At 39.4% G+C, this 141,756-nt stretch overlaps 8 protein-coding genes across 39 annotated transcripts in view; 2 read left to right on the top strand and 6 right to left on the bottom strand.

Moving 5' to 3' along the window:
* The window catches only part of LOC101160961 (tolloid-like 1), a 54,410-nt gene extending 13,792 nt beyond the window's left edge, over nucleotides 1-40,618 (top strand). For 2 of the 3 annotated variants that reach the window (XM_023957939.2, XM_023957935.2), the window contains 20 exons: nucleotides 5,934-6,053; nucleotides 6,169-6,246; nucleotides 7,763-7,927; nucleotides 8,027-8,144; nucleotides 9,604-9,782; nucleotides 10,346-10,451; nucleotides 11,278-11,402; nucleotides 14,104-14,219; nucleotides 14,440-14,542; nucleotides 15,268-15,384; nucleotides 15,635-15,780; nucleotides 22,697-22,892; nucleotides 23,007-23,132; nucleotides 24,582-24,742; nucleotides 24,816-24,996; nucleotides 29,998-30,123; nucleotides 34,437-34,564; nucleotides 37,757-37,970; nucleotides 38,179-38,429; nucleotides 38,885-40,618. In XM_023957939.2, coding sequence (XP_023813707.2) covers nucleotides 5,934-6,053; nucleotides 6,169-6,246; nucleotides 7,763-7,927; nucleotides 8,027-8,144; nucleotides 9,604-9,782; nucleotides 10,346-10,451; nucleotides 11,278-11,402; nucleotides 14,104-14,219; nucleotides 14,440-14,542; nucleotides 15,268-15,384; nucleotides 15,635-15,780; nucleotides 22,697-22,892; nucleotides 23,007-23,132; nucleotides 24,582-24,742; nucleotides 24,816-24,996; nucleotides 29,998-30,123; nucleotides 34,437-34,564; nucleotides 37,757-37,970; nucleotides 38,179-38,429; nucleotides 38,885-39,019 — 2,891 coding nt within the window. In that variant the 3' untranslated portion in view covers nucleotides 39,020-40,618. The remainder of the gene's footprint in view (nucleotides 1-5,933; nucleotides 6,054-6,168; nucleotides 6,247-7,762; nucleotides 7,928-8,026; nucleotides 8,145-9,603; nucleotides 9,783-10,345; nucleotides 10,452-11,277; nucleotides 11,403-14,103; nucleotides 14,220-14,439; nucleotides 14,543-15,267; nucleotides 15,385-15,634; nucleotides 15,781-22,696; nucleotides 22,893-23,006; nucleotides 23,133-24,581; nucleotides 24,743-24,815; nucleotides 24,997-29,997; nucleotides 30,124-34,436; nucleotides 34,565-37,756; nucleotides 37,971-38,178; nucleotides 38,430-38,884) is intronic. The other variant, XR_013654264.1, reaches the window with a different exon arrangement.
* A 6,569-nt stretch (nucleotides 40,619-47,187) lies between these two features.
* Nucleotides 47,188-74,763, bottom strand: LOC144981245 (storkhead-box protein 2-like). 2 transcript variants are annotated; one of them, XM_078943323.1, is made up of 4 exons: nucleotides 74,208-74,763; nucleotides 62,550-62,702; nucleotides 57,347-59,858; nucleotides 47,188-48,026 (listed from the first exon to the last, which is right to left on the bottom strand). In XM_078943323.1, the coding sequence occupies exons 1-4, from the start codon at nucleotides 74,545-74,547 to the stop codon at nucleotides 47,825-47,827; spliced, it is 3,207 nt and encodes a 1,068-aa protein (XP_078799449.1). In that variant the 5' UTR covers nucleotides 74,548-74,763; the 3' UTR covers nucleotides 47,188-47,824. The 2 variants fall into 2 exon arrangements, with proteins under 2 accessions (XP_078799449.1, XP_078799450.1); XM_078943324.1 differs by lacking the exon at nucleotides 74,208-74,763 and adding an exon at nucleotides 63,984-65,336.
* Nucleotides 74,764-77,687: 2,924 nt separating this feature from the next.
* casp3a (caspase 3, apoptosis-related cysteine peptidase a) lies at nucleotides 77,688-81,064 on the bottom strand. The gene is made up of 6 exons (NM_001104698.1): nucleotides 80,905-81,064; nucleotides 79,796-79,935; nucleotides 78,718-78,846; nucleotides 78,426-78,601; nucleotides 78,229-78,337; nucleotides 77,688-78,110 (listed from the first exon to the last, which is right to left on the bottom strand). The coding sequence occupies exons 1-6, from the start codon at nucleotides 80,961-80,963 to the stop codon at nucleotides 77,881-77,883; spliced, it is 843 nt and encodes a 280-aa protein (NP_001098168.1). The 5' UTR covers nucleotides 80,964-81,064; the 3' UTR covers nucleotides 77,688-77,880.
* A 369-nt stretch (nucleotides 81,065-81,433) lies between these two features.
* LOC144990258 (oxysterol-binding protein 1-like) lies at nucleotides 81,434-93,007 on the bottom strand. 2 transcript variants are annotated; one of them, XM_078943325.1, is made up of 18 exons: nucleotides 92,608-93,007; nucleotides 91,068-91,237; nucleotides 90,405-90,613; nucleotides 89,575-89,737; nucleotides 88,874-88,985; nucleotides 88,590-88,788; nucleotides 88,370-88,484; nucleotides 88,225-88,282; nucleotides 87,976-88,143; nucleotides 87,638-87,883; nucleotides 87,309-87,429; nucleotides 87,101-87,204; nucleotides 86,864-86,959; nucleotides 85,612-85,796; nucleotides 85,310-85,539; nucleotides 85,153-85,191; nucleotides 84,755-84,802; nucleotides 81,434-83,500 (listed from the first exon to the last, which is right to left on the bottom strand). In XM_078943325.1, exons 2-18 carry the CDS (start codon nucleotides 91,199-91,201, stop codon nucleotides 83,358-83,360), a joined length of 2,370 nt encoding a protein of 789 aa, XP_078799451.1. In that variant the 5' UTR covers nucleotides 91,202-91,237; nucleotides 92,608-93,007; the 3' UTR covers nucleotides 81,434-83,357. The 2 variants fall into 2 exon arrangements, with proteins under 2 accessions (XP_078799451.1, XP_078799452.1); XM_078943326.1 differs by lacking the exon at nucleotides 85,153-85,191.
* LOC144981246 (pericentriolar material 1 protein-like) lies at nucleotides 92,539-118,857 on the top strand. Of its 28 annotated transcripts, none has more exons than XM_078943302.1 (41): nucleotides 96,054-96,193; nucleotides 97,077-97,172; nucleotides 97,820-97,932; nucleotides 98,099-98,347; nucleotides 99,259-99,585; nucleotides 100,546-100,716; nucleotides 101,295-101,414; nucleotides 101,673-101,859; nucleotides 102,074-102,183; nucleotides 102,407-102,680; nucleotides 102,773-102,923; nucleotides 103,173-103,376; nucleotides 104,188-104,351; nucleotides 104,600-104,826; nucleotides 105,333-105,463; nucleotides 105,592-105,721; nucleotides 108,465-108,632; nucleotides 108,717-108,895; nucleotides 109,050-109,283; nucleotides 109,377-109,635; nucleotides 110,546-110,691; nucleotides 110,767-110,972; nucleotides 111,071-111,251; nucleotides 111,335-111,642; nucleotides 111,760-111,921; nucleotides 112,107-112,163; nucleotides 112,351-112,523; nucleotides 113,088-113,219; nucleotides 114,786-114,912; nucleotides 115,178-115,330; nucleotides 115,463-115,560; nucleotides 115,663-115,797; nucleotides 115,877-116,074; nucleotides 116,164-116,223; nucleotides 116,299-116,431; nucleotides 116,646-116,791; nucleotides 116,883-116,946; nucleotides 117,019-117,215; nucleotides 117,322-117,414; nucleotides 118,151-118,274; nucleotides 118,360-118,857. In XM_078943302.1, exons 3-41 carry the CDS (start codon nucleotides 97,837-97,839, stop codon nucleotides 118,386-118,388), a joined length of 6,303 nt encoding a protein of 2,100 aa, XP_078799428.1. In that variant the 5' UTR covers nucleotides 96,054-96,193; nucleotides 97,077-97,172; nucleotides 97,820-97,836; the 3' UTR covers nucleotides 118,389-118,857. The 28 variants fall into 28 exon arrangements, with proteins under 28 accessions (XP_078799430.1, XP_078799424.1, XP_078799435.1 ...); XM_078943296.1 differs by having other exon boundaries at nucleotides 108,714-108,895; XM_078943301.1 differs by lacking the exon at nucleotides 96,054-96,193 and adding an exon at nucleotides 96,499-96,872.
* LOC101161463 (spliceosome associated factor 1, recruiter of U4/U6.U5 tri-snRNP) lies at nucleotides 93,265-96,150 on the bottom strand. Its single transcript, XM_004065951.5, has one exon. It carries the CDS (start codon nucleotides 96,148-96,150, stop codon nucleotides 93,859-93,861), a length of 2,292 nt encoding a protein of 763 aa, XP_004065999.3. The 3' UTR covers nucleotides 93,265-93,858.
* A 170-nt stretch (nucleotides 118,858-119,027) lies between the features above and the next one.
* Nucleotides 119,028-124,424, bottom strand: asah1b (N-acylsphingosine amidohydrolase (acid ceramidase) 1b). Its single transcript, XM_004065952.5, has 14 exons — nucleotides 124,268-124,424; nucleotides 124,097-124,143; nucleotides 122,351-122,441; nucleotides 122,190-122,276; nucleotides 122,017-122,095; nucleotides 121,829-121,903; nucleotides 121,688-121,733; nucleotides 121,460-121,604; nucleotides 121,280-121,334; nucleotides 121,123-121,204; nucleotides 120,077-120,208; nucleotides 119,758-119,881; nucleotides 119,630-119,686; nucleotides 119,028-119,548 (listed from the first exon to the last, which is right to left on the bottom strand). Exons 1-14 carry the CDS (start codon nucleotides 124,334-124,336, stop codon nucleotides 119,459-119,461), a joined length of 1,179 nt encoding a protein of 392 aa, XP_004066000.2. The 5' UTR covers nucleotides 124,337-124,424; the 3' UTR covers nucleotides 119,028-119,458.
* A 2,835-nt stretch (nucleotides 124,425-127,259) lies between these two features.
* On the bottom strand, nucleotides 127,260-141,066 carry LOC101161950 (protein FRG1). Its single transcript, XM_023957990.2, has 9 exons — nucleotides 140,910-141,066; nucleotides 140,205-140,272; nucleotides 138,728-138,850; nucleotides 136,351-136,408; nucleotides 136,018-136,132; nucleotides 133,983-134,087; nucleotides 133,719-133,810; nucleotides 131,586-131,696; nucleotides 127,260-127,421 (listed from the first exon to the last, which is right to left on the bottom strand). Exons 1-9 carry the CDS (start codon nucleotides 140,966-140,968, stop codon nucleotides 127,385-127,387), a joined length of 768 nt encoding a protein of 255 aa, XP_023813758.1. The 5' UTR covers nucleotides 140,969-141,066; the 3' UTR covers nucleotides 127,260-127,384.
* Nucleotides 141,067-141,756: the final 690 nt, after the last annotated feature.

Here is a 141,756-nt window from a genome sequence, read left to right as displayed (position 1 = left end):
TTTATAATGAGTTTGATAAATCTGTGTTTTTTTTTATTGTATTGACTACAATTAATGATTGACTAAAAAATAAATGAAATCACAGTCAAAGGCACAGAAAGTGCACTAAAATCAAGCTAGAATCTTCTAAAGTATGACTTTAAGTGTACATCCTATCCACTGTCTTCATGAATTGCACTGTTTTCCTATGACCATTCTTTAATTATTTTTGCCAAGTAATTGCTAGCTGCACACTTAAGAAGGGCTGAGCCATCAAATGTTGAATTTACAAGAATTTATAGAGGTTTATTTTTAATTCAGAAGTCATGAAAGCCTGGGGTTCATGTGTGTTTTATATATTTCTGTGTGATGTGGTTTTGTTTCTGGGTCATTTCAGATCCGCCTGCAGCCTTGCCATCTGTTTTTCTTTTTTTTTTTATACTGTGTTCATGCATGAACAAACGGTGCTTACACTAATCAGACATACACAAGTTGCAAGGTTTGGACCCGACATTGTGTCAGCAGAGATGAGTGAAACCAAGTCGTTGCCAGTGTCTGGGATCCTAAGAAATTGTTAATGAATCTTGGCTTGAGGGTATACTTTTGTAATTATCACGGTTTAAGCAGAGTTAACCATGCTCCCCAAAGAAAACATAGACATTAGATCATCCCGTCTGCTTCTGCAAGCTGGGAGTGTATGCTGCTTTGGTCTTGGGCTAAGTCCACTTTAGACTACTGATGATACAAACACCAGCATCACGTCACATTCCAGTACTTTACAAAATCAAGTAGCTCATTGTTATTCCATTCCTAAGTGCTCACAAAGAACACACACTTTGGAAATCTGTGCTTGAGTGCTGCTCAAGTGCAGTTTACACCAGATTGGACCGTGGAGACTGTGGCCACTACCAGCTTTTAACTAAACCCATTCAAATGCACAATGTCCCTCAGTCAGATTTTTAACAGTAAAAATGTATGTTCAATTAAAAGCAGCAATCTTTATTTGACTTTAACGACCTTCACTGTATACAGTTTTTCATCAAACCAAATTATGCTTAAAAAGTAACCACAATTTGACAATCACTCAAAAGATATTTTTTGTGTGTATTATACATTGGCGCTTTAGCTCCAGTGTTCACATTCGTTTTACTACCGTAACTCTTCAACCATGTACACAATTAAGATTATTTCCAGTGGCACCTGAAGTGAAGAAAAGTGCAAAGCCAATGTGAAAAGTCTATTTTTCCTCCGTCAGATTCAGCGGATTCATATTGATTACATGAACGGTTAAAGAGTTGCGGTACGCCAAAGACTATGGCGTTGCTGGCGACATCTCCGTTGTTAAAGGGTTAGGTAATACCAACAGTTTCTGTTGGTACACTTAGATGACATTGATTATTTGACTGATCTGCAATCCATCTCCCAGTATACTGTGAGCTACCGGTACTCTTTTCATGGTAGTAATGGCAGGAACAATCACTGAGCTCAATGAAAAAAGCATTAAAAGAAGGAAATTCAACTTGAAACAAATAATATAAAGATTAACATAAGGAATTTGCCTGTTACCCTCCCCACATCTACTAGAGATCTGTCCACCTGTGTCTCAGTGATTTCAACCTTCCTTATATCCTTGCATGTTATTTCAGTGTTCGCTACGAGCATAGCTATAGAAAAAATGTGCATGAACACTTTTTGTCTTAAAATTTTGTGAGGGCCACCTGCGCGCCTTGTACAGCTTTGCCCATTTTCGCTCGTGCCCGCTCAAGGCAGTTGTGACTAAGGCCCAAGGTCATTTAGGTAGACTGGACTTCAGGTGGGCTTTCAAACTAGCTCAAACAAATTGGATCATCTGAGTAAAGCAAACTGGTTCTAATCGTGGTTTCACTGTGTTTAGAGAGGCAGTTCTAGAGTCTTAATGTTTGTGTTGGAAGACATTTTGTGTGTATTTTTTTAAGACCACAGCCCAGTTAAACTATTCTAATATCAAATCAAAATGAGTAATATTCTCGCTTGTACAAAACTGCTTTTACAGCTGAGATGTGCATTGCCTGAAATGGTAATTGCAAGTTGAGTCCTCATTTGTATGACGTGCATTCTTGTAACACACTGCCCATAAATTTCACTGATGCTTTGATGGCTGTTGTGATCCTTTTTGTCCAGACTTGTTTTACAAGCTGTGAATTAAACCAAACCACAGTCTTTGGTCAGAGTAAAACGTGCTCCTTTTACAGACTTAGTTTATCTGACAGGGTTAATGAATAAATTTCTTGGGTGGAGCATCAACCTTATGGCTTTTGCAGTTTAAAAGCTTGCTGTGAAGTGCAACCAGTGCCAAAACTTTTTGAGGTGGTTTGTCTTGTCGCGTCTCTTTTTAAACTGACCAACAATCAGCTCTAACCGCTCCTTCCAAAGGGTTAGCTTTAACAAAGCCGCATTCACAAAAATCCTTAATAAGACCTAATCCACCTTTGATGTTGCAATAAACTAACAATGTGAGACCTTGATAGAACTAGAGTAGTTCATATACTCTCTTCTGTTCATGCATATGAAAACAAATAATGGCCAACCAAGAGTGCAGCTTCATACTTTTTTAATGAGGAGCTTAGTGAGGTGTGTACATGTGTGCATTCTCTCTGTGTTTTTGTTATGTGCACCCAACTGAGAACAGCATATAATCCAGCACTACACAGATCTTTACTGCTTTTGACTGTAAAATTCATCAAATATAGAGGAGAAAAAGAATAAAATGATAGATAGGTCGGTAGGTATCATATAACATATTTTGTACATTTTGTGAATTTTTTTGGAAATTCCTTTTTTCATGCATGTCTGCACTGAACAGTGATCGGCTCTCATTTCACTGGATTCGTGTGTGATGCAGATTGTACATATGTATAGTGACAATAAAGGCATTCTATTCTATTCTATTCTATTCTATTCTATTCTATTCTATTCTATTCTATTCTATTCTATTCTATTCTATTCTATTCTATTCCATTCTATATACATAAATAACATGCCCGTAATATAAACAGAATCAATGTGGGTCCAGCATTCTCTAAAGAGACTAATTAGTAAATGTAAGAAAATACAGTATGGGGGAATTTATATCTTTTTATTACAATCGGCATGTTTCTGCATACTGGAGAGTGTATATGTGTGTTTGCTGCAGTGCCCTGCTAAAGGACAAACATAGGGCGTGGTCAGCATGATGTAGGTCTCATGGGACATCCTGGGGTTTCTAGATCAATACATTTCCTCTACCCCCACCCCCCCACCCCCTTGCTGTCCTTACCCTTCCTCACCCCCCACCCCACCCTGGCTTGACTTTGAGCTATTTATGGTATCTCTGTAAATTAACAAGACCCCAATCAATAGGCCAAACTTACTATCCTTGTTCTTCCCTTCCTCGCCTTGCTTTGCATATCTGCTTGTGTCAGCTCCTTTTTCCTGGAAAGATACAAGTCTTTGTAGTTTATCTTGTTTTCATGAAATATCCCGAGTCCTAATCTCTCCAGAGGCATTTAAAGTTTCCAAGGTACAAAAAGGGAGATGACAGAAGATTAATGATAATGCACTGTAAGCCTAAACCAATAGCACAACTAAACAATACCCTTCTCATATCACTTTTCTACTCCTTATGTGTAAATGTGCACGTTGAAGGAGAAACATGCTTTAACAGCCAACAGCTGGAACAAGCCTCTCTAGACCACTTATAAGGTATAAGTGTGTTATATTAACACATTTTTACGACAAAGTCACACCCACTTATTCCACTGTCAAGTAAGCCTTGGTAATATAAAGAATACCAGCCCAGTTTCTGGACTTTAATACATTGGGAAATCCCCTCAAAGAGAAAAAATGCAATAACATTTTCTATACCCTAAAGAATTTTGTTATATGAGCTTAGTTTTGTTTACCTGGTGCCTAATTTTTGGATAACCTAAATATGCTTGCTGCTGAGGGTAGAGGGGAACTAATCGCCTCTGAAGAATGGATACAGACTCATTTTACAAAAAGGTTTTTTTTATTATGTCGATTTTCAAGTTTTTGTAATACTTCAAAAAAGGTATTCTGACAGATACTGGACTCACTAGTTTGGCAAATATAGACCACAATGCATTGTGTTTGAAGAATTTTGGAAAAATTGTTGTGTTTAAACAAACTTTTGTAGTAAACCATCAACGTTGTTATTATAGGAACACAGTTGATTCATAAATAGTCTTCGTAAAATGTCTGATACTAAGTTTTTGCTTCAGGGAAGCTGCCAAATTTTCCGTTTGAAAAAGAAGTAATAAAATAAAAAGTGAGCATCATTTCCGAATTGCTTTTAAGATTCAAGTATCCTATAATAGCAGAGCTATTAACATTTTTATCTAATTTTCAGTTTTGTTCCATCTTTTTAGATTCAGAGAGTCTTGATTTTTTCATGTTGAATAATAATTATAATAAAAAAAAGAGTTTAATATGCCATTAATTATTTTGTTACCCCAGATGATCGGGTCTTGTTTTCAAATTTTTACAATGAAACCAAAATAAAAGCATCAATTTCCACTCTTGGTTTTTATCTGATAGTATTTTTCGTTTGCTCCAGTGTTCAACAATAGAATGGAGTTGAAAACAATGGCCTCCTGACCCCCACTTCCTTTAGTAGCAACCCTGTTTAACTAAGTGGCCGGCCGCTCCAAGGCCATTGTGAACGTATCAGTGACTTAAATCCCTGTGGATGCTCATACCTTTGCATCTAATCATCCATCGATGGTTATCATTATTTCTTCATTGTTAGTGGCTGATTTGTTGCGTTGTAGGTGCAGTGATGAGTATACAGAGAAGAATGTGCTTCGTCTAACAATAGACAGGCACATTAAAGATTGTGAGAAAGTGTGAGAACTACAATATGACAAAAATGCAGATGGTTAAGAGGGAAGGATCATCAAGAAACTTAGCAGGAAAAATGTGTTTTATACTGCTATATCGCATTTGCTTGAAGGAAGCCGTGGTTCTTGAAATGTGGTGTTAACAGCCTGTTCCTTCTTTTGACTGACGACTTAAAGATAACCAGTGCCAACTAAGGATAAGCCTGCATTTCAACAAGCTGCAGTAAGTTAAAAAAAAATTCTGTTGGGGAAATACTTTAAGTACTTGAAATAAAAACAAAATTATTCTAAATGTTGGCCAAATCCTGTTTAAAATAAGCCTGAAAATAAGGAAGACATCAACCTTTAGTTTTTTGGATACCCCAGGTTATCATATGTTGAAAGCAATTGAACTTTTCACTGCTCATCTGCTTTTACCTGTTTTCCCCTCTGTCTGCTCACCACTTAGCTTGAAATTAATTTTGTGTTTCCTAGAAAACCTTATAAAGTTTTTTATTTTTTAAATATTTTAAAATGTCATCATGAGAAAATTCATTCATGCTCGAAGGTGTCAGCTTCAACCCAAGTCATGAAGGTTCAGACCTGTCATCACAGGAAGGAGCAGCTCCGGGGAGGTTCCAGAAGTGGTGATGAAAACAGTAACAGCTTGCATCTACTGTTGGGATGTTTTCATCACACTTTGTTGGAATAACAAGTGACAGATGCTTTTACAATGGTCTGCTGACCAGCTTTTGAATTGTCTTTTTTCAAAGAGTCCATTCTAGAGGGTTTGATTGGGGTCATCAGATGCATTAGTTTACCTGCAGCCCAACCATCTATGTTCTATACTCGCTTGTTCCTATTCTTTGGGTCACTGTGTTGCTGGAGTTTACCCAGCAACTGGACAGTTGACCAATCTACTGCATGGCCGTGGTACAGACAGACACTACCTTGGACCAAGATTGGGCAAAGTCTTGGAAAACCAGTGCATACACATTTCAAACTTGTATAAAAAAAAACCTTTCCTCTGTAAGTTCTCTTGGTTAAAATCTGATTATTACTTTTGTGTAACTTATTCTTTTCTTTCTTTACTTTTAGCTGTATTTTGGGGAGACATCGCTTTAGATGAGGAGGACCTGCGCATGTTCCAGATTGACAGAACAATAGACCTAACACAACACACACATACACATTCACATCGGCAGGGGCACACATCTGGTAAGTGAAGGCAACACAAATTTTATCATCATCACCCTCTCTTTTGCTCTTCGTTATTTATTTGCAGCAAAGAAGTGATAGGGATGCAAAAATGTCTTTTGTGCTCTTGTGTCAGGTGGTGTGGGAGAACATGAATCGGTGAAAAAAGGATCCTTATACCTACTTCTGGAGAGAATACGAAGATATGGCTTTGGTACGTAATTTGTTGATACTGGAATGTCTTGATTATTCATTTAATCTGTTTGTTTGTTGTGCCTTTAACCCCTTGATATTTACATCATTGCTGCATCAAACCACTTCGGCTTCATAATAACCAAAATGTAGCATTTACATGAAAGCAAAAACACAAGAGAAATTGTTTTTTCATAGCTGGAAATAAATTCAAGCGGCAAGGGGTTATAGGAAACTACCATTGACCTTGTTGATTAGGGCCAAGAATACTATTTTTACCCATTTTTTAAACACATGTAAATATAGTAAAATGTGTTATATTATAAAAACATATATAAGGGTAACTTTTTATGCTGTTCTATTACTTTAATTGCATTCTGATTCACTTTGTCACTTTGGAACAAACTTTTTTATCATGTACAACTAAAGGGAAAAATCTAAGTATTTATGCATAAAAATAAGAATTTACATAAAAAATAGTATAAATTTTCTTTATACAGTTACAAAATAATCTTTTTAAGCCTTGTCAGAAAGAAGTTAATGTTTTTTGAAGTACTTTGAAGCTACGTTTACACTGCTATCGCGCGTTCAAGCAACCACTTCCAATGAAAAATCTATGTAAATGTGCATTTCAGGCTGCCATATTTAAAACTTTCACGTTCAAGTGTAGCTACGCTAGTGTCTACTACCGTTTTGGGTGTCTATGTACAAAACACGCGGCCATTGAATGCGTCTTGAAAGTTAAACCAGGTTCAACTTTGACCGGTAAAGGACTTGGATTTGGGAGTGACATATGGATGACGTCCCTTTTATTTAATGGAAATGCCAACTGTTTTAAATTGATCATGAAGGAGAAATTAATCATTTCCGTTTTTGCCCGGCCAGAGTTAAACTACACCAAGGCTTTCCATATATTGGAACAGAGCTATGAAAGAAAAAGCCTTAAGCAAGATTCATGAGATTTGCAGTACTTCGACATTTCTCACCAAGCTTCATCCACCCGTAGGTGGCAGACATGAGCTGGTAAACAGTGGCAAAACAAAAAGAAGAAGAAGCCTCTCCCTGCTCGTCCAGTGTAATCATGGGACATGCTTGCGTTTAAGAATAGGCATTTAGCGTGTCGCATGACTGTTCTGCCATTATGCAATCTGACAATGCAATTTTCCCATACTGTGGCTGCTAAACAATTCTAAATCAACATTTCACCTTTGCATTTCAAAACTGGCAATAGCAGGCATTTTGCTAATGCGAATGTTTTGGTAGTCTCCAGATTGGCACCAGAATAGCTTAAACTTTTGTAGGGAAGTGGAATTGAATTACTCCTAGTCCCCCCCCACATGTCCATCTTGCTCCTGATCGTTAAAAACGTTCATTTTCATGTTCTGATGCAACGTTCTTCCTCATCCCTTTAAAATGAAAAATGTTTACAGATTACTAATATTACAAACTACTACTAATACTACTAATATATTTCCATTCAAGCAAATAAAATAAGTAGATTTATTAGCCTTTTTTTTGCCACAACTTCCTCATTGCAGATCATTTACCTAAGAACAACAGCAAGGACTCCACCAGCATAAAGACTCAAACTGTGAATAATGGTAAAGTTGGGAAGAGCCGTATTCCTCGAGCAGCCACATCCCGAGCTGAAAGGATATGGCCCGGGGGAGTCATTCCGTACGTCATCGGAGGAAACTTCACTGGTAAGCAGCCCCTCTAGGCTGTTGCCTATTACCAGTCAGCAGTAAAGTGCACATCAAGCGTGATTGTGTAAAAGCAGGATGTAAATGTGTGTGTTTCAGGTAGTCAGAGGGCCATGTTCAAGCAGGCCATGCGTCACTGGGAGAAGCAAACATGCGTAACCTTCATTGAGAAGACAGACGAAGAAAGCTACATAGTCTTCACCTATAGACCCTGTGGGTGAGTTTGGAAGATGTCTTTGTATATCTTGGATTGTGTGTGTGATTGTGTACCTCGAATTCGCAAGTGACCTTGTCACAGTGAGAGACGAAGCGGTCACTCAACAATGGCTCTGCTTTCCTTCCTGTCCTGCTGCTGTTTCCCCATCCCACCAATCACACCACTCCGCTGAAGTGTTTGTATGTTCCTGCAGTTCTTTGGTTCATACACGGCAGAAGTGCATTGTTCTGTCGAGTGGCAGCACGGTGGGGTCAGAGTGTGTTTGTACAGTGGTGACACTTAACTTGGTGATGGTTGTAAGTTCTGAAGCTTCAGTTTGGTTTACCCCCCCCAAGACAATATTGAGAAGAGGGTTGAAAAATGCAGCAGTCAGCTTAACACAGCATTTAAAAGCAATCTTGCATTTAATTTGTCTAGAAAGAACTCCAGTACTGAAAATTGTCAAACAGATATCAATTTGACACATTTAAAGACCAACTTTGATTTTAAAAAAATTTCTTCTTTAGTTTGAAAAGAGCCTTTTTGTTATGAAAAAAATTCTCTGGACGGGCTGCAAGCCCCCTGCTCTGCTCTTTTCTGATGCATCCAATTGCAGACAAATAGATCAATGTACGTCTTTGTTTTCATCTTCTGAGCTGGGATCTGGCTCAAAACTGTAACAGTGGCTCCACTAGTGCTCTCCATTTTTTGTTGCACCGCTAATGTTAGGTTGGGGTTGTAAGAGGCTGTAAGATAGTGGGAGAGAGTGTAAACAAAGAGCTCTCAGCCACAAGAAGGGGGGGGGGGTTGCCCTGTGCCAGTGGTCCCACCCACAACTCAGAGGCAGATTTCTGATAAACTACTGCCGCTCTGCACAAACGATGTCTTAGAAAACACCTCTTTTTAAAATTTTGGCTAAAAATGCCATAATCATAATTAAATGACAACTGAGAACGTTACAATGGATCAAAAGATGATGAGAAGTTACACATGTAAAGTTCAGTCCAGCTGAATAAAATATCCTTTTTTACTTAATTTTTTAAATTTAATAGTAAATTGAAATTTTTGATTTCTATCATAGTTTTTACGCTTTTAAATTGTATTTACGGTATGCTTTTAAAAAATCAAACTAAAGAAGTTACAAATTCAGAGTTTTTTTTATTTTAATCCTACTCTGCCTCCTGATCCTGAGCCTGCATTCAGCTCACTGGATAATTTTAATCTGATTTCTTAGGCTGGCACCCATGACTCTACTGAGCAGAAAAGGGAATGTGGGTGTGTGTTGAGTGCAACATGTGAATTTCTACATCTTATTCAAATCCATCATAGGAATAGGAACCTTAAAAACACTTATGTGTCTTCATAATATTAACATAATTATTTTTATTTTATTAACCTAATTATTTTTATTTTATTGCCAAATCTGTTGTAAACATTCCTTATCTTTCTCTTTGAACCTTTTCCTAATGATCCTCATTAGGTGTTGTTCCTATGTGGGTCGTCGTGGCAATGGCCCCCAGGCAATCTCCATAGGCAAGAACTGTGACAAATTCGGCATTGTGGTCCACGAACTTGGTCACGTCATAGGCTTCTGGCACGAGCACACGCGGCCTGACCGTGACGATCATGTGACCATCATCCGGGACAACATCCAGCCAGGTGAGCCTCCTTACCCAAAAGGCACCTGTGTCTGCGTTAGAGGCTGTTTCTCATCCACAGTCGAGTGACAGCATTCATAGACTGTGTCCATTACAAATGTGTCCATTGTGTCCATTACAAATGTGTCCATTGTGTCCATTACAAATGTGTCCATTGTGTCCATTACAAATGTGTCCATTGTGTCCATTACAAATTCACACTCATGTCTGAGTGTGGAAGTGCCTTTTGATGGCTGTGAAGTCACTTAGATGGTTTTCACAGTAATCTGTCACTTCACCTTAAATGTACTTCTCTGAGCAACAGTGCAACTTGACAGGTGTGACATTAAATTTCAGAGCAGTGTGTCGGAGCTGACCACAGGTTTTATTTAGAAGCCTGTTAGCACTCCCAACAGCTCTGCTTGTTTTCAGCAATGCTCCTAAAATACTTGTTTTTTTCTTTTGTTTTGTCCTGAGTCTCTAAAGAAGATATTTATGTGCAAAAATCTTTTTTTTATTTTTTTATTTTTAAATAAAAATGTTGCTGTTTTATGTGTGTCTGTGTGCATGACATGCAATATTTAGGGCAGGAATACAATTTCCTGAAGATGGAGCCAGGGGAGGTGAATTCCCTCGGAGAACCATATGATTTTGATAGCATCATGCACTACGCCAGGAACACCTTCTCACGGTAACCACTGGCTACATCTTTCTCTTTCAAACATACACAACTTTATACAAACAAAAATATATAGGCATCTATTTTTATCAATGGCATATTCTGCAATTTTCTGTGGTTTCTGACGTGAGGTTTTCTTACTTATTGCTTGCAGGTTAAAGTAGAAACGACACACCTCCGACTTTTATTGAAATTTTTTCCCCAAAGCTCTTATAGTCCATATGTACCGTGGCATGTTTAAGACCAAGTGGATTCAATTTGGTTTATCACTTTGAAGCATTGCTTTATTCCTACAGAGGAACATAAAAGTGTGGTAAAACAGAATAAGTTAGAAAGATGTCTACACTGGATATACAAAATAATAAGCGACAGGAGTTGTCTGGCTTTAAAGATTGTTGCTTTGGGTTTGATATACAAAATGTAACCACGGGTAAAAATGCTGCAGCTGAGGACCATTTCACACAAGAAACTGCTAAACTTGGAGGTTATACTTTGGTTTTTATGTTATTATTACAAAGACATCTTGATAAAAGAGCAAAAAGGTAGATTGGAGATTAATGACTTCCTTGAATTAAAAGGGATGCCATCCTCTCATCAGAGCGCGGTGTGAATGGAGCTTAAGAATGCTACCACCCATTGCATTTTCCAAACCTTTGACGTCTGATTATTTATTATGTCTTTTAAATACCAATTGTAGTTTTTTACTTGTTGCACAAGTTGATTTATTTCTCTTAAATTAGAGGTACACATGAAGACCATATAAAGTTGTACTCTGTGGTTGTAATGTTAGATTTGAGAGTTTTAAATATTTTATCTTATGCTTGTCTTTGTCCTAAAGTGGAATGTTCCTCGACACCATCCTTCCATCAAGAGACGAAAACGGGGTCCGGCCCGCAATCGGCCAAAGGACCAGACTCAGCAAAGGAGACATTGCACAGGCAAGGAAGCTGTATAGATGTCCAGGTATTGATATATTTACTATGATGCCACCGTGTTTGTGTTTGGATGTTGTTTTAGCTTGATATCTGCTTATTTGCTCAGATGTTGTCATTTAAAAGCTGATCTGTTCTGTTGCACTCGAAGGGTTGCAAATTGAGTTATTATTTAGTTTCTTTCTATCCTGCACATACACATACACGTGGAACCACACACATTTACACAGCCATTCCTTGCTGTAGTTCTTGTTCACACCCGTGTTGTTCTTCTGGTCCCTTGCGAGCTATTCTGACGTGATCTGGGTTGACTCTCACTGAGCTGTGCAATAATGCCATAAAGGTTTACGATCACACATGGTCCAATTGATTACTGGCCCACACACATAGACTGTGTTATAGTCCAAACACAAGACAGACTGTATGTAAGTCCTATCTCCATGTTAGTTTGTGTTTGAGTGTATTTCCTGTTTTTGTCCATTGTGGTGAATTACACATCTGAATGGATTCATTTCACAAGTTTACCATTCAGTTTGATTTCCTATTCAGCAAAATTTGATATAAACTCATTAGTTATTTTTATTAAAATTATTGATATTGTTTCGGGTATGAAAAACAGTTTCAACATATTCAAACAAAGCAATGGTTTTACATTGAAATAAATATGTTATTACACTTATTACTAAGTAAAGCTATTTTTCAATTAAAAATAGAAGAGAAAAAGTTAATGAACTTAACCCTATAAAACCATTGCATCATATTTGCTACATGCATTTTTGAGACCCCTATGTCTTTAGCATGATCAAAAATTTCCTCAAAAAACCCATTGTATATAACATGTTTTCTGCCCTGTAGTTCCTTTACCTTCCACTAAGGGCATTAAAGGGGTTTTCCTGAACATTTCAAAATGACTTTTTACATGAAATCTTATAAAAGCTTTTGGTGGGAAAGATTTTGCTAATTTTTTTATACTTTATGGTGAGAATAACTATAAATAATAAATAAAAATCTATTGTCAGTAAATTTTTTTAAAATGACTACTTGCTGTATTAAAATAATGCAAAATGTGTTGATAATTAATTCTTTAATAATACAGTTACACCATGTTAAACCTACGTGGTTCAAATTTTAAACAAAGGGTAAATAAGTCACTTTTTTCCTAAACATTTATATCAATATTTTTGAATTTTAAATTAACATTGGTGTCAGCAAGAACTTACCAAATTACCCAAGGCAGCATACATAATATTTTGATATAAAAAAAGATATTGCAACCTTTTTGATTCCAAATGAATTAAATTTCTGTCAAGTCTTTTATGTAGTTAACTCATCAACATTTTCTTAGTAAAGTTCAGTTTAATTGAATTAACGGACTTTTTAACCTAGCCATATATTTTAAGAAGAATAACACATTACAGAGTTGACACATCTGATTTAAATAAAAGGCTGATCAACTGAATCACTTACATAGTCAAAATCCCTTTAAACCAAGCAGAGAAATAAGTAACACATGCAGAGCAAGGATCCCTAAGACGTCTTCTCCTCATACCAAAGTCAAACTGAAACTCGTCTTATTACAAACACCGCATTCCTACTGTCAGGAGTCTTCTGGAGGATACATGTATTTGTGCCACAGGATATCGAGATCCCAGATGGTCATAAATGTCTTTATGATAGTATGTTAAATCAAACGTAGGGCCCTCTGTATGATAGCTAAAGCTTGACAGGATGTTTTTCACAGCAAAAAAGGATGTTAAGTCCTTTACAAAGATTTAAGATATGTGAGGTTACAAAGGAAAGAAATTATAAGTTACTTTACGGAAAGTTAGATTGATAAACGGCTAAATCCAATACTTTTTCTCTGAATTTAGCTCATATTTACATTTTTATGTTTTTCTTTTCTGTAATGTTTATTTACATCATTTAGAAATAAAACTTCTAGTCGATTTTAAAAGAAAATCTTTGAAAAACAAGATTTTTTTTCTTTTTGCAACTCTTCAAAATGTAATTGAAATGCAGAAAGGCTTTGATAGCGTGCCCCAGCTGGAAATGGATACAACCTAAGCCATTTAAGGTAATATTTAAACGTTACCATATTCTCTGACAGATGAACTGAGCCCAAGGGCATTGTGGGGGGATACAAGGCATGCATGATAGGATAGGAGGGGCACATTTGGCTAACCTCCTTTGAGAGAATAAGCCTCCGTTAAATCCAGAGAATGAGAACATAACCGTCTGACACTTTTCCGCATATGCATCTTTGATGATGATTTACAGTCGGGGAATTCTCAATCCGGTTAAATGGGGATGGGGCATGTGGATAAATAAACACGCAACCTTTGTGGAAAAGTGAATAAAAAGCAAGAGCAGCTTGACTGATTATTGTAAAGGCTCATTTCAAGACAAGAACTCAAGAAAAACAGATAAAATAATATTCTTGTGAGTCAGAAAATAAGGCTATTTATTCAAAATATCTTTGTAGAAATTCTGCAGAGATGCCTGTTGGTGCAAATATGCATTTAAACCACAGCAGTTCCAAAATTACCTTAATTTAGCCTCTTATTGAAATTAGAGAAGGTATATTTTTACAGCTGTAAATAAATTCAGGCGTCAAGGGGTTAATATTTAAATGGTGTTTGGATTGAGAACAGTTAAAGGGGGAAACCTCAAATTCACATAGAAGCAATACTGACCACAATCATCAACTGTGTGTGTTCCTGTGTGGGTTTCAGTGTGCGGGGAGACACTTCAGGAATCTACCGGTAACTTCTCATCTCCTGGTTACCCCAATGGATATCCATCATACACACACTGTGTCTGGAGAATATCTGTAACACCTGGAGAAAAGGTGCACACACATACACACACAGTCAGCATCCCACCCTGCAGTGCAGAGAACTTGGATGCATAGCTAAGCATAATAAGACACTGACAGAGCTGACAGAGGGGCTGCTATTGATGAAGTCTCATCACTGCAGATCCCACCCTCCTCTTCCTTTTTCAAGGTGCTCTTAAAAAATGCATAAATAAATGGTAGCTCATATGTTCTTACTTTTGTGCTTTTTCAGATTGTTCTCAACTTCACCACTATGGACCTGTATAAGAGCAGTCTGTGCTGGTACGATTACATTGAGGTTCGAGATGGATACTGGAGAAAAGCCCCTCTGCTTGGTAAGAAACAGAACTGAGATAAAAAGAAAACAGACGGTTTTTAACTTAACTTTTAATTGTTTTTTAAGATAAATCAATTTTGTATTAGTTTAGCACTATCAAATGTCCGTTTACAGTAGCCTTTTTACCTTTTCTGCTGCTTATTTTTGACAAGTTTGACAGGTTTAAAGTTTTTTGGATTGAGATGAAATTGACCTTGGATTTAAGGCACTGCAGAGACTTCTGTGCTTTGCTGACACCACAGTTTAAAGTATGTATATTCAGGATGAAAAAGCTGCACTGATGCATCTGTGGTGAATAAGTGCTTAAATGAGAGAATCAAGTCAGCGCCAACAAAAGCAGGTGAAGGTTGATAAGACGCCGAGATGCTTCACAGATGTTTGTTCTCCACTGAGACAGGATTATGTCTTTCTTAAAAAAATAGTTTCAACCAAAAGCAATGGGGGGAAAATTCCCCTTGTTTTGTTGTTTGTGCATGAAAAAGCTTTGCAGCAATTTCATATTCATAATGTAGAGTTATGTGTTTGTCAGTGGGGTGTGTGAAGGTTTTCCTGATTTTCTTGTTTAAACAGAAAGGATGGCAGATTTGTTTGGTTCATTATTGTCACTTACATAGACACAAGTAAGAATACATTTTGTACTAATTCCTTTGTTGTTTCATTTTTGTTTATAAGAATTATTTCCATCCATAATCCTTCTAAATGCATTTGCGTTTGTGTTTACAGGCAGGTTCTGTGGAGACAAAATTCCTGAAGTTTTGGTATCTACTGATAGCAGAATGTGGATTGAATTCCGCAGCAGCAGCAACTGGGTTGGGAAAGGCTTTGCTGCTGTTTATGAAGGTAAGAAGAAAGGAGTAAAAAAAAAGAGAAATGACCACAAAAAGCATTAAATGAATTCCGGATTTTTAAGTTTCTGAAACCAGCCCGGGCTCTCAGACTGAATGTCCTAGTGACTTTCCAAGAAGTTTTCCTTGAGGCTTGCATTATTCATGGCGTACACAGAATGTGTTTTCTGTGCCGGTGATCATCGCAGTTGATGCTAACTCATCTTGTCTTTTTCTGCTCACTCACTGTCGCCTCTTTTGTGCAGCCATCTGTGGAGGAGAAATAACCAAGGACTCAGGTCAGATTCAGTCTCCCAACTATCCTGATGACTACAGACCCTCCAAGGAATGTGTGTGGAGGATCACCGTCTCTGAGGGATACAATGTCGGGCTCAGCTTCCAGGCCTTTGAGGTGACCCACTCCTCCTGTGTGTGTGTGTGTGTGCGTGTGTGTGTGTGTGTGCGTGTGTGTGCGCGTGCGTGTGTGCCTCAGTTTTGTGTGAGTGTTCTTGGAAATGTCTGGGTCAAATTTCACGCTTCTGTTGCTGCTAGAAAGTTAATAAAAGTGGTTAAGCGTGTGGAGATGTGTGTTTGTTTAAACTGCGTGTGTCTAAGCGTGAAGAGGTAGAAACCAGCAGCTGAGGAGCACTGCTACGTATGAATGGGGTAAAAACAACATGATAGATGAGCATGCCACACATTTTAGAACAAGAAAAACATTTTAATGATTCTATTCTTTTCTATTCTATTCTATTCTACTCTGCCAAATAATCAGCAAATCAGTGAGTATGTGCAGTTATATAATAATTTAACATAATTTAACAAGGGTTAATGCTACAGTATGTACAGACCGGGTATGTGATGCACGTTCAAGAACGTGCTGAAAACAGGTTTTTGAAAACCTCACTGGCGCAACTCGATACTAGTGCATGTACTCACAGTTAAAAGAGGCTGAGTGTGAAATGTCGAAGCCTTGCAAATCTCATGAATCTTGCTCCAGGCTTTTTCTTTCACAGCTCTATTCCGATATATGACAGACTTGGTGTTATAGAACTCTGGCCGGGCACAAAACCAATTATTAATTTCTCCTTCATGATCAATTTTCAAACAGTTTGCACTTTCGTTAATTAAAAGGGATGCCATCCATATGTCACTATCAAATCTAAGTCCCTGATTGGTCAAAGTTCAACTGGTTTAGCTTTCAAGACACCACCTCTTGAACAATGACTTTTGCTGTTGTTTACCTAATTTAATGCTCATCAGAGAGCTTTTGCAAGGTCTTGAAGGTCTTTTCCTCACGCTTTGAAGGCTTTGTCAAGCCAAATGTGTGGCTAAACGGGAAAATTAGGATTTCATGATTCACATTCTTGTTTATAAGTGATCTGCAATAAAGGATGGATAATGTTGCCAAAAATGAAATGAATTCCTCAGAAGAATCCTATTAGATATGGTTTAGTGTTTTGTAAATATCAAACATGCAGACACAGGAACGTGGCAGACTTTTGTAAGAGCAGCATCACTAATTACTATACATTTGAAGAACCATGACGATACGACTTCTGATTGTGTCTTCCTATCATTTTTTTCATCAACAAGAATGACCTAAAGGATGAAATGTGGTCCAACCATTACTTGCAGTCGATTTGGTAAAACCATAATTCCAAAATTCACATGGTTAATTCAAACCAACTCTGCGATGGACTGGGGAACCATCCAGGGTGAACTCTGCCTTCACCCAAAAGTGTATGGGATAGGCTCCAGCATGACCCTGAAATGGATTAAGTGGGTTTAGAAAATATATGCATGGATATTTAAACCATGACTTCAAGGGTTAATGTGGAGATACCATCACATCCTTACAGAAATATGTGTCATGACTTGAAGGATTGGTAGACCCAGATGCTAAAACCCAGAGAGAGGACGAAGATGGGAGAAAGGTAAGAAATGAGTTTTATTTCCTTCCAGGAAGGTTGGTGTGACTTGGTGGGCAGCTGGAGAGAAAAGCGGCTTGTGGCGTGGCTGGAGGTAAAAGCGCGGCTTGGCAAAGCTTGAGGGTTCCACCGGACTGCTGGAGAACTCGAGCTGACATCCACACTGGGGCCTCTTGGAGGCTGGAATCCTGAGACAGAGAGAGGCAGGTTAAGCACAAGGCCAGACTTGAAAAAGGAAACATGAACTAGACTTGAGCCCAGGTAGAGTCACCATAGAGGGTAACGAACTGGCGTTGGCTAATGGGTCTGGATCTCCTTAAGAGCAGAGCAGGTGATGAGGTGAATTGGTCCCAGCTGGTGGAGTCAGGAGCAGAGCAGGAGGGGGAGGGGGAGGAGACTGACAGGCACCATAACAGTACCCCCCCCTCAACGACCGCCTCCAGGCGGTCCAGGGCGGCGATCCGGGTGGGCGCGGTAAAAGTCCGTGATGAGGGTGGGGTCCAAAATGAGGGAGCGGGAGACCCAGGAGCGCTCCTCAGGACCGTACCCTTCCCAGTCGACGAGGAACTGATGGCCGCGACCCCGCCGCCGAACGTCCAGGATGCGGCTAACCGTGTAAGCCGGAGCACCGTCAATGATACGGGCGGGAGGTGGGGAAGCGGAAGGCGGGCACAAGGTGCTGTCAGAGACCGGCTTGATTTGAGAGATGTGGAACGAGGGATGAATTTTGAGTGCGGCCGGGAGCTTGAGGCGGACACATGAAGGGTTAATAACTTTATCAATGACGTATGGACCAATATACCTGGGGGCGAGTTTACGAGACGTGGCCTGAATGGGGATATTCCTGGCGGAAAGCCACACCTTTTGGCCGGGTCGGTACTCGGGTCCCACCACCCTGTGACGGTTTGCCGTCCGGCAGTTTTGCTCCCTGGTGCGGACGAGCGCTGCCTTGGTCTGTTGCCAAACGCGCTGACAGCGCTGGAGATGGTCCTGCACAGATGGCACCGCCAGGTCGAGTTCGTGGGATGGGAACAACGGTGGTGAGAACCCGAGGGATGCTTCAAATGGGGAGATTCCTGTGGCAGAAGAGGGATGTGAATTGTGGGCATATTCAACCCATACTAGGTACTTGGACCAGTCAGCGGGGTTATCGGCGGCGATGCAACGGAGGGATGCCTCCAGCTCCTGATTTGCACGTTCTGCCTGGCCGTTGGACTGAGGGTGGTACCCTGACGTGAGGCTGACTGTGGCTCCCAGGGCAGAACAGAAGGCCTTCCACACCTGGGAGATGAATTGAGGTCCGCGGTCCGAAACGATGTCCAAAGGAATGCCGTGATGCCTAAAAACATGGTGAACCAGAATGTCCGCTGTTTCTGTGGCTGTGGGGAGCTGATGGAGAGGGATGAAATGACAGAATTTAGAGAACCGGTCGATCACAGTAAAAATGACAGTGTGACCTTGGGAGTCAGGGAGACCGGTGACGAAGTCCACCGCGATGTGAGACCACGGTCGGCTAGGCGTAGGCAGAGGATGGAGAAGCCCTGAAGGTGGAGAGTGAGCCGACTTAGAACGGGCGCAGATGGAACATGCGGCCACGTACTCCCTGACGTCCTTATTAATGGTCGGCCAGAAAAAGCGTCTACGGATCAGGCTGATGGTTCGATGTATTCCCCCATGGCAGGCGATGCGTGAAGTGTGAGCCCATGAGATAACGTCCGACCTTAGGGAACTGGGGACAAATAACGTGCCATAAGGAGGAACAGGGTGATTGGGTTCCTCACCTTGGGCCTGGATGACTCTGGCCTCAATGTCCCAGGTAAGGTTTCCGACCACGCAGGTGGGGGGCAGGACGCTGGTGACGGAGGTGGATTCAGTGGAACAGAACTTTCGTGACAGAGCATCGGGCTTGGTGTTGCGAGACCCAGGACGGTACGTAATGGTGAAGTTAAAACGGTCGAAAAATAAACACCAGCGTGCCTGACGGGAATTGAGCCTCTTGGCAGTACGGAGATATGCGAGGTTCTTGTGGTCCGTCCACACAATGAAGGGGTGAGCCGCTCCCTCCAGCCAATGACGCCATTCTTCAAGTGCCAGTTTAATGGCTAGAAGTTCGCGGTTACCCACATCGTAATTCCTCTCAGCCGGGGAAAGCTTCTTGGAGAAGAAGGCGCACGGTTTCAATTTGTTGGTGCCCACTTCCCTTTGGGACAGTACCCCCCCAACTCCAGAGTCTGAGGCATCGACCTCCACAATAAATTGTCTGTCAGGATCGGGCTGAATTAGGATGGGGGCCGAGACAAACAGCTTTTTAAGGTGGTCGAAGGCGGACTGAGCGGTGGCGTTCCAGGAGAATGGTTTGGCAACGGACGTGAGTTGTGTGAGCGGAGCGGCAATTGAGCTATAGTTCCGAATAAAGCGTCGATAGAAATTGGCGAAGCCCAAAAATTGCTGGAGCTTTTTGCGGTTGGTGGGAGGTTCCCACTGGGATACAGCCTCTATCTTGGCTGGGTCAGGCCGGATGCTGCCGGCTTCAAAGATGTAGCCCAAAAACGGAATGGAGGTAGTGTGAAAAGCGCATTTTTCAGCCTTGACAAATAGGTGGTTCTCAGCCAAACGTTGCAAAACAGACCTAACGTGACTCTCATGTTGGGAGATGTCTTTTGAGTAAATGAGGATGTCGTCGAGGTAGACGAAGACGAAAAGATTAAGGAAGTCCCTGAGGACATCATTAACTAGGCGTTGAAACACGGCCGGAGCGTTGGTTAACCCAAAGGGCATGACGAGGTACTCATAGTGTCCTAATGGGGTTTTGAAAGCGGTTTTCCACTCGTCCCCCTCCTTTATACGTACAAGATGGTAAGCGTTACGGAGGTCGAGTTTAGAAAAGATACGAGCACCTTGGATGGAGTCAAAAACGGAGCTGAGGAGGGGTAAAGAATATTTATCTTTTATAGTGATTTGATTTAACTCCCGATAATCGATGCATGGTCTCAGGGACTTGTCTTTCTTCTCCACAAAGAAAAACCCAGCCCCAGCGGGAGATGAGGAGGGACGGATGTGCCCAGAAGAAAGCGCCTCTTGGATATACTTCTCCATGGCAACTTTCTCTGGACCAGATAGGTTGAATAACCTCCCTTTGGGCAAAGTTGCACCATCTAGTAACTGGATGGAGCAGTCGTAGGGTCTATGAGGAGGAAGAGAACTGGCTTTGGATTTACTGAACACATAGCTGAGGTTGTGATAACACTCGGGAACGTTACTGAGGTCAATGTCTTCCGACTGACCGCTAGGTGAGTTGTTAATGGTAGGGACCGCTGAGCGAAGGCAATTGGCAAGGCAAAACTCACTCCAGTTGATAATACAATGATTGGTCCAGTCGAACTGGGGGTTGTGTTTTCTAAGCCACGAGAAACCTAAAACTACAGGATTTTGAGGGGTGTGAGTAACGAAGAATTGAACCTCTTCCCTGTGGTTACCAGAGGTGATAAGTAATAGGGGCTTAGTACGATGAGTTATGAGGGAGAGGTGTTGTCCACCTAGGCCTGCAGCTCGAACAGGAGAGTTGAGCTTTTCAACAGGGAGCGAGAAACGGGAAACGATGCTATGGTCTAGGAGGCTTTGTTCGGCGCCTGAATCAATAAGGGCTTGAAGGTCAATAATACTAGCATTATTACATAACTTGACAGGTAGAAAGAGAAAGTTCTTAGCAAGAGTACCCTCCCGCGGCCTGCCTTCTAGCGGGGGGGTCCTGGAGTTTAAGCGCAGCTCGCATTGGTGTACCTGATGCCCCTGGTGGCCGCAGTAAAAACATGCACCCTCCTCCCGGCGCCTTTTACGTTCCTCGGCGGAGATTCGTGAGATGCCGATCTGCATGGGCTCCTCATGAGAGCTGTGAGGTCCTTCTGCAGGACAGGAGGGGGAGAAAGGAGCATCAGCAGTCGGTAGTATGGGCTTAGGAGTCTTACGTCTCTGAGGGGGCTTTTCATGCTGACGCTCCCGAAGGCGGGCGTCGGAGCGCAGGGCTGCGGAGACAAGTTCCTCAAAGTTATTGGCTTCAGGCTGCGTGCATAAGTGATCTTTTATGGTTTCGTTGAGGGATTGATAGAAGACACCGCGAAGCGCTGGATCAGACCAGCCGGCTTCCACTGCCAGAATTCTGAAGTCGATGATGTGATCGCTGACTGGGCGGTTCCGCTGTCTGAGAGCGAGGAGTTTTGTGGTGGCTTCTTCCTGCTTTTTTGGCTGATCGAACACCAGACAAAACTCATTAATGAAACGTTCAAAAGGAAGGTGAGTAATGGGATTGACTGCCAGAAAAGCTTGGGCCCACTGCAGGGCTTTATTTCTCAGGGAGTTGACGATAAGCGTGATTTTGCTGGAATCAGAATAGTAGTACCTGGGAGCTTGTTGAAACAGAAGTTGACACTGGAGGAGAAATCCGCCGCATGCTTCTACTTCACCGTAGAATGGTTCAGGTTGCAGGCGGAAATTTTCCGGGGTCGGAACGGGAGTGGAAGTTTGGCCGGAAGTAGGAAGTGTTGCTGTGGTGACGGAATGAAACATTTGTCCGGGTAAATTGATTAATGTTTGCGTCATACCATTGATCCGTGACAGTAGGTCTTCTTGAATCTTAGTCATCCGAGTGATGGCGGTGGAGTGGAGTTCCAGAAAGGTTCTTTGTTGATTGACTGCATGGCGGAGTCCTTCTGGGTCAGCTGGGTCAGGAGTAGGGCCAGTTCGTTCTGTCATGACTTGAAGGATTGGTAGACCCAGATGCTAAAACCCAGAGAGAGGACGAAGATGGGAGAAAGGTAAGAAATGAGTTTTATTTCCTTCCAGGAAGGTTGGTGTGACTTGGTGGGCAGCTGGAGAGAAAAGCGGCTTGTGGCGTGGCTGGAGGTAAAAGCGCGGCTTGGCAAAGCTTGAGGGTTCCACCGGACTGCTGGAGAACTCGAGCTGACATCCACACTGGGGCCTCTTGGAGGCTGGAATCCTGAGACAGAGAGAGGCAGGTTAAGCACAAGGCCAGACTTGAAAAAGGAAACATGAACTAGACTTGAGCCCAGGTAGAGTCACCATAGAGGGTAACGAACTGGCGTTGGCTAATGGGTCTGGATCTCCTTAAGAGCAGAGCAGGTGATGAGGTGAATTGGTCCCAGCTGGTGGAGTCAGGAGCAGAGCAGGAGGGGGAGGGGGAGGAGACTGACAGGCACCATAACAATATGGGTCTTGAATTTGTGACATGAATCTGCGGTCATGCTATCACAGCAGCCAAGTGTGGAAATAGATCATTAGAAATTTATTGTCATGTGTTCTACCAACGCTATAGCGGCAGTGTGTGGTTTTGTGTTTCTCACTGTCAGTTTGTGCACATGTTGTGCATACATGTTTATGCAGGTTGAGAGGCACGACAGCTGCGCTTACGACTACCTGGAGGTCAGGGATGGCCCACTTGAAACAAGCCCTCTGATTGGTCGGTTCTGCGGCTATGACAAGCCTGAAGATGTGCGCTCGACCTCAAACACTCTATGGATGAAGTTCGTTTCAGATGGAACGGTTAACAAGGCTGGCTTTGCTGCTAACTTCTTCAAAGGTGCGTAAGAATAACCAGGACAAGCTGTTTGTGTTTGTCAGTCCGCTGTGCTTTCTTGTGCTGCTTTTTCAACAAATTTATTTGTTTTGTTCTTTGACACTTGTGCTTTTTCAGAGGAAGATGAGTGTGCCAAGCCGGACAATGGAGGATGTGAACAGAGGTGTGTAAACACTCTCGGCAGCTTCAAGTGCGTCTGTGACCCCGGTTATGAACTGGCCCCTGACAAGAAGAGCTGTGAAGGTGATTTTCTACATTCATGTGTGGGATTCTTTGTGTTTCTGTAGAATGTGTTTATGCATTAAAGATAAACAGGAAAAGCAATTGAGAAAACTATTGTTTTTTCCTCCATCAGCAGAGAAATTACAGAGTAAAAAGCCAATCTCAATGTGCCATGAAGATTTGTTTAATCTCATTTACCGGTGCTGGATTATTTGCATCAAGTAGTAACGTGGAGGAAATTACAGGGATGTCCAGTTAAAATAACCAAAACGTTTTTATGTTCAAAAACTTCCCAAAAGGAAGAAACAATGGAATTAACATAAGTAACAGAGTAAAACTGATTATCAGTGGGTCATGGAAGGGTCAGATTGGGACAGGTATTTTAGTAGTGGTCTAAATGAGATCATATTTTAATAAAGATGGATTGGAATTTTTTTTTGCGCTTTTCCAGACGTTCAAAGCGTTTACAATGTGTCCATTATTCATTCACTCTTAATTCATACTTGGCGATGGTGCACATTCATACACATTCACACACCAGTGGAGCAAAACTGGAGGCAGAGAGGGTGAAAGGTCTTGCCACTATCTTTTGCAACAGTAATCCACAAGCATGGCTGTTTCAAATGTGGACTGTATCTCTAATATGAAGGAATTCATGCAAACAGGAGAACTTCATGGGTTGTAAAAGTTGTACATTTTCAGAGGTTAAGTGGCACAATTGCCTTCTGAAGGCAACAACTGTCTAAATCCTGGAACCCCAAAAAATGCAAATTGGTTTGCTTTTTGTGGTCGCTTTATTGTTTGCAGACCGTTTTCAGACTTGGTAAATAGAAAAATGTCCTCTTTCTTTGTTCCACATGGTAAGGAACTATTCCATCCTTGAACACGATCAGAAATACTTTATCATCTTGTAAATAAGAAACACATTGTAAAGTACTCTGGGGAACTTTGTAGACAGGGTTGACAAGATGCTATATAAATGTGGTCTGTTTGCAATATGTGCTGTGAGGCACTCTCAGGTTAACTTTGGTGTGTTTGGTGCTGTCCGAGCAGACATGTTATACATGGTCATTTTAAAATTACAGTAATTTAAGTCATCTGTAATATTATCAATAAAAGCCTTGTTTAATAATTTCCACTGGGAAAAATGTGCACAAAGTTTTTTCACTGTTTAATTTGGGTGAATGCACAAGGAAAACAATGTATTGACTGTTGAAGGTTCTCATTTATGCAGGTGCTTCACTGTCAGGAAGTTGAGTCACCGCATTGGGATTAAAGTGTTCTTGAAACATTTCACCACTTATCAAAGTGGCTTTATCATGACTGATGTCATGACTCAACTTCAAGACAATGGATTGGGTGATCAAAAACTTCTGAAATGAGTTTTTCCAAATGAGCCTTCAGCTTGTTTATCAAAAGGTCCTTGTTTTTGCATCAGTTTCTGACTTGTTTGTATCTGGGCGTTCACAGCGGCATGTGGGGGCCTCTTATCCAAGCTTAATGGAACTATAAGCACTCCTGGCTGGCCTAAAGAGTATCCACCCAACAAGAACTGTGTGTGGCAGGTGGTGGCTCCCACTCAGTACCGCATCTCCATGCAGTTTGAGGCTTTTGAGCTGGAGGGCAACGAGGTGAGCATGTCTGTCACTGCATGTTAACATGCCAGCCACCTTCTGGATGACTGAACTGTATTCGTGTGTGTAGGTGTGCAAGTACGATTATGTTGAGGTGCGGAGTGGCCTTTCATCTGACTCTAAGCTGCATGGCAAATACTGCGGCACGGAAGTCCCTGAGGTTATTACCTCCCAGTACAACAACATGAGAATCGAGTTCAAGTCGGACAACACAGTCTCCAAGAAAGGCTTCAAAGCTCACTTCTTCTCAGGTAGGATTCGTCTTTCTTTCAGGACTGGTCTTTCTTTCAGTGTGTTTCTTTTACACGGCAGTGAATTTATGTTCTTGTCAGGTCATGTGAGAGTGTCCAGACCAAAAGTGAAATACAGTGCAGGAGTGGTTTGTGGCTTTTGATGCTTGACACCACTGGAATCCACTAAAACTGCCAGATCCTGGAGCCGAGCCTGTCCTCCTACAAACTTTGTAGCTTTAGAAATGTGGAGGAGTTCAAGTGCTTTTTATTCATTAAACACATTTTATGAAGAGTGTTACTCTTAGTCTAAAGCAACAGACAAACCGGGCATGTGATGCACGTTCAAGAAGGCATTAAACACGCTAAATGGGGGTTCATGAATGCAAGTATAGCCCATGGTGTTCACACTGGACAAGCAAAGAGGGCCTTCTTCTTCTTTTACTTTTTCACTGTTTACTAGCGCATGTCCGCCACCTATTCCGATATACGATATATAGAATTTTTTCCAGACTCATAGTCCAATCAGTTAACAAGAACACATAACCATTAAAACAGTACTTCAAGTATAGTGCCAAGAGTACACAGGATGACAAAGAATAAACAAAAAATACAATTGTAAAAGTATACAGAAAGATTAAAACAGTTGAAAATACATCAATTGTGAAGATGAAAGACTTAGTGTCACAAACAATTATTAATTTCCCTTCCATGATCCATTTTGTTATTGATTTATTTTTTTCTCTTTTAACTTGTTCTGTCCAACAACTGAGTAAACAGAGGAGAGCAGAAGGCCTCTTGTGTTGGACATGTTTTACTATTACAATAATGTAACTTCCAATAGCCAGGGTGTATATTTGTATGAGTTTTAAATATGTATTTTCTTTTTTTTTGTTTTTTCTTTTTCATTCATGATTCATTTTCAAATAGCTGGCACTTTCGTGAATTAAAATGAACCCCATCCATACGTCACTACTGAGTTCAAGCCCCTGACTGGTCAAACTTCAACTGGTTTAACTTTAACTGAGGTTCAATGGCCGCACTTTTTGTATGCAGAGCACAAAAATGGTCTTGAAAATGTGGGTAGTTAAGTGTAAATTTGAAATGCGAAAGCCTGAAAAGCACTTGTGCGTGGGTTTACATTGACTTTTTACTGGAAGTGACTACTAGATCGTGCTTTGCCGAGGGCGGTGTGAACTTAGCTTTAGATCTGTTTACTAGAAAGGCAGTCCATTCTGTGCTTTTGCTGTCCTAACGATGCTCCAAAAATTCTATAATGATTTATAGAAAGGATCAATATCTGTTTATTATCATATTTTCCATCTTTCAATGAAATGTGGACTTTTTTGTGTATTGCTGTCACAAAACTACTTTGCTTTTAATATGGTCTAAAGTAATTTTCTTCATATTTATTTACCATTTCCATTTACCATTTTACTATCCATTAATAAAAGAGTAAAAATACAGCTTTCTAAATTGGCTTTGGGGCCATTACTTCTAATTAAATCTACCCTTCACTGCCTTCTTGTGCTGTCAATGCTGGTTATTTAGTATTTAGGGAAACATCCATGTGCATTTGTGTGTTCCAGTCCCTAAAGCTGTAACTCTAGAAGTTTCAGCAATGCTGCTGGCCTCTGCACCCACACTGCACTCTGCCCTCTCTCCTTCAGACAGACCCGTACTGTGTCAGCTGTCCATGTTTGTATTTGAGTCCTGCCATGATAGAAAGCATGGTCCTACCCGAGCCAACAAGCTGACTACCTTGTCAAAGGTCAGAGGTAACGTGACCTCTGGATCCGATCCACTTTGTGATGTACGGAAATGGGTGGATCCTGTTGTACTCCTATGGATTATTGCCTAATCCATTCTCTTCTTGAGCGAAACGTGCTTTGGCCCAGTTTCTTCCTTATTTCCTTCCAGATCTGGGCAACAACTCAAAACTGTCCTTTTTAGTGGAATCACTTCATGATGACATGATATTCCCATGACATCGTTGACATCGTTCTTTAGATTCCTCATGCACAAATGAATGATTCCAAACTAACAAAAACCAAACCCTTCCTATTTTGTAATATCTGAACACAACAATTTCATGTAAACTTGTCGGTTGAAATAATCTTGTCAAAGCTCAACTCCCTGCGGAGCTTCCCTGCAGAGTTCCTGGAGCTCCTGGCCAAGCGCAGCGGGTTTTTTTTTTTTTTTGGGAGGAATTACTCTCTCGCAGATAATTTGCACTCATTTTAGCGTGCCCAAAGTGGCCATGTGGCTTGGATGTCATCAGAAGCTGCCAGGGATAACTTTTGTTTTGGCAATTTTCCAGCAGCTTTGGGGAGGTCCCTGCAGCCTCCCACTCACCGCTAATCCATGAAAGTGAGTGTTTGTGCTTGCGAGAGTGTGTGGACGTTTTGTGCTTGACCCGGAGGCTGTTACAATGAAGACTGTGTGGCATCGACTGCAAAGCTGCTTAGCCGACATTAGGGTGAGACTGAGCCCACAATAGCACTGTAATACCACATCAGACACTGACACACACACACAGATGAAGAGGCAGAGGAGGATTTAGTAGTTTCATTAAAATCAGATCTAGTCGCGCTGAGGTGAAAGTTAGCCTCTGTGTCTAATCGCGCAACTCTTGTTCCTTGTTCCGTCTCACATTCTGCATCATTTTCTCTTGCACTCATTTCATCCACCTTCAGGTCTTTCTGACTTCTGCCTGTTGCAGCTTAACGTGGCAGCCTCAGACATATGTCAAACGTGGTGTCTCAACCTGTACTTTTCCATTCAAAGGGAAAGCACAGTGATTGGAAAAACCATAAATTACAGTATGAAAGTTCAAAAAAAAAAACACCCGGAAAGACACCCAAACACTTTCTCATCTACTTTGTCAGTCGAAGAGATTTAGAATAGGTTTGTCAAAATCCAAAAATATATATTGGGTTTGAAAATTAACAAATTATTTAAGTGGACAGCTATTTAATATCTGGGAAGATTTAAACTTAAAGACATTTTTGCTAAAGTTGTGACTTTTTATGCTTACTTTGACTAACTACATTTTTTGTGAATCCATTAACTGTATAAGAGAACTGGACTGAGTAAACCTTCCCCCCACGCATTCCAAATAGGAAGTATTAAATGGCTCCAAGAAACCAATATCCCACAGATTTCTATTGAGACATCAATGAATATTTGAGAGAATAACCATTCTTGCTCCGATACCCTTTTCTTAACATCATCTTTTTTTAATGATGTTTTTTTTTTTTTTATCGCAAGTAACTCAAGTTATAAACTGACCAATCAGATGCCTCAGTAAAAACATGTGCTGTCCTCACCTCGAATGTTTGATTGACAGATTCTCCCAAGCTGCTTTCATTGGAAGGGGTGTGGACTTCCAACAAGCTCACTCATGGTTAGCAACAGTAGTTGGAATGTTGACTCAGACCAATCACTACCATGTGGCTCCAACCCGGTGGTGCCCGTATTGCGAAAAAATTGTGACTGAATTGGCTTCAGTTTACTGGAGCCTGTGGTACGGCATTTTCTATGAGTCACCTCACACCTGCTCAGTCCAGTTTTCTAGATATGGTCAATGGGTGAACCCCACCACAAGACAGCATTGCTCACATTGAAAGGATCTTAACCTGCCACAATAAAAAGGTTGTTACAGAATTTTTTAAAATAATGAATATATTGATTGCAGTTTAGGAATAAAATTGATCTTTTAGATTTTTTATATATTAAAAGAAAGTCTATTTAGCATAAATAAGTGTTTGTTCAAGTGTTTGTGAGCTCTGGATCATTAATTTTAAAATTCATTTATAGCACTTTTCAACCTGGTGGTACTCAAAGCACTTTACATAGCCCCACATCCCTCTTTTGCTAAAAAACAAACAAACACCAACATGAGAGCAGGTTTCCTTCCTTACCAGAGGCTCTTATGGGTTTAGTACCACCTGGTATCAATCAAACTGCCAAAGACGTCCCCTTTACACACTATGTGTATGTCATCAGAAAGACTAGGTCCATATCTGTTCTGGAAAAAAGTGAGCAGAATTTTCTTTTTTTACATTTCCATTTGGTTTTCTTTCTGAAAGAGTTGGGACTTGTTTTAAAGATGCCATGTGCCATGTTTTTATTTTCTAGTGCCTATAAGTTCTTTTTAGGGAGTTTATTACAGCATTACACCTCTACCCTTTAATAACCCAACTAAGTAAAAATAAAACTAAAACAATGAAAAAAATGTTTTATTCAATTGCACGAGGAATAGCTACAATCAGTGTTTTTACAAATATTTTTTTAAAATATGCTCAGCCATTTGTTTGAGCTAGCAGTGATAGGTTTAAAATCAAATAACTAGATGGAAGCAGCTCATCAAACTTTCTCAAGTGTTTGAAATGTTTAAAATAAACCTACAGTGTGTCAATATACCTTTTACAACAAAAGAATGGTTCATCACCTTTGGAGAACACGAGAAGAGAGCTTCCCCTATTTCAGATTCAGCTGAATTTGACCAGATTTTAGAATAGATGCATATTGTAGACGCACTGAAGCTCTCACCATATCTAACTATGTCCTAACAGCTTGTTCAGATGACAAACTCCTGTTTACAAAATGTCACAGCTGATATGAAAAAAAGTTTTATGTACACAGGTGTGTCAGTGCCAAGTACCACTGTCTCCAGAAGCTTTTATTTTGAAACTCACGTCCTTTTCTTAGCCACCGAAAACACGTGATGGTGTACATTAATCTGCACTTTATCCTGCTGTTTGAATGTTACATTTCTAAAGATTTGGTCTGAGGCTGATAAACTTTTTGTTAAAATAATGCAAGGAAAAGTTTTAACCTGAAAGCTGAACAATGCTCTTATTTTTCTTACCTCTGTGCTGTTCTATCACGTCTAATTAAATTTCTCCTTATCATTACCCATCTTTATGCTATTACTATCATGACGTTCTCCTTTTTTTCCTCTCAGTCTCTAATTTTCACCTGAAAGTGATGGGCTGGGTTTTTTTCTCTCCCTAACAGACAAAGACGAGTGCAGCAAGGACAATGGGGGCTGCCAGCACGAGTGCATCAACACTGTGGGCTCTTACGTCTGTCAGTGCCGTCACGGCTTTGTGCTGCATGAGAACAAACATGACTGCAAGGAAGGTGAGTTGCATTTGCACCCCCCACCCACACACACACAGTATCATAAAAAACTGGCTTCTTCTTACACTCATCATTATCATTTAGACCAGGGGTGTCAAACTCATTTTCACCGAGGGCCACATCAGCATAGTGGCTGTCCTCAAAGGGCCAGATATTACTTAGACATGTAACTAAATGTAATGAAAAATAAATGTAACTACTCCTTAATGTTAAATAACTCATTATTTATTAATTGTAACTTTTTAAAGTGACAATTACACTTGCATAGAAAACATATGTTTGCTTGTTATTCTAGCATAAATCCTTTTAAATTTTGTCTGCTTATTAAAACCCACGATCAAATTGTCCAAGTGAATAAAGAGAATAACATAAAACTGAGCTAAAAAGAACATGTATTACACGTGTAACATTTTACAAAAAAAGACTGCACACAGCCTTGCATCCAACTGATGGTTTGATGACAACAATTTGTCTGCATATAAGACCTGCAAACATTAAATAATTACAACTGCAGCTACACATAAATTATATGTAATCAACTAAAAAAATGTAATTTAAGAAATTATGAACTTTTATGCTCTCGCGGGCCTCATAAAGTGACACGGCGGGGTCACATTTGGCCCCCGGGCCTTGAGTTTGACACGCGTGATTTAGACTATAGATGTTACTCTGAAGTCTGGTTGTTGTGCTAAAAGACTTTCTGAGTTTGTCCATGAATTAGGTTGCATTTGCTAGTCACCATAACTCTTTGTATCTGAGGCCAAACAGCCTTGTTGGGATTAGCTTCAAGAATCTTCTGGTTTCTGGATTAAAGCTTGTTTGACAACAAAAGTAACTTAAGCCTAGTCAGTTGACCAAGCAACCACTAGGATGTTGTTACCATAGACGGTAGGACTAGATCAATAATCTCTGATGACACACATAGGATGTCTGCTGGAAATAAGAGTTAATGGGAAATTACTCCTTCCTGACATCAGCTCCTGGTGGTCTTTTGAGGAACTGCAAGATTTAGAATATCTAGATTTGAGAAAGTCAGGCTTAGTAAAAGGTTAAAAAAATTAATAAATATACCTGAAAGTCTTTTTGCATTAAAAGTTTTCACTCCTTCATCTAGACTTAATTCCCTCCACATGGTAGGCCTGCACAATTAATCGCAAATTTATTGTTATCACGATCTCAAGCTGTGCAATATCCATATCGCAAAGGTCAGCGAAAATCGCAATAAATGGTAAACCTTAAATGTGCTAAAACAATCTTATGGCATCTTGAACTATTTAATGAATTGAATAAATCCCTTTATGCATTTGACCAATCAGATGGAGCACTTTACGTTATTGACCAATCAGATGGAGCTTTATTTTAGATTTTGCACTCCTAATTAGACAAGGGTCATTTGGAGAATAATTTAAGGTATTTTGACTCTTATTTAAATTAAACTTTTGCAGTGAAATGGAAATGTTTTCGTTTTTTTTGCTAATTGTTCATTTATCGCAAGTTATATCATCATCGCAAAATTGATCACTAATATTGCAAATCGTGATTTTTTTCTCAGCCTAATACATGGGTTAAATTTACATATTCTTTAGCATTTATGAATAAACTTTAGATTTGAAAAAGGAAATTGCACTCTTCTCTTTGGTTACTAAGTAACAAGATTGGGCCAAAAAAAAGCTTCAAAATGATGTAGCACAAAAACAAAGGGTCACATGACTACACCCACCACCCATCTTTTACAGTTAAGGGTTTGAGTAGGTTTTAGTCTCACCCATCCTCAAAATTCATTTTTTTATTAGGAAAATAAATATTTATAATTTGACCTTTGCCACTTTAAGCATGTCTAAGTCAAGTCTTAAAGGCCCACTTTGGTGAAAATTGTTTTTTTTGTGTGTTTTTAACATGTTCTTATGGCATTTTTCTGATGATGGAGGACAGTTATGAAAAAAATTAAGCTTGAAATTGCATTTCTGAGTATTTCTTTTTTCAAAGCTTGTAGATAGAAGATAGAATCTGTGAGCCACAAGCTCCCTGCTCCACTTCATTCTGATGCATCCATTTGCAGAAAAGTAGATCCATCTACGTCTTTGTTTTCCTTGTCTGAGCTGGTATCTGCCTCAAAACTGTATGGATGGATAGCTCAAATAATAATTGCTATTCTTTTTGCACTGCTAATGTTAAGTTGGGGGTGCAAGGGAGAGTGTGTAAACAGAGAACTATCAGCAACAGGGAGGGGAAGGGGGCAAGGTTGCTGAGCACCAAGTCCTTCCCTCAAATCAGAGGTGAATTTCTAATAAACTCTAATGGGCTCCTCTGAAGAAATTATGTCCTAGAAAACAACAGTTTCTTGTTGTTTTTTTAGCCAAAGAACGGCATAATTATACTTAAAAGACTACTGAGAACACTTTAACATGGATCACCAGGTGATCGGTGTGAGTCTTTAAGTTTTTGGCCATAATTTTAATTCTCATGTCTATATTTCTATAAAAGTATTTTTTAAGTTTAATCAAGTACAAGTACAAAAAACAAAAACAAAGGGAACATATAATCTGATAATATCTGTACTACTATGAATGCAATAAAACAAATTGTATTAGATCGGGTGGAATTAGTACAAAGGGAAAAAAATAAAAATTCACAAATTGTACGAAAGTCCACAAGTCATAGAAGTGGAGTCTAAAGTTTCATCTTGTGATATTTAAGTTCAAGTCCTGTTTCTGTTGCTGGTTTGTTCTTTATTTTTCCTTAACTTGAATTGTGAATTTTTGTTTTTTCTCTACTTAAACTTTTACGAGATGCTACATAAAGAGCTCTCACCTCGTTTCAGTTCAACACAGCACACATATGACTCCAACATCGGACATGTTCAGTAGATGGGATGTCAACTCCATACTCAAAATCGACACGGAAAACCTTGTTCTTATTAAACGTGTCTCCAACAAGTTCAAACACTCAACAGACTGGAAGTGAAGACAGATGTGCTCAGTGTGTGCTGCTTGTGTGTGAGGAACAGACACAGAGTGGAAAAGGTTGCAGGTTAACAGACATCATAACTTATTCAAAAATTACTTTCACATTCCCACGCACATACTAAGACACACAACAGTTGAACTAACACACACGCCAGAGCTCTTTGAGGCTGAACTTTTGCAGACAAACACCCCATTAATACTCACATCTGTGTCTTACTGATGGCTCCCTATGCTGCTAGTAAAAATTAAAACAACAGGGAAACTTATAGGTTGCACTTTATTCATGTTTGTGTGTGCTTAGGGTTGGGTTGACTCAGTCATTTTGCTGAGAATTGCATGTATGACCACCATACAGCTATATATGGTTTTTTACATGCTTTGTTTGGAAACAACATGCTGTTCTTGTGGCTTAGGCAGCCTATGTTGGAAAATCTACTCTCTTTTCCCAAATGAAAAATGTATTTGGTTGTTTTCATCCACCTTATAAGTCAAACTAAACTGCAGGCAATTCAATAACAATGGCTTCTTTCTAACTACTAAAAAACTATATAGTGTGGGACTATCTAATGCCTTGGACTTTAAAAGTAATTCTACGCTCACTATTTGTTGTTTTTCTAATTGCCAAAAAAAAACCTTATAAATTAGATTATTTTTATTTTTATTTTTTTATTTTATAAAGATTATTTATTAATCCTATGTGTTCTGATGATTAAAACATGGACAGCTTATTAAAAGAATAATGAACATACATTTTTTCACAGGAAAATGGTTCAAACGCACTGCATTGCGGTCTATATTTGCAATTCAAGTGACCTTTGATGCACACTGGTTTTTCGTAGAGACTTCTGGGAAATTTGCAGGGAACTCGATTTTTTTCGATTCGTACAGCTCAACAAAATGGCAAACACACTATACACTGCTCAAGGAGTTCAGACACAACCAATATTTACAAGATGGGGCTCCTATCCCAGCATGCATCTATGTCAGATGCTCTTAGTTATGCATCCAATACTGCTATCCTTTAGGCTTGAATAGTTTGTTTGGCATATTCAAATTTATTACAGTCTGGAGGTTTCCACTATTTTCCACTGGTACACTGGTTTAATTTTCAGCAGCTGCAGAAACAAACACATTAAAGCGGTCGTGCAGTCCATGCTTTCATGTGAAATTCCCTCTGAACTCCTGACCAGGACATGTTTCTTTAAAATCCTTTCACTCTCTTTTGGCTCTCTTGTTTCTCTCCTTCCTGTTCCCTTTGCCATTTCCTCTGATCTTTTCCTGTACAACCACGATGTTAACATCCTTCCTATGTGTGTGCTTTCTGTGTCTCTCTGTGTTCATGTCCAGCTGAGTGTGAGCACAAGATCCACAGCCCCAGCGGGACCCTGAGCAGCCCCAACTGGCCAGACAAGTACCCCAGCCGGAAGGAATGCACCTGGGACATCACCGCCACACCGGGACACAGAGTCAAGATTGTAAGTGTGCAATCAAATGAAACCGAGTGCTCATGGCTGCCAGGCCTCCATGTCTTATAACAGCAGTCTCATGTTGCACACAGAAGCCTCTGGCTAACCCTCCCACTTTTGATTTGCTGCTTCTTTTTCTCTAATAAACCAAAATGAGAATAAAAAAGGTGCATGTTTGGATATTCATGTTTAACAGTAAGTATGAGCTCATGCATTAAAGCCATCTGGGTCCATCTAACAAGCATACAGTTGCCCCCCCTTCTGAGCTACAAAACCTGTTTGGAATAGATGAATACATTTTCATGCAGTTTCAAAACCGAAATGTAATCAAAAATTTCTATTGTATATAGTTTTTGTCATTACATTGAAGGCTTTCCAACTTTTTTGGTGTAGAAAAGTCAGTGCACTAAAAGCATTGCCCCCCCCCCCCCCCCCCACCCCCCCCACCCCCCGTCTTGTTTGTTGCGATTCTCTGACTTCAGACAGACATAGAACCAAGCACATTCAACTTTTGCATTAACTTTCAAAAGCTTTAACAATTTACCATAGTTGTTGTTTACCTTTTGGCAGGTCGCCACAGCAAATCAGCTTGTGGCTGCATAGTTAGTCAGTAGCAAACCCACACTGAGCCATCCAGCTGCTTTGAATGAATACCCATAATAAACCCAGATACCTAAAATACAGATGTTAAATTTATAATTGATCAGATATTTTACACGTGAAAATCATAATGTCTGGGTACTGTTAGAAAGGATTTAGTGTAAATGGTGTTTTTAACATGTTCTTGTGGTATTTTTCTCATAAAAAGAAAATTCTGCTTAAAATTGCATCTTTGAGTATTTCTTTATTTAAAGAACAGTGAACCAGGACCAAATGCTTAAAATGTCGTTGGAAAAAGACCTTATATGTCACAAAGAAAATACACTGTGATGGGCACAAGTTCCTCGATCTGCAACGCGGAAAGAAACGGGCCAATGGTCCCACCCACATCTCAGAGGCAAATTTGCATAATCTATGTCGTAGAAAACGATGCAGGTTTTCGAATTTTGACAAAAGCAGCATAATAGTAATTAAAATTGCTTTGGGTACGCTTCTAAAATAACTCACAAGATGATTGGAATGGGACTTTAATCCTATTACCATTTGTTCATATTCCACTCCGAGCGTAACACATACACATAGAGACCAAAATCCTTCCGATTAAAAATATAAATCTCTTTGCCTCACTCACATTCATTAGACAGATCAAGGCTGGTTGCCATCTATCATAAAAACACCATCGACTGTCATTCAGGTTTCATAATCCCCCTATTACTGCTTATGCAACAGGAAACACATTACATCATCCACTCTGATAACATCATGGTGGGTTCATACACTTGAATGTCAAACTTCTTTTGTTTTTGAGCATTTGAAGTAGCGTGGACAGCAAAAATTACACATACTTTGGTGAGATAACGTGTGTGTTCGTCCAGTTTCGATTTTACTTCAGACAAGAAGACATTTTTGAAACTTTTTAAGGTCAGCGTCCATTTAAAGGTAATTTGGGAGAATTTTGTTGGGGCACGAGAGTCTTTACAATGGTAGGAGTGTATAAGCTTTGTGAGAGTCTTTACAATGGTAGGAGTGTATAAGGTTTGTGAAACTAGAAGATGGGGTGATGACGACACCACTGTGAGATCAATTTGATTCCAGAAAAAACAAACATGTAGGACATTCTGTTGTTGCTTGTTCACTTACTTAACCTCTCTCATAATCACAAACGTCTCTTGAATGTTGTCGACAAAAAACACCAACCTGAAAGCATTTCCTGAAAATTCCTGAACGGCATCACGAATGAAAAAACTTCCTCCTTTGTTGTCCTCACAGTTAACATCCTTTCTCACACCTGCTTGATAGAAATCTGGCAAATAGTGAGTCATTCTACCTCGGTTTCATTCAGTGTGATTCAGTGAACATTCATGTCAGTCAGTAAACAAGACAATGAGAAGAAAAAAACATGAAACATAAAATTCTTTACTTCATATCGGACCGACATAATAAAGTGTGCAGTCCAGATGGTTGATTCACATCTGTCAGACTTTGGAATTCTGTTTTTTTTCTTGCATTTTTACAAATGTTGCAACTAAAGAAATTCTTGCAAAAAGGTTTCCGACATCTTAACGACCAAAGTGTTTTCAAGCATCTTTCTTAAAGGAAGAACGAGAAAGTAAAAAAGGACATGATGGAGTGTTTTTGTTTTGAATTTTGAAAAAGATTTTCTTCAAATTCAAAGCCAAGTCAAAACAAAGTGGAGACATTTCAATGCACTGCACCGAAGTGGACAAAAATATTCTTTCATGTTTGGGCCTTTAAGTCCTGCATTTAGTGGTACGTTGGGAATACGTCGCATGAAGGGGTTACAAAGAGATTTTATTCAACCTGCAAATTTCTTCTTAATTAGAAACTATGCAGGTGCCTTCCCAGAAGAAAATAAGATTTACAGAGGGGTTAAAGAAAAATCTCCGCTTTTATTTACATTCGAGCAAAAATGGACATGATCAAAATTTGCCACGGATATTTACAATTTTGGGTTGGACTGTAGATGTTACTTTCTCAAGTCTCAAATACCACACTAATTACCACACTAAAATTGTATTTTCATAGTCAAAACCAGATTTTTCTTAGTAACTTTCCATCAGGAAAAGCTATCTACTCTGGCTTGCAAAAGTGGTGCTTAGATATTTTAACACAGTGGATTTGCATGAAAAAGTGTGAAAATTTGGTTACCGGTGTGCATGTAAACTCATTTATCCTGTTGCCAGATATCTGCAGAACCCAAATTATCTGAGCACATGTAAACGTAGCTTAGAGTTTGTTTGGGATTTCACACTAAACTGCCCTTGAAGGCCCTTGTGATGCCTCGAAGTGTAGTTAAATTGGCAAAAATAAGACGTCTAAAAATATTGTCTTTAGTTGCAGGTAATCCAGCAACACGAGTGTTTCCTTTTATTTTAGAGCAAACTGTAGTGCACCTCTTTGTTGTTGTATATTAAAATGTTAAAATTAAAAATGTTAAAATTAATGTAAAAAAATTAAATTAAAACGTTTTATTCCTTTCAAATATATGAACATACAGTTCGCACAGTTTTCTTTTTGTTTAATCTCGCCCATAGATGTGTTGTGGTTTAATGCTCTTTTTGTCTGCCTCCACCTCTGCAGAGCTTCAACGAGTTTGAAATTGAACAGCATCAGGAGTGCGCGTATGACCACTTGGAGGCTTTCGATGGGGACAGCGACACCGCAGCAATCCTCGGCAGACTGTGTGGCGGCAAGATCCCCGAGCCGCTCGTCTCCACCAGCAACAAGATGTATCTCCGTTTCATATCTGACGCTTCCGTGCAAAGGAAGGGTTTCCAAGCTGCACACTCCACAGGTTTGACTCCATTTACCTACTTTAAATCTATTTTTTAAGCCTCTTTATACATTGTTTTGTGTTCTTGTTGACCAAAGTGACAGTCACAATCACCAGCATAACATCTCCCTCTAGTGGCTGGTTACAGCCTGTACATGCTGGTCATTCGTCCATAAAGAACGGAAGTTTATCCAGATTCAGTTGTAACTTTTATCAATGTCTTTTTTAGAGTGTGGAGGTCGTCTGAAAGCAGAAGCTCATCAGAAAAATCTGTACTCCCATGCCCAGTTTGGAGACAACAACTATCCAGGTCATACTGACTGCGAGTGGCTGCTGACCTCAGAGGAGGGATACAGCATCGAGCTCACCTTCATAACCTTTGAGGTGGAGGAGGAGGCGGACTGTGGCTACGACTTCATTGAGCTGTTTAACGGATATGATGCAAATGCACACCGGCTGGGTCGCTTCTGTGGTTCAGGGGTAAACATCCACTTTTGCTTTCCATCTTTTACTTGGAGGAATTTTTAGAAGACACAACTTTTTGAAGCAGATTGGTGAAGTTATTAACTCCCAAAACTTTAATTCATCTGTCAGTTTTCAGTCATTTTCTTTAAATAATACTAATATGCATCCAATGTAAGTGATGCTGTAACAGGGCGGATATAGAAGGAGTTGTAAGTTACACAAAAAGATCCAAAGAAAAATCATGTCAAATTTTGGATTCCTGGAATAATTTCAGTGTCATGTATTGGAAATATTTTAGAATGCCAGCTTAGTAGTCATGATTTTAGTTTTTCATATTTAATGCTTAGATTTATTAATTGAGAATTGATCTCAAAAGTTGTTAACAAACAAAACAAAATATTTACGGAATCTCAGAAAAAGCTAAAGTTGACCTAATTTTTCCCAAATCTCTCTGTCTTTTTTATCTTTAGCCCAGAGAAGGGATTTATTCACCGGGAGATGTAATGCTGATCCGTTTCCATAGCGACGACACTATCAGCAAAAAGGGCTTCCACCTGCGATACACGAGTACCAAATTCCAGGAGAACCTTCATGCCAGGAAGTGACTCTAAACCCTGGCTGTCGCCTCTGACCTCTGTGCGTCCTTAGCCACTGTTACTCTAAGCGTCTCCATGGCAACGAGAACAGATGCAGACAGCGGCCTGGGATCAGAGGAAGACGACTGTAATGTGAATACCTGCTTCCCCATAAGGATCCGCACGGGTCACTGCTTTCTGACACGAGGCATCAAAGACAATAAGATATCAACAAAGTTTGGGGAAGTCCATCTGAATGCTGCATGAGTCCTTGGCACGAAGGAGACGTGTCACGGTCGCATATCAAGTATCGGTGTGGAGAGTTCACGGCGATGGTTGCGCAAAAGCAGAAAAACACTCAACTTGTATCTTGAATAATAAACCATAGATGCAAAAGAAACTAAAGAATGCATCTGCAAAGGGAGTTCAGAGCCTTTGGTGACTCCTAATCCTAGAACTGTGCAACTTACTGTTATCAGGTGGCTGCTTATCCCAACAATAACTCAAGACAAACTGCTGACAGACGGTATATTGCCTTTGGGACTCGGCCCTGTTCAGCCCAGCTCAAAGTGGCAGCAGATTATTTTATTTCTTTGTGTTGTAAAATCCATTGTGTTTACTGTCTGTGCGTCTGAGGAAAAAAAGAAAAAAAACAGAAAGGACAAAAGCACACCGTTGTGCTCCCTTATTTTTTTTGGCAGAAAGCTTATACCCACAGTCTTTGTGGATCGGAGAAACAAGAACACATTAAAGAAAAGCAGACTTAAATCTTAACGATCTGTGACGTTGAGCCTTGCATCTAAGATTTTTGAGTTTGTATCATCTTGATCATGTTTTGCTTGTGTTTTTAGTTTATTCTTCAAGGAATATGTATGTACCGTATATATATATATATATATATATATATATATATAATGGATCAGAAGGGAATATTTTTCACAACTGTCTTTTGATTGTGCGTGAATAAGCGAGAGTCCCATGGTGCTAAAACAAAGATGAAGGGTTTCAAATGGAGACACAGCCAGTGTGCAAACAGCAGGCTGCATCAACAGCTCTATTCCTATGGAACTACAACATTGCCTTAGAATCAAATGTAAGTAATTGCAGGCGGCTCCCGAGCTGCTGCACAGGTCGATCAGTGGAGTATTTCGAAGGCTTTTTTAAATATTTTTGGACAGTGGTTTTGTTGTAGACGTGAAAGGTGTAAGATAGGAGTGTGTAATTATTGTAGGTGCTTATCTTACTTTGATGACCTCACAAAGTGTTTGTGCATTTCCCCAGATCCCCCTTCGGATCTTTTTCCCGCTTTAAAGACGTGTTTGGAGCACGGAGACAAAGAATTAGGGACTGTTGTTTATCATTTCAAAAAGGCTGTTCTCCGTTTTTAGAGTCCTCCTTTGTGCAAATGTGTGTTGTATCTGACTCTAGACAACCGTGTGTGTGTGTGTGTGTGTGTGTGTGTTTGTGTGTGAGTTAAGTTTAACTTTACATTGCTGTATGTGCCAAGCTTATAACCTGACCCTCTGTAGTTTCTGTTTCCTTGCTCCACCTCAGACACCGACGATTAGTCCTCTACATCACTCAATAAAATACACACAGGTTCAAAACACTTGTGTGCTTTATATATTACCCTCTATTGTGTTTCATATTCTTCTGGAGCTGACTTTTGATCACACAATCCATCAGTTTTTGGTCACCTCTTCCTTCCACAGCATTGTGAAGGTTCAGAAATGTGTCCTTGGGACTTCAACAAAAAGTTTCACATATGGAATAAAGGTTTTTAAGTAAAAACAACTTTGACTCCCTAAAAAATTGACAAATTTTAGCTTTTTGGACGGCTCTTGAGACATGCCCGGCAAAAAAGCAGCTTAATCAGTTTGTCCATGTAACACTCCAAATAGTAACCCTTGTGCTATCCTTGGGAGTTGGGTCATCTAGACCCACTAGACAGTGCACTGAACCTTTTTTCTTCAATGATTTGTGATCTTCACTGGTGTCTATGGATCCTCACCTTTATCCACCTTTGTCATGGTAGGAAGAACACGTCAATGCAAGGGTGGGGTCATCTAAGATAGCACAAGGGTTAAAAAGTCACCTTTTCAGTTGAATTTGTCTATTAAAAGTATCTATTCTACTCTTAGTTGTTCAAAAGACACCAGTTTTCTGTTGTTTTATCAGAAATGTGTCTTTTTGTTGTCAGTTTAGTGTTAGGCGCACAGTAAGGAAATCATTTGAAACAGGGTAAAGGGTTTAAGCTCTAAACTTTAAAGCAAATCCCATTTAACGAGAAAAACTAGTTATGCTGGTAAAATCCATTTTTAAATAAAATATTTCATTGATTTATTCCAGAGCTATTATTGTATTGCAAATACTCTAATTTTACAAAAATCTTACATTGCACAAAATACTGTGTCATATAGTTTGCAAGAAGGAAAAGAAAAGCGAAACGAAAACGGGGAAACGATTGTAATCAATACAATGTATATGGACTGCATGGAGGTGTACTGTAGTGGTTAGGGCTCTCCCCTCACAGGGAGCAGGTGCTGGTTCGAATCCCAACTGGGACATTTCTGTGTGGAGTTTGCACGTTCTCCATGTGCTCGTGTGGGTTTTGTCCAGGCACACCGGTTTCTCTCAGTGTCCAAAGGCATTCTTTATAGATTGATTGGTGTCTCTAAAATGTCTCCATGTGTTCATTAATGTGAGTGTGTGTGTGGCCCTGCAATAGACTAGTGACCCCGCCTGTAAACTTGGCAATGTTTTACGCCGGATGCCCTTCCTGACGCAACCTTCTCAAACCGGGCTTGGAACCGGCACAGGGGTAGAGAAGGGAACAGGGAGCAGCCTGGAGTCAAACCCTGGTTTCACGGACGGAAGGCGCCGCAAACCAGCACGAGCTAAACCGGCTCCATTTGAACAAATTTAAAGTAAAGATTGCAAAATGAAAAATAAAAAAAGCCCAAAGTTGATTTTTTTGTAAACGTAAAAAGTTTTTTTTTGTAAATCTTTTATGTTAGGAAATGATGACAAACTTGGCATAACTATTTTTCTGGAGTACATAACTGGATTGGGACATTAAGGAAAAAGGGTTCTTTTGAGTATAGAAATTATACATTACATTTAACACAAACTAAAAGTACACACAGTAGAAAAAAAAAGTTAAACCAACAAAAGACAAAAAAAAGCTTCCAAAATGAGGCATTTATACATATTTTAAAGATGTGTAACCTTTTAGAATTTAGAGAAACATAAAGGTTCAGTATTATTGTATCTTCCAGTTCCAATTTCAACCCTTGTGCTATCTTAGATGACCCCACCCTTACATTGACGTGTTCTTCCTACCATGACAAAGGTGGATAAAGGTGGAAACATTTCATGTAATCCATGGACACCAGTGAAGATCACAAATCATTGAAGAAAAAAGGTTCAGTGCACTGTCTAGTGGGTCTAGATGACCCAACTCCCAATGTTAAAGTGCGTAGGATTGCACAAGGGTTACGAATTAATGGAAATTTCTCCTCTCTGGTATCAGCCCTCGGAGGTCATCTGTGAACAGGAATGGAACGTGGAGGTTTTGGTCTGACCACACCTGCTGTGTTTCTGCTGAAGCTTTTGCTGGTGGTTTCTTCTCATAGTCGAGTCTTCTGTCCAGCAACAGAAAAAACATGCGGGCTTTCATCGTGGATCGAATGGCTTCAGCACTTACACTTTTCCTGGATTCTGGTTTTCTGCATAAGAAACATGCATGCAGAAGTATGGCAACTTTAACCATTGAAAATGCAAGCAAAGACCTCAATGTTTTGGCTGTAAACCAACCAATAGAATCCACTTTAAATTTTGTATGAGCAGAAAAAAACAAAAGAAAACAGATGATGACATTTAATGCAAATACATTCAAATATTTAGAAATAAGTCTGTTTGACTTTTCAGATTTGATTGTTTTATGGTCATGTATTTCCACTAAAGCTCATTGGCAATGGAAGTAATACTTTTAGTAAGTCTGTTAAGGCCCTTTACACAGTAAGTATTGCCATATATTTAAGAAACATGTATGTATACTGAGCAAAACTCCAGTATTTTTTATTAGTTTGTAGCTGAAATGAAACATATTGGTAATTTGACTGCATATGAGATCTCCATACTGAGACTCAGGAGCATGTGAAAGAATCGTCAGAACATCCTAAACGTCCTCTTCACACTGGCCTCATGCTGCTGTGGGATCCAAAGTCCTGTTTTTTGATCAGCAGACATGACCGTGCCTCAAAAAGGAGGTCATGGGATGATCAAATAGCCAGCGCGTCTTCAAATGACCCCCAGCTTTGGCTCAGAGTTAGACAGGCCAAACGTAGCTATAGGTTTGCTCAAATACAGGACGAGATCAAGTCTTAAAGAGATAAATGGAAAGCAAGAAGTTTGTTCCACAAGAGGAGAGCGATCCTGCAGATCACTTGTTGGACGTTGAGGCTTTGTATTTAGATGGATCTTGTTCTAGTATTCGTATTCAAAGAGCAAGTGGTGGAGTGCTGCTCTGAGAATGGAAAACTGAAGGTTTCAATTCAGTTATAGGGATTGTATTTGGGGCTGAAACCACAGCCGAGAATGCATGAAAGAGAAAAACTTTAATACACATATGTGCAGAACAATAAAAAGGACTTCAACTTAATGTGTAAGCCAAGTATTTATGAAATACTTACAGCTTTTAATGGGCAATAAAATAATAATGGGCTAAAGTAGAAAAAATATGAAATCTTCTAGCTTCTTTTTTATTTAGATTCAATGTTTGAGATAAAAACTTAAATAAAACTAAAATAAAATGACTGGAAAGGAATTGCATTTGTCTTAACTTTAACTAATGAAATTTTTCAGTGTCACTCTGAGAAAAATGGTTCTTATTGTAAAAAAATTTAGAGATGAAAGGAAGTACCAAAAAAAAACACAAGTTAAAAGCCATGTCTTTAAAAAAGGGAGTAACGATAAGAACCAAGAAAAAGCCATCAAGTTTTATGTGTCAGAAAATAGTAGATTTTAAAGTAATTTTTGAAAAGTTTTATTTTTTTTAGATTTCTTTCTCTGTAATCGTGACTTATTTCTGCTTTGAGCAGCAGGTACATCTAAACATTTGATTTTTAAGAACTAGTGTAATATATTACATCCGTCAAAAGTGAACCTCCCATGTAATAAGGAATCATGACACCGTCATGGGAATGTCTCTGACATGACAGATGTCAAGAACAGTTGTTGATAGTCTACAGATGGAGAGTGCCACAAAATGTCATCAATGAACAAGCTGGCTGTTCATAGAGTGCTGTATCCAAGTGTGTAAACAGGAATATGAGTGGAAGTGTGATAGGAAAGGGTGCTCTAGCAGCAGGGAGAACCGCAGCTGCTTAGAATTGGGACACAAGCTGTATTTAAGAAATTGAGGAGCATCAACATGAGCGGACTAAGACTGGAGTTGGTGCAACAAAAGCCACCACTAACAAGACATGGGCTATAACAAACCTCACATTCCTTGAGTCAAGCCTCTTCTGAAGGGGGAAAAGGTGGTAGTGTTGGTAAATGATTTATATTGCACATTTCAGATGAAAGTCAATTTGGCATTTAATTTGAAAATCAATGTCCCACAATCTGGAGATAAATGAAAAGGCATGGACTTTATGCTGCTAGAAGTCCAATTTAAAGTTTGGGGTGAAAATTCATTTTGCTGGACTTGGTCTTCTGTGTTGCCCAAAGTTCACAAGCAATGCAACCTTCTACCATTTTACCAGAAGACTTTGCTGTGTGCTGTGATCTAACAATTTAGTCGTCTTGAAGGTAACAACCAGAAGTCCCATTTACCTAAGCTTTGCCACAGGCTGATCACATCCATGCCCTGGCAATGTACCTGAACATACATCTTTGTTTATGGAGTTCAGGTTCAGTATGCAACCAATATAGACGTTGTGATTTGTAACCAGAGTTTACCCAGTTTCATGACAGCTAGAACATAATTTAGTTTTTTCCCACTCCAGAAAATGCTGCAAGAAGTCTCTTCAACACATCAGAGTTCTCCAACTAGTCACTTTTTAAAAATAAAATTGATTAAATAAATAAAAGCAGCTTGAAGGATATCTAACTGAAAAGACATTATTTTAATACAATACCTCAGAACGTTATAATCTTAAAAAATCCTGTATATTACACATTCATATTATATTATATTATATTATATTATATTATATTATATTATATTATATTATATTATATTATATTATATTATATTATATTATATTATATTATATTATATTATTGCAGATCTGGATTTCTGTGCTGGTCTTGTCATGTCTAGGAGAGGCCACTAGAGAGCAGTAGAGTCATATTTTTCAAAGTCCGGGTCTCAGAAATGGCGATTTCTCTGAACTAAAAGGCGGACCATTTTATTTTAAAGCACTAACATACATAAATACACGCGTAAAAAATATCTATTTCAAATTCCCACAGATGTTGATCGTTAAAGAGGTTTATAAACCCGGAATAAATTTAATGGCGCGTTCCATTGTGCGCTGCATCTTGGGATGTGAACATGGGAACTGAGGCAGATGCTGGGTCAGCCTGTAGTGGCCGCATGGCAGAGGTGTTTCCACAGATTGCAGCGATGTTGCAGCAGCATGTTCAAGCCTGCCTCACTTTGTCTCCCTCTACAGTCCAATCTGGGGAATGACAGTGACGTCATCATCTCTGAGCTTGTTTACCTTGTTACAGGGACAAGCTCCAAAGACATTTTCTAACTTATTCTGGTATTTAGATAATAATTTGATTCTGGCCAGCACAAATTAAAATAAAGAGTATTGATCATATTATTTATTTGTTTTAAATTTTATGATAAGTAAAAAATAATAATAAAACCTTCTATTGTCTCTTTCTGAACATTTCTTGATCGGGTAAAAGAGTTAAGAAAAGATAACATAGAACATATGTAAATAATAAAAAAAACAAGTCACACCTTGTAAATATGACATTTACATAAGGCTCCAGTGTAGTGGCTATGGTGCAGAATTGAAAAAAAAAAGTTTAATTTCAGTAAGAAATGCCAAATTTAATACACTGAAAAAAATCCCACAATGCAGAATTATAGATATATTACTGTATACTGACAGTCTTTAGTTTAAAATATAATGTCAAATAATATTTTATTATCAAGTTAGGTAAATAAAGAAAAATAAATTTATACAATATGAAGATTTTCACAAGCTGCTTCTTCTTAATGTCAGGTGTTACTTTTCTGCACTCGTTTCTTTATGGATCTGTAATCAGGTGAACATTTCCAATGTTTCCGTTACAGACACAAAAACGTACAAAATAACATTATCTCACTTGTTTTTTGTTTTTCTAAGGATGGCTTTAGAAAAATGTACAAACTTTTATTTTAGGGGGACTGGAACAGCTTTATTATGACTCTCAATAACTGGGTTTTTAACTTTCCTTAGGAAAAACACTCTTAACGTTCCTGTAGTCCTTCACTTATCTACTTTCCGAACTTGTAAATCCTAAATCCATATTCTTGCCTTTTCTTCTCATGATAGTCTTTCCAAGAGAGACAAGCAGACAGCAAGGATGAAAGAACAGGGACACAGCAGAGTCAAATCTACTTGTTTTAAATCCTTTAAATGTCAGTTAAGTTTAATATAAACACTGTTTTGCTTCAGTATTAAACTATATTTTGCTATCATTTAATAATTAAAAGTGACAACTTATTTATTTTTATTCAAACGTAAATGTACCACTCAGTTGTCTTTTTAGGCTTGTAAAACGGGAAAAAACTTTCAGTTTTTTATGCCTTTCTAATGGATCTAATTAAAATGTTAGCTGACTGGGCTTTCCGGAGCTTTGTCTGAACATTTTAGCTGTTCTGTGTTGGGTCTTTGTTGCTTCCTGTGCTCTTCAGTGAGCAGAACTCATCCAGCTTCAGCCTACAGCTCTCACAATCCTCCATGCCTGGTTTAGTCCACAAACCATCCAAGTGTTCAAGACTGATGTTTTTTTCTTTATCTTTTTAGAACATTTGAATTCCTCCAAAAAGAAAACAAAATCTTAAAATATAAACTAAAGATTTTTCTTTTACTTTAAAATGTGATGCTACTATAAAACCCCTCATTCGATCTCAAATCATGCCGACATTCCGGATATGTGAGATGTAGTCTGTTCATAAAACCATCACCTTGGTCACATAGCATCTTTAATACCACCATTATAATAATTAGGATATCAAAAGTATCGAGTATACATACATAATTTGCATTGTGGTACACAAATCTGAGCTGATTTATGTTTTATATCTTTCATTCGTTGTTCTTAGGATCAGTTTTGTATTATCTTGACATTGTGCTGATACATTAAATCGTCCTGAAGAACTTAACGCTATTTCAGGAAGGAGAACATTTAATTGGACATGTATTGTTAAGCCATATAAAAAGTTTTTTTGATATTTCCAAATGTAACTTGAAACCTATAGTCTACTACTTTCCAATACCAGTCATCAAGAATCTTGATATAAGCCAAACTATAGTCCATGTCACCAAAATCAAAGTACTTCAGGTAGGTTTTTGCTCCTACTGCGGCCTTGGTAATCTGTTCTTCTCTTTTTTGCAGTTAAGTTCTTGATGCTGCAGGAACAGTCTCTTGAAGCCATGCCTGTTTAAATAACAGTCCCATTAAATGGATCTTCAGGAGTCTGAAGATGTGTGTGTGTTAGAGACACAGAGTTTTCATGTATGTTTTGTCTGAAGAAAGCAAGAGACGGTGGAACACCTCTCATCTCTACTCCATCACCTCCACTGTCACAGTCTGCCCTGGTTGTCAGACGCTGGTGATGGAGGCCAGGCAGTTCGATGACTTCTGGAGTTTCTCAGGCTGCGTGGTGGGCGGCTCCGGGATGGCACGAAAGCTGAATGGCAGTCCTATACTGCTCGTGCCAATGTGGCCTGGGCTCAGCGCTGGATTCTGCCGTCTATTGCTTTCCACAATGCTGGATGTGTTGGATGCAAGGCTTTCCCGTGTTCTGCACAACACAAAAGGGAGGAGGCTTTTACTTTGTTAATCAAACAAATCCAAAGTGATAAGCAAGTTTCAAACCGATACAAATCATTTCAAAATACATAAAAACACTTGAGGTCATAAAAAAAATCTGCTTCTAACACAGTTTACAGATTGACATTAAGGCCTTACCATTTCTGATTAATATCATTTCATTTTCAAAAATCAAATCTTGATACACATAATCACACAAATGCGAAACGTCATTCACAGTGTTGTGCAAAAAACTGAACAAAATGCATCAGAAACATAAAAAGCAGGGTCTTAAAATCGATTAAAGAATTAAAATATAAATATAACACAACACGTGACAATGCTTATCACACTAAATCATTCATCAATTAGGATAAAATGGGAAAAAAGCAAGAGTGTAAAGTAAAACTAGTCACTGCGTCACTACTGATGTGGGTCACACACAATGCCACAAAAGACACACATCATGATTGCCCTTGAACAAAGAATTGTTTCTGCTTATCTATCTTAAGACTTTGAAAGGTCATGAGGTCATTCCCAGCCTCGCTGAGTGATATCATCTCTGCAGGCTTGTTATTGGTCTGAGGGGGGCCTTCTCCCAGTTGGAGATGCCTGTATGTCCTCATGAGGAAGACATCTGGACGACATTACAGCCAGATATCCAAACCAGCTCAACTGGCTCCTCCCAATGAGTAGCAGCTCTGCTCCACGTGTGATATTAACCACTTGCTCCCATTCCACTGCTCATAGCAAGAGGAGACGATAGAATTTTGTCTTTCAACTCAACTCTTCACCACAAAAGACTAGTACAAAGCCTGCTTTACTGCAGATGCTGCATTAATAAATCGATAGATGTAATGCTTAACCCATCTCTCGATTGTTGCCCAAGTATTTTAAGACCCACCCCAATGAAAATCATGTTTTTGGTGTTTTTAACAGGCTCCTTTGGCATTTTTCTGATGATGAAGGACATACATTAAGATAATTAAAGGCCCGTACACACCGGGACGAATATTCGCCAGGCGTTATTCGCCAGCGTTTTTCAACACGTTTTTTGTGTTCACACCCAGGCGATTTTCGCTGACGATGAGCCGAACGAAAAAAATTTCAATTTCATTCCCTGACATTAGATGGCGCTTAATGTAAAACAGAAATACTCCTGTACACAAGGTGGCGCTGCGCAACTTTACGCTTCTTAAAGTCGCTTTTTAATTAGAAGAAGAGAGCAAGTATTTACGCGCTTGTCAGAATAATACAAAGAAAACATGAATATTTCAAGCACCAGTTGGAGCAACTGGTGCTTGGTTCGGGGATATTTTAGAATGTCCGTCATTATTTCTTCGCGGCAGTGTAGAGGCTACTTGGCATATATCTTCTTCGCTGGTATATGTGCTCAGAAAGGCAGTTTTGTGTTTGAGCGCCCCCAAGTTGTGTTTTACTGTAACTTCAGAAGCTCCAGACATGTGTGCAAAAGCGCCGTTCTCATTGGTTGTATAGTTTTCGACGCGTCAAGCCAAAAAAATAAACCCGAGGCGTTTTTTTAAAAAGTGACGCTTTGACGCGTGGCGTTTTTTCGCGTCGGTGTGCACACTCACATTGGTGCCCTTTGTTTAGTCACGAGGCGTTAAACGTAGGCAAATATCGAGGGCGAAATTCGTCCCGGTGTGTACGGGCCTTAAGACTGCATTTCTGAATACTTCTGAATTAAAACAGTTTTGACTCAAGAGCTGACACAAAAAATGCTATTTGAAAAAGCTTGTAGGTGTGATGTACAAACTCCCTGCTCCGCTTCATTCTGATCCATCCACTTGTAGACGACTAGATCCACGTACGCACTGAGCTGGCATCTGGCTCAAAATTGTATGGCTGGATAGCTCCAATATTGCTCACCATTTTTCTTGCACCAATAATGTTATGTTGGGGTTGTGAGGGGCTATAAGCTAGTGAGAGAGCAAGTAAACAGATGGATCTCGGGAAATAGGGACGAGCTAACTCCACACCAGTGGTTCTACCCATAACTCAGAGGTGAACTTCTAATGAACTACTGCCGCTCTGCAGAAACTATAGGAATCGACACAGGTTTTTTTAATTTTGGCTAAAAACAGCATTATAATAATAAAAAAAAACCACTTGGAACGCTTTTACAATAGATCGAAGATGATTGAAATGGGACTTGAAACTCTGCTTGCTGGGTAAGTGACTCACTCCTAACCCTGAGGATTCCCCTTTTTCCAGCTGAAAACTAAGGCCTCGGCTGATAGGAGAGGTGATTTGCATCATTGTTCTACACTCTGCTGTAGACTGTTCCAGAGAAAACTGAACGTCAGAGCTTTTGAGAGAAAAAAGGACCATATCATCAGCAACAGCAAAGAATAGAAGGCTTCCAGAGACCAAAATTTTTTTTGGAACATAGTCAATTATCTTCTCCAAGCAGACAAAAGACAATGAGGATCCTGGTAAAGATATATAAAACAAATCCAGGTTCACATGGCCAGAAGAGGTCCCCTCCTTCTAGTTACCCTGTTATTAGAACACACCCTCTGGTTTTTCCTTTTTTTAAAAGGTCCACCCCAATTTGCCAATCCAGAAGTAGAAATACCTGTGTCACATGGTATTACATAAACGTGTTAATTAAGCACCCTTGCTTTAGATGTTGTTGGATTGTGCTCACTCAATAATAGCATGGAAAGACCTGAGTCAGCTAAACAAAAGCAAAGAGGGTAGAGAGAGCTGGAAACATGGTAAAATGGCATATAATGCCTTCCCTTACAGTCCTTTACAGTCACAGTCCCTTTCACCCATGAACACACTCATTCACACTAATGGCAGCTCTGCTGCTGAACACTGGTGCCAACCTAAAACGGGCAAGAGCTGAACCTTTGATCTTCTGATCAGGGGCCTCATTTATAAAACTTAACGTAGGATTTGCGTCAGAAGTGGTGTACGGATGAAACATAGGACGTGCGTACACACAGAAATATTCTAAATTTATAAAACCGTGTCGCACGCACATCCAACGGATTTTTCCCTTAATAAATCACAATCAATTCTAAATGTAGCGCAGCTTTTGCGGCTTCATGACACGCCCATAGTTGACCATAAATTGTCTGTGAGACGCCCACAAGTTAATATTCATTGATTGCGAAATCATGGCAAACACAGAGAGGAAATCAAAGCTACTACGTTGTTGAGCAACATGTCTGCATCACAAATAATTTGGACATTGATTGAATGAAAATGCTTTCTATTAATGAAAGTATTTTCATTAACGTTCGGTCCCCTTATGGCAACATGAGTGCAGTCAATAGCATCGATGACATTTGGGGAACCATACATAGCTGCAAATTGAGCTTTCTTGTTTGCCTGTTCACCCACCGTGTATGGAAACTTTATGGAATCATGGGACGAAGCTTTTATGTCTTTTAACACGTCTGGCATTACCCGACTAAGGGTCGGCTGAGATATTCCTGACCTGTCAGCCAATTCCCTCTGAAAAGTGCCAGTCGCCAGGAATGCTAGTGTTGTTAGGACTTGAAGTGGCACTGGCAGGGCGTGGTTCCTCCGAGTGCTCCTCTGTAACGCTGGGCCCAAAAGCCCCGCAGGGGTCCAACAGGGCGGCTCGAGGAAGTCGGAACCGGCTCATAAGCCACTCGTCCTCGTTTGCCAGCAAGTCTTCTTGCTGTCCAAAGATGCGTTCACTCCAAATTCTTCCATTTGCCACATCTTCTAAGAGCGCAAGATCAGCCATTGTGCGTCATTACGCATTGTGATGGGGCATTTTATTTTCATCCATTTAATTGCATCTGACAAGCTACAGATGTCGGTAATAATCGACGTGGAAATGGGAAATTGTTCAGCGCAAGAATACCACAATTCTGTAGCTTATGAAGAAATGTTTTACTATGAAAACAACTTTCCCCAGTGGACAATTAATACATCTATCTTTCCATCTATCTATCTGTCTGTCTGTCTGTCTGTCTGTCTGTCTGTCTGTCTGTCTGTCTGTCTGTCTGTCTGTCTGTCTGTCTGTCTGTCTGTCTGTCTGTCTGTCTGTCTGTCTGTCTGTCTGTCTGTCTGTCTATCTATCTAATTGCACCTATAACTGCTCCGTCAGACGGACACATTGACGAGAATATCAGTTTTGTACATTATTTCGTTCTGCTAACTATATTATTTATGAGAATGAATTGCACAACATGCCAATATTGCAAAACATATTTCACTTTTCTTTTTGCAAATATGTGTTCATTTGAATTTCTGTTGTAATTTTTGTTTGCTTCACTGCTGATAGATCAAACGGGTGTTCGTGTAGGCTGTTAATTGTAAGACTTGCTTTGTGAAGTCTTCATGTTTATGTTCATGTTATTTATGAGAGGCAGTATTGTCATTTCACGTGTTTCTTCCATCTGCCGACGGTGTCGCCATTTCTCATTTCATCCGTTTTTGTGGGTTCCCCTGGGTCAGAGCTTGCGTGAAGGACCGCACATTTTCCCGTCAAGTTTGCTTTTTATAAATATCAATTATTGCGTAGTAGAGAGTGGCGTACTTCTTTTGTGCGTACGCAATGTTTATAAATGAGGCCCCTGGTCTCTAAGTCTGAAATAGCTGGTTCCTTAAGCTGGTAGCATTGATAAGGTCTTTGAAGCATTCTTTCCATCACTCATTAACATTTACATTCAACAAGATTTCCACCTGCACTATACAGAATGTTGATGGAAGATTGCCGACTTTTATGTTATGTTAAGGTATCCATCCATTTTTTATTCTGTTTTCCCCATTCGGGGTCATGGGGCTGCTGCAGCCTATCTTGGCCACTTGTGGGTGAAGGCAGGGAACGCACGGCCTGGGCAGGTCGCCAGTTGCCAGTCTGTCGCAGAGTAGAATGTCCACAATCACACACCTGTTCACTATCACACTCACACCAAGGGACAATTTAGAGTTGCCAATTAACCTATGAAGCATGGTTTTGGACGGTGGGAGGAAGCCGGAGATCCCGGAGAAAACCCACGCATGCACGGGGAGAACATGCAAATTCCACACAGATTATTGATGTTGTTTTTCATGTCCCCCGGGGGCCTTCTTGCTGTGAGGCAAGAGCGCTAACCACTGAGCCACCGTTCAGCCCTAAATTGATTATATTATTTCCTGTCCCTAGCATTTGGGTTTTCAAACCTTGATGATACAGACAGCTCAATATCAACATTTATTCCAATTAGGTTTCTCACAGTCTACAGCTGAATTGCAGAAGAAGTAAACCATCTATGAGATGTAGTAGCTCACTTCAGTTGTCAAATCAAACTTAAAACTTTGTACAGCAAAAATTTAACAAGTCTTTAAATTCTGTTTGCCCAGCTTCTGGACAGGACAGGTTTAATAAATAAATAAATACATACATACATACATACATACATACATACATACATACATACATACATACATACATACATACATACATACATACATACATACATACATACATACATACATACATACATACATACATACATACATACATACATACATACATACATACATACATACATACATACATACATACATACATACATACATACATACATACATACATACATACATACATACATACATACATACATACATACATACATACATACATACATACATACATACATACATACATACATACATACATACATACATACATACATACATACATACATACATACATACATACATACATACATACATACATACATACATACATACATACATACATACATACATACATACATACATACATACATACATACATACATACATACATACATACATACATACATACATACATACATACATACATACATACATACATACATACATACATACATACATACATACATACATACATACATACATACATACATACATACATACATACATACATACATACATACATACATACATACATACATACATACATACATACATACATACATACATACATACATACATACATACATACATACATACATACATAAGTGAAGGCCAGGACAATAACTGAAAGAAAAAGAACAGCTAAACTAGAGCTCACATAAAAGAAAACAATTAAAGCAAGCAACTAAGTTAGAGTTAAATAAGATAATTCTCTATTTTATAAAGTTTTAAAAATATTTTAGAGTATATAATTAGATTAAATTACCAAACAAAGTTATTGGCTTATTTCAGTTGATTTTTACAGGATCCAACAAAGAAGTCAGGTTTATTTTTATATTTTGTTCAAGGATTCTAAAGACTGAGTTACTGTAAATTTCTATCCTGCCATTGGGGAATAATAAAGCATTTCTGAAAAATTGACTTCTAATATTAAGAAAAACATTGCAACAAAAATGGACAAATTGTTTCTGAAGTCATTTAACAAAGTAAATATAAAGATGTGTAATTCTGTTGAACCTATCTACATCTGGAAAACCTTCAGCTCTTCCAATAAAACATGTTTAATCTTTCTCACACGTGAAGACAGGCTGTGAAAAAAGATGTAGTAGTCGGAAATTGTTACTCTGGCTTGCCAGCAGCCTTATAATCTGTTTTGAGTAAGATTGTGTAAACTGTGACTAGAAAGGCAAGAGAGTTTCAAAGAAAAGTGCTTAAAAATGGTGGCATAATGGATTGTTTGGATGCTACTGCAGTGCATTATGGGAAGCTTGTAATTATTTCTAAGCTTGTGCTAAAGGATGGACCACAGATAAAGATAAAGCTCCTCCTTTAACTCTTTTTTAAGCCATTGGATTTGATGCAACATGTGCGTTTTTGTTCTTGCTAAGCTTGAAAGAAAAAACATATACCTTTGAAAAGAAATTTAAATTAAAAAAACGAATAAAAAACAGAAAAAACAAACAGAGAATGTATATTGTAGTCACAATAACATTTGTTTAAGCAGTATCTGTCTGTTTTTTTACATGTTGAAAACAGGGGTGGGAGTTACAGATATTGTGAATACGCTAACGTGGATCACATGTTGTTCTAGAATTACTATGAAGCATTGTGAGCAGGCAGAGCGAGAAAGGTTTCCCACAGATTTTAACTTCAGGCCAAAATCTTCCAGCAGATGCTCTGTTGGGCCATGTGTCCTTCTCTAACCCTTTTTAATGACTTAATACTGTACTGTGATATTGACCTAATATTATAAACGTTTATATCTCTTAACCCTCAAATTAAAGAGAACAACATAAAACATAAACTAAGTGTCAGAACTTTTTAAAAATTTTCCTTTAAAGCTAAAACTATGCACAAAGAAAAGAACAATTGTGCTTATACGAATTACTCATTTTTGGTTCCAATACAATAATTTGTGTTTGGTATATTGTGCCAGGAACAGGCATTTGTGATCTGAATAAGCATAAAGGATGTGGTAATGAAACATTTAGCAAATTTTGGGTTAAGGATGACGAATGGCTAAGGACTTCTGCAACAACAAAGAGATGGCAAAAATCTCTTTTTCCTGCTTGTACCAATTTCAAATACGAAAAAAACTCCAGAGGCTGGGACATTCGTATTAGAGGGCAAGCTTATGATATACAAAGATATTCAGTAAAATTTGAGACACTCTTATGCCTGGTTTATGCTTCATGCCGATTGGCCATCGCATCAATCGTATAGAATCTCTACCGCAATCGTGCGATCTAGTTCATTCTAAGGTTGGCTGGTTTTGCTTGGCACTGTTGGCGCTAACTGAGACAAACTTCAGAGTGGTGTTTGAGATTTTATCTAAAATGTAAAGCGCATTCTAAATAAAATTATTATTATTATTATTATTGTTTACATTTTTCAAGCCTGATGACGCAATTATTTCCAGCCTTTCAGTGACTTGGTCTTTTATTTATAGTATTATATAGGGATATTTTAAATTTTGCAGTGAACTTATTTAATACACAAGAGTAAATAAAGTAAGAGTTAAGTAGGTGAGACGCAGGCACATCTTGTGGATTTTTCACTTTTTTCTAACCCCCCACCCCCCCCCCCCACCCCCCCCCCACCCCACCCCCCAAAACAAAAAAACACTAACGGGTGCAAGGTAAGTACATTTGTTTAAGACCAAGGGTGTATTCAGGCTGGACACATTGATCCGCTTAAAGTGAACCAGAGGTCGTTTCCCCCGAAACGAACTCTGGAATGAATTCGGAACAAATACTCAGTCCAAATAGATCTAAGCAGACCCTCGTCCAGGACCAGGAACCACTCTCCGACCCATCTCAGTTCATTTCCAATCGGACGGAGCTTCGGTTTGCTCTGAGATTCTTCAGTCTGAATACAATCTGTCCTCAGAGCGGAACAACTGAGCCAAATCGGCCACCGTAGCCAACATAAACAGAGTAGGAATGAGGCATAAGATGATCCACAGAAAAATATAAAGCAACAATTGTTGTGTTATCAAACAGAGAAACTTCTTATTTGTTAGAACATTTATTTTATTTTAACCACTGAAAACGCTTCTTACATGCTTTACTGTGTCTCGTTTCACAGCATGCGTGCGGCGCTGCTGTGACTTCACCTTAAAAGCTACCTTGTAGTTCCTTAACAGAATTCTCTTAAAAACAATCCCATAACAACACAACGATGAGATACAGCAACTCATTAAAATGTGATCGGATGGAGGTTCATCAAAACAATTTTAACGTGTCACACATTTTTTTTCACTGTTTTCCAGACAATCTATGTAATTAACCCCTATGCCTACCTTTATACCAGACATCTCCTCATCACTGCAGTTGCTAGAATCATCTGAGTTAAAGCACACACAACACATCTCCTTGCCAACCGCCTTGCAGCATGCATCCGCCGCACCAAAGTAACAAGTAAAAAGTGTTGTTCCCGACGTTCAAAACTGATAATCTAAATACAAAGTTTTAATGAGTTAACGGCCCGATAAGAATTATAAAGCGCAGCACGTCTGTCTTTTTCTTGTTGTTTTGATCCGCCCTCGTAGTTCCTGGCCAATGACTGAAGAGATCTTTAGTCACGTGGTTTTACTTACAAGCTTTGGACCGTAACAGAATGGTCCGCTTGATGCCAGTCTGAATACAGACAAAATGCAAGGTTTGGGACTCGATCTATAACAAATTAAGCAGACTCAATCTGGAGCAAAGCATTTTTCCAGTCTGAATACACCTTAAATCAGAAGTTGTGTTCAAGGAGCTCATAGGGCAGTCAATCAAAACCCAGTTCATCTGTTGGGTTACATGTACTGATACAGATTTTAAATTCATCACCTGAGCATCAAAGCCAAGACTTCAGACCATTTGTATTCCACAACATGCAATTGATTTAAGCTCATACCTGGGGGAGTTAAATCCGCTGTCCACTGTCACACTGCTGCTGTCCATGCTGTCCAATCGGGCAGAGTGGGCTGACTTCTGGCTGTTGCTGTTCTCAGTCTCTTTGGGACTGAGAAGGGTAAGGTTGGTCTCCAGTTTCCGCTGCAAATCACGGTCCTTATCCCGTTCCAACAGCCACTGCATGGTTCCCTCCCCACCACCACAGCTGCCTCCAACATTACCGCCCACTTCCCCATGGTCTTTGTTGTCCTCGGCCGTCACCAGCTCTTTGTGCGAGTCGTCCTCTGCCTCTTCCTCATCATCGTCATCTGATACATTATAATAGTCAAAGGAGGCGGAGGGGACTGTTGGCTCTAAGCAGCTCTGTAAAACTGCAGGTGACGTTGAGGAAGTATTTGAATTGGAAGGCTGCTGGGGCTCAGGATTGTCTAGGGCCTCTGTTGATTTGGCATGTGAGGCTTTCCGCAATGTGCCAGACTTGGTGTAGCTGCTGTCCACGTAGCCAGTGGACAAGGCATTATGTGGAGGTTTGAACAAAGTGTCCTTGCTGAAGATCTCTTTCCTCTTGATCACCAAACTGCCTCCCCCCCCTCCGGGATCCACGTTGTGTTGGTGCGGCGTCAAACGGGCAGTTTGAGCTGGCTCCGGTGTCTGGCTTGGCGTCAGCCGTGCAGAACCACTCTGTCCCTTCACTGCTGACAACTCCTCTTTGTACTCCATTGTATGAGGAGAGGTAAGGTGAGGAGTTTGCCGGTCAGCTGGAGAGCCCTTTCGGAGTCCCCCTGATGAGGTTAATGTGTCATATTCAGATTTTGCCTGAGGCGAAGGGGCAGTAAGGATTGTTTCATTTGATGTATTGCACTGGAAGTACTCATCTGTTGAGGGCTTAGGAGAAAGTCCCATTAACTCATTGTATGTCGGCAAGCTGTCTCTGCTTTTGTTCCTCTCTATTGTACTCCGAATCCTTGAATCATCCAAACTCCCTTTTCCCAAATCAGGCACATTAAAATCGGAGTGGAACTTAGCAGCAGAAAACATGATTCTTGAGTAATGTGAGGACTTCTGTGTGGCCCGCAAGGTACCATCATCAGTGTAGTAATGACTACGCTCCTCCAAAGTAGGTTCAAAGTCTTCTGGTGCACCCAGCGCTGGGCCCTTGAGAGAATTGTCCATGGACCGAGATCTTTCTTTAGCCTGATCTGATCTATCATGACGTGACTTCCTATCCTGGTTGTGACTGTGACTTCTTTGCACTCTGGACTGGCATGTTCCACGTGAAGGCTCAGGAAAGGGCATCTCTGTCCGTCTCTTGGCTAATTCCCCAGACACATCCCACTCAGGGGTCACAGGACAGTACGATTCTGTAATATTGGGGTTGCTGTGGACCAGGTACGTCGCTCCTCCGCTTCGTCTGCGCTCTAAGGTGTACATAGCTTCCCGAGGCGAGCGTACTAATGAGTGGCTGAAGAAGCGGTAATCCCTTTCCATGAACACAAGATCCCAGTTTGATCCCTCGGATGGGTCTCCTCTGGACGTCCGAGGTTTACTGTGCGAACGCGACTTACCATGTGGGGCTCTCCGATGGCCCCGGCCCCTTCTGCTGCGTGCACTGTGCTGGGCAGAGGACCCTGCTTTGTTCTTCTGAGTACGCTCCTCCTCCAACCTCTTCATCACAGCTGTGTGCCTAGCAACATTCTCCACTGTAAGGTCAGGATTAATTCTACGAATTATTTCCATTTCAACCTCTCGAGGAATAGGTGTAGTTGGCACATCTTCGTCACGGAGCGGCCATTCCTCTGGGGGGAATTGGGCTGAGAAGGTAGCCAACTGTTTCATTTTGTCCTTCTTAAAACTCAGTCTGAAAAGCCTGAGTCCAAACCTTTTAGATTGCTTCTCGCCAGTTCCGCCACCACTACTTCCTTCTTTCTTTTTGGTTAAAGTGTCAGTTTTATATGGGAAAGAAGTGATGCTTTTGCTTTTATCAACTGGATCTTGAGGTGGTGATGGCTGGACGGGAGGGGAAGTAGGAGCTGGAGGGTGGGGATAAGATGGTGGCTCTCCTCTGTGCTCCTTGGCTGACGTGCTTGGTACAGTCTCACCGCCATTGTGATCCTTGGGTGGCTTATTTTGACCAGATTCCCCTTTGTGCTCTTTGGGTGGCTTATTCTGGAGCACAGGGGCATGCAGTCTGGATGAGTCTTCCCGATAAGAATTGTACGAGTCACTGTGGTTCTTGCGAGGAGGCCTCTCTCTTAAACAGCCAGGTGTGGATGGTGTGACGCTGCCAGATTGAGGTGAGGTGCAATGCTGAGGTTGTGTCTGCTGCTGCGGACGGTCTGGTAGCCGGTCCTCCAGGTGATACCATTTGTTGTTTGTTCTGATTAGGGAGGGAGTGATAAAGTATGTCTGAGGTGTGACAATGAAGTAGCCCTCTGGAGTTGGGTATATCTTCCTCTCTCGCACCAGCATGTTCAGAGTGTGTCGCAGAACCTCTGAGCTAGGTGTAGGCACGCCTGTAGAAAACACACATTGGGTAACATTTTACTAACACATTTTTTGGCAAAACCTTTAATATATAAATACAAATAGTATTAATAATTTTTCTCTCTTAAAAGTTATATTTATTATCTTTAAAGTTTTTAAAAGATCCCCTCCAATCATCTTTTGATCTATTGTTAAAGCGTTCCCAGTGGTCTTTTAATTAATATTATGCTGTTTCTAGAAAACTGTTTCTGCAAAGACGCAGTAGTTCCTTAGACCTCTGAGTTGTTGGTGGAACAGTTGTCACATTTCCCACCATCCATTTGTAATCTACCGCTAGTTTACAGGCCCTCACAATCCCAACATTGCCGCTGCAACAAAAATGGTAAGCAATATTGGAGCAATCAGGCCGTATAATTCTCAACCAGATCCCAGCTCAGACAAGGAAAAAAAAGATGTACAGGGATCTATTTGTCTACAAGTGGATGCATTGCAATGGAGCGGACCAGGGAGCTGGTGGCCCACTGATTGTGGCTTCTACGTCACAGCCACAAGCTCTTTGTAACAGCATTTTTTCGTCCGCTCCTGATTCACAATGATTTGAATGATACAATAAAGGAACACTCAGAAATGCAATTTTAGACATAATTTGCTTAATACATGTTCTCCATCATGAGAAAAATGCCACAAGAACATGTTAAAAACACCAAAAACAGAATTTTCATTGGAGTGGGTCTTTAAAGATAATGTTATAAAACAGATAACATGAACTTTTTTATTTTACTTTAAATATTGGATGAGATGCTAAAAATTGTTCACCTGTCCCACGAAGGCTAGATCAGACTACAGTGGGGCAAAACAGTTTTCCAGAAAAGGGAAATCCAGAAAATCACATTGTCTGATTTTTTAAAGAAATTATGTGTAAATTATGGTGGAAAATAAGTATTTGGTCAATAACAAAAGTTCAACTCAATATTTTGTCATTTACTCTATGTTGGCAATGACAGCAGACAAACTTTTTCTCTAAGTCTTCACAAGGTTTTTACAAACTGTTGTTGGTATTTTAGCCCATTCCTCCATGCAGATCTCTTCTAGAGCAGTGGTGTTTTGGTGCTGTTGCTGGGCAACACAGACTTTCAACTCCCTCCAAAGGTTTTCTATGAGGTTGAGATCTGGAGACTGGCTACGCCACTCCAGGACCTTGAAATGTTTCTTACGAAACCACTTCTTCTTTACCCGGGCAGTGTGTTTAGGATCGTTGTCATGCTGAAAGACCCAGCCATGTTCATCTTCAATCCTCTTGCTAATGGAAGTATGTTTTCACTCAAAATCTGACAACACATGACCCCATCCATTCTTTCCTTTACACGGATCTGTCGCCCTGGTCCCTTTGCTGAAAAACAGCCCCAAAGCATGATGCTTTCACCCCCATGCTTTACAGTAGGTATGGTGTTCTTTGGATACAACAAGCATTCTTTTTTCCTCCAAAAAAGACGAGTAGAGTTCTTAACAAAAAGTTCTATTTTGGTTTCATCTGACCATAGGACATTAGGACATAGGACACTGGGTTAAGCAGGGGGACACGTCTGGCACTGTAGGATTTGAGTCCCTGGTGGCATAGTGTGTTACTGATGGCAGCCTTTGTTACTTTGGTTCCAGCTCTCTGCAGGTCATTTACTAGGTCCCCATGTGTGGCTCTGGGATTTTTGCTCACCGTTCTTGTGATCATTTTGACCCCATGAGATTATGCTGGGAGCCCCAGATGGAGGGAGATTATCAGTAGTCTTGTATGTCTTCCATTTCCTAATAATTGCTCCCACATTTGATTTCTTCACACCAAGCTGCTTACCTATTGCAGATTCAGTTTCCCCAGCCTGGTGCAGGTCAACAATTTAGTTTCTGGTGTCCTTGGACAGCTCTTTGGTCTTGGCCATAGTGGCTTTTGGAGTGTGACTGTTTGAGGTTGTGGACAGGTGTCTTATAATTAGTTCAAACAGGTGCCATTAATACAGGTAACCAGGGAAAGACAGAGGATCCTCTTAGAGAAGAAGTTACAGGTCTGTTAGAGTCAGAATTCTTGCTTGTTTGTCATTGACAAATTAGTTTTTTTCCACCATAATTTTAAAAATAATTTCTTTAAAAATCAGACAATGTGATTTTCTGGATTTTTTTGTCTCTCATAATTGAGGCATACCTAGGATGAAAATTACAGGCCTTTCTCGTCTTTTAAAGGGAGAACACTTGCAAAATTTGTGGCTGACTAAATACTTTTTTCCCCCACTTTAAATAGGATGAAATTCAATGTTAGTTTAACCACCAAAGACATTCACTTTAAAGGTCACATAGTTTTGGGGCATATACATGTGAAATACTTCCTCCAAAAACTTGTTGATTATTTAATTTTCTACTAAATATAAATTTTACACAACAGATTGCCAATTATTAAAAAAATAAATCTGCAATAACAACAAATAGAAGTAGTTTTCTTATATTTGTAGTCTTATAATTACCACAAACAGGAAACATTATAATACTGTTTCAAGGTATGATTGTTTAGAAGTGTCGACACTTGATTGTTTGAAATGAAAGTTGCCTAAAATCAGATGAGGAAGGCTTATTTTCATTATGTTTTACAACACAAAATCGATGGTACCCTTCCATTTAAAAATTACGATGTTGTTTTTAAAAAGTGCTTTCTTAGAAAACCGGGGGACAGTGCGTACCTGGAAAGCTGGCAGTGAGGTGCTCTACCAGAGCCTCCTGGTTGACAGGCTTGTGGGCAGCATTCATAGCAGAAATGGCCAAGCACAAGATTTCCCCCAGCGGAATGAACTGCGACTGGCTGATGGGCGACATACTGATCGGAGACACGTCACCTGCAGGAGGAGGATGAGATAGTGCAATTGTGAGATCATGAATGAAAGGTGGGCATGCCGTGTGAAGCTATGATGTAATGGTCAAACAGCAGCAGTGTGGATGCTGCCTGGAACAGCTCCTCCCCTTCTCGCTGAGCTTCCTTGGCCTCTCACTGCTGCTGTTTCTCGTGGATTAGCAGCTTGTAGCAGGAGCGCTACCCAGCGCATGAGAACACATTATGAAAGGAAAATAAATGTAAAGCAATCGCTCAAGAGCAGCGTATTTGACACTTGGCTAAATATAACCCACGCTAAGTCCCACATTGAGAGCTGCAGCACAAAAAATTCTCAGCTGCCATAAGCTGGCTTTACTGTCCGCTGTACTGAGTGATGAGATCATCCTACGACCAGAACTCTTGGCTACAAGCCCCTTGGAGAGCAAACATCTGTCCTGCTGGAAGGTTGTAAAAAAAAAAAAAACCTGAATGCACCACTGCAGCATCTGTGCTGTAATGACCCTGTCCTCTGACCTACATCTGAGATTTACAAGACAATGTGCAGAGGCTGCAGCAGCAAATCTTGCTGTGTAATTTATTATTGCATGATATTACTTTATGGTCACAGTTACAACAGCGTTGCCTGTTTTTGTATTTGAGCTAGACTGTCAAATAAGGTACAAAAAGAAATCACTGCATTGGGCAATAGCAGTTTGTAGCTCTTCTTGTTTTCTACTAAGTATATGAAAAGTGGAGACTCTCAATAATTAAAACAAGCTTTTTCTGCTTTTCAATCAAATGTTGTACCATTTATTTTAGTATTTTAGTACAGAACTGAAAAAAAACAATGATTTATAATGAAAGAATGTAGTTAGGTTGGACTTTCCTTTATCTTTGAGATGAGATCCTTATGTAATCTCAGCAATCACAGGTGTTGGCCACAACATTTCCCTATAAGGGCATCTCTATTCTAAAACCTTGTCTTTAAACTTTCTTTTTTTTTAGTTTTTTATCAACCAAAAAAGCGTAAACACATTGAAATGGGAAAGAATAAATGAGTAAAGATATTTAAAGAAGGTCAGGAATTCTTGGAGGGGTTTGTTCCCACCCAGTGCCCACATCATGACACTGACAGGGGAGTTTTACAACAAAAACTCAACTGCAATATTTTTTTCCGGACCTAATCCCTCACTCCCAGAACAGCAACACAATCTAAGTCACTTTCAGCTGCAGATCATAACAGGACTTTTTGAGTAGTTTTGCACGAGGAGGGTGGAGCTTCAAGAAGGGGGCGTGTCGGACTCACCTGGCGCACGATAACTTGGCGGGGACGGAGAGAAATGTGGAGGTGGAGGAAGATGCTGCTTCTGCACTGCACGGATGTCTTTCTCGCTACGCGAGAGGTTGTGCTCCAGCGGGCGTTCGGGCAGCTCCGAGTTGGGCCATGCCCGCCGCAGATTGCTGCTGCGGGTCTTCTTCATGATGACCCCTTTACCAGATGGCCTTCGCTCCCTGGGGGCCTCTGGGGATGAGGTGGCGGGGATGGGGATGGGGAAGGGATGGGGGGGGGAGGGAGGGGGAGGGGGGAAGGGGGAGGTCGACCAACCTCAGGCTCAGTGCCTCCCCCGCATCAGTGAGAACGTCCCGCTAGAGCGATCACACACCAGACATGGCAGGAACCAGTGTGCACCTCCTTCACGCGCATTCACGCATCTCATTGACGTCCACGAGCGAGCTACAAACGACCGTGTCGGCCCTGTTGGCGGTTGTCATCGGCTGCTGGGCGCTCCCACGCGGGTCCGGGGTGGTGGCAGTGGCGGCGGAGGCGCAGGGGAGTGCGCGAGGCATCACCCTTTCATCGACATCAGTCCCAGCCACCATTTGTAGCATCCCCATTTGCATGCGTAGGGAGGCACATTACGTAGCCACTCTGATGTGGGAGGAGGGAGCGGGAGAAAGGTGGGGGGGCAGGGGTAGAGATGAGGGAAATGGGGCATTGGAGGCAAGGAGGACGGTGAGAAAAGGGTTCGGAGGAGCCTTTTTTTTGGAGGAAGGGAGGGGGGGTTATCTGCCTGGTCCTTTTTTTAACTAGAAGAGGGGAGGAAAGGAGGATGGATGGATGGATGGTCTCAGATTTGATGCTAAAGAGGCCCGGTCTTCTACAATAGCTCAATTCACCACAGGACAGCTCGGGCCATAAAACAAAAGATCCGGTTCATGGAAAAAAGAAAAAAGAAGAAAAAAAGAAGAGCTCCATCCCCCCGAAGGGGCAGTGAAACCTCAATAGTATGCCGAGCACCGGGGACGCCACGTTCACTTCCATCTATCCGATCAAGCGCGAGACCCCATCGTCCTTTCGACAGCAGCAGTGCAAAAAAACGGAGAGCATACAAAACAAACAAATAAATACAAAAATCAAGTCAAGAGCAGATATCCACTGTTTCCCGCAATCCAGCAGAAGAAGATCCCAAGCTGATCGCTGTAGCATCCATTCGTTAGCGTGGGGGGGAGGAGGTGGGTGGTGGAGGAGGAGGAGGAAGAGGAGAAGGAGGAGGAGGGGGGGACGCAAACTCAATGGCAAATCTCTTTCAACGCTAATGCTGCAGCTGCTCCCAGCACCTCCAGGAAGGGTGTGTGAGTATGTGTGTGTGTGTGTGTGTGTGTGTGCATCCGCCTGCTGTGCGTGATTCTGCGTGAGCATGCATGCGTCTGTGTCTGGGTGATTGAGGCTGAGGGGAGGGGAGGAGAGGATGCAAGAGAGATTGAGGACATACATAAGGCAGGCAGGAGAGCAAATAGCAACAGATCCAAACACACACATACACAAGAAAGTTCCAAATAAAATAAAATAAAAAGGATGTCCGGGGAAAAGTGCAAAAACTCTGGATATGTCTCTACATTTCCATCTCTCATCCTATGGTTTAATCCCTGTACTCTTAAAGGGACAAGGGCCCCTTTCAAATGCTATACTTCTCTTTTTATGCTTTACCTGACTGTAATGAGTTTGTACATCCATGTGGAGCAAAGCTGACGTTTACACTTAAACCAAAGTCCAAACATAAGGAGGTTTATATAGAAATGTGATTATTGATTAGGGGTGTTACAACTATTCGACTTAATTGACATTCTTACAATCTAATCAGATCGATCCATCGGAGGCAAGTTGATAATCAAATCGACCTATACTGTCATAAAATCGTTTCAAAAGGAAAAAAAAAATCGATTATATTAATATTGGAAAATATTTGGATTTGAGACATGGTAGGTTTATTTTACTAAAACGTAAAAATAATCAAGTGCATCACAGCAGACAACACACATGTGATGACAGCAAAAACTGATCAGTCCATCATTCCAGTCCAATGTGTGGAAACACTTTGAATTTAGCAAAGACATGTGACCATGCAGTGAAGTAGAATGTTCTAATAATGTTCCCTTTGGATTATTTTTCTGTAGGTTGAACTTTATGAAACTAAAATGTGAATGGATTTGCCATTAATTCTTGTTTACTTGTTTCCTTGTACATTTTTTTTTATTTACACTTGATTCTGTTGCAAGAAATACAAGGTATCTGGAAAACTTCACCTGTACTGTTCACTACAGTTATTCATCTCTGAGTCACACTGGTTGAAGTTTTGGCTAAACATGAACTGGATTGATTTTAGGTCAGTGAATCGGATCATTCAAATTGAAGAAATATGGATTATGAATCAGATCGGCAACCACAAATTATTATATGAATCAAACTGTTGTTAAATGAATCATTACATCCCTATTATTGATAGATATGTGCATATACATAAAATAAATTAACTGTAACACATCTTTAAATGTTCATAAATTTAAATCGTGCGGGGGTGCACTTATTGTGTTGGAGAATAAGATTTAAATGGAATGTTTACATATATTTTATTATACGTATCTATATGGGTATCTGAAACTTAACAGTACTCATTAGAGAGGGAACAGGACTATGATAAATAACGGGTGTGTTAAATAAATTTGGTCTGGGGCATAGAATTTATTAGGCTGTTACTTATTTTCATTCCTTTTTGACTATTTCTTGTATTTTTTGTTTTATTATGATCATCATCAAACCCAACAATTAATTTCAAGGCTCTTGATTCCGTGATTCCTATATCTTTATTCCATTAAAAAAATGCTCAGAGTTCTCACACAGAAAAAAAGAGAGAGAGAACTCCCAACAAACTCCTGCTGGCCCACATGTGTGGAGTGTGAATGGACGGTTGGAAGGGACAAAATAAGGAGCAAAGTGAGAGGGCAGGATGGAGCATGAGCGGAGGGAGGACGATGTCACAACCAATCTGCTCCAGTTCACTGATACCAAAAAGAAAGAGTGGAGGGAGGGAAGGAGGGGGGGCAGAGAGACACCACGCCAGCCATTTTATTTCTCAGTATTGCTGCAACAGCCTTTGTTGCTATGACAACGCAAGCGGATGATCTCATAGCTGTTACCTTTTAAGTGCTGTTCCCTTAAAGAGCCAGTTACTCAAAATAGAAAGACGACGGGCAGCACATCCACTGTGACCATTAGCCTGTTCCATAAACAGAAAAATGATGAAACCACCATCCTGAAGTCCTCCTCCGCTCACTGTGTGACACTAACATACTGATGATCACACTTAAGACTAGGCAAAAAGTTATTCCAGAGGAGGCCTATTCATTTATTTGTGTTCTTTAATTCCATTTATGGTTAAAAAAAGAGATGTTTTAATAAAATCACATCAAACCTCTTTAAGTATTAGTATTAATTAATAGTTAAAATAAGATAAATACATTTAAAGTTATTCAAAAAAAATTCCCTTGACATTTTTTTAAATAAACTTTTGTTTTCCATTTTATTTCTGAAGTCTGATAGAGTGTGAGATGGATCACAATTTAAAACAAAAATGTTTTTTTTTAGTGTTGGTTAATTTTAACCCAAAACTGACAATCGTTGAATAACAAAGTTAAGTTATCTGGTGATTTTCATTGAATCACCAATGTTTAAAAACTAATATCCTGTAACGAAGCAACTTTTGGGAGTTTATCAACTTATACTTAAGAGTGAAAAACTCTGACCATTCAAGCAGTACAGAGTGACTTCTGAAAACTTAAATGGAAAGTGTACAACCACAGTGAATTACTGGGAAAAATATGTACAGGATGAAAACCCCCCGAAAAAACCAACAAGCTGTAGATCAGAGAAAGAGTCTAGACTGAACATTCTTGTCTTGCATTACAAGTTTTCAGTTAATAAATAAAATAAAATTATAAATTTTTTAACCAGAATGACTTAGGTATTTTCTGAAGGACCAACTCCAAGCAGCATCTTAATCCTGCACAAAAGTATTTCCAAGACTGCCACCAAGTGGTAACAAAACGCAAAAGCATGTAGATGTGTCCTTGCAAAACTCTACTTCCAGAACAAGCACAAAAGAGTCACGAACCCCTTCGCCTCCCCCTAAGAGGCCGTGAACCATGTGCGCCATTTAGACAAAAATAGCTGAAATCCTGCTTGTTTGCAGAGTCATCATAAAGGTGGGATGAAGAGATGAGGGGGTGTCCATCCATGTTCCCAGGTGAAGGTGTTAAGGTAGTTACATGTACTGCATTCCAAAAAGAGATAAGATAGGATCAAACCAAATAAACACATTCTTGAAAAGTAAAGATAGCACAAGCAGCTTGATGATGTCATAAAGCAGCAAGGACTCATGGGAGTTGCTGTTTTTACATTTATTTTTTAATTTACGACATGGCGAATTACTCACATTTAATACTGAAACTGTTTAACATGGTTTTTGTCAACTGATCACTTATCTTGGTCTGCATAGGTGTCCAACTTAGACAGCAAATACTGGAAAGTGCAGTGAAACGGGGAGAATTGAGGCCGACTGCCATCTCTCTTCATGGATGAGTTTATTTGAGCACAGTGCTGAACAGCAAAAAGGCATTTTCTCTGTAAATATGGATTATTTTTTGACTCTTCTGAGCAAACTAACAGGTCCTTCTCTGTACTTATCACAATGTTGTTTGGTTGGTTGGTATGACCAACCAAACTTTGAGTTACATTTACCCCCCGATCAACTATTGTATAAAGACGTTGGGAAGAACGACACAAAAGAGTTTGAGCATCTGCCTCCCAACTTCTTCTATTGCTAGTGTTTAGGTCATAGCTTCTAGCAGCCCTCTGGCTGAAGGAAGATAAATTTAACATAACCTGAACAAAAATGAAAAAGCATCACTTTTGTTTTCGCTCCCATGTTTTATGAGGTGAACTCAAATATTTGAAACATTTTCTGCACTCTCAAATATTGTTCACAAATCTGTGATGGTGAGCACTTCTCCTTTTGCTGAGATAATCCATCCCACCTCACAGGTGCGCCATATCAAGATGCCGATTAGACAGCGTGATTATAGCACAGGTGTGCCTTAAACCGGCCACAATTTCAGATCTTTGAGGTCATCTCATGGTAGCAAAAACAAAAGTGTTGCATTTAAATTTTTGTTCAGTGTAATTGAAAAAATAAGGATTGCTTATTTATAACAGTAAGATCAACTGTGCAAGTTTTTTTTTTTACAATCCTACAGAATGCACAAATGTCAAATATTAAGCAGAAACAATGTCAAAAATATTCTGTAAGGTCTTATTAGAATAAGTTTAACACACTTTCTCTTATGCTACATACTTGCAGTTGTTGTGTTTATTTTAAAATATGTTTTATATTAAATCATAATCCATACAGTCATATTTATGTTTAGGTTATAATCAGGGAAAAAGGGTGAAAATGCAATTTTTGGCTTCCTTTTTTTCAAAATCTTTCCTCTGAGTACGTTTGCTGCAGCGGGATGTTCCTGTGTGGCACAAGGTGTCGCTGATTGTAAAAATGAAGTCATTTGTGCCTTTGTCAAAAATAAAACACAATATTATATTTAGGGGAAAAAAACAGTTTTTCTTCATATTTTAATATTTTATTCACACAACAGACAATAGTTGCTTTATTAACATCATAACAGTAACATACAAAGCTGTGTTTTTCTCTAATGTGCCGCTTTGTGGCTCCTCTTGGGTTTTGGTCGATCAGAAAAAGGCCTGAAGGATGCAGATCCTGTGGGTCACAAAGGCTTTTTAAAATGTCTTTTAAAGGGGAAGTTGAGATGTTGCAGTGAAAACGGTTGTTTTACAAGCTACACTGTGTAGTGAAAAATCATTCAAAAAGGCTCCAGCTTGTGAATGGGTGCTACACACTGAAATACTTTACTGAGTTTGTTTGCTGAAAGTCTCTAAATAATTTAGAAGCTAAAATTGGCTAGAGATTATATGTGGGAAACATCTGCCAAGATCCAAACTTGTTTTTTATAATCATCTTAAACTTGTGCATTGTTTGGGTGTGTCAGTGTGCGTTCACTTGTTGGTTATTATTGTTTTTAGGTTCAATGGTTAAAGTTGGATCCATCTGCAAACACGTTTTGCTAACATCAATTTTTTCTTCATAATTTTATTCCCCTCCATTGCAACTCCATTATGTCACAGCAAATCAGCATAAAATTTTATTGTACTTAGCAAAAAGTAGTTTAAGTGTACTACAAGTATGCTTAGTCTATACTGAAATATATAAATGTGAGGCAATATCATTGAAGGTGACTTTTTAAAAATATCTATATACTGAAAATTAAAAATATTCTCATTTAGTTTTAGGATGTGTTCAGTCAGTACTTCCTACACTACAAATACATGGTCTATAGTAGTATGCTTTTATACTAATACATATACTTAAAATCAAGTATACTTAATAATTAAAAAATTAAAGTCTGAAACTTTTTGCTAAGTGTAGCTTAAATACCCACAGCATGTTTACAGTTTTTTTAACAGCATGTTATAGTTTGACAGAGTTTTCCTTTTTGTGTATATTTTAGATCAATCCAGTTTGGATTTTTTAGGAACTAAAGTGAATTTTGCAACATTTTAAATGTCAATAAACTTTAAGCTACTGAAATAAGTTTGCATGAAATAAATCCTAAAAAACACTGGTCAAAGAAGCCCTAGAATGTGGTTTGTTTCTCTCTGACCATCTAACTTACAGACTTTGTTTAGTCCTTTCTGCCCTCTAATGATGAATTTACTCTTTTTAAAGCCCCTTCTCCTGCTCCAACAGACAGGTGACATTCCGGACCCTGACCTTTCGTTTCACTATATGGCAACAAATTTAACTGTATCAGACATTTCCCTCAATTCTCCATGGAGACCCTCCCTTTCCTTCCACTGGAGACCTGTGGCACAACACAGAAATACAGCAGGGTCGAGCTTTTCCTGAGCAAATGCAGCACTTTTCCTTCCTATAGGGAGAACACACTCCTCCCAGGCTATTGTTAGACCCTGGCTAATCTGATCGAGGTATGTATTTAAAAAAAATGTCAACGCAGTTCAGAACTTACAACTTTTGTCTAAATATTTTAATCCAGCTTGTAGTTCTTAAGAGTGTTTCATGAATTGTTTGAAACAAAGGCATTTCTACCAGCACACAGATTACCTTCATTCGTTCAACCAAACCATAATAGTTGAACATTTTTCTTAATGGAAAAATGTTTGCATAAAGTTTTCCAAAAGGTTTAAATGCCTGTTTTTTTCTCTGAAAAGTTTTAAATAACACGGTTTTGCAACATACATGGCATGGAGCAAAATTGTGCCTCTGGGTGATGAAGCACTTACAACTAGTTAATGGTTACCTCTGGTAAAATGTTGACTAAACTCTGTTGGAATGGTGGCCACACTTAACCGTACAATAACAGACAAAGAAAGAAAGCTGCAGCTATTTGATGACAATTTTATAATGCTTATTTGTAGGTCATTGTTGTTAAAGTATTGCAGAAATTGATGTGTCAGAGTCAAAAAGTATATATACATATATATATATATATTTGTGTCTTCATACTGGAACTCAATTCATTAATCAGGCAAAATAGATAAGTGCAAAAAGGAATGTAATATTATTCAATGATCCAATTAAATCTTGTTAATTTCCAGTCTTGACTTGATTTTTATGTTAATTTAGGGACAATGTTTTTTCTTTCAAATCCTACATTTCATTTTTATTTAAATGAGTACTCTGTTGGTTCTGACCACTTAAAGGTTAATGAGTTATTAGCAAAAATAAACATTCCACACTCCATTATCAGTGCTTACTTCTGTGTCATTCCCATGAAACATTTTCCTGCAACACAGCCTTCATTTCTGCAAACTTTCACAAAAATAATCGCAGCTTAATTTACACTATAAAGCACACACACCATCACTCTGTCATTGAAAAGTTCACCAAACTCAAAACGGTGACATTTATTATAAAAAAAAAAACTTAAGGTTTATGTTATCCAATTTAACAGAGCTTTATTTGACGATAGTTGAATAAGAAGTATTCTATTATTAGTATGGGCACCTTTTGTGACCGGTTGGGGTCAGTCAGACCAACAAACACTCCGAGAATATAGTTATGAATTTAAAGTGTGAGTTTTTTTTTTTTTTTTTTAAGGCTGCAAATTTGAGAATATAAGGTTGTAGGACTGCTTGATTTTAGAAAATAGCTTCATCAGTTAAAGAAAAGAAAAGTGACAAAAACACAAAAGAAATACTTCCTTAAAATAAATGTTCCAATAAACTTTGGCATATTTTAACCTCTGATTGGCTGCAGCCACGTGCCACTTCTCATGCATGTAACTGAACGTGTGTAAAGAGGATTTGTAAAGATTTAGGCCCACACATGCCCCCACCCCCCCACCCCCATTCACTTTAGCACAAAACACTTCAAACAAAAATTGAGCTCTTTAACTGTTAAATGTACGACTGTTTTCAGCTGATTGTGTCTGCAGCATTTCCTGCCATAGATAGAGCTCACAATGGTTTCATAACAGTTTTGCTTCTTCAGTAAAAGTGGTTTTGTTGGTGTAGTGGTGCCAAACAAAAAACATGACCAGATAAAGCAATCCAGATCATTGTCATAACTCTTTTGTTAGTTTTCAGTCGGTAGTTTTTAAGGATTTAGAAAATACCAAAAGAACAAAAAATACTTTTTTTTTAAAGTTGAAACTGCAGAATAAAAATGTTCTTACTGACTCCCAACTTTTCACATAATACATCCTGAACTTTCCCTGCTGCTGCTGCTGCTGTTTGATGCTGATAGACCTGGTGATCTAAACAGAGCATTAAAAACACATACATGTTGCACACTCAAAGAGGTTTGTGAAGGCAGCATGATTAGACAGGTCCACACATCCCAGAGAAGCCCCAACCTGTCTCAACCCATCCATAAGTTATGACCTCCAAAAAAAAGAAAAAGGAAGCAGAGTGTGGGAACATTCATCTGCAGAAGCCGGCCTCTGCCCTGAACTCTTGAAGCCTAAAGGACATGAAGCATCTGGGGGCTCTGAGGTGAGATGATGCTGAAGGTTTCCTCTCTCACAGACTAGCCGTGACTGGTTTTCTAACAACCCGCCGGCAAACCTACTTGACTCATGAAGTCACAACTATCATATAAAAAGAAACACAATCCTGGCTAAAACTTACAGCTGCAGACTATTTAAAAACCAGAGAACCTTTTTTTTTTAAACTGGAAATTAAAAATAAATAATAATTTAAACCTGGGAAGAAGCATCAAATCCCTAAATGTCAGTTCCAGGACTTAAGACCTACGTCCTTTAATTTTTTTTGTAGAAGCGTTCCCAGTGGTCATTTAATTATGATTGTGCTGCTCTTAGATTTTCCAGGACATAGTTTCTGCAGAGCGGCAGTAGTTCATCAGAAAATGGTCTCTGGGTTGTGGGTGGGAATGTTGCCAACCCCATCCTAATTTCCCATCATCCATCTGTTTACACTATCTCAAGAATACGCATACACAAATCCTAATTTACGCACAAATCAAGAATTACGCACGCACAAATCCGACTGAGTCTAATTTCTCTCCATATACACCCCCCTCACAACCCATTACCTCACATTACCGGTGCAACAAAAATGGCGAGCAATGTTGGAGCTATCCAGCTGTACAGTTTGGAGCCAGATGCCAGCTCGCACAGGGGGAAAACAAAGACAAACATGGATCTATTTGTCTGCAAGTGGATGCATCAGAATGGAGCGGAGCAGGGAGCTTGCAGGTTGCCATGGTAACTTGTACATCAGAGCTACAAGCTTTTTCCATTTTTCGTCTGCTCCTGATTCAAAACAATTTCGATTAAAAATTGTCTGAAACACCGTTTTAATGTTAAGTTCTTTTATCTATGTCCTCGAGAAACATGCTACAATAACATTTTATAAACTCCAAAAAACACAATGCTCATCAGTGTGGGTCTTTAATAGCAGAATCTACTGTTATTTATTTGTTGTTAAAAGTTAACATTTTCGGACCTAAATAATGTTATTTTTAATTAGATCGATGAATGACAGAATGAAATGTTTTGACTCTAAAAATCAAAGTTGTGTGACCTCATCATCCATTCATGAAACTGTTGTGTGTGTGTGGCCGTGGCACATGTTACTCACCCACGCACTTGATGTCAAAGCCCCGTGGAGGTTCCAGTGTCCTCCTCGTCCAGACGTTCCTGAGAATCTGCAGGTGCGCCTCCCTCCCTCGGACCAGCAGCACCTGTTCCTCCATCCAGCCGAGGAAGAAGACCTCCGCGAGCGCGTGCACCAGCGCCTCGTTCCAGAAGTGCCGCATGTTGGCGGCTTTGAAGCTCGCAAACACCTCGTACCCGCTGTGATGCTGCGGCTGTGCGCGCTGCGCCGCAGGCGGGGATGCGGGGTCCTTCTCGGCCTCTCGGCCGACCCGCGACAGCACCAGAGCGAGCGAGTGCGGAGCTAAGCGAACGCACCTTTCCATCCTCAGTCGGACTGGAACTCAGAGGAAACTGCAGCCATTTCTCACAGCTGTCCTGCGGTTCTTTTCCACAAACTTCAACTTAACCGGAGGAGTTGTTTTAGAGCCGCGCCGTTTGGTCCTATATGTGCACGCGCCATGAGAAACATTGATGTTCTTCACGTTAAACAGTGGTAATTAACCGTGCCCAGCTTCCACTTGGGCCAGCTCTCTCCAACTGCCAAAGAGGATTAAGAGCCACGGCATGAACTGAGGAGGACCTGTGCTGCGTTCAAGTGCTCCACGTAAACTATCATTCTCTCCGTTAGGACGGCCACGAGTGTTTGCGGGGTTTTAACGTGGGGTTTACATATTATTCACAGCCCAAAGTTACGGCTGGCTGAAATTATGTATAAATCTAAAAAGGTTTCAGCAAACTGATAATATAAATAAATAAATAAATAAATAAATAAATAAATAAATAAATAAATAAATAAATAAATAAATAAAAAGTCCAGAAAACGTGTTTACATTGACTGCAGCACATCCATAAGATTGTTTTTGTGCGTCTCTGTATAAAACTCCAAAACTATGGTTCCCAGTATAGTACTGAGAAAACATGTATTTTTAGGAATTACTTACATTTTTAGTTTTTATAAAAAAATAAGCATTAATCTTCTTATTGTACCAAACTTCTCCAGGAATCACTGACAGCAACAATGTAGACTTCTACCATATGGACAATAATAAAATGATAATATAGGTATACTTAATTAGAAAACTGCTTATTCATTCGTTGTTATTGCTAAGGATTCCAAACAGTTTAAGTGTTTTAATAAAATTAAAATAAAACTACTGATGCTTTAGAGCAGGGGTGTCAAACATACGGCCCGCGGGCTGTATCCGGCCCGCCAGGTGGTTTACTCCGGCCCACCCATGAAGAGTAAAAATCATAAAGATGTTTAAAAAAGAAAGCAAGTTTTTAGTCCATTCCTGTGGCGAGTTATGTTTTAAAGAAATAACCAAAATGCGCAATTCCGCCACTAGGGGGAGCAAAGGAAAAGCTTAACAGGTGAAACAGCTCAACTCTGCGTGTGCCAAAAACGAAACCTAACAGCTCTGTGTCTGGGTAGGCAGTAGTTTAGTTCCCTCTGAGCCTCACCATTATTTTCATGCTATTAGAATGATCAGTATAGTGACACCTTAATGACCAAAATGTTGTCAAAAAGGTTGAAGTGAAGTGCTGAGCTTTCCAGGAAAATGGAAAGCGTTTTATTTGTTCACGGAGCTGAATGCAAAACCTAATGCTTGGTATGTCATCAACAGGTTGCAGTGCTGAAAGAATATAACATTCAGCATCATTATGAGACTCACCAAATTGAAAAGTTTCACCATTTGCAGTTAAGAAAAAAAAAGATTTAGCAACTATTAGCTAGACTGATAAATAACCATCTGGATTTACTGCTACTCCGTGTAATTTTGTCATCGTTTGGATGTTAACATTTTAGGAAGAGGTTTCATTTTTTTAGCCCCTCTTGAATTTATTATCAGGATTGCTTCAGTGTCAGATTTAAAATATTCAGTCTGTATAAATTTGAACAAACCAATATTTTTTAAAGTGAAATTAATTTTATTTAAGATCCATTGGCCTCTGTGAATGAATGTGTAATTAAAATGATTAGGCTACCATGTTGGTTGAGGCATGTTTTCCAATTGGGTAAAAAAACAAGAATAAAGCTGTTATTTTACTTTTATGTTACTGGTCCGGCCCAGTTGAGATCAGACGGGTTGAATGTGGCCCCCGAAGCAAAATGAGTTAGACACCCCTGCTATAGAGAATGAATTTTTGTGGTATTTTTCTAATGGAGGACATATATAAAGAAAATAAAGCTTAAAATTGTACTTCTGAATCTTACATTCATATCGTTGTGAATCAGGGGACACACCAAAAAAACGACTCCACTCATTCTGATTCATCCACTTGCCTTAAAATTGTACGGCTGGATAGCTCCAATAATGCTGCCATTTTTGTTAAACTGCTAATAGGTTGGCGTTGTAAGCTAGCGGGAAAGGGTGTAAACAGAGAGCTCTTTGCAACAGGGAGGGGAAGGGGGGCGGGGTTGCTTAAAGCCGCTCTTCAGAAACTATGTCCTAGAAAACGACACAGGCCTTATGATTTTTTCCAAAACAGCATAATCATAATTAAAAGACCACTGAGAAAGCCTTTACAATAGATCAAAATATAACCGGAGTGGTAAATACATTTGTATACATGACCAATGTGCAGGATGTTTGCAGTTCTCAAGTTATTTGAACTAGAAATTATACCCCCCGAAAAAGTTTGAGGATTAATTGTGTTTTATGGGATAGTTTTGCAGAAAGAAAAAACAACAGTGTTTCCAAAAAACAAGAAGTGGTCTTTATTCTTTAGAAAATACCTGAAAAAGATTGTGCCTTGCTGCTTAAACAATAGGAAAACTGAGAAATTATTCAATTTGCCTGATTGTTGTAGGTTTTACTTCTCATTCTTTTCACTCACTCCCTCACTGACAAACATGTCCATCATATTAACAGTAAACATGAAAAGTAGAGTTGAGTTGAAACATGAATGACTCCAGGCAACAGTTAGACATTGCTCATGAGAACTGTGAAGTCTGCCATGCTATTAATTTGAAAATATTCAAAGGAAATAACTAATTACAGGAAAACCACATTCAGGAAAAACAGCACACAGGATGTTCCAACATATTAATTTACCCACCCAGTTCTGGTGTTCCATTTACTCTAAGCACTACTCATGAAATTCTAAGGTTGTGTTTTAGTTGCACAACTTTGAAGTATAAAGGCACCAAAACAGCAATAATGACACAAGTATCATGAAAACAAACGTGTATATTCCGTTATAACAGACTGGCTCTGGCATGCACTCTATAATGCAAAAGTGATTCTGAGACACAAAAAGCCTTGAAGAGTTTTGTGATTACACACACAAACTTAATTCAAAAATGGCTCCAAGAATATCCCTGAAATGTGTAACATTTACACAAGAAAACCAGCATGCTTTTGATATACTTTAAGCTGCTGTCCAAAAAACCCAAACACAGCAATAACGTGTCAGTTGTTCTGCTTTAGCCAAATGTTGAAATAAAAATAGCGTGTTTAAAAGCACAGGCTGCTGGGATACAAAGATACAGACCACATCAAGAAGAAATGCACTTGGAGAACTAAAAACTTCATGCCAGTCTAGTTGTACCTCTTCCACACTAAACATTTGTGGATTATGAAAGATATCCAGAAAGACACTGAAAAGAGAAATGACAAACCCCCAAAAACCTTTTGCAGCCCCGCTGCCCCACATCAAGGATAAAAGTACATCTCTTTGGTCAGCATTGACACGATGCAGGGGATTTGTTTCTTTGCATGAAAACCTGGTAAAGTGGAGATGGACTCAAACTCTACCGCCACCATGTGGTTAACTCTGGTCATGATGTGCAGGAGCTCAAGTTCTTTGCCATATTTACTGAGCATTTCACACAGAGAGTTGATGAACCAAGATCCAGTCATGGTGTTTCTCCATGAGTAGTAGCCTGGAGACAAACATGACAACATCTGAGGATTTTACGGAGAAAATGCTGTAAAATAAGAATACTACAATATTTAAGACAATAACTGCTACTAATAACTAAGGCTGTTTTAAGATGCTACCTGGAGCTGTGGAGAATGCGTACAGGAAGTCAGCTTCCACTGGGATCTTGGTGGTGTCTTCTTTGGAATCTGCTTCAATGCCATCATCCAGTTCGGTGCCTCTGCAAGCCTTTCAGTGTCCACAAACCCAAACCAAACATTTTCACAGACTGATAGGAAAATGATGGTGGGCAACAAATGAGAGGCTTTGGTCGTACCTGGATGAAAAACAGTTTGGGCTTTCCCACCAGTGATTTGCAGTGATCCCCTCGGAACAGGGACGTCAGAGTTTTGAGTTCTATCGAACCATCCGTGCCGAAGAAAACGCCCTCGTCGCCATGACTCAAAAGGATGCAGACGAAAGAGGCGGAGTCACTGTGGTCCATCCTTGATACTAACAAAAATAAATCCAAAGCAATAAAATATACCAAAAGGATTATAAATATCTATATGAATAAGCACTGGAATGTTTAAAAGTAGCATTTTGAAGAGAGTGTGAATCATACTAACCATCAGTCAAAAGCTGTTTAATCTGTTTAACTGTCTGGTCATTGTAAATCTTCACTCTATAGCCCAACTTTGAAAACACTTTCATTGCAGAGGCTGCATCGATGTCTGTACCGTTTCGCTGATTCATACCTAACAGAACAAAATGGTGTAAAAAAAAAAAGTCAGCAACAATTGGTTTAGTAACAAAACAAAAAAGAATTTGAACCGCACAAATTTCCTTAAAAAACCTTCAAACAGTGGTCGAATATGAGTGGTCTCATATTAGAGTGATTTAATATGTGCAAATTTATTTACACAGCTCTTGTTGTGCATTAAAAGTCACTTTTTTGCCTTAATCAGACGCTCTTTTGTCACAACTAGGCTGTAACAAAACAAAAAAAAATATATGATTATGTTTTACAAAACTGTCTAACATCTTCCTGGACACTGAAAAGTTGAATACACAGAGCAAAGCTGAATCTCTTAATGTATGTTCTGGATAAATCATGCTTTTTAAAATCACATTTAGGCTTAATATATGTTGTATATGTGCTACTGCAGGTCTGACTAGGTTCCTGCTGCATTTCAGATAAGTTATTTTAAGAACTGTAGTCCTGATAGATTATTTTTTGTTTAATATTTGTAGATTCTATTTAACAAAGCAGAACATTATCCGTTTTTGACTGTTTATGAATTACTACACCATAGTTTTGTACAGTCTTATAAAACAGCTGAACCTAAACATTAAATCTAAAGCTTCATGCTCATCCTGGCAGGCCACAGAGAAAAATGAAACACTTAAGGTAGACAAGGTTCTATTATATTTCTGCTTTGCCTTAATTTCATTAGCAAATGTTACAAAGTAAAGGGGCCAAACCAATCAAAACCATCAAAATTTTAGAAGTGAGAGACTAATGTTTATCACTGACAGTGTATGTTTTTCCTCAACATCTGTGAAAATATATTTTCTTGGATAACTAAACTATTTCTGACAAGTCTTCAGTTTAGCCTGTAATAATAGGAGCTGGGATAACCACTTCAATATAGAATCATTTTCCATGCCAGAGTACAGGAAAATAGAAATAAAAACAGGGATCACCGGTTCCTCGATCAAAATTCTTGTTGTTAATGATGATGCAGAGGCCGATGGTGGGAAAGTTGAGGCTGTATCTAAAGCTGTGAGAGGAGGGCTTCCCATCGACATCCATGCGATCAGGAGCAGGTGAAGCCCCTGCTGCCCTGCAACACAACATAACACAAAATCAACTTTACCTAAACGATATAAATCGAAACAGGAGACAATCAAAAGGACAAGTGGAGGGTTCAAAGCCACAAGAGACACGGTAGTTATTTTCAAATGTTACATTTAAAAACAGGCACTAATAGGCTTCAAAAAAATTATTTTTGTTTGAAGTGTCCTCTTCTACTGACTTACTGCACTATAAATTACAGACATATTAATAATAATAATAAAAAGAAAATCAACAAGAAAAGTCAGATAAAAATTCACTGATCTGTAGTTCTGGGAAGAATACCGCAAGAACAAAGTGTTTGTTTTAGGAGGTAACTGTCTCTTTTCTTCTGTCATGTTGCAGAGTACAGCAGAGCAGGATTCCTGCATGTTTCCCTACATATTTTGCTCTGTCATGCTTCAATTGGCTGGACACACCTGATCCAGGTGATCAGCCGTGAGTATCATGGCAATGCTATCTGGAAACCATGCAGACACCCCGGACACTTAAGGCCTGGAGTTCCCCAGCCCTAAAACAATCATGGCCTCGTTTTTTACCCCCAAAGATATCTCCATTTTCTGTTGAAGACACTCTCCTTTAAAAAAAAAAGCTCTTTTATTTTATCCATTTGTTGGTTTGTATTGTATTGTTCTTGTTTCACGCTGTGAAAAGTGCTATAGAGAGGCTAAAAACAAGCACACATGCATACAAATCATGTACTTCACCTCAATCATTTCCTGTATTTTCTAAAACATCTGCTGAATAAAATGGAAAAACAAAAACAAAATGCACCAAAGGCCTCTGTGTACACACTGACACTTTTCTCATTTGTTCGGCAAACAAACGTAGTTTACGAGATAATTAAAAAAAAAAAAGTTTACGAAATAATTTGTTCCCGGAAGTCCGAATACGTGAATGGGTTTCCAAGTTCACCGAGGTCCATAAATAAGAGGTGACGGAAACATTATTGACTCACAGTTCTCCATTGTCTTTCCTTGCGTCTGTAGAATCCTCTCCTGGTCGATTTGACGCCATATTTTCTTCTAAGTTAAGTTGAACGACTGTAATAAATTAAATGAACCGCCCTGTGTGTCGTGCAGTAGTAAACTAACACAGCGGTGTCCTTTACAAGACAACACTACGCTGCTCTCACAGCTTGTAGCATCAGCTAGCTAAGGAACCGACCTGGTTAATAAACAAAAGGGTTCTGACATGCGCAGACGCGCCATCAGCTCACGGGCGCCCCCTATTGGAACTATTCCCCAAAGACAATTAAATAAAGATTAGATTTTAAAACGAGTAAGAATTTGATATGTCTACAGTTTAGAATTTGCCCAAATGGAAAAGGTTCGATATTTACTTGCCAAAAACAAACTGATTCCAGGATACTATTTTCCAGGATAATATTCAGAGACAATACACCATAAAGTGTACTTAAACCTAAGCTTAAGAAAACATTTTTAAACACACTCATCTTACACATAAATAAATGATGGCACACACCCTTCTAGTTTTGTAAATAACTGTAGTTTTATTTACACAGTAAATACAAGGGCATTATCAACAAAACCAAATAATACTTTAACCCTCAACTACTGCTACCACACACAAACACAACACACAAGGTGATCTTTCTCCTCCAACAGTCTGTACTGATTAAATTACAAAGGCAAGGCCTCCCTTTAAAAATTAATAAACCATTTTAAATTGTAATTGGATAGTTTGTTGGGAAAATGAACACCACAAACAGGCTTGAGACAACCCAACCTGAAAGAAACAAGAAAAAAAAGTGAATGCTTGAAACGATAGTCAACTCTCCTAAAGATACCACTATTTCAGTTCCTAAAATTAAAAGGTTGATCACTTTTATTGCTCTAACTTTGAACAGAAAGTTACTGCATAATTCAAGGTGACATCTCTGCAAGTCCATAATATGTGAAAATGAATTAACTACCCACAAAAAAAGGAAAACATTCATTTTTGGGATCGCAAACGTAAAACCAGGAGCTATGACAAAAACAACATTTACAACATCTTAAAGTACACAACATCCGTATAGCACGGTGAAAATCTGTAAATGTTAGATTAAAAATGTCAATTCTAACTCTTGGGAATAAATTAAATACCGTTTAAAATGAAAAACTTTTTGCTGCACACAAAAGCAAAGGTTACATTAAACGAGGGAACTCAAATGCAACTGTTTTGGTGTTCTAGATTGATTTCTAGACCATCTTTTCACCATTTTATTAAGAATTTGCTTATTTCTTATAATTTTTAGTGACTTATTTGTACAAGTGCACTTGCATTTAGGACAAAAACGTTTTTGTCTGCTTTAAATTCCTGACATATTGCCAAACAAAATGTAGTTTTTACTGCTTTAGTGCTACCTTATCTCATTTAATCCACTTTGTATCACAGCTATAAATTGAGGCACATCTTAGTTAAAATCTACAAATGCAGCACATTACAGAAGAAGAATCACTCAACAGGTTTAATATCAATAACCTCAAAGGAAATCACCAAGCTGGTTTACAGGTATAAGTGGAACTCAGTTATTTAATCACTTTTTTTTAACAGTTGTTTTTCCATCAATTTGCATCAGAGTTTATCAGCAAGCATACCCCCCCAAATTCTAATACAAACACTATATAACAGTTGACTGTAAGAAGGCCTTCATGCGCAGTGACAAAAACAGAAACAGTTTCAGTCTAAGGAGATTTAAAGAGGAACACATAGAAACAACACGTTTAGAAGTGCTTTGCAGACCTTTGTGGCTGGGACATTTTCATTATTCTTTAAACACGGGTTTTGAAAAGCTTTATATTTAAAAATAATAATAATTTTATTAAATTATGAACAGAATTAAAAAAAGGACCAATCAGGATTCTTTGAAGAATGAAATACTTAAATTATGCTGACAAAAGTAGGAATTTCTATAAAAGAAAGAGTTCAGGCAAGAAGAAAAAAAATTATCCACAGAAAGAATAAACAACATGATTGCAAATGTATACACACAAAGAACAAAAAGAAACCTAAGGCTTGTGTATCTTCTTTCTACAGAATTAATGATGTAGGAAACAGTATTTTTACACGGCAGTTCAACAATAAACTTTTGTTTTTGTGCTAAAAAAAGAGAACAAACTGAAAAAAAACATGCATACTGTCAGACAACAGAATGCATTTGTATGAAAAATGTAGGAGGACTTCTCACAAAACTCCGTTCTGGTAGGGAGCGCATAGGTGTACTTTTGGGGCAGTGAAAGCCAACCAGCTGTACTTGTGACAACAAAGCCACATGAGCATCTACCTTGAGTAAAGACAAGCATAATCCTGGGGGAGGGGCTAATAGGATGAAACCACAGACATTCAGGCTAGTTTGACATCAAAAGTCTCCGAGCCTTGCTTTATTGGACATCGCTACGGTTGTGTTCAGAAGATTTCTGGACACATGTCCCACACTCCTTGCTCCTTTGCCTCCCAGTATCCCCCCTTGTAGACGTGCAACGTCTCTCCAGATGCAACCTCTTCAATTTTCTTGAACCACAGCGGTTGGTAGTTGTCCTGATGGGTGCCTGGAGGGAGGGACAGGAAGTGTTATACAAAAAAAAGAAAAATAAGAGATTTTTGACATATTTTGGCCTTCAGTCTCTGCCTCTAAACAATGGGAGCAGAACTGCAAACTGCAGTATCATATCAAATCCTATTTTGATCCATTTTTCACCAGATCTAACTCAGATCTACAGGGAAAAACCAAAGACAATGCTATCGAGGAAGTCATTCAAAAGCAGAATTAGACTTCTCTAAAAACACGGCTGATCATTTTCCAAGTTTGCCTGTTAATGGAACCACAGAAATGTGCAGTTTCACTTACCGACAGGATGTGTACGCATCATTAAAACTGACACCAAGCGGTTATTCCAGTTCATCATCTAATGCTTATTTACTATCTAAATCAATACAAAAGACGTGTGATCTAAGCAACACTACTGCGGACAGTTCAGCTGCCTAACCTTCTAAGTAAGCTGAGGAGGTCATCTTTGCATTTTTTTTACAGTCAACTAAAACTATTCAGCAAGGAACACATAGGAAAAATAACAGGTGCTACTTGCTTTTGGCTGCAGGTCCATTGAGGCCTTCCTTTCCTTCCACTAAAACAAAATTAGTTGCAAAAATGTAAAGAAAAAAAAAAGCTATTCAGCATTAAACGGCTAATTTCTTCATTATAGACTTCACTTTAATGCAGTATTGTTTTACTGCATTTGTGTGTTTCAAATACTTGCTTGAGTATGGGAACTGTGATGGTCCAAAATAGGCTGAAGGATTAAAATAATTAAATAACTACCGGTATATATGATAATAAAAATAAAAAAATAAAAATTTTAGGAATCTATTAGAGGGAAACTATCTAAATGTGGAATCTACGTTAGAAAATGTAAAAGGCTACTTGCATGCAACTGGTGTTTGAGGGGGAGAGTCTTCAGTGTCTGCTGAGCAAACCCCAGCACAAGTAAAAGAACATGAAGGTGAATGGAAAATCCACCCCACACTAAATGCTTTACATCCGTGACACATTAGTACATCCCTGTCTTTACATTTATACACCCCAGAAAAACGCCACAACCAAGTAGAAAAACAAAAGCACTCTTCTCATGGCCAAAAAAACAAACTGATTCCAAAGCACTGCTTCTGATCTGGCTTAAATGACAGAGCAAATGCTTGATTAGCATCTTTGAAATAGAGAAATATTAATTTTACATTCATACATACAAATAAATGCCACATAAAACACTTTTTAAAAACAATTAAAACATAAAATGGATACTTGCTTTCACTTGAAATGTCACTTTCTGCTGCTGCGGACTCTTGTGCATCGGCTAAACGAAACAAAGACAGGTTAGGTGTTGTGCACGGCAAAGTTTATGGATTTAACTTAAACACTGTGGTAAGGTTTTCGGAGGGTTCAAATAAACTAGAAGAAAGGACAGAAATTCCCTAAAAAAAACGATGTAAGACAGATAAAAAAAGATACAGGAGTTAATGTTTTTAGTTGCTGGATTCACAAGATATTGTTCAACTTCCTCCAATGGAAGAGTGATTTTTTTCTACTCACTGCATCAATACCATTGTCAGATTAAAACTTTGCAACACAGAAAACTACGTATATTTTTAAATTCTAGACTAAATGCAAAGGCTTCATCAATGGGGGACCATAAAAAGTACTTGCTTTTCAGAGCCGAGTCATTGAATGAATCCACAGAGACAACTTAGGGTAAGACGGGGACAAAACATGTATTAATTGATAAAAAGATTAGACAGAAAAACTATTGAGCTGATACAAAATAAGAGAGTTGAAAGCAGAGACTACTTAATGGTTCTACTACCTTCCTCGGCTAAGGTGACTGCTTTAACCGATTCCCTTTCCCTCTCCCGACGGGCAAAGCGCTGCTTTTCTTCGAGCCTCTGTTTTTCTGCGTTGGCTTCATCCCAGTGGCCTTCCTCCATCAGCCTCTGATCGGGGCGTCGACGGCTGTCTGTGGGCGCCACTCCCTCTTCGGGTTCGTTCAGTGTAAGGGCGAGGGAGGAGAAGTAGTACATATTCTCTGCTCCTTCACTGTCATGAAAGCAAATGTAAGCACAGATAAGAACCCACCTCCGTTCAGGCATTCCTTACAAAAACACTTACGGTAAAGGGTTCTTCTTCCAGATTTCTTTAGCTTTCAGTGTCTGATAGACTGTTCTCTGTTTGCCCTCAGTGCCGTTCTCGCCCTTACTGCTCTGCATTATCCTGGAAAACTCCATCTTTTCATCCCATGTTCCAGACAGCACATAATGAGCCTTTCCATCCTTATCTGTCACTACTCCTGTCACCTGAAAAACAACAATGAAAAACTACATTTAATTGAGATAAAAAGCTTTAAAAAAAAAAAAAAGCGTTTTTGTCTGGAGAAAAACATGCTTACCGGTAAATCATTTTTACAGAAATCTGCTTCAGAACTGAATAATAAAAATTTCTGCATTTATAAATGGCGGTTGAATTGGAGAATTTAATTGTTGTTCAAATCCTCTCATAAATAACTATCTTTGGAGTAAATTTTTAGATTATGCCCTTCTAAAACTTAAGTAAATTCAGATTAAATTAGACCACACTGCTATGTTTTGATGTACAGTGGTCCCTCGCTTTGTCGAAGTTTGGATTTTTTCATTGTAATTTTACATGCTTTCATTTTTTGAACAGCACATTGTGTTCTGTGTACTGATTGGCTGTGGATATTCTCAACCAATCTCCTCTGAGCTGTGTCTTCTGTACAGAATGTGTTGAATTTGTTAGATACATTTTCGATTGCGAGCAGATCTTTGGTTTCCTTCTATAATTCTGGACTTATTTTTCTGCAAAGGTGGAACTTTGAGAGTTTCAACAAAAGAGATAAGTGTGAAAATCTAAATGTATGTCTATGAAAATAAAGTGTGTAGTGAGGAATTTAACAATCTTCATAATTTTGTAAAAAATAAAGATAACTACTTCCCAGATTTCACTTATCATAGGTTATTTTTTTAGAACATAACTAGCGCCATAAATGAGGTACCACTGTACAAGAATAATGCGTAGAAATGTATATATTTAAGGCCAAACAAAAAACTGGCAACTTGTCCAGGGTGGACCTCGCCTTCACCCAATAGTAGTTCTAATGTAAACTGCTTCAAATACTGTTGATGTTTATGCTCATGAAGTCTTTTTGTGGCATTTGGAACTCTATACATAAACATATTTCACAATAAAAGCTTTAAAGTGAAGTATGAACACTTTCAGCTCAATCTGACAAAATACAAGAATCAATTCAAGAAAATGTTTTAATTTAGAAAATAAATGAGAATTCAACCCTTCCCCTAAAAAAGTGAATATGCGTTTCTATTGAAATGGAAATAGAACCGCTCACCTTTCTTGGAACATCTCTGGAAAAGTAACTGTACGGCGCAAACTTCAGGTGACAGCGATCGCCTGTCTTGTGGTTGACCACATCTATCTCCCCTGACTGACAGAAGGAGTGAAAAAAAGCTTGATAAATCTTAATGCTTACAATGCATTATTGCTACCACAACAACAAACAAAATAAAAACAAATATGCCATGATATGCTAAATTGCATCGTTTTGACCAATAAGACTTAAGGTTACCTGATCAATCCATAATTTCCCAACAATTATGTTGTGTACCGTTGTAGTAACTTTTTTCCAAGAATAGTGGTTGTTGCTTTTATCAAACAAACACTGGATGGAGCCTGAAGACAGAAAAAAGCCACTTGCTTTTCTTGTACACTAAAACACTATTTTCAGGCTACAGTTGCACAAACACAGACATGTGCACACACACACACACACGCACCCAGAGGCATGATGGAGAGATATTTTCCCCTAAACTTGCTGGCCAATGTAATCTCCTGTCTGAGCGTCCAGCCCTTTTCAGAGAAGGCATGGTGCGCTGCAGCAGGCGGGTGGTGGCTGACCTGAGACAGAGTTCACAACAAAACAATTCCAAATTATGCACAGTCCAAAAGGAAACCCAAACAAACATGGAACTGCAAGAAAAAAAAAGAGGTAGTTGATAAAACCCAAATAGGGTTTTGTATATTCAACTGTTTGATATAGATCAGACACAACTAGCGTCCTACACTTTAATGAATCTGCTGAGCAGACCGGCTGATTTCAGCGTACCTGTTCGCAAAGCGAGCGGTAACCACATTCCCTTAATCGGTCAAGCTCAAAGGTTTCTCCGAGCAGAGGATTGAAAGGCTTTCCGGTGCGGTGGACGGTGGTGGAGTAGGAAGAGACGGTGAACGCTGCTACGTAACACATCTGCTCTAAAGAGTTATGACATTTAGCAGCTTTGTCCAGGAGCTCGTAATACTCCAGATCTTCAGACAGACGCTGCAGCATCGACAGGGGCTCGTTAAAATTCACCTGCCAGATAAAAATAAATGGAAGTTTGGTGAATTCATTTGATATTTCATTCAAAAGAAAAACGTGCGCTCGTGTGGGAACAGGCTGCTCACAGGCATGGGTATCTTTGAAAGCTCTTTTCCGATACAGTTCTTCATGATGCTCCACAAATTGAGGTAATAGTTGGGTTTGTCAGGGATGCGTGTTCGTCTTCGTCTGATTGGTTCGAGCTCAAGTGGCTGAGAGGACTCGGCACTGGAGGCCAAAGACACTTCATCATACTGTTGAGGAAAAGATCCCCAAAATGTGTGAGTCTTCATCACGCTGAGGCATCGTTTACAAAGAAAAACTGTCACTTTTACCGACTGATCATCCATTCCAGTTTCGGTGCTGAAGCCACTGATGTTGCTGCCAGATCGCCTATTAAAAAAAAAAAAAACAACCAAAAGAATCTAAATGAGTTTCAGAAGCTAACAGAACAAAGTTGCAATGAATAGCCGAAATAACCTGTGATATTTTGGGTCAGCAGGAACAGTAATAAATTCGGCCGGGTCTTCCATGGCATCAAAGAACTCATTATCATCATCCTCATCACTTGCATCTCCTTTTCCTGAGGGACCGTCTTTAACAGGAACAATGGAAGAATTAACACTCAAAGGCTCAGCTAATTTGCAGAAATATGTCACATGAAGGAGTATTTTCAGACAGTTTATAACGAGAGCTGTACCTTTGCTGCTTAAACTGGGATTACTGAACGATGGCTGGAGGACTGTAGCTCCTCTAAAAGCTCGCTCAAGGTGGTTGTGTTGCTTAGCTAACTGCTCCAGAGTCTCCTCCAGACGGATCCTCTGGTCTCTTTCAGACAGTAAGGACTTCTGCCAGCGCTTGCTATGGCTCTGAGCCAGTGAGAGGAAGTCCCTGCATGCCTTCAGGAACATGAGGGAAACGTCAGTCATTTTTCACATCAGCAGAAGCGGCGGCGGCGGCACTCCGTCGCGGAGCAGCACTCACGTTGATCATGGCGTTGGAGGTGATCCGGAAAAGCGTGGCCCTCTCTGTGACTTGCCTGATCTTTTCCCCCATGTCGGCCCCAACACGCAATCCCTCCAGCTCTGACAAAGACCTAAACACAAACCAGAAAACTATAGCCGAGTGGACTAACAATCAACTAAGATGACAGACAAAAATTAGTTTTAGCCTAAAGACCCACTCTGATGAAAACTATGGCTCCTGTGTTTTTAAAATGTTCTTGGAGCATTTTTCCTGATGGAAGAAATTAATCTAGAAGATGGAATCAGGAGCAGCACAAAAAGCTGTTAGAAAAAGATCTTATTTGTGATGAATTTGGTATGCCACAAGCTCGCTGCTCGCTCTCCCTGTAAGCTAGCAGAGCATGTAAACAGAGGGCTCTCAGCAGCAGGGAGGGGAAAGGGGGCAGAATTGCTCTGTCCCAATGGTCCCACCCACAACTCAGAGGTGAATTTCTAATGAACTACTGCCACTCTGCAGAAACTACGTCCTACAAAACGACACAGGTTCTTTTAATTTTACCTAAAAACGGCATAATCATAATTAAAGGACCCCTGAGAACACTTAAAAATAGATCCAAATATGATAAGAGTGGCTCTTTAACCACATTCTGTGATGACCATGTGGGCAAACTAATTTTTACTTTTGGGGGTCTGGGGTAACTTTACTCATACATCCAGTACCTTTGGAGGGCAGAACCATGCTTGACAATTAGATCATTGCAGGTGGAGAGATCCTCCACCTTGCTGTTTAAGGTGCGTAATGTGGATTGCAATTCTGAGTTCCGGCAGCCGCCGCCTTGTCCTGGGACAGGAGCAAGTGTAGAACAATCATCCCCAGAATCATCTGAAGAGGCACAGAAGAGACCATCGGTAAACGTAAAGACAAAGAAATACTGCAAGAAACTGCATGATTAGGGAACTTAGAGGGTCTATACCATGCTTTTCTTAAGTCTTTTATAGTCAAATATATTAATGTATATGATAATATATTACCTTTGACACAAAAAACAACTTTTTTAATGAAATATCAGCTATTTTCATAAGATATTTTCCTACTCGAAAGCAAGACAACCAGATCTTTGAGGCACCAGATTTCACTGTGGGTGCCGCCCATTTCATGACGTTACCTGGAGCCCGAATCGGCAGCGTGTCTGCGTCTCACCCACAAAACAAAAACATCCAAACTCTTGCTAAGATGGATGTGCATTTAAAAGGAAAGTGTTTTAGTCGATCACTGCCAGCTCAGCTGAGAAAGTGAGTGCTTGTTAGCCTGGGGGCGGTGCTGGCAGGTTCACTCTGGTCTGTCAGTTCCAGAGAACCCGCTTGTTTTCATGGATTGGGAGGGGCTGGTGCTCAGCACGCAGCTTTTTAGATGAACACTTAGAAATGCGGATCAAAATACCGCTTTGGGGTTTCTTTTCTTGAGGAATGATTATAATATACTTAAAAGCTAAATGATATAGGCCTTTAAATGTGAAAATCCCCGTAATCTGCAACCATCTTCTTGTCACCTGATTCATCTTGCATATTGGCGGCGTTTGCTTTTGCAAGCTCCAAGGCAGTGATCCACCTCTGCCGCTCCACTTCTGAGCTGGCCTTTAGGTGATAGATCTGAGCCCCTCCATTGGAAATAACAAAATTGCAAGAGTCCTCCACTGCAATGTTGGCCGTGGCCAGGTTAATGGTGCCCCGGCATGTGTGACCCATCTCCGCCTGTGTCCTGGGAACAGACAGAGTCAAGACTGTGGAATCTCAGCGCAACAAATTTATATAGGTTAAGATATTGAGAACAAGTTCTTATCAAGAGTTGTGTTTCTACTGAAAACAAAGAACTTTCCACTCAGATAAAACGCTTTTACTTCATAAATATAGCATAAAACAGACCAAACTGAAAACTGAAACTTTTAGAAGCCATCATAAATCCTTTATAAAATATGACTTTCTAGATTCTACATTCTGTCTCCAATAGTTGAAGTATGTTTATGATAAACACTACAGATCTCTTATCTTTTGAAGGACAACTTGCAGAATCTGTGACTTCCAAATACCTCTTTGCTTCACTGTGGAAGCTAGTATGGTAAAATTATGCACACATTCTTCAGACCCTGAACACACTTTTCTTCTTAAGGCCACGTTTTCTTGGAAGGAAGTTCATGAATGATACATGTGCTTACCTGTAGTACGACAGCAACCCATTGCTGAGAACAAACCAGCGTCTCTGGTAACCTTTTATGTAATTAGTCCATTTGAAAAGCCAACCCTTGTATGTGTCTCCAGGGGTTGGAGTAGGAGGCTTGGGCTCCGACATCACAATAGTCTGCGGTTTCCGTGGGTGAGATTATAGCTTAAGGAGGGAAATATAATCATTAGTTGTTCTGGGACACAGATTTATCTACTCCACTCCTATCATCATTTGATCTATGTTCTCAGTGGTCTTTTAATCATGATTATGCTTTATCTAGCCAGAAACATGTGTCATTTTTTAGGACGTAGTTTCTGCAAAGCCGCAGTAGTTCATTAGAAATTTGCCCACTTCCCATCCTCCATCATCTGTTTACACTCTCACAACAGCTTACAGCCCCCCACAACCCCAACCTAACACTACCAACCGAACAAAAATGGTGAGAAACATTGGACTATCCCGCCGTACAGTTTTACGTCAGATGGCGGCTCAGAAGAGGAAAATAAAGTCTTGGATCTAGTCGTCTGCAAGTGGAGGCATCAGAATGGAGCAGAGCAGGGAGCTTGTGGTCTGCTGTAGTAGCTTCAACGTCCCAACTACAAATCTTTTCCAACTGCATTTTTGCCACTGTCACTCATTCACAATGATTTGAATAAAGAAATGCCCAGAAATGGAATATTGAGCTTAATTTTTTTTATTTATGTCCCACATCATGAGAAAATGCTACAAGAACATGTTCAAAACACCATTTTCATCGCCGTGTCTTTACAATAGTTATTCATAAAGATACGTATAGCAATGATCCAAATTATGTCAACTCACACATGAGAAACTATGTTTTATAAAGTTTGAAGATAATAAATCGTCATGTCTAAATAAACTGTAGTGAAAGAGGGAATCCTCGCCTAAATTTACAGTGATTCATTTCCTGACTTTGACAGTCTGCGTGTTAATGGATTCCTGGGCAAAACAATAAATTGATGCATATAAGTTATTTTTTAATATGAATCTATCTTTAGCTCAGTAATTTGTGATAAAAAACAAAGGGATAAATGCACTTTGAATTGCAAAAAAAAAAAAAAAAAGAAAAAGACTAGAGAAGCACTATATAAATACACAACTAACACAATCATGATCACACGTGATTCATTCCATTCTCGATCACGCAGTTGTTGCTGACACAAGTCAAGTGACATTTAGAACATTTAAGTAAATTAGAACCTCTAAGTCATTCTCTTTTCTATGAATTTGTCTGAAATTGAATTAGAGTTTCAATAAAAACACAAACTCACACTTTTTATTACTAATTTAACATGAAGTAAGGTAGTTAGCCCGCGTTGGATTGATGTAAATAACTCCCACTGACTGTCTAGTACGACTACATCAAAAAACACATCCCCAGAAAGTTTTCCAACTCTTTCAATAACGCTGATTAGCGCCGACATGTCTGTAATAATCCCGGCTGGCTTGGTTCCTTCACTAATTCGCCGAAAAAGTCCCGTTAACTACGTAAAAGAACTAGCGAAACTCACCGTTTTAGTCTAGGATGACACGGCCGCGTCAAGTTGAACACCGTCTGGATTCTGAGTGGTGAGTCACGCCACGAAACATGATCGTTTGTCACATCAACGCCACTTCAAACTCGACCACTAATCTTACAGCTAGCTCAACAGGAAGCTATTAAACTAGCTTACACTGTGTGTGTGCTAAAGTAACGCGATGAAAACCGTCCCGTTCGTTACTTGTACGTGTTCTCGGTATTAACTGACGTTGGGGGGTAACAGCAGAACCGGCTGTGCCCTGCTCATAAATCCTTCAGCATCTCCTCTGTGTAACTGTGCAGCGTCGCTAATGCACTTAATGCTATTGCTACGTAGCTAGCAACAGGGTGCGCCCCATCAAAGAGTTCGACCAACCTCATAAAACTGGACTTCCGTTCCGTGTGATGAACAAGCACTATATGCTCCTAACGGAAAATAAGTGTTTAAACAGTTAAAAAAATTAAGTCTTTTTTACAAAAAGGGTTTTTTTAAGTGAAGAAAATAAAAATATTTTCCCCTATAGGCAAGTAGTGCAACTGTCATAATCTCACAAATAGTCAAAATATATCATGTGGCATTTTATATATATTTATAATATTTTTATGGAATTCGCCCCATTGTTTTTACTTTGTAAATAAAACACAGATGTAAAATATCGAATTTATTCAATGAAACATCACCAAAACATACTTCTTTCAAATACAGTTCTTTTGTAACTGTATAAGAAAAAGAAAATCCAAAAATTGAAACGCAGAATTAAAAAATATTAGGTGTTTATACTATACTTGTGTGCTAGGATCATTAGGATCTGCAGCGGACATGACATCTCTAATAACTTTGAAATATTCCACCAAAAACATTTCCCAAACATTACATTTAAGCAACAATTTTCCCAACAGTTAAAGCTAAAGATTTCCACACGTTTGTGTCTAATGTAAATGATTTATTAGGGAAATAGGTCAAGTTAAATTTCTTTCTCTGATTTGCTACTTTAACTATTTCAAAAGCAAACATTAAACCTCTACAGATCGTATTTATACTTGAGGTTTCTGAAAGTTACTCTTTCAAGACAATAGACACAAATGTTTACTAAACAAGTCAACAGTTGCACATTTACACAGGTTTTACACAACACTCCTGACATTGGAACCTGTATTAATTACAATGCAAAGTTGTACTACGCATCTTATAATCCGCTGGCATGTGCCTCTATTCTATATCTATTCGACACATCCAGTTTTCTCATTTTGTGATGTTGTTAACATTCATACTTTTCCCGCTTCCACTAAGCACGATGTATGGGGTTTTCTGGGATTTCTGTTTCTCTTGAAGCAAAGCCACAGTCCCAAGAGGTGTGTCGCTGCTGCTCATCTTCTTCAGAAGTGCTTCCTCCTCTAGCTTTTTCATCCTTCTTTCGGTCTTCATCTTCCCAGATCCCTTTCCGTGAAATCGATGGGAAAGTTGTCTGAAAGCCTCTTTTGGCGTGAGTTTCCGGCCGGACTCATCCACGTACTCGATCTTGATTTCAGGCTTGTATCCATCTTTATCCTTGAAATCCTGAGTGAAACCCCGGTATTCTTCTCTGCGACTGTACTTATCATCAAAGCCCATTTTGTCTTCGATGCAATAGTTGTCATTGGGCAGGGAGCCCTTTGTCGCTCTAACACGAGCCACTTTCTGCATTTGAGTGTCCAATAAGCCTTTATTTGTACACAGCTTTAAGGCTGCAGCAAGGCCAGAGTTGACTATGGGTTCTTCATCCAAAATAGTTGCAGAGGCTGCGGTGAATTCTGATGGTTTTTGCTCTTCATCCAAGTTAACTGAGCTCCATCCAATGTTTTCATCAATTTCAGAGTCTGATCCCGCAACATCATCTTTTTCTTCCTCCTGGTCAAAGTCCATAATATCCTCTTGGTCCTCCCGGTTACCTGACAGCCCATAAGTGGGAATATCACCCAGGGTTCTGCAAAACTCTGAGGTGGCATTGAAAACGATGTTTTTCTTCTCTGGATCATTGTCGTCATCACTCTTGATGATGTCCCTAATCTTCTCAACCACCTTCTCCCCTGAGTCCTTGAGAAGCTGCTTCTGCTTCAATTTCCTCTGCTTCTCCAGTTGTTTCTGTAGTTCTTGTTCTGCCTCATCCTCCTCAATTGTGACCGGCTCCGGAGCTAGGAAGTTTTCATCATCGCTCATTTCCATTTCTGCCATCCGGATGTCATCTGACTCTTGGGGGGTTTCAAGTGTACACCTGGTTTCCTCCTGTACTTCCTCCACATCGCCGTCGTTTTTGCGGCCCCTTCCTCGTGTTCTAGAGCCAAAATCAGTGCTGCGAGTGTCGTCAGGCAGCAGGTCAACAGCAGATTTCTCCTTCTTCCGGATCTTTCTCACGCGGCGCTTAGTCTTGTTGAAGCCCACGATTTCCTGAGGTGTGTAATATTCTGATGCAATGGTGAGGACTGGCATTTGCAAGGACTGTGCTTGGTTTCGCAGAGCTTCTCTGACCGACTGCAGCTCCCTTTCTCGCTCCCCATCTGCAAAGCCACCTGTGCTCAATCGGAAACTCTGTTTCTTTTCACCTTCAATCTCTTCATCGTATTTTGAGAGTACAGTATGGCTCTTGAACGTGGCCATGTCTTCCACACTTTCCTCTTCTTGGTAGGGCTTGTAATCAGGCTTCTTCTTCTTCAACTCTACGTTTTTTTCTGCCTTTTCCTTGTCGATCAGCCCCACGTTTACGAGCACATCTTCTTTCTCTTCAAGTACACCTTTGTCTTCTAGGGTCAGGATAACGCTCTGACCTTCACTGAAAGATTCCAGCTTGTGCTGCACTTTAAGACCTTTTAGATCACGAGATGTATATGCTTCTTGTTTACTTTGACCAAACTCCTCCTCTACAAGATTGCTGACACCAAACTCTTGATCCATTTCTTCCAGAAGTTTGGCTCTTTTCTCTGCCAATTCCTTTTCTTTAGCCAGCTTTCGGCTTCTCTCTACCCAAGCAGCTGTGTCATCCAGCCAATCTTCCTCAGCTAGGGTTTTTACTTTACCCAGTTTCTTGTTGAGAAGGCGTTTTTCTTTCAAGGCTGCAAGCTTCTCTCTCATCTCTTTCTGCTGTTGGATCACAATTGGGTTGATGGTTTCAGCGACCATTGGATCTTCTTTTGTCCCAAGTTCTTTCTTGTTCTCATTCAAATCTAGAGGCTTCAGCCCGAGCTTGGCTCTCAGCTTGTTTGTTTCCTCGATGCTTAGAGACGCATCACCACTTGCACTCTGAGGCTGCGTTTCAGTCTTACTTTCCTGGTATCCAAGGTCAACTTTCTCTCTCTTAACCCGCGGCTCGCCGCTGCTTTTTTCGCCCTTACTGCGACTGTCCCGTCTGCTCCTTTCCCTTGATCTGGATCGTTTCCGTTTGTCTTTATCACGATCCGAAGTGTCTCTGTCCCGTTCCTTGTGTCGATGTTTCTTGTGCTCACGGCGACGGTCTTCAGTCTCCTCGCGGCTCTTCTCCTTGTGTTTCTTCGAGGAGCCCATGGTTCTCCCTGGAGTTAACAATAGAGCCAACAAAAAAATACAGGTAAGTAAGTAAAACGTTTACTTGCTTGCGCGGACCGATGGTTAGATACTTTGATGTTAGCTTTTCCTTGCTAGCCTAGTCCGCTAGCTTAGCTTTAAATGCTAAGTGGCTCAAGGACGTCACGCGGAAACTAAACAACCCCAAAATCTAACATTAAAACAGATGAGAAAAAAGGAGAAACAATGTCTTACCAAAAGCTCGTTTTTCCTTTCAACTTATGCCACTCGGTCCGCAATAGGTCCGTGAACGAGTAATTTTTCACTAACGCGCAGTGAACGTTGTGGCTTCCTGAAAATAAACTTCCGTTTATTTGTTATTTTCTAGCCCTGCCGCCACCTAGCGTTTAGGAGTCTAATAGTAGTTTGACCGCTTACATTCAGTGGTGTTTCGTGTGTTTGTGGAACTCCGTGACGTCTTTGTTAATGAAAAGGCTTTTGACCAGATTCACAGATACATTTTTAAACTTATACCAACGTATACTTGGTTCTCTGAGGCTAAATCTGTGTCCTGCTCGGGGCTCTGGATGGTTCCCGACCTACATCTTTTTGAAATCGCAAGCTAGCTATCTTAGCAAGTGCAGTTTCAAGAAAACGACGAAACAAGTGAGCATGAAACTTGCAGTTTTTTCTATTACCACCATCGGCTAGCGTTCTCTGCGTGCAGTCCTCAACTTAATAAGGTAACAAACACAATTTTATTTTACAGTTTAGCTTTACCAAGGTGACACGAAATGTTTGTTTGCTTCAAGTATCCCAGATGTGCTCTCTTCTTGGACGAGCAAGTTTGTGTCAAGCTTAGCCACATATTAGCCAGCCATACCATACTGCCAAGCACGAGAACATTGTTGTTGACTCTAGCATTTCACTTTTATGTGTTCTTCTAGGTGACCCGCAAATGTTCTTTTGAAAAGTGGATGCGGGAGTGATTGGCTCCTATGTGTTAGACAACATATATGTCACGAGCGGGTTTCTTGAACAAGGTATACAATTGAAACGAAGTTTTGCACAGGAATATGAATTTGTTAAAATATTAAAGATGTTAGGTTTTTTTTGTGGGTGGATGTTGCATAGTTTTTTTTGAAACATCATCATCCCCCCTCCCCCTCTGCGTTGTGTCCTCGCGGCGGATGAATCGTTTGTCTGTTTCCCCGGGAAACAGCGCGCGCTCTTGATTTTATTTTTGTATTAAAATCATTTTGAAGCTGCTGTATTTTCTCACTTTTTATTTTGTACACATTTTTCCCCCCATTTTTTTCCCTTATTGACATTCAAAGTCACAAACTATAATTTCCCAAAAGAACATAAGGATCAAAATGCAACAACAAACCCCAAAAAACAAACAAACTAAAAGTAATACAATAAATACAAAAAAGGCATTAATTTACAAAAACAGGTAAATAATTGGACAGTTTTATAGCTTTACAAATTCGGAAGGGATTTTCAAAATAAATTGTAAATAATTGGGGCTCAGTTTTAAAATCGACATTTACTTAAAAAATATTTCCCAAAATGTTTAAATTAATAACTTATACTTGTAAATGTACTTCACGTAAGATTAAAAGAAGTATTTGAAGACTTTGATTTTTCTGGTTTCTGAGTAGTGACCATAATGTTTTGTGAATTCCAGCAAACTAAGTAGTTGACATGGCAACTGGAGGTCCTCCTTTTGATGACGGTGAAGAAGATCTGCACAACTGGACGGTAACCAGTTCCAGCCTGGATGATCGACTCAACAACATGGTACATGCTTGACATAAACATAACTTTGTTCATGCTGAAAAGTGTTGCCTTTCCGCGAGAAGCATAATCCCCTTAGAATTTGGAGTGTCACCACTCTGTCTATCTAACCACTAAAATGGAGAGCTCTCCACAATGTGTGCATAATGATTATCTTCCATTTTGTCAGGATTGGGGTGTCCAGCAAAAGAAAGCCAACCGATCTTCGGATAAAAATAAGAAAAAGTTGTCTGCAGCGGTGGTGGAAAGTCGCCTGACAAACGATATATCCCCAGAGTCCACCCCGGGGGCGGGCCGTCGGCGAGCTCACACTCCACATTCCTTTCCCCACATCAAATACACCACCCAAATGTCTGTACCTGATCAGGCTGAGCTGGAAAAACTGCGTCAAAGGATCAATTTCACAGACATGGACGAGGTAAAAACACAGCTGAACTCAAGGGCATGGAGATCACAGATAAATGGACAAAAGAAGCCTGATGTATGTGTCTAAACGCACATTAATAGGGATGCTCTCTTATGTAGTAAAAAAATCGTCCTTGTGTTAGAGGAAGATGTTATGTTAAAGTCCCACTCCAGTCATCCTTTGATCTATTCTAAAGATTTCCCAGTGGTCTTTTAATCAGGATTGAGCAAAAAATCTTTTCCATTTTCTGGGATATATTTTCTGCAGAATAGCAGTATATCATTAGAAATTTGCCTGTGAGTTGTGGGTAGGACCTTTGGCGTGCGGCAACCTTGCCACCGTCAACTTTCCTGTTGCTGAGAGCTCACCACAGGGAGCTTGTGGCCCTCCCAGTTTATTTCACACACACCTATTTCACACATTTATTTATTTTTTGTCTGCTCCTGATTCACCACGATTTGAATAAAGAAACACTCAGAAATGCCATTTTAAGAGTCATTTTTCTTTTTCTATGTCCTCCATCATCTGAAAAACGCCACAAGAACATGTTAAAAACATCCAATTTTCAATGGAGTGTGTCTTTTTAATTACAGCTGGGCCTCAGACTGAGGTAAAATCCCCAGTTTAAATACACACTAACCTTTAGTGTTAATCTGTTTTCAGATTTTAAAACAATTTCTTAGTTTTTTTCATCTTTGGAAAAGCCAACTTTTTGTGACATCACAAACTTTGACAACAAAAATTGAATCAGTATTTTTACTGGTTTTCTTAAAATACTAGAACTGTGAAATACCTTGATAGACACTTCAAATAGTTCAAAGTACCTGTTGAAGTTGTCCAAATGATGTTTTCTTTTATCTGCTCAGATAAATATCTGAAATCTTCTGCAGCACTAACGGTTCATCTATTGTTTTCTGATCCAGAGGAGTATTGGCAGTGACTCTCAGGGGCGCGTCACAGCTGCCAACAACCAGCGGCAGTTTGCAGGAGAGGCCAAGAAACCCCACAACTTCTTACCCCTGCATGTAAACACTAACAAAAGCAAGGAGCTGCTCCACCCCTCCGCCTCTGCCCCCACCACCCCAGTGATTTCCAAGGAAGTCAAGAAGCAGAGTCCAGGACTCAGGGAGAAGTTAACTCCTCTGGTTCTGTCCAGAGAAGCTACCAGGCTGGGAAGCGGTGACAAAGAGAGAAGACTCCCGTCGCAGAGGGAATATGGAGGAGAGGATGTGAAATTAGACAGCAGCCAGGTATTGTTTTGTGGTTGTTATGGTCATGAAATGCCCATAGAAAGAGGTAGGAAATGTAGCAATAAAGGCGACTGTGGGAAAACTTTGACCACTTGGATCAGGTAATCTTATAGTTGTTGTTTTTTTTTTTTTTTTTGAACACTTAAATTGGTTTGAGCTGCACGGTGGTGTAGTGGTTAACACTCTGGACCTCATAGTTAGAAGGCTCTGGTTCAAATCCCGGTTGGGACTTTTCTGTGTGGAGTTTGCATGTTCTCCCTGTGCATGTTTGGGTTTTCTCTGGCTTAATCCAACAGTCCAAAAAACATGCTTCATAGGTTAATTGGTCTCTAAATGTCCCCTAGGTGTGTGTGAATGTGTGCGAGGCCCTACAACAGACTGGCGACCTGTTCAGGGTGTACCCCGCCTTCGCCCAACAGTTGCTGGGATAGGCTCCAGCAACCCATGATTCTGGAAGGGATTTAGTGGGTTCTGGATTAAACTAGCTTTTTATTTTTGTCTTCATCAAATGTATAGTTATTGAATAATTTACTAAGTTAATAGAAAAGCAGAGATGGATGTCAGGAGCCACTTTAGGCCCTCAAAGTAAACTCCTGTGGGAATTCTTTTGTTTATTTTTTACTTTTACATCTTCCAAAAACAATTGGATGAAATTGCATTCATGCAGGTTTCTAATAGTACTGTACTCATTCCCCCCCACCAGAATCTACTGGAAAGAAATCAAAACTAGGATAAAAGTGAGAGAGGCTGAGTGCAGCTGAAGCTAGGCTGTATTTAGGACAATTTATAAATATTCCACTCCGAATGCCCAGAGAGTTTTTTGCCCAGCTCTTCTTCTGCCCTCGTGTCGCCTTTCCTGAGCGTTCACCACAGACGTTCTCATAGCTTCCCTTAAACCCCATGTTTTTTGTTTTCCCTCTCAAACCCATGCTGAATTATCCCCTCCTTCTACCCTCTCAGGTGGTGAGCAAACTGGTCCAAATTCGGGACTACATCGGTAAGCTCAGCTCCGTGAGGGACGAGATGGTGGAAAAGAACGACGTGCCGGCAAAAGTGGAGCGTCTTTCTAGTTTCATTGAACACCTCCGGGAGAAGGAGAAGTCCTGCCTGCGTTTGTTACAGAAAATGCTGGTTAGTTTCTCTTTTTTAAACATGTAATTTTATTTGCTTGTTTAGTTAGCTCTGATCTAAAGTTTTTTTTTTTGTTTATCTTGATTTTTAGAAGAAGCTTTTGCTGTCAAAACAATGTGTGATATCTGTCATATCTATTTTATTTAGTATTAAATCTTATAAATTGGGACATAGTATAACTACTTTCTGTGCTGTCTTTAGAGTATTTCTTTAGCTTTAGTTTACTTGCTTAAATGATGAACAATCTTGGATTGTTCCTCTGAAAAGTTGATATTTTTTGCACTAAAATTGGTCTGAACCATTTCACATTGCACACTACATTTTTGCTGAAGTGCTTTTTGTTAGAAGATTAAAATGTACATTTTGTGGCCTTTACAAGTTCTACAAGTTATGGATCACACTTTCTGGTTGGTTGTGTTCTTCCATCCTCCTTCAGTCTTGAACACAAAGCAGTCCTAACAAACAACCCTTTCTCCGCCTCAGCAGCAATCCTTTGCAATTCTCCCTATCCTGTTGTAAAGAAAGGTCTATGATGTCATTCTGTGACGCTCTGTGGCTCACTTTGATTCTGTTTGTAGGCACAGGAGGTGGATGACTGTGATATGGGGACCTTGGAATCTGCTGTTGGTTCTGGTTCTCTGGCAGAAAGTGCTTCTGTGAACATTGAGGTTCTGTCTTCAGAGGTTTCCAATGCAGCAGTGAGTGTATTTGTAGTTGGGCATTTTCCTATTTGTCTGCATTTTTAAAACCCTATTGGATTTTTAATATTGGATTTTAGTAGATACTGAACAGCTCTTCTCTACATAAGAAATTATGTAAAAGTACATAAAAAAACCAAGACTGTTTTTACTTTTTTCAGCCCCACCTTTATTAGTCTAGAATCCTGACAGTGCATTCTTGCCTGTGTGGGCTTGATTGATTCAGTCCTTGCACTGATGCATGGCTGTATATTTTAGGACATCAGGCCAGAGGCTGCGAGTGCTGACCAAAGGGAGGAACTGGAGAACCTGCGTAAGCAGCACGAGCTGCTGAAGAAGATGCTGGAGCAGCAGGAGCAGCTCCGAGCGCTGCAGGGCCGACAGGAAGCATTGATGGCTATGCAGCACAGCACAGAGCAGGCGCTTGCCTTGACTGAAGACAACAGTGAGACACACACCCAAGCAACTGCAACAATGTTCCCCACTTTAATATGAAGCTGCAGACAGACCATAAAGAGCTGGAAGCCAACAAATGTTGGCATTGCAACGTTTGCACAGATCCAGTTGACAAAACACTTTCAGTACTGAAAATCCTGTCAAATTTGTACATAATAATGTCTGTACATGTTAATAAATGATTTATGTGTTGTTGCCCTCAGTCGTCACGGAAACCACCGGCAGTATATCAGGCTTAAGCATCACATCCGAACTGAATGAGGAGTTAAACGAGCTGATTCAGCGCTTTCACAACCAGCTTCACGACTCTCAGGTTCAGTATCTATTTTTGGACAAACAAATGTTAGAATCACACAGTCTTGAACTTTTGAAGAGTTTGCTTGCATGCAATGCAGTTTTGCTGCTTCAAGTTAGCATGTAGAACATTGGTTTTCTACAGTATGGTTTGCACAACTGTCTAACAGAACCCAGATCGGTGCTGTTGGTATGAATAGCAGGCGGGACGTTTCATTTTACAGCTGCTCTCATCTCTACAGACAAAAGCCGTGCCGGATAACCGTCGTCAGGCACAGAGTCTTTCGCTCTCCAGAGAGGTTTGTTGGTCCAGGTCTCCCCTAGCCGTGGGGGCCCCTCAGCACAGGCCCCTCCTCCACTCCGCCTCTGGCCCTCATGCCGGGTTGGACTCTGGAGCATCAGCTGCTAGCGCCAAACTGACCAAGCTCCAGGAGCTTCAAGACAAGAAGCAAACCATGGACAAGATTCTGAGAGAGCTACACTCCCTCCGAGACCAAACGTTAAATAACAACTCATGTGAGAGGGATTTCTATGCTCTTTTGAGCCATTCTAAATGAATTTACTTTTGTCCTGACAAAAGGGGATGAACCCCATGTGGTTTCCATCAGGTCGTGGCTCATCAGCACAGCATAGTCCAGGAGCTCAAGGGTCCTCAGAGTGTCCATCAGCTTTATTTTCTAACGGGGCTTTGGCTTCCACCTCATTCCAGCCGTCATTCTCACAGCAGCAGGACGGCTCCAACTCCGCTGACAAGCTCAGGTACAAACTACAGCTCAAATATCAGCGGGAGGGTGGAGCACCTAGGCGGTGTTTTATTGCAGCCTACAGTGGACTTTCTGTTGTTAAGTCTATCTTCTTTTTACCAAGATTCTTCTCTTTTATTTGTTTAGTTATATTTTGTGTGGGGCTTTTTCAAAAGAAAAGAGGAATTCTGGCTTTTTTATGATGTTACTTTTTGAATCATTTCATCCAAATACAGATTTCCTCTTCTTCCACATGTTCATGCAGGAAGTTAAAGGAGGTCCATAAGCGTCTGAATGAGCTGCGGGAATTAGTTCAGTACTACGAGCAGACCTCCGACATGATGGTGGATGCAGTCAATGAAAATGTGAAAGATGCTGATGAGGAGGAAGATGAGACAGAGGAAGGGTCGATTTTTGAGGCTACATTTGACTCAGAACAGGAAAATCAGGAACCTGTAACTAACATAAGGTAATTGTGGATTAAAAAAAAAAACACGACTGCATTACTTTGAAAAACCAATGTATCAGTTATACTAAAGTCCCCCTCCCATCATCTTTTGATGTATTGTTGAAGCGTTTGCAGTGGTCCTTTTTAATTAGGATGATGCCGTTTTTAGCAAAAATCAGAAAACCTGTCGTTTTCTAGGAGAAAGTTTCTACAGAGCGACAGGACATAATCAGAAATTCACCTCTGAGTTGTGGGTGGGACCGTTGGCACACAGCGATCCCGGCCCCCTTCCCATCATCCCTTTGTTTACGCTCTCTTCTGCTAGCTTACAGCCCTTCACACCCCCAACCTCACATTAGCGGTGCAACAAAATGGCGAGCAATATCAGAGCTATCCAGCCGAACAGTTTTGAACCAGATTCCAGCTCAGACGAGGAAAACAAAGACTCGCTTTGTTTCTGCAGCAACTAATTGTTTCTGCAGGTGGATGCATCAGAATTACAACGGCGCAGTGAGCTTGTGGCTTGCCGTAGTAATTTCTACATTACAACAAAAGTTTTTTCAAACTGCATTTTTTTTCATCTGCTCCTTATTTACAATGATTTGAATACTCAGAGAGGCAATTTTAAGCTTCATTTTTTTATATATGTCCTCTTTCATTAAAATTTTTTTTTTAAAAACCCCAAAAGATGATTTTCATTAGATATCTTAAAGATATTTGAGCTAAATAAATTGTCTTTTTTTTTCTTCCTCCTTAATTCAATGAGGTTAGGTTCTTTTTTCTCAATAGTGCTGATTTGTCACTGACGACATGTATTGCCCTTTCTTTGTAGAAACTCTCAGCGCAGCAGGAACTGGACAGACTTGAACAGTCTGGCTAATCGATGTAGCATCAGGGCTGCAACCAACAACCAGGACAGCAGACTCAACACTAACTGTGAGATCAACAACCGAACAGCAGCCAATCTCCACGCCCTGAACATCCCAGCTGCCATAGGTTTGCTCATGAATACGCTAACAGGACTCAGTGTTGTGAATATCATTAGGTGTCTATCAGACACTTATTATAGTTCATTTTTATATTCTCGTGAATGTTGATTTTGATGACATGGTTTGAAGGAACGGGTAGATCCAGTAAATCTGTTCACCTCTCAGTTTTTCAAACATGCTTTTTTTAACCACTTATTTCATGTCTAAAGCCAATTTTCAGAACCTCGGACTTGATTGTCCCCTTTTCTTGTTCAGAATGCCAATACAACAGGGACATCCCTTATAGTGAAGTGAGAGATGACGATGGAGAAGAGGAGTGCGCTTGTAACGATGGAGCAGCGCGGGCGGTGGTTCCAGACAGCGTGTCGGAGTCCAGTCGGAGGAGCAGCCTCGGGAACGATGCCGGATTTCCCCAAAAAGTTCACCGGCAGTCAGCCAAACAGAAACTCCGGCAGCTGCAGGAGCTGGTCGCCATGGTTCAGGTCAAAGATGAAATGTTCTGGTTCTGTAGTCATGTTGAAGATGTTCTCCTTTTTTTTTAAGGGTTTTTCCTTGTGGTAGTCAGGTGGTGCATGATGGGAAATTAGTGAAGTATTTTACCCAGAAAGAATTTCTCAGTCCCCCATGGATCTGGAAAGACTTTGATCTACACAGTTCATTCCATAACCTGTTACTGGACCATGCACCACCTCTCAACCATCAAAAGAAAATTTAAAATGCAACACCCACGAATTTTAGTAAAATGTCTGAAACTGATAGCCTCATAAATTCCGGGATGTATTTTTATATGTAGGTTCATTATGCATTCAGTTGAATGTTCACTGCAGATATTTTCAGGTGTATCCTGGTCAAATTTGTAGTAAATACAGAGAACGCTGAATTAGCAAACAAACGTGACTATAGTAAAGAGAATATTCTGTTTTCTTTTGACTCCTGTGGAGAAACTGGCTCTTATTTATCTACTGACGAGACCGCTTTGTAAATGTAGAGTGACGACACCGATGGAACCACTGCCAATGAGGATGAAGCTATGCACCAACAGCCAAATAATACCCGAGCAACATTCGGATCTGGATCCAAGCAGAGTCCAAGAGACCTCGCTTTCAGCAGCAAGGCCAGGTGTGGTATTTTTCTAAAAAAAAAAAAAAAAAAGCAGCAGCGCAGTCAGTGCAGCTAAGAAAGTGTTGGTTTTGTGGCATCGTTGTGTATTTTTCTTTTCATCACGGCTGTTTTTGCTTTCCTCACAGGGAGAAACTGTACGAAGAGAAGCTGCGTCAGCAGAAGGAGGAACTGAAGCAGCTGCACGAAGAACGCCAGAGACTCATAGAAATCCAGAACAAGATCCAGGATCTGCAGTGGGCTTGTCCTGACCTTCAGGTATTTCCTGCATTCATTCAGACCTGCTTGTCTTTGCTGTTTTAGGGCTTTACAAAAAAAAAAAATCAATATGTTTACAGTTGGAGAGAAAAGATTGTGTGAGGAGATCTTTTTCCACACTGTCAATTGAAAACAGCATAAAGAACACAGAACTAGCAATCTGTATAACAGATCTTGCTGCATGCCTCACAGAATAAACTTGCCCCACACGCCCAACTGTTTTCTGCCAGAAATCTAGTTTTCTAAAAAAAACAAAAGAGATAATGCAGCTATTGATGTGGTTTTGGTGTCATTCCCTGCATTATTTTTACTGTTTTTTTTCTCCTTCTTTACATTACTTACAGTACAGTACTCTGATTACATGATTTCCTATTAAAGTTGATGGAAAACTGCATAACACCACACATAGGGACTGCACATTTATAGGGCTGCACATTTGTCTTTTCTCCCTGTGGAAAGAACTATAGGATGACTTTTTGGTGCAACTTTATAATTCTTTTTTAAGTTAGTAAAGGAGGACAGAGGATATAAAGCTATACATTTTCACACAAATCCTTAAACCAGGGGTGGGCAAACTACGGCCCCCGGGGCAGGTCCGGCCCGCCTCCATGTTTGGTCCAGCCCACTGAATAATAACAGATACCCATGCTTTTTATTTATTTTTTTTAATCTGGCCACACAATCGAGACCCGCATAGAACGTGACATTTTATTCCACCGTTCTGCAGTCTGTGCCCCGACCTGAATCCCTGTCAACAGAACAGAAGACAGTCTTTCTTTTCTATGTCGCAGTTCATCTTTCCCCGTTAAGCTCATTCTGTTAGAGCGATTAGACAGCTTTTTTTTTCTTTAACAGCGCGCCCTGTTCTGTGTCCTGATTGGCTGGAGAGCTTACCAATCAATCTCCTCCATGCCGTGTCTCCTGTACAGAAACACTGAGCTCTTCAGATCTACAGAAATATTTGATCGTGATCAGATCTCTGTTTTCATTCTAAGATCCTGGATCTAATTTCCAGGAAGGTTTAAACTTCGAGAAAGGGGTGAAAATGTTTCTCTGTCTGAGAAAGGTGAGGAGTTTTACTGCCTTAAACGTCTGTAATCAGACTCTGTGGATTTCATCGATCACTGGCTATTTATAGAACGTAACTCCTGCGTTAAACGAGGGAACTCTGTACTGGTGAAAAGGTAATGCAGACATCTGCGTAGTTGCAGCAGAAGACATAGACATTTGCTTTTTTTATTATTACTGGATGAGAAACAGATGTGCAGGACACAGCAGCTGCTCAGTTTTAGTGCAAACTGTGAGACGTGTGAGGAGCTGCAGCGCTCAAAGCCTCAGTGGGACGAAGACTGGAGACGATCCACTATTTATTGTTTTTTTAATGTATTAGTATTTTTTTCCCTGGGCTCTTGTCTTTAAAAGCTGCATAGAGACTTATTTGGTCTTTTTTTTGTTTCATAAACAGTGTTTTTTATTTTATTAAAAGGATCATGCATGAATGAAACTTTATTCATGCATGATTCACGCAATTTACTTTACAACTCCTTGAAGGTACCAAAGGGCTTCACAATAAAAGAAAGACAAAAGAAGTTTAAAGTTTTAAAGAAAACGACTTATTGTGGCCCTCACAAGAAAAAGTTTGGGGCCCCTTGCTCTAGCATCCATGTGCTGTTGGAAGATTTGTTGTTTTTCATTATTCCGAATAATTCAAACACCACATGAACGCACCATTTCTCCAGGTTTTACAGGAGGTACATCAAGCCGTTGGTACAATTGGCTCTAAATTGAGAACAAAAGTTTTAACCTAAAAACTCTAAAATGTTCTGTTTTTAAAATACAATTTTCCATCCAAATGTTTTCATCCAGATTCCATGTTATTTCCCTCTCACTCCTCTCATCTGCTCCTGGTCCGGCCCTTCTATCCAATTTTAAAACCCTATGTTGCCCGGGAGGTAAAAAGTTTGCCCACCCCTGCCTTAAAACCTCTAAATACTGGGTTTCAAAATTTGAAGTCCAGCGTGTGACACTTCAATTAATGCTACATATTTCTAGTAGATGACCTTCTAGTCATCTACTGGAAGTAAAGCTATGTACACACCGAACGCAATTTAAGGCATCCAGTTTCAATATCTGATTTTTGGCAAAGAATTTGTGTCGAATCAACCAATCAGAAACTCAGCTTCAGCCTGTGACGTGTTGATGACATGATCAGTGGATGGAGCTCGAAACCAACATGGAGAAAAATCTGATCCATCTCCTCCTGAACTTTCTGATATTTGTATTTTTTTTTCCTCGGAGACAATAATAAAAAGGTTCTCTGACTTTTATTCTTAGTTTATTTTTTCTCTTTTTGAAAGAGGCTGTCATTCAGATGCAGGTCCTGCAGCAGGGGTGAAGCTGGGAGAGACTGAATGACCTCATGAACCCAGACCTGGAGCCGGGATTACTGAGGCTTTAGTAGAGCTCTTCAAAATAAACCAAACCTGATCTCTTAATGTGGTCCCTATCTGTGATGCATTGATGAATGAGAAATCAATGCTTCCATTGAAAACTGTTAACAGATGCTCCTTCCACACACTGCAGGAACATCTGTTTTATGAACACACTTTGGACAACTCTTTGAAACAGAAAAGCGGCTGATGCAAATTTGATGCACAAAAGAATTTCTCACTGAGAAAATACTGATAGGTGGGGAGTAGTTTTGATGTAAAGTTTCTAACTTTAAACTCTGTTGTTGCTGCAGTCCTCTGTGTCCAGCACAGCCAGTCAGCAGGGTTTGCTGAGGAAAGCTCCAGTGATGGTCTCCACTCCCGCCGCCGTCAAAGTGACTTCTTCTGGACAGAAAACCAACTTGGCGGTTCTCAAACCGGCTGCTCCAGAGGCGCCTGCTGCGTCAGCCACGGACGATGGGGTGAGGGTTTCCGTCTCTGAAATCAGTTTGAGCGCAGCACGCTCATCTGTTAACCAGCGCCGCCTATTCTTGCGCCCTCAGCAGCTTTGGTCGGAAATGCGGCGGCGGCAGATCATGCGCGAGGACCTGCGGCAGCGCAGAAAGCACCTGGAGTCACTAATGGCAGAACATCAGAGGCGAAACGGTTTCGCGGACTCGTCCTGCCCCATTGAAGACCATGAAGAAAACGCTACACCCTCACTGTCTGTCAGCAGGGATGAAAGGTGATTAAGGAGGCCGTCTGATCAAAGCCTGTTTCAAATTCTCCTGGCTGTGACAGAAGTGGTAAACTTGAGTGTCTAGGTTTTTACTTATGGATGAGAGAGAACTTTACTGGAGGGGTAAATGACAAGAAGCTACGTCTAAATTTGTCTTCAGAACTATGGCCACTTGGGGTTCCAGTCCCTGCCACCTTGATAATAATGAAGAGGATGATGATGATGGCCACGACGCTGGGGAAACAGACGAGTATCACTCAGAGTTGGGAGCGGAGGAGGAGGACGAGGAGGAAGAAGTAGAAGAATGCACAGGGAGCAGCTCTGATGACGACCTTCCCTTGTTCTCGCCGAACAGGAACCAGGGCTCCTACACCAACAAGGAAAACCAGGGAAGGTCAGAGCAAGCGGGCGATCCTAGGCACGCCTCCACCATTTTCCAATCTCAGCAATTACTCAAATCTTTCTGCTTGTTTTTGTGTGCGTTCAGCAATCTAAAGCCTCCAGCTGCCTTTTCTGGCGAGAGCGACGTGCAGCTTCATAACAAAACAAAGACAAAGCCTCAGACCCGAAGCTTCAACCAGTCCTCAAGTCAGCATGGAGGCGTCCGCCGACAGGAGAACCTGCGCTGGGCCTCTGAGCTCTCGGTTGCAGAGGGAACGAGTCAGTGGCAGGAACAAGTCAACCACTTACAGAGACAGCTGGACTTCAGCTCCGGCATGTGTCAGACGCTCCTGCAGGACCAGCAGGTGAACGCTCCGACACTTTCTGGAAGATGTTTCCTCAGCTGTTGATGATGAAACTCAAGAAAATGTTTCTGAAGTCTCCTTATGTTAGAAAGTCCCACTCCGATCATCTTTCGATCTGTTGTAAAAGCGTTCCCTTCGGTCTTTTCATTATGATTGTCGTTTCTGCAGAGCAGCAGGAGTTCATTAGAAATGTACCAGTTGTGGGTGGGACTGTTGGCATGTAGCAGCTCCATCCTCCCTTCCCCTCTCTGTTACTGAGAGCTCTCTGTTTCAAGTGGATGATGTGAATTACGTGACCTTGTTTTGGCCTAAAAATATAACTCGTCAAACAAACAAAAAGGAAGGACCGCAAAATAACAATCGCACACTGTCATGTTTTTTTTTTAGATCTTCGAAAAAGCCAATCGTTTTCTAAAATATTATTTTACAGAGCCAGAAGAGTTAACTGTTGTTATACTACGGTTTAATGCATAATGTTAATAAACCACATGAACTGTGGCGGTAAGCAGAAATGAATCTGGGATTAGCTTCAGTATCAAATCTTTAAATCTTTCCCAGCTTTCCTTTTGTAGTAGAAGTGAAAAAATGCAGCTGCGTCACTTTTTAGTGAGCCTCGTCTTGAATGCTCAGCTGTGCTGTGTTGCTGCCGAGGGGGGCGGTGTGTTGTTGGTGGTCATATCAAGAGCTGTAAAGTTTGTTGACCACATGTGTTTTTGAGTTCTTACAGGAGACATTTGTGTGAAAAAGATTAACCCATAGCTGTCAAAGTGGCTTTAAAGATTGTGACATCTTTTTTTCTTATTTCAGAAGCAGACGGGATAGAATGGATGCATCAGTGTTGCTGTGTTGCTCATAGACATGGTTACTTTGATCCGTTTGGTAAAATAAACTGATTTGTTTGTCTGTGCAGACGCTGTCGTTTATGCTGCAGAGTCTGCTGACCGGTCAGTACAGCGTGCTGCCCAACAACCGCTCTTCTCCACAAGTCCAGCTGGTCATGCATCAGCTGAACCAGTGCTACACCCAGCTGGCCTGGCAGCAAAACAACATCCAAAGGTGAAATCCAAAGCACACAGGAGTATCTTCACACTCGCATGGGGAGGGTTAAATGTCTGAACTCTTTTCTTTCAGACTAAAGCAGGTGCTGAATGATCTTCTGGGGCAGCAGCTGCCGCCTTCCTCCTCAGCAGCAGCGTGGCAGACGCAGAAACGGGGATCAGCTCAAGAGTCCAGCTGTGGTCCCTCAGCCTCTCCTGGCGTTTCCCTGCCCTTCTCCTCCACACTGCATCCTTCAGCCAACAACATGCCAGCCCCTCCAATGTCCCCATTCCCTTCCAGTATGAGCATCTTCCTAAGAATTTCTGACAATCCTTTGTTTTCGTGGGCTTTGATGAAAAGAGAAGTCATTGGATGTTCCTTTTCTTTGTCTCTTAAGCTTTTACCTTATTCCCTCCATTCCCCTCTACCTTGGGTGGCTTCCTCCAAGAACCTTTTGGTCCGACCACTCCCGAACATCAGAAGCAGCGCCCGGACCCCAACACCTCCTTTAAAACCGAGTACATGAGCTTCCCTCCTCCACTGCAGCGCTCCCCCCTCAACACCGCCAAAAAAACCAGGTCAGTTTTCCCCAGAGCACCTGTATGCTATCTGATGACCGCTGGCATTTACTGTCTCTTACTGTTCTGCTCTGAACTATAAGACCAGCAGATCGAGTCAACACCTCCTACACGAACAACATCCGGCAGCTCAAGTCATCTAAAACGGCTGTCGCTGCTAAAACTGAGCTGCAGGAGACTCCTCCTTCCTCTCCTTTTTTTGCCAAATGCCACTCCAGAACACAAGAGTTTGACAAGGAGAGCTTCAGCAGCGTACCAGACGTTGATGATCCCAACACAATAACAAAGGCTTTCAAGGCCGGCCGCAAAGCTTCTGCACAAGCCAATTTGGCTTCTCGAAGTAGGACTCCCAAGAACAGACGTCGGAGGAGCAAAGTTCACAACAAAAACGGTGAGGGGGAAAAAACTGAAGTCAGTGAATCCTTGTAGCTTTGTCTTATCAAGTGTGTCAAGGATTAGTGAGATTCAAATGTAAAAAAAAGTAAATTCCCCCCAAATTCCTCTGCAGGTCATGACAGTGACAGTGCAAGCAGCACTACTGACTTTGGCCAGCAGAGGGCAGCATCGTCTCATCACCGGGACCAGAATCAGATGCTTCTGGACAAACTGACGCAAGAAAAGCTGGACAGCAAGACGAAGCTCGGCAGAAAACGAAATGACATCTCCTCCGGTATCATTTCAACTTCCTGCAGGGGAAATGGGCACATACATGCCATAATTTCACTTCATCCATGTTGCATATTTTCATGCTTTCATTATTTTCTGTCTCGTTCTTTCTATCAGTTAATATTTCTTTCCACATTACGTTTTGTCCGATTTTTGAGTTAATTTGCTTTTAATTTATCTTACTCACAGCTTACACTTGGAGAACCCCCTTCCTCTCTAACAGAATTGCATGCACAGAAGCACCAGGTAAAGTCACCGTGCAGCATCATTTGACTTTTCTTTCATCTAACACATCATGCATGGTCGTCATTCAGCTCAGCCTAAACCCAGGCTTTCAAACCCGAGAGGGAATGTTTGGCTTTGTTCTCATTTGAATTTTTTTTTTTTTTTTAATTTCAACTCAAAAAGACAAACCTGGTTCTCAATGTTTCAGATGCAAGCAGTGACTTCTCGCTGTTTGAAGCTCTTCGGGAGACCATCTACTCCGAAGTGGCCACGCTGATTTCCCAGAATGAGTCTCGGCCTCATTTTCTGATTGAGCTCTTCCATGAGCTGCAGCTCCTCAACACAGACTATCTCCGTCAGAGGGCGCTCTACTCTCTCCAGGTAAATGGCGTCTGTTTGCTCCGTATGTACTCATTCAACTCAACTGCAGTTCAAAGACACTTTATTGGGACTCAAATTACAAATTTTTTTGAAACCATTTGTAGACGACTAGATCCATGTGCGTCTTTGGTTTCCCCGCCCAAGCTGGCATCTGGCTCAAAACTTCTTATCTGGATAGCTTGAATATTGCTCGCTATTTGTGTCGCACTGGAAATGTTAGTTTGGAGTTATAAGGGGCTGTAAGATCATGAGAGAGACTGTAATCAAAGGTCTGATGGTTAATGAGCAGACTTACTCGGCGCCAGTGGTCCCGCCCACAACTTGGGTGTGAATTTCTAATGAACTCCTGGCGCTCTGCAGAAACTATGTCCTAGAAAACTACTTTTTTTTTCTTTTGGGCTAAAAACAGTATAATTTAATTAAAAGACCACTGGGAATGCTTCAAAAAGAGACCAGTGTGACTTAAATTGTTTTGTATAGAGTCCTAACTCAGCTCCATATTTTAAACCGGATAAGAGGAAAGTAAGCTTAAAGGAAAAGGATTTGATTCTGGGTTTTTCTTAGGACATAGTGACCAAGCACCTGGAAGTAAGGAGCGCCGCTGAAGACCAGCCTCCCCGCCTGGGTCCTGTGGCGTGGCCCGCCTGCTCTCAGTCCGAGCTCACGCCCAGTCAGAGTCTGTCCACCAGTGATGACGTAAGATAGCTTCATAGCTTTGGGTCGTGGCTTTTTCCTTCCAATCTTGTTTCGACCCACAGTCCTTTAAATTCTGCTTTAAGTGTTTCTCATTATTTTTACAAAGACTGATGCCCCCCCCCCCCCCCCCCCCTTCTTTTCTTTTTTCTTTTTAAACCAGACTTGTCTACTTTAATTTCTCATCATCTCGTCTGTTCATTCTTTCATTTATCTTTGATTTTCTGATTTCAATCTCCACTTCCTCTATTGCTTGTCCTTATTTATATTTAACCTGACAGCAAAGCGTTCAGAAGCCTTTCTGTTTGAAAAGATAAATAAAAAGGCTGCTCTCGTCTCCCCTGAAGTCTATTTTACCCAATTTAAACGTGTCCTCTTTGTTCCAGCGTCCCCAGAGTTGTACTAATGAGAAGTCCTGGCCTTGTGTGTCTAAATGTTGCCTTTGTCTGAGAATGATTGATAAAATGACACATTTGCTCCACAATTCCTTTTCATTTTTTTTTTTAGCCCTTTGATATTGTCAGCAGGAGTTTAGCGGTTTAAAAGTGAAAGTCCTGGCTGTGAAATTTGTTCTCCACATTTGACTCTTCCTGTAGAACAGTGCGCCCCGGTACCGGTCAGTGGGACAGCTGTTACCGGGCCGCAAAGAGAAAAAAACCTTTTATTTTGTAATCGGATTCTGAAGTTTTATTTTGGAAAACCACTGGATTGTCCACCACATCTGACTCAATCTTGACACGTGTGGAGTCGCTCCATCATGTGGTGAAAAAGCCTCCACAATATTCTCAAAGCAGCCGTGCTAAATGAAACCCCCCAAGTTAGCAAAGTCAACAAACATATTCGGAAAGTTTGTTGACTCAGAAGGAAAAAGAAGAACCTTCAACTTCAAAATAAAAGACAGCTGCTTTTAACAGACAAAAACCAAGAGTCTTTTCTCCAAATCTGGATTTATGTGACAGTTGTTCCCAGACAGCATAATAATTATGCATAATATTTAGCAACCAGCTGTCGAATGTTACGAGGATGCTGCTAATAAAGTTGTTTAAAGGATGGATTCCCGTGTTTTGAGTTGGGAAAAAAAAGTATCTGTGACAGTTTTTTCTTTTTGTATTTATCGTTGCCCCATAAAAGTCGGACGAGGCTGAAGTTGGTGCCTGTTTTATTTTTAGTTTCCACTTTGACAGCTATGGGTTAAGGGAAAATCTATATCACATTTTAATGGTCTCCTACGCATAATCTAGAGTCCAGATAAAGTTTACCGAGAATGAAGAGAAACATTCCCCTCTAAAGTTAAGGGAAGCTAGAAGACAAACAAATCTCCACTTCAGCTTGGTACAGACCGGTCCGTGAGAATATTCTGACATTAAACCGGTCCGAGGCCTGAATAAGGCACTTGGTGGATCTAACGGAAGATTTGAACCAACAACCTCCAAGGACAGACACTTTACTACTAAGCTTTAGCAAGTAAATCTGGGTTTATTTAACTTATTTTTTTATTTTAAGTGTACCCCATCAGAGCTCAACTAAGACGTACGTTTGTCTAAAAACGACATCTTTTTTGCTTCACAGGAAGTGGTGGAGAAGAACTTAAGACACGCACGGGACACAAAGAAGAGGAAGGAGGACGCAGACTCTGTGGACGACAGCAACATGTCCACCTCCTCCAACTTGGAAGCTTTTGCAAATGATGACTTAGGTATTTTTTTGTTGTTGCTCTTCGTCATTTCGTGTGTGACTTCACTGCTGACAGGGCCGTCTGTTACGCCACGTCTGTGTTTCTGGGCTTTGATAAGCAGAAGTTTTGTATTTGCAAGAACGTTTGACCACATTAACTCTTTGATATGTAAGCTGACATTGCTCTGGTTGTGGATGCTGGTGCATTTCAATCTAACTCCTTGTTTTTTTGTGACCTCATTGATTCCTTGTGTCTCCTTTCGCTCTCCCCGATGTGGCTCAAACAGGAAACACAGTGATTCATTTAGACAAAGCTCTGGCAAGGATCAGAGAGTATGAGCGCATGAAGCTCAAAGCCGAATTTAACCCCTGCAATGCCAGCGCTGCAGGCACCTCTAATGCCAAGCATCCTCCTTCCACCGCCGCCGAGTCCACGGAAGGTATCCATCCGCATGACGCCCCCTTGTGTTCAGCATATGCAAAGGCCTGCAGCAGCTCGGCTGAGGTCTTCCATTTGTGTGTTAGACATTCTTGACTGCATTCTTGACGCAAGACGTTTTGTGTGTGTGCAGGAGCTGCAGCCGGCAGCGTGCACTGCCCGCAGATCGACACCCAGCAGCTGGACCGACAGATCAAAGCCATCATGACAGAAGTCATTCCCTTTCTGAAGGTAGAAGAAATGTTCTGGCGCTGTGGAAACCCACGAAAACTGAAGACCCTGTTTAGTACGGAACGGGAGACTTCAAATGTCCAAATCTTGTCTTTTAATCAGGAGAACATGGACGAGGTGTGCTCCCTTCAGCTCCTGACCTCTGTGCGGCGCATGGTTCTTAAACTCACTCAGCAAAATGATGAAAGCAAGGAGTTTGTCCACTTTTTCCACAGACAGCTGGGAGGAATACTACAGGTTAGGCGAATGTCGTCCTCCTAAACGAAACAAACGACTCTTTTTTTTTTTTTTTTTTTAATCTATTGTTTGCCTGCAGGACTCTCTCAGCAAATTTGTGGGATGCACACTAAAGGACTGCGGGGAGGACCTCCTGGTGGAGATTTCCGAGATCCTCTTTAATGAACTAGCCTTTTTCAAGCTCATGCAGGATTTGGAAAACAGCAATAGCTCCAAGAAGGCCACAAAACAGAAGAGAAGGGTTGAAGGTCCCAGTAAACCCAAACGGACTCCTGAGGTCCGTCGTTTTCCTCTTTCTGATCTCTGTTGCAAACGTGTTCAAAGAACCGAAATTTGACTTCTGCTTTAATTTCTTTGTCCATGTAGGAAAATGCAGTCGGCAGCACTGAGAAATCCCTTTGTTCTGCAAAAACCGATGAAGACAAGGTAAGTTTAAATAAAATATTAATAACCTATACTGTGACATATATTTATATACGAAACTCATTGAACTTTTTTAAGGATCAAGATGAGACGTTAATGGAAAGAAGCTGTGGAGCGCCGGAGCTTTACCTGCAGACGAAGAGCAACCGGAGCAATGATGCTTCAGAGAATGAGGATGAAGAGCAAGGACTGGAAGTACTTTTGTCATTCAGTAAGTCCGAAAAAGTTTGAGCAAAAAGGAGTCTAAATAAATAAAGTCAATATAACACAGCTGTACCTTTTAATAAAAGACTTGGGTCAAGATTTATTTCCTGAAAATGCCTCAGCAGTGACGTCCACGCCCCCCCATCACCCCAATTCCATTTTACTTGAATTTCCGATGCGTCTTATTCTGAAAAGTCGCATCACCTTTTGTTTCCTGCCAGGTCTCTCCAAAGCAGAGATTCAGGCTCTGACCAGCTATGGCAGTGGAGAAGATGAGAACGAAGAAGAGGAGACGGAAGAGTTTGAGGCTGGACCTGTAGAAGTCCAAACGTCCTTGCAGGTTTCGGCTGACGGGCAGGTGGAGCAGGTCGGTTGGTGCTGCGGACAGTTGTGTCAGGATGGTGAATAATTCATTTTTTTTCGTGTTGTCTGAACCAAATAATGATGTCATGCTGCAGGGGGCCGGCAGCGGTGAAATCCAGCTAGAAAACCCAAAGGAGGAAAGTTTGGAGAATGACGGTGGTGAGGTTTACTCTAACAAATCCATCATTTCAATGTTTTCTTTTCAGCTTTTAATGATACCTTTTCTTTTAGAGGCCAACGGATTGGCGGGAGCTGTGAGCTCCCCATTGGAGGAAAATATTGGCGAGGAAAGCCAGATTCCTGCTGAGGAGGAGAAAGCTGCTGCAGCACAGAGAGACTCTGCTCCCTCCCCACCTCAGAATGTCCCCCGGGAGTCAACAAGCACCAGTAGCCCCGACACAGACTCCCCCGTCCTTATCAGTGTAGATGTAAGCATGACCACGCTTGTTTTGTGTGCTCATCACATCCGTGACCGATGACTCAGGTCCTGCATTTTTTTTCCTGCATTCGTTTGTTCTCGTTTTACTGATACAGGAAGCAGGATCTGGCAACACGAGCCACAAGTCTGATGAGGAGGACTTTGTCAAGGTGGATGATCTGCCGCTGCAGCTGACGGTCATGACCGAGGTGCGCAGGAAACGTTCTCCACTATGTTAGACGACGGAGTACTAGGGCCACCAGAAACGAAAGAATATAAAATTATGAGAACTAAGTCGCAATTTTACAAGAATAAAGATGTACAATTATTGGGAAAAATTTAAGATTTTACAAGACTAAAGGCATAAATTTAGTATATAAAAAAATTGTACTTTAACAAGGAAAAAGTTTATTTTTATTTATTTTTTTGTGAATGTTTTATTCATTCATTTTCTTCTGTTTGTGCCTTTCGGTGTCACGGGGTGAATGTTTTATTGTCCTGAAAAAAAAAGGTCAATGAAGTTCAGAGATTTTTCTCTGAACACAAATGAAACTGATAATAATCAATTGTCTTTGTTAAAACATTTGAAAAGGGAAGTGTTGCATTTTATTTTCAAAAATGCATGACTTTTCTGGTAAAATTGTACTTTTTTGGAAGTATAAATTTATAACTAGTCTCGTAAAATGTTGACTTTTTCCCCATTATTGTAAAAAAAAACTTCTCTTATAAAAATGACCTATTTTCCATTATTTGTACGACTTTATTCTTATAAAACTTTTGACTTTTTTCCCATAATTGTATACATTTCTTTTGATAAAATTGCCTTTTTTTCTCGTTATTGTATGAATTTATTGTAATGCATTTCTTTTCTGTGTGACGGTGGTCACAGGACGTAGTTGTAATGTTTTGGGTTAAACGTGTGAAAGGATCCGTGTGTTTTGTCAGGAGGAGCTTCAGAAGCGAATCGTGGAGGAGCAGCAGAATAACAACCTCTCCATGGAGATCCTCAGTGACCACACTGAACTGCTGACTGAGCTGGTGGGAAACGCACAGACACTAAAACAACCAGGTTTGTCTCTGAGCCTTCTTTTGGATTTCCATTAATGTTTTTTGTAGAAGAAATGACAGATTCTTTTTTTTTTTTTTTTTTCCAGAGAGCATGGATGTCCAGAATGCAGAATGAAAAATGTCTGACTGCTGTATTAAGTACCACAAGCTGAGCTTGTTGTTTCCTTTTATTTGTTAGTTTAAAGAAGTTACACACTTGTAGTCTCAACATAGCTGTTACAGTTGCACATGCAGAACTTATATTTAGTGCTTTATGTTCCTCTAACTCCTGAATGTTAAACATATATGATCTGGTTGATTGCGTTGCGTTCGTGTTTCTTGCCTGTTCAGATCTGCCTTAGACTTCTTGCCTCTGGGATCAGTTTGACATGATTATTTTTGTTTCCTCGTTTGCCTTATTGTTCTTCACATGGATGACACTACAACCAAGGTTCAGCTGGTGTCCTTCGTTTCTACGTCTTTCCTTTTAGCTTTGAAACATATCCAGGTAGATGTAAATGTCCCGCTAACTTTAGGTTAGCCCCCCTTCATCTTCACTGTAGGTGACATGATTTCAATCAATAAAATATTTGAACTTTTAACAAGGATTCTCATGGAGTTTTGTAGTGTGTCATGACGATGCTGTGTGGATTGCTATTATATTGATATAACAATAAAATGCTATTTAGCAGAACTGAAGCTTCATTATGAGATTAAGAGCACAGAAAGTTAGAAAATCTGTCAGGATGACTTCCTAAAGAAGCTGCATTTGGAGTCAAATCTGGCAACTTTTATTCAGACACTAAGGAAACAACCTTTTTTCAATATTAGTGAAATAAACGACATGTAGTAGAAAAGAAAAACATGATCTTGAACTGTTCTCATTTTTATATCTCTGTATATTTGGAATTATCTGTGACCCTGAACAGGATCAACCTCACACGAAACATCTGAGCGTCACTCAGCCAGTGGCCTCCACAGCAAACAATACAACAAATGACAGTAAAAACAACGAAATTCTCTTTACAGGCAGTTTTGTTTCTTTGGCACAAACGATTAAGGATTCTTAAAGGTTAAACCTACTATAAAAAAAAAAAAAAAGACAAATAATTGACAGTTTCACATCACTAGTTGTGCAGTTAAAGCTTTTTTTTTTTGTGCCATAATCAGTCAGGCCTCTCAAACGGATCCAAAGGATTCCTTAGATCACCAGGGCATGCAGGGGTTCGGACAGTCCCGGATGTATGACTCCAGCTTCCCTTCAGACACTTGCATCAGAGTTGTGTAAGTGGTCAGCTGAGAGGACAGAGGAGGGAAATGTTACAAAAAAAAAAGACCTTTCTAGTTAAACGGCTGCATTCTAAAGGAGAGACTTGCCTTGTTTAACATTGGTTTGGTTGAAAGCATGTCATACAGCGTGCTCACAGAGATGTTCTGTAAAATAGGAACCCAGAGTTGGTTTCAGTGAAAGTAATGAATCTGGCAGGGCTCAGGCCCGGACTCACCGTCTGTGTGGTCTGGTTCATGCATCTCATGGCGGGAGTCCTGCGGTCGTCCAGGAAAAACGGCTCCTTCCAGTGGTCGTAGTTTGTCTCCAGGACGTACCAGCGGTCCAGCTTTGGGTCGATCCTGAAATAGAACAAAAAAATGAAAACATTTAGACATCGTCAGGTGATGTGAAACATGACTTCACCATAAGGAACAAATGATTTACTTCCTGTCTGCTAAATTATTAAAACTACATTTGAAAAATGCATTTTTTTTTTAAATTCCTAAATGTGAAGCTGAGGATAAAACGGCATGAGTGGATATGTCACTACTCACTCCAACACATCAATACTTAGTGTCCTGGAGCGGGTGATGATGCACCCCTGCCCCGTTTGGTTTCCCCCGAGGATGAAGTACGCTGGAGCGAGCAGCTTGGTCTCAGCCAGAAGTTTTTTAGCTTCCTCGTAGCTGAAAGCAGAAAATAAATGTTTTCATGCATAAATATGAAGAGTCAAACTGCTTCTGTATCTCAAAACACTTTAAAAAAATTAATAAACTATTAATTTCAGACATGGTATATTTGTTTAATTTGTATAACTCCTTTTTCTTGTTCTTTCATACTATTTCTGTCTTTGCAAAAAAAATTCAGCCATTCATAATTAAAAACTGTTTAACTCTGAGGACATTGTTCTCCTTCAGCAACTTTCAGTTTTTCAGCAAAATTGCAGGAATTGGTCCCATTATATATAATGGGAGACAACTTTCCTCTGCAATGACTTCCATATAAAGGATTCTGCTATCATGTTGTCCAACAAGAGTTGGCCATTTAAGCCGTCTTTAAAAACTATTCCATTTCCTCCTGTCTTATATTTACATAACTTATACTTAGGAGAGTTATGATTGAAGTAAATGGAGTAGCCCATTAAACCACCTTTTTTTTTAAATGTGTCTCCAATATGTGGAAATTGGCTAATCTTTTTCAGTGAAATATGAAACAAATATGTCTGCCTAAAGTTTGAAGAGACTGTGGCTGTTTTCAAGGAGTTCAATATCAAGAGGCAGACAAGCTGACTGGGACTGAACGGTGTGAATAATGGACAAATTGACCTAACCTTTGGTAAAAATGTATTAAGATGTTTTTATTTTCTATCTGAAGAAATGAGAAGTATGCCACTGCAATAAAGGGTTCATCAAATAGTTCATTTGCATTAAATTATATTAAAATAGTTCAAAGAATGTCAGGTGAATGGTTGGCCCTCAAACACTTTCACCTCACCAAATCTTCTAAGCATGTGAATGTATTTTTAGCCTTTTTTTTTTCTTTTTCCAAAAATAGGGGAGAGTTACCAAGTTTTAAATGAAGCTTTTTCATTTGGGAATACCTGTTTGCTTTTTCTAGAACAGTTCGAGTCAGAAAGCTCATCCACATCCCGTCTCTTTGTCCCAAGATCCACTCCAGGATCCCTGCAAGTGAGTTTGGATCCTTAAAATACTTCAATCGCACAGTAGAAGAAAGCTGAAAAAGTATGGAGAGCTCACCAATGTACCCTCCATCAAGGCTGAAACGCTCATTCATAGTCAGGGTGAACATATGCTAAAAAACAGAAATGAAGGAAAGTGTAGTCGTCTCTGTGTTTGTGTCAAAATAAAAAAACATGACTGGAGAAGTAAGCTTTGATGCCGACTGAATCTGCAACTCAAAGGCCTGAAAGGACTCACGGGCTTGATGCCGGTGAGCATGCCCACATATCCAGCAAAGTTGGTCGACTTGAAGACCGTCTGGTTGTTTTTCTTGAAGTCCAGGTTCACCACCAGAGGCTTCAGCTTCTCACTGATGGTCCACGACTTGTTCTTCACATCCCAGCTGCGCACAGACACGTTCTCACACAGAGCTCAGCCAAAACGTGGCCACGACATGAAAACAGATGGAAGCTTTCATGCTCTTACCCCAGAAATAATCCAAAATCTAAGTTTCTACCATGAAGGAGGTTGCCTGTGAATGTGGAAAGGAAGGAAAACTTGGAATGAGAATATTTTCTTTCCCTTCTCAAATAAAAAAAAAAGGCTTTGTGTGGCGTGTTGCCTCACCTTTGCTGTCCTCTGCAACAACTGAGGTGCAGACTGTGAACACCTCGTAGAAAATATTGAACAAGACAACCTCACCTAAAATATGAAAAATGACACATGAAAAAAACATTTTGAGTCTGAGGAACTTTTGCAAACTTCCTGGGGAGGTTTTTTTTTTATTTTTTTTGTTACTTATTTTGTTATTTTACCAAGAGGAACCCCTGAAGCATCTGCAATTCCTTTGATTTCCTCACCAAACGGGCTTGGTAACGTGTCCGCCATTAAAGGCTGCAGGGCACAACACAAAACAATAATTATTCAAAGAAAAATCACAATTACTGACTTACTGCACAAACACACTTCAGAGGAAAATGACACTCACCAGCGCAATGTCAACCAGTTCTATCAGCCGTCCACTGGGCACAAAAGCATTAGCCATGTCCTTGATGGCTTGAATCATGCTGACCAGCTGAAAGAGGAGATGGCGTTTATGCACGGCTCTGAGCGCCGGGTTTTCTGAAGGTTTCGAAAAAAGGCTCTTACGTCATTTTTCCTCTCTGCGATCAGAGGGGCCCATCTCTTGCTCGGTGGCAAGTCCAGGTCCACCGTGTACCAACGCACAGCTCCTCTGAACCTACAGAGAAAAGACGAGCCGTCAGGGAAAAACAGCAGCGTTGATTTCAACTGAACGCAGTGAGGAATGTTTTCTCCTATCAGCTATTAGACTCTACAACACCTCATGGACATTTGATTGTTATTATTGTATTTTAGTGCAATTTATTGCCTGCTGTGTTTTTCAATCATCTGTTCTGTTTTGAGTGAACAAATCAATTTCCTCATCGTGGGATCAATTAAAGTTCTATTCTATCTATAGCTATAGAAACCATCAAATAGTTTTGTTTGTTCTTCAAAAAAAAAAAAAAAAGACCATAAAGTTGTCGTTTTAAAACATTTGATATATACACGTAAAGATTAATTTGAAACTGACAAAACCTTTGTTTAAACTGCAATCTATTCACAACATCACATTTCTTAACAGTTTCTGGTTGAAGCAATGAAAAGTCAATCGAGTAGCATAAATCCCATAATCTCAAAGTGTATTTATTAGGAATGAATTGATTCAAACAGAAAATATTTGGGTCACGGGTTTTTTTCAGTTCAATTTATGATTTGTATATTACAAAACAAACAAAAAGATTCTGAATTAAAGCTTTTTATTTGCTAGTAAGCGAGTAACAATGAAGAAAAAGTTTTCATTTGCCTCAAACTAAGCCTGGTGTGATGCAATAAAACTATAATAAATATTTATAAAAATGGTTCTGGTTCTGTACGGCAATAATCTTTACAGTAAGATGTAAATATTTTATGTGTAGGCTATGTATGTCAATACATTCTGTATACATTTCACTGAGTGACAAATGGAAGAAAGAAAAGGATCTTTTGCTTAATTATATTCAAAAAGCCTAAACTATCTTTTAAATGAACACGTTTGTGTTTTAGTCCACCAACTGTTTTGTGAAAAAACAAAGCTTGAGAATCTTTTTAGATTAGTTGCTTTGATTAGTTGAAGGTCTGCCTGGGAGCAACACAAAGCAAAGAAGATAAACTTAAACTTTGCGTCAGAGAGTTAAGAAGTCCCAGATAGCAGGACAACAGGCCTGGAAGATGCAAATGTTGGTTCAGTTAAAGATCCACACAAAACCTTCAATGCAGCTGAAACTTTATTTATACACTTTGTAAAAACAGGCCCCTTAAGTTAGAAATAAGTCAAAGGTTATCACCTCACTGGCAGATTTTCTTTTAATAAGAGGAAAAATTAGCCAAAAGCAGTAAGAAAAAAGGTTTAACCAAGAATTCTATAGAAAAAAATATAGTCACTAAAAATAAGATGATTTTAAAAACTTTGTTGATTATATAAATATATATAATCAACAATATATATATATATATATATACCGTATATATATATATATTGTAAGAAAAAAATACTAAAACAAAAAACAGGAACAAAAGAAGCAAGGTATGAGAGAAAAACTCAAACAAAGTTGATCGAAATGTTACAATTAGCTTGTTTTAGAAGTGATGACATGTTATAACGTTTGTGAAATATAGCTCTACAGTCAATATGAGCTGACAATCACATGACCTAAATTCAATTACAGTCCATTTCCTCTTGAAAAAACAGCAGTTCAGCAGGAGTTACATGTCTAGCAAGGCAGCAAAGCACTGATTACAAAACCTTACAAAACCAGTGTGTGTGACTTATATAACCGTGTTTTTTACACTTACGTGGGGCCGCTGGGTGGATACATGGCCGTCCGACAGTCTTCTGTAAACTGCAGGTGAATTTGAATCAAATTGGATGTTTCATCCAACAACAACAGTTAAATTTATTGTAAAAATGTAACCAGACAAGCTTTGACAACATCTCCCGAAGACTGGAGGGGACGATTCACTTACCGGCGGTACAAACTGTGACACTGTGTTGGAGAATAAAAACGCTAAAACGAGGAAAGTGCGGTGATCCATGTTTGAAAACAGAACTCTTGAGCCCAGATTCTGTTTACTGTCAAACGCGGAAGCAGTTTCCGTTTACCTCATGACAAGGAAACAATTCATTTTTCATATAGGGGTGAAACTAGTTTTTGTAAATTATAAATAACAATTTATGTATAAATTATTGACGTAAAATAGGCTAATAAATATATATAATTTTTAAGATTAAAGTGTAAAATATTGTGTATTTTCCATGTTCAATAACTTTATGCAATTTGTTACAAATCGACACCAACCCTTCCCCCCCGCTTTTCACAACTAATGGTTGGTTCCATTCGAGGATGAAAGTAAACACGTGGTTGATAGCATTCACTTCCTCCTATCTCTTTATTTGAACTATGTCTACATAAACGTGTGAAACATAATTTGGCTTCACTAAGTAACTTTACATTTGGCTTCATATCAACGGAGTAACAGTCTTTACACTTTGTGGGTGGCCACCACTTCAAACAAACCACTGTTCACAAACGAGGTAACCAACACCTCAAGCAGCATGATTGTTTAAAACAAAAACACCTTTTTATTTTATACCATTTTTTAACTCTATTTAAATATAGGTATTAATTCAAGAATTAAAACTTTTGACTCTGGTGTCTCACATTAAGGCTCTTACAGTTTTTCTAGATTGTTAAGACACTTCCCTTGAAAGCTGCTCTCCTTTTCTCTATACACAAAAACCCAATTTTAAATCTACAGTCACAAAACCTCAAACTCTTTTGCAAAACTAAACTTTCACCTCAAAACCGTTCAATCTGTGTTCAAAACTGAAATTTGTTGTGTAATCATGCCCCCAGTCAGTCAAAATTAAAAGCGACATTGAGCAGTCACTAAACACCATGTAGATAAATAGAAAAGACAATGCTCAGGACATGAAGCTGGAGAAATAAAAGTTTATTGTTGACTGTAGACTAAATGTATGTTGCAGAAAACTTTTACAAAAAGAAAAAAAATCTTGTGCATTTACATGTAGCACTTGTATATATAAAAAAACAACAACAAAAAAACGAGCATTTGTCACTTGTGTACAAAAAAAAAATATGCAGGGACAGGTGCTGCCCACCTCGACCTCCTCTCACACAAACTCTTCCTCTCAGATTTCTATCCATTGTAGGGCCTCACAAATAAGTGCTCCCTGGATTGGCTTACTTTATATGTTCTCTCACATCATTAGCCACATGTGTGATCAGATTTGAGTTGTGTTCAAGTGGTGACACTTGTGCTTTCTTTGTACTTGACTTTTGTCACCTGTGCACACCTTTATGCAGCACGGGTGTATCACAATGAAAATGTGTTGGCAAGTTGTGTCTAAACAGGTGAGAAATAAAAATTTGAAAAAACTGGAGAAGTGAATTTCGCACTAAGTACAGGGAACTCTTTTAGTCTCAAACAGGCATCACGCCATTGACTGTATACATTATGTATATAGGCTATCTAGATGCTCTCCTATACAGTCTATCTAGATGTTCTCCTATACAGTCAATGGGCCATACAACTCTGATAAATTTAAAAGGTTTTGATTTGCTGTCCTTGCAAATTGAATACATGAGTTGAATGAGATACCAATAAGTGGAACCAAAATTGTAATTCAATACTTCAATACTAATTATAAAGATTAATTTTTATATTTTCACTAGACCATGTTTCTCACTTTTTGTTTCTCAACCCCATGTTTGACATTTCCAATTCTCCTGTCGTCATCTGAACCTTGTAAAGATTACGTCCCATCTCTGGAGAAAAAAAAAACTTTTTAAAGCATTTTACAAAAATAAAAAAAAATATCAAATGATAAAACTTTGCTTAATCCAATCTTATATTTTGACTTACCATACTTTAATGCAGTATCACTACCTAGTGCTGCATTTCTGTTACTGAGCAATCTTGCTGGGGTTCCACATGGCAGTCTCTTGGAAACACTAATTTTCCTCAGACTGAACACAAAGTTTGTAGTTGACGATACAATCATCTTATATGATTCCACAAAAAAATAAAATAAAAAATAATAAAGCTGTACTGGCTTTATCGTCAACCTCTAATTGAATTTAAAATGTGGATAAATAAATCATACAAAAATAAAATTTTGCTGACAAATATCAAACAAAGCAGTTAATTGACACAGTTGGAATATGGTTTATTTAAGAAAGTATTTAAAAAAAGACATTTTTAAACAGACCCTTTTTCCATTGTTTTCTTAATTTACAGTGACATTTTAAGAATCTATTTAATTAAACTTCAAGAATTTTGTTTAGTTTTAAAATACCAGTCTTATATTTACAAATTTCATTTCGGCCTCTACTGTAATCTTTTATCAAACGGTTTGTGAATTTAGTACTCAAACCAAATTCTAATTTATTCATCCCCATTCTGAACACATTTAGTTCAATTTTAAATGTGTCTTTGCTAATTATGAACAAAGATAATCTTTCCTTTACACAGGATGTAAGGTTTGCAATGATCTAAAATATATAAAATTGCCATTTAATAACATGCACTCTTGATGAAAAAGTAAAAAAAAAAAACTCTTCCTTTAGGAAATATTCACTGAATAACCTTCCTTTTTTGCTTTAACCTAATCCTCATTAAAACAGCTTGAAGTGAGAATTACATCATAATATAAATCTGCTTCATGTTGGTCTGCAGCGTTGAATACCACCCACACACAGCTTCACTTTTAGTGTAATTCATTATTGATGAATAAGTTAATGAAGACGAGTTTAGAACTGTTAAAGAGGAATTTCAAATACACACCAGCGCTCTGACAAATACCACAGAGCAAAGTCACATCATGGTTAATTATTTACACAAAAAAGCCCACGAAGTAACAGGAAACTTGGAAAAGCTTAACCCAAACATGAAAACGGAGCCGAGGAGAAGAAAAAACAAGCAGCCACTTCCAAACTTCCTTAAAGTTCAGGAACATTTATTAAAAATACAAAGACAAAACATCTGTCTGCAGTATGGTGTTGAGACATCAGCCTCCACAAAATCCTGATGGTAAAAAGACCCGATGGAGTCCATGAGTCTTCATTTGCAGTACCTGTCAGCTTTCATTTTGCTCCTCCTGTAATAAAAACAAACCACATGTTAAACTCAGTGAACATGTGAGTGACATCCTCGCCTGCAGGGGAAAAAGAGAATGCATGTTCTTTCAGGTTTGAGGTTGAAAGGATCAGGACAATAAAACAAATAAAATCTATACGTCGTGCCGGATCCTGAAATAAGCTCCTAAAGTCTCACAGCAGGAGAGCAAATCAAAAAAGGTGTAAAAATAAAGAGAACATGAACAATAAATAGTGTGTTAGAATGACATGAGGAGGTATGCTGTAAGCTAAACTCTCACATGACCAAACATTGTGTTAATTTAAGTTTAAAAAATGTGTTGATTCAAAGTCACACAGCTGTGTTTTTCTTTATCAGGAAAATAAATTGAGCACAAATTTTCTTTGTATCCGTTTATAATCATGTCTATTAGTGCTATAAGGTTAGCATTTGACCAAGGCTATCTACGGATGTATGGATGAGGATTTTTTGGATTTTTAAGATGCTTCAAACTAATATTTCATTTTCAGTTTAAAACCTTATACACAAAGAAAATACAAACTTGGAGTTTGGACTAGTGGACAATGGCAAACGCATAGTGTGACACTGTGCAAAGGTTAGGGAACAAAACCAAAAGTCATTGTTGCTTCTCTTCTGGCAAACAATGCAAATTTCTTAAAAGCTTTTGGTACTTTTAACATGTTCCTGTAGAATTTTCTCACGATGGAGAACATTTTTGATAGAAATAAAGATTAAAATTGCATTTCTGAGTATTTTTTTTATTCAAATCAGAGCTGATGAACTGCATCATTATAATGAAAAGAATGCTGGGAGCGCTTTTACAACAAATCAAAATTTGATTGGAGTGGGAGTTTATAGAGATTTCTCCATGTCCTTCTAATCAAATGGTTTAAGGCAGTGGTACCAACTTGGTACCGGGCCGCAGATGGACAAAAAATGCATACGCTAACTTCAATTATTTCTGTTTTGTTTATTTTTTTGATAGTTTTATTTTGGAAAACAACTGGATTCTGTTCAACACATCTGTCTGTCTTTAAGCTTTAATCAGCTGCTCGGATTGTTAAATTAGGAGCCCAAAGCGAACAAAACCCTAACAATAAAAAAAAAAAGTAAAATTTGGGGAGAAAAGATTCAGTGAGGAAACCGAAGAAGAGCCGTCCACTTCAAAGAAAAATAAAGCTGCTATTTACAGACAAAACCAGGAGTTTTCCTCCAAATACGGATTTATTAAGACAGTTGTTGTGCCGACTGACTTTTAAATGTTTCAGATAAAGCTTCAGACACGATAGATTCATGTTTATTATTTTTATTTAGAAAATACCAGTGTTATGACAATGCTGTCATTTTATTTTTGCTTCATCTATCCATCATTGAAAATTGGACGTGGTTAAAGTTAGCATCCGGTTGTTCGCATCCACTTAATGGGAAAATCTTCCAGCTGCAAACATTTTACAGAGAATGAAGATTTGATCAAATAAAGTTGCTGATTTGTTGAAACTTGTAAAAGGACATTTAGGAATTTTCCCACGGAAAGGGGGACTTGTGCAGGCATCTGTTCAGAAACGTTGCTCTGTGTTAAAAAATAGACGGTTAAGCAGGATTTATGTAAAAACTAAATATGATCAATCTTTTTGCCCAGAAAGATGATCTGAGACTGGGTTGAGTTCTCAGTGTTATTATAGTATTCTATGGGGGAAAAAAGTAAAGTTGATTTTATTGAATTATTTACAAATCGGAACCAACTTCTACAAATCAACAACTTTGTTTCACTGAATCGTCGTCATTTGGAAAAAAAAAATGTTTTCAGATTTTTTAAAGCTAAGTTTCTTTGAATTTGAAAAAGTAGGTTTTTCAGAAAGCAATATTTTAAATATATAGCAATATATTAAACGCAAACGTTGGTCCCGCTCAGACCGGTCCGTGAAAATCTTGTCTGACATTAAACTGAAAATGGTTGGAGACCAGTGTTTTAGGGAACAAATAGAAAAGTAATATTCATTGTCACCAGCATGTCATTTTTATGATTTAGTGAAAAAGCAGAAACCATCTTATGTCATTTTTTTTCTTTTCTAGTTTATAAACACATTTGAACTGTAATGTTCAGGCATAATATACGGTAGTTTACATTAATCGCAACTGCATATATGTAACTCAACTTATTGTTAAAATTAAAGCAACTTCTGCAGCAAGATCCAATTCAAATTCAACCTCCAAGTGCTGAAAACCTTTGAATTTCAAATGTTCCTGTTTGTTTGGGGTTTTATTTGAAGAGTGTGCTCATTTTTGGTAGTATATGCTGGAGCTCAGAGCATCAGGCGCTCTCACAGAGCAGGTTAAATAACAGGATTATCAGGCAGAGGATATAGAACAGAGGAACATCCTTTCATTTTGACTAAAGGAATTATTTTTGAGAATCTTATGAATTCTGGATGAACATTTGTTGTACATATTTATTAATACCACATTAGTGTTTCTTAGTCTTGTTTACTGGCAGGTTAATTCACTATTCAAAATGTTTTTTTAAAAATCTGCACTCCTTTTATTAAGCAGCTTTTTAGTCCTGTTTCAAAAGGAAAGGTGAGTTTGAACAAAAAGGTGAAAGGTCGCCATGTTCAGGACTGAAGCCAGGAGAGAGCAGACATAGAGTCGAGGCCATGACTGCTCAGTTGGAGTAGGAATGGACTGTTGGTTCACTGCAGCTGTCCTGGTATATTAAAGGCTTTTTCAAACAGCTTTTTTTTTTCACGTCTGCTCCTGATTCACAATGGTTTAAATCAAGTAATACTCAGGAAAGCTATTTTAAAGTTCATTTTCTTTACATATATGTCCTCCATCATAAAAACGATGCTACAAGAACATGTTAAAGACACCAAAAACACCATTATCATTGAGTTGGGTCTTTAAGAAACCAGATTTTTCTTCTTCATTTAAGAAGTTTTTTGGTTTTGCTTTTATAGTAGAACATGTAAAATAAGAGAATTACTTACACTGGTAAGAAGTTATTTCTCTTATTTCATCTTAAAAGACAACAACAGACTGGATTTGTGAAATATTTGCTTCTGATACATTTCGTTTAGGGCTGTGGATCATTACTTAGGTATTGATCCAATTCGATTCATGAATCAAGATCAACGATACACAGATGAACCACAATTCTTGCTTTGAATCTAAATATGTCTGAATGGTGGCTGTATGCTCGTCTTTTTTCCAGGAAGTACGAAAATTAAAATAATATCCATTTAATACCTTTTTATACCTTTATTTGGAACAGGAGATCAGATTCAACAAGACATAAGAGACAGAAACAAAGATTTAGAAAGAAAGAAATGATTTTCATCCCTTTAACGGCACACAACATTTGTTTTCCTGGTTAACTTCAGCAGAAAACAAAACAAACATCACTGTTGCTTTATATCCTTTAACAACAAATGTTTTCCAAGTTTTCAATCCTCAAAGTTTTTCTGACTACAGTTCCAGTAGATCGATGACAAGAAGATGGTAAATGTGAACACAGCAACACCTACACAAAAACCACTAACTAGAATCCCTCACAGTCCTTTCATCTAAACATGTTATCAACAGACGTGTTTCTAAACAGACTTTTTCTCCTCTTTAGATCTAAAACCAAAACCTCCTCTCTTTAGAGGAGCATTTAGCAGACGCTTTCCTGTACGGCTCCTCCACCATCCAGACATTATTGATCACAAGATTTTTCTACATTCATATTCAAAGTTTTTTTTTATCTAAATCGCTGGCTATATTTAAAACATTTTTCTTTTCTTTTAAAAAACTGAACTTAAGTGTCATTTCTTTATCTCAGAAAAAAACTTGATACTTTTACTTTGAAAAGAAGAACCTTCGCTGACACTTTACTTTGAAGATTCATTTACTTCCGGAAACAATTTGGTATATTTAGTTAATGTAATTAAAGTCCAATATTATTCTGCATTTTAGAGCAATAATTACACAGTCTGTTTTTTTTTTTTACTCCACTCCACTATATTTATAAAGATCACAAATCAGCGATTGTGAATATCCCAGTATTCGGATACTTATTAAAGCCCTGAGTTCCTAGTAGTTGAATTCCCCCCTCCAAACTCTGATGCAGTAAAGGAAACATTGGTCCTCAAAGTCAGAAATAACAAAAGCATTCTTGTGTTCATACCTGTCGAGCAAAGCTTCATGAAACTTTCCATCCAGTCTGGCCTTCTTTAACGTGGAGGCATCTTCCTCGTTCACCCTGAGCCGGCGGTCTTGAAAACTCTGAAACTTTTTCCTTAAATAGAAAGCAAAACAAGGCTGTAACATGAATCCACAGCGCCACAAATGACTAAATGATTCCTTCAGATATTAAAATGAACAAGCTGTCTTTGCAGATAAGAATTAAAGTGAGATCACATGAATGATTCACAACTGCAGTAGACTTTTCATATTTGAAGTTGCAAATAATTTAATTTGTACAACAATTACTTATTCAAGTTTTTTTAAACTTGAAAAGGTCTGAATGCAAATGTGGCTACAGCACATAATGAGAAGAATATGATCTAATTTATACATATATATATTTTAAATAAATGTTGATAGGTTTCTTAATAAAGGGACGAGCACTGTGTTGGGTGGGATATCTATAGTAAACTTTAGGAAATGTCTCATTTTAATGACAAAGAGTGCAGTAAACCCCAAAGGCCTTTGTCTGAAACTTCTGGGATATTTAGTCTCTCCGTGTCCAGCTTGTGCTTTATGAATCCTAGATTGCACTCCATCCTGAAAGGCGTTTTGGAGGCTAAACACTACATCAAGACCCCAGCTCAAGGGCAGCCATTATCAACATGTCAGCATGATGAGTCCATTTCCCCAGCACTCATCCAAAACAAATAATAGAGGAGGAACACAAACCAAATCATGCCAAGGAAAAAAACATCAACAAAAACATCCACACACAAAGAGCTTTAGACATATTGCCTGTTTCCTAATAGAACACAGAGAGGCTGCACATAAAACCCTCGCAGCATCGTAAACTGAAATGAGGTGCCTCCTGCTTTCTCTTAACACTGCACCATCTATTGCCCCTCTGAGGTCTGCGATTGATGAGGCAGATGATGCAAGGCGTGATCTCATTCATGCATGCAATTTGGTTGTCACAATCTGGCCGTTACAGACCGGCTCAACATGAGAATAACAGGGAAGAATTCCCATTTGTATCAAATCCCTTAGTGCTGATTTAAAAAAAGACTGCAACGTTTCCCTTAAGAAGTTGTAAAACATCAAAGTTAGCAGAAGCATTTGGTATCATTACTGATGCTCTGTGAGCACAATGGCTATATAGATAAAATCGTCCCAAAAAAACGGAAAAAAATGAAACTCCGTGTAACAGACATGGACAAAAACAGGGCTGACTAGCTAATATATCAAAATATTAAATGGATGCAGCTTTATTAGATCAAATTTCAGTTTAAAGCATTCAAAAATAGTAATTCATGTAACACTGTCTAGATTAATCCAATATTTAAATATTGACATATTTTTCTATGAAATTTTAAATACCAGCTTTTTATTCTGTTTTATAAAAAACAATGAATGTGACAGTAATGCACATTAAAGGAAACCTTTAAACGGGTAAAGGTATTTTCATGCTCCAGTTGGAATTTTCTTACTCCGATCATCTTTTGATCTGTTGGAAAAGTGTTGGCAGGGGCCTTTAATTATGATTATGCCATTTTAAGCTAAAATCATCAAACCTAAGTAGTTTTCTAGGACATAGTTTCTGCAGAGCGGCAGTAGTTCAGCAGAAATTTTCATCTGAGTTGTGGGTGAGATTATTAGTGTAAAGCAACCCCTCCCCCTCCTTTCAAATACGAGATTAACAAAAGTGTTCAGATTTTGTGTTTACATCACTTCACAACCGTAACTTTACAACCCTTGTCGTGATCAACGTGAATCAGCGTATTCTGGCTGAATTAAAAAACGTGTTTGTGTGCTCTGCAGCAGTTCAATATGACTTTAGGACAAGAGCCTTCTTACTGAGATTTTAAATGAAAACAGTGCATTCTGGTCACAGCATGCAGCATTCATGAAGACAAAAGGATCAGGGCAGCATCCTCTATAGACTCATCTCATTTAAAAGAGAGAGAATTTCAAATTGACCTTTTTGCACATTAAATGCAGCACAAAAAGTTTGGTCAGCGAAGCATAAAACAGATAAGAAACGATAAAAACTGCAATGTCAGTCTGTTCACTTTTTGATTGGGCTGCCTGTGAATAATGAGTGTTACGCCTCTAAACAGAGGAGAATACGCACACATAATTGACCTCGCAGGATTTAACATTCCCCCGATCTTCATCTGCAATGTCATCCTTCCGCTTGACCTGTCGTTCCGTGTTGGATCGGATCTTGGAGAGGGAGAAAAAAAAGAGAGAACGTTTGTTCATTAAATAACAATATTCACTGAACTTTCCTAAAGCGAGGTCACAAACAATCCCCCAGACTCTCAGGACTCTGGGCTCTACGGGGACCGCAGGCCTCAAGGTTTGGGGATTGTGTAGAATTCAAACGACACATTACCTTCAGCATCTCGCCGTCCCCTGCCGTCTTACTGTTGGCTTCAATGTCTCCACTTTCACTGTAGGAAATGAAACAGCTATTTGCTGCCATGAGAGCCATTTTGCCCTGCACAAGGACAGAAGACGGAATAAGGGAGGAAACGCAACACAAATGGGAGTAGAGCTGTTCGTCATGACGCCAAAATAATAGTGAAGCTTTGTGACAAAGCTTTAAATATGAAGAAAAGGCAGATACCTTCTATATTGTGGCTTTGTTGTTTATTACAATCACTAAATCTGTCAGGCTAAGTATAAATGATGCTATATAAACGTAGCAATAAAAAAAAGTCTGCATTATCTGTAAAGCTCTAAAATATGTCCACATTTAATTAAAGCATAAATATGTAGTAATAGAGGTTGCCATAGAAACTTCATCCATCTTCCAACTTCATATCCATCCATCATGGACAACACAGAGCATCCTCTCCACCCTGTTCTGGACAAACAGCGGAGCTCCTTCTCTAGAAGGCTCAGACAGCTCCGCTCCAAAACTGCCCGGTACCAGAAATCCTTCCTGCCAAATACTATAACCCTGTTCAATAACTCACAATGCAGAAGATAACCTTTGCACATTTTTTTTTTCTCTTTTCTTTATTTTGCACATTTCTTTTGCACATCTCTTTACCTGCACTGTTTTGTAAATAGCTCTTTAAATTATACCACATTTTCCTTGTTCTCTTTTTTTATTTTTATTTATATTATTCTTACTCTTTTTTTCCTGTCAGTTGTTATGGTAACGAACAAATTTCCCACGTGTGGGATCAATAAAGTATTTCTGATTCTGATTCTGATTCATTCAAGTCCATGAATATGATCTGTAAGCACAAACATTCTGGTAATCACCAGAATTACAGAGTTTAGTGTGAAAGACTTTGCCAGTTTTCATTAAAAAGCAGAAATAGACACATTTAAGAATTTCAACTTGTGTGACAATCCTAAATAGAATAAATATAGATTATAATAAATTGATATTGGTACTTTTATTAGTTACGTGGTGATACTGTAATAATTGCTTTTATGTCCGTCATTGTTTCTTTAAATGTTTTATTCTGCAAAAATACAACGACCCATGTTAATAAGAACCACAAAGCGAGCGGGTTGGATTTCAATAATTTTAAAAAAAATAAATTTAACTAAAATTCATTTCTGATTTCCTCAAAACTTTATTTGTAATAAACAATGTGCTGCAAATATTTGCTATTTTTTTGCTATCCTAACAATTAAAAACTGCAGTTCAGAGACTAAAGTGCAAAATGGCAATAATTTGAATCTTTTTTTGTTAACTAATATTTTAAATTCAGGGGCCACAAAAGGAGCTGCTACCTGGCGAAGATTCACCGTCTGTGAGTGAAGAAGTCGCCGGACAAAACTTTGATTTAATGAAGGATTTTTGATTTAATGCAGGGGCTGAAACGAACAGCCGCTGCTCACCAATTGTGAGCAGTTTTTTCTGTATGGCGAGTAGAAGTTACAGTGCTACGCTAAACTAGCCGTGCTTTTTAGTCCTCCTTTTGGTGTTTTGGTGATTTTCCCAGATGTTCCTCTACTGTGCACCTGGGAGGTTCACAAGCACACGAGACTACGAGAACACCAAAACATCAGGCTGTCTTTGTTATGATTTCATACAAAAATGAGTCACCTGAAGGCAGAATTAGGAGAAAAGGGGCATTTTCTGTCAATATGCCCCTCCCCTCTAGTAAATCTGTCCTTGTTTTTATTTAAGTTAACAGTTAGATGACATTTTCCTTTTGGTTGTAAATTAAAAAACAACTCAAACCTGCTTTTTCTACAGATTTTACGCTTTCTTTAAAGAAATGAATGAATGTTTGGTTACAAGACTTTGAAAAGGAAAAACATTTGTAGAAAATTCTCTGTTGACTTTCAACTAAAGATGACAAAAACCCAAAATGGCTGCTATAAAACAGCCTTCTTGTCCATTACCACTGAACAGGTGTTTAGCACAGACTGGGAGCAGGAACATCTGAAGAGTTGCTCACATTCTCGAAGACTGGTTCCCACTGTTCCCTGGAGCCGATGGCATCAGAGCGCCCAATCACCAACCCCTCGGAGTTGATGCCCAGGAACTTTCCATATCCAGATTTTAAAGCTATCCTACAACAACAACAGCAGCAAGATGATGCATTTCTGTTAACTTACCAAAGAATCTGCAAGTTAACAAAGTTGGAACAAAAATATAAATGTGTCTTGTTGTTTAAAATCAATGCATAGGAAGGAACAATCTCAAAGAAAAGCCCCTCCTTTACAGAAGAAATTGCCAACTAAAGATGCAGAACCAATTCAAAGTGCTGAGAAATAAATACTTGACTCACCGCGAGTCGGAGAGCTTGACTGCTGTGAACTGTTCTGGTGGGTCTGGTCCTTCATCCTCTACAAAATATGAAAATGGCCATTAAAAGACAATCAGAACCAATTATTTTACTCCAAGCTTTCGTTCTGGACTGTATGTCAGCTTCCTTTGCCAATCTTTTTTTTTGGGTTTATTTTCACAAGGAAAAAAAAAAAGAAACTATTTCTGTCTTGTGCTGTTGGGACTGCAATAATGTTGAGAACAGGTCCAGAGGAAAACACGGTGGGGCAAAAAGGTATTTAGTCAGCCACCAATGGTGAGACTAAATGAGGAAAAAACTCAGTGATCATAACAAACAACAAAGCCACAAAAACGTTTCCACCATAATTTATAAATACTTTTTTTAAATCAGACAATGTGATTTTTTGGATTCTTTTCCTCATTTTGTCTCTCATAGTTGAGGTCTACCTAGGATGGAAATTCCAGGTCTCTCTCATCTTTTTAAGTGGGAGAACTGGCTCCATTGGTGGCTGACTAAATACTTTTTTGCCCCACTGTGTATCCACAGGCAAGAAAGAATTTTAAATTATTTCTGGGTGTCACCAAAAATGTTTGGGGACACTTATTGGATGTCAAGAGTATTACCAACTAAAAGATTAAAAAGAGAAAGGATAAAATATGTGTTTGTATGCAGGAAAAAATGAGAAAAGTCTGGGATTTGAAGACCCCCCTAACCATGTAAAATTAGTCACTGACGGCAAGGACTATAGTTATTATTGTTACTTAGTAGTAACATGTGACTAATATTAGTTGTTGTTTTTTTTTTTACAGATAGTAGTCTATTCATTAAGATGTTCGAAACAAATTCAATTTAGAACAAATAGTGAAATTAAACAGAAATGTCATATTCTCTGTAAGAAAAGTTAGATTTATTGTAAATTAAACAAATGACACAAAACTATGCTTAATATATGTTCCTGATATTGAGATTTGAACATCACATAGAAAAAAACTCATTTTAGTTGATAAATAGAACTGTAGTACTAGTTTGATCCAGAAAAACTGCACTTTTACTTTGTTTATTTTTCAACAGTGAACCCAATAAAATATCTAATGACCAAAGTGGCCATTTCCCTGTCTAGACATGTATTATATGTCTACGGCTGCAGCTGGAATTTGGAATTTTTTAACATCAAATTAAACATCCAGCAAATCTGCCGCTAGGAAAAAAATGATGCATCATTTCCCAATAACACTAAATGAATACACAGGCACTGCTGTACATTTTTGATACAAAAACTGCAGACTGCGTGATTTCATCAGGTTGAAGCTCAGCAGTCAAGCATTCATCACAATAAATGCCAAAATAAACGAGTGCAACAGTTGGATGTTCTCCAAATAGATGCCTTATATATACTGCCGCCTCCTTAAACTTTGATAACACACATCTACCAGGCCTTGAGTCACTTTTTTTTGTTGACATTTTCAATGAAGCTTTTAGGATTCTGTGGTGAGAGATGCAGCATCACATCAAGTATTAATGGTAGAAGCACAGATACAGAAGAGGTATAAGTTGGCTGAAGGTGCTCTTTCAAAAGGCTAATTATATTCAGAGTGTCAGTCTGTCACCCGGTCGGCTCTGTGTGGTAATCTCCACAGGGGCTTCCTCTGACCTGCAGGTGAGTGGGAGCAGCTTCCCAGTTTTTCTAAAGGACTAACAGTCAGGGGGAGTCTGGCTGAACATACAGTGAAGAGAGCGAAAAAAACAAAATCTCTAATCTTTCCTTTCTATACTCTTAGCCTGTAGCCTCGTTTATCTCCTGGAGACAAACTTGAAAGCATGCAATGGATAAGGGCCCACTGAGGGAGTGTACGTGGATATGGCCCGAGCAAATTCCAGAGTTCTCTGTAAAGATTCACCACATTAATTCTTGGCTTTCCATCTTTAAGGGCAGGTTACATCAAGGAGCAACACTCCCTTGAAAGTGCTTGAGGCAAAAAAAAAGAAAAAATAGTTTATATGCGGGGTTTACTCCACCTCAACTCTACGTTTTCCTCTCTGGATAAACTTTTTGGGGGACTGAAACTAAAAACACCTTCATTTCACCATAACAAAAATCTATGTTCAAACAAGATTCAAGAACTTTATTTGATCAAAAAAACATGTATAAAAATGATAGATTTAAATTTTTTTATTGTTATTGTGTGTTTAATTTATGTAATTATATTTTTAAAACATTATAGTGAATATTTAGATAGATGCGCTGGATCATATTTGCTTTTCATGAATCAGACAAGTGTGTCAGGTGATTGGAGGGGAGGGGCAAGAACGAAGGCTAAAAAGCAAAGCCGAGATTTGATTTGGCCAAATGTGTCACAACGCCTGTTTTTCTTCTTACCGTTGTGCGGTGCTCCAACTGTGAAGAGTCCAGTATCGAGGGCATGTATATACGAGTTGTTGTGCATCTCTATGGCAACTGTTCCTGTAATTTCTCCAAAGCAACTGACAACCCACCAACCAGCTGGTGAAAGTGAAAAAATGTTCGAGTCAGGGATAGAATACATATATATATATATATACATACATACATACATACATACATACATACATACATATACATACATATACATACATATACATACATACATACATACATACATACATACATACATATATATATATATACATAATAAACAATAATTTACTACTGCAAATTTCAAACACAATATTTCTAGATTTTAATGTTCATAAAGACAATTTGTGAAGCTTAGATGCTACACATTTACTCTTTCCTATAAAAATTACAAAAGTTACAAAAGATGAGCGAATAGCAAAATAGGTTGAAGACTTGATCATCTATCGACCAAGTCTTTCAGTCAACAAATGGCGACGCTCCAAAAAGCTGGAAATCTAAAAAAAATTTTTGATTACACTTAAAGAATTTTTTTATCTAGTAAAGTAGTTTAAACTGGAAAAAAAGGAAACTCACCAATAATAATAAAGTTATGACTTTTAACTTTAAAAACTAGCCCACAAGTGGTTTATTTTTGATTGGATTGGAAATAAACATACCAAATATAATTAAATGAACATTTATTAAACTGGTTTTGCATTCATTAAGCAAATTTGAATTGACTAATTTCCTAAAATTGTTATGATTAATTACTGACTGTTAATCAGAAAGCTAACAAGAATGAATGCACCACAAAGTCAAAAACATTACACTATGCTTGTATTAACTTAACATTCTCCTTTCATCTGATCATTATTCAAGTCTAAAAAAAGACAGTTGAATCTGGACTAAACATCTAAAAAGTGGGCAGATAGCTTCTTTAAGAAAGTGTCTATTCACATGTCTTTTTCGAAATACGTGCAGCCAGCCAGAAATTGTTTTCTTGTCTGCACGGACCTAAAGGAAAGGTTAAAGTTACAGTTAGGGTTAAACCACCAAATGATTACTGAGCGCCGCTGTTTCTGCAGCTCACCGCTCCTCCAGGGGAGGAATCAAATACAAAGAACACAGTTCATACATCTAGGAGCGTCAAAGATAACAGGACTTCAACTTTGAGTTTAAAAATGTCCGGCAAACAAAAAAAAGCAATCTTGGATGCACTTAAAATACATGCGGGCAATGCAACAATGTGCATCCTGGCTGCACATATTACATGAATTTCCATCACTTTTTGCGCTGGTCGCACTAATACATGCAAATAAGATCAGCCAATTTTCAAAATAAATGTAGTCTGGAAATGATTTAGGGGAGACAAAGTAAACTTTTTCTAGACAAGTCTTTTTTTATATCTACTACAAATACTCTGAGGTACTTTTTCTTTGTTCAGTTGATGCAATATTTAAAATGCATTACATAAACGAACCAACAATATCAGGCTTTTCATCTTGATCTCCAGCTTTTTTCTTCTTATCTTTGTTCTTCTTCTTTTTCCTGATAAGAAAAACATGGAAAAATAAGGTTTATTTTTAATAAATTATGATGATGGTAATCAGCACTTTTATTAACAAGGCAGACAAAAAAACAACAAAACAAAAAAAAAAAACCAAATAACAACACAATCATATTTGTCAGAATGCACAGTTCATGTTTTTAGAGAAATGTGCAGTCAAACTATTTGATAGTATAACTGTGTGTTGTGTCTTGTCTAAGTTCCAAAACGAAAATATATAGTCTCGTGTAATTAATTGTTTGCAGTTACTAAAAATAAATATGAATAAAATGTGTTTGGGTTAGAGGCAGAACTCTGTTAGTGATCTGAAGCAAAATGCTAACACTGTTAGCCAGGTTTACGATGCGGCCTGGGTAAACAAAAAGCATTTGGTAAACTTATTTTCAGCTTAAAAAACTTGTGAAAAAAATCATATATATATATGTATAAAAAAACATCATAAATCAAAAAGGAATAGTAAGGTTTTTTTTAACGCGTAACACAAAACTACTTGATTAGCATAGCGTTGAGTGTTTAGCCTTTGCTAGAGCTAAAGATAGGAACTGGCGGCAATAATTACAAACAACTAATAACGGAAACAACTTAAAAACCAAACTATCAACACAATAAAGAACCTACCCTTTGTTGGAACCTTTGAAAACCAGTTTGGTAGATTTTACGCGTGCGTATTCGGCCATATCGTTAGCTTTTGGGAGTGACAAGTTAGCATAAAACTACCAAACACAATTTCCTCAGTACGGAAGCCTCAGTGGGACAATCAATCAGGGGCATGAACAGGTTAATTTGGTAATATTTGAGACAACTCCTACTTACGACAACCAATAGGCAAAATTGACAAAATTGAACAAATGAACACGTCATTAAATAATGAATGAAATGAGTTAACTCATACAAGTTAAAACTTAAAAAAGATGAATGATTTAAAAAATGTCCTCAAAAATGAAAACAAGTTCGTTTAAAAAACATATAGGCTATAACTGTTACTAGTATAATTAATGAATTAATAATGTAATATATTTAGTAATACAGTACACTGGGAATTAAAGACATTCTCAGCCTCCAGTGGTCATTTGAGGTACTGCAACATTTGACACTTTCTGATTAACCTCAAATTTGGGAACAAAATGCAGGCACTTTATGTATACTAATACTTCATAGAAGGGAAACAAGGAAATGCCTCAGTTAGTTGTGACCGCCACCGTGTTCAGAGAGGTTTTAATTTTACAATATCATATGAAAACTAATCAACTAGAAAACAACAATAAACCAAAGAATAATAATAATAATAATAACGAAGGTTATAAAGAAGGTTACTATTCTGCAATATTTCTCTAAATACGAGTTTTTATACTACATATAGGGTGATACAGTAGTTAGTCTTTATACTAGACTAATTTTAAAAAATGTACTAAGAGATAGAAACATTTGCTTATATCTATTTACAGCAACCCACTTATTTCTATTC

The sequence above is a fragment of the Oryzias latipes genome, assembly GCF_053564925.1.
Source record: "Oryzias latipes strain Hd-rR chromosome 1 unlocalized genomic scaffold, Olatipes_Hd-rR_3.1 chr1_Y".
NCBI lineage: Eukaryota > Metazoa > Chordata > Actinopteri > Beloniformes > Adrianichthyidae > Oryzias > Oryzias latipes.
Note: the sequence above shows the minus strand (reverse complement) of the source record. Positions and strands in the feature narration are given on the sequence as shown.

Bases quoted from the DNA above. Each gene is read 5' to 3' on its own strand.
- LOC144981245 (XM_078943323.1), bottom strand. From the start codon at position 74,547: ATGGAAAGGTGCGTTCGCTTAGCTCCGCACTCGCTCGCTCTGGTGCTG. The intron at 62,703-74,207 runs GTGAGTAACATG...CTCCTCCTGCAG, and splicing joins CTTTGACATCAAGTGCGTGG to GTGACGTGTCTCCGATCAGT. The intron at 48,027-57,346 runs GTATGAGCTTAA...TGTGTTGTGCAG, and splicing joins AGCGGATTTAACTCCCCCAG to AACACGGGAAAGCCTTGCAT.
- casp3a (NM_001104698.1), bottom strand. From the start codon at position 80,963: ATGGCGTCAAATCGACCAGGAGAGGATTCTACAGACGCAAGGAAAGAC. The intron at 78,602-78,717 runs GTTAGTATGATT...TATTTTTGTTAG, and splicing joins TAAACAGCTTTTGACTGATG to TATCAAGGATGGACCACAGT. The intron at 78,338-78,425 runs GTACGACCAAAG...GGACACTGAAAG, and splicing joins CCAAACTGTTTTTCATCCAG to GCTTGCAGAGGCACCGAACT.
- LOC144990258 (XM_078943325.1), bottom strand. From the start codon at position 91,201: ATGTCGGAGCCCAAGCCTCCTACTCCAACCCCTGGAGACACATACAAG. The intron at 87,430-87,637 runs GTACGCTGAAAT...ACTCTGTCTCAG, and splicing joins ACCGCTCGCTTTGCGAACAG to GTCAGCCACCACCCGCCTGC. The intron at 83,501-84,754 runs GCAAGTATCCAT...CCCTCCCTCCAG, and splicing joins AAGTGACATTTCAAGTGAAA to GCACCCATCAGGACAACTAC.
- LOC101161463 (XM_004065951.5), bottom strand. From the start codon at position 96,150: ATGGGCTCCTCGAAGAAACACAAGGAGAAGAGCCGCGAGGAGACTGAA.
- LOC144981246 (XM_078943298.1), top strand. From the start codon at position 97,837: ATGGCAACTGGAGGTCCTCCTTTTGATGACGGTGAAGAAGATCTGCAC. The intron at 111,922-112,106 runs GTATCATTTCAA...TCTTACTCACAG, and splicing joins ACGAAATGACATCTCCTCCG to CTTACACTTGGAGAACCCCC. The intron at 115,798-115,876 runs GTTAGGCGAATG...GTTTGCCTGCAG, and splicing joins AGCTGGGAGGAATACTACAG to GACTCTCTCAGCAAATTTGT.
- asah1b (XM_004065952.5), bottom strand. From the start codon at position 124,336: ATGGATCACCGCACTTTCCTCGTTTTAGCGTTTTTATTCTCCAACACA. The intron at 122,277-122,350 runs GTAAGAGCCTTT...CTCCTCTTTCAG, and splicing joins TCGCAGAGAGGAAAAATGAC to CTGGTCAGCATGATTCAAGC. The intron at 121,734-121,828 runs GTGAGGCAACAC...CCACATTCACAG, and splicing joins TGTTGCAGAGGACAGCAAAG to GCAACCTCCTTCATGGTAGA.
- LOC101161950 (XM_023957990.2), bottom strand. From the start codon at position 140,968: ATGGCCGAATACGCACGCGTAAAATCTACCAAACTGGTTTTCAAAGGT. The intron at 136,409-138,727 runs GTAAGAAGAAAA...CATATTTTGTAG, and splicing joins AGTTGGAGCACCGCACAACG to AGGATGAAGGACCAGACCCA. The intron at 131,697-133,718 runs GTGCGTATTCTC...TTTCTATTTAAG, and splicing joins TCCTGCGAGGTCAATTATGT to GAAAAAGTTTCAGAGTTTTC.